Source organism: Mytilus californianus, unplaced genomic scaffold, assembly GCF_021869535.1.
Source record: "Mytilus californianus isolate M0D057914Y unplaced genomic scaffold, xbMytCali1.0.p SCAF_3, whole genome shotgun sequence".
Lineage (NCBI taxonomy): Eukaryota > Metazoa > Mollusca > Bivalvia > Mytilida > Mytilidae > Mytilus > Mytilus californianus.
Genome location: NW_026262679.1, coordinates 122,243,526 through 122,346,593, shown reverse-complemented (window position 1 = coordinate 122,346,593; position 103,068 = coordinate 122,243,526). Strand labels below are relative to the sequence as shown.

At 31.9% G+C, this 103,068-nt stretch overlaps 3 protein-coding genes across 6 annotated transcripts; 1 reads left to right on the top strand and 2 right to left on the bottom strand.

Moving 5' to 3' along the window:
• Nucleotides 1-25,773: 25,773 nt before the first annotated feature.
• LOC127736053 (uncharacterized) lies at nt 25,774-38,195 on the bottom strand. 2 transcript variants are annotated; one of them, XM_052246553.1, is made up of 4 exons: nt 38,007-38,195; nt 31,861-31,954; nt 30,377-30,710; nt 25,774-26,427 (listed from the first exon to the last, which is right to left on the bottom strand). In XM_052246553.1, exons 1-4 carry the CDS (start codon nt 38,010-38,012, stop codon nt 26,190-26,192), a joined length of 672 nt encoding a protein of 223 aa, XP_052102513.1. In that variant the 5' UTR covers nt 38,013-38,195; the 3' UTR covers nt 25,774-26,189. The 2 variants fall into 2 exon arrangements, with proteins under 2 accessions (XP_052102513.1, XP_052102512.1); XM_052246552.1 differs by lacking the exon at nt 38,007-38,195 and adding an exon at nt 36,818-36,966.
• Nucleotides 38,196-40,910: 2,715 nt separating this feature from the next.
• LOC127736050 (uncharacterized) lies at nt 40,911-62,161 on the top strand. 3 transcript variants are annotated; one of them, XM_052246546.1, is made up of 8 exons: nt 40,911-41,023; nt 48,899-48,974; nt 49,309-49,344; nt 49,560-49,665; nt 51,968-52,871; nt 54,376-54,493; nt 54,938-55,042; nt 56,097-62,161. In XM_052246546.1, exons 1-8 carry the CDS (start codon nt 40,943-40,945, stop codon nt 56,219-56,221), a joined length of 1,551 nt encoding a protein of 516 aa, XP_052102506.1. In that variant the 5' UTR covers nt 40,911-40,942; the 3' UTR covers nt 56,222-62,161. The 3 variants fall into 3 exon arrangements, with proteins under 3 accessions (XP_052102506.1, XP_052102508.1, XP_052102509.1); XM_052246548.1 differs by lacking the exon at nt 40,911-41,023 and adding an exon at nt 42,358-42,415; XM_052246549.1 differs by lacking the exon at nt 40,911-41,023 and adding an exon at nt 42,398-42,430.
• Nucleotides 62,162-78,246: 16,085 nt separating this feature from the next.
• LOC127736051 (ubiquitin-conjugating enzyme E2 Q2-like) lies at nt 78,247-102,324 on the bottom strand. The gene is made up of 12 exons (XM_052246550.1): nt 102,009-102,324; nt 96,273-96,377; nt 95,582-95,683; nt 94,894-94,976; nt 93,273-93,369; nt 89,326-89,410; nt 88,724-88,784; nt 87,432-87,522; nt 86,595-86,702; nt 82,338-82,433; nt 81,364-81,430; nt 78,247-80,430 (listed from the first exon to the last, which is right to left on the bottom strand). Exons 1-12 carry the CDS (start codon nt 102,171-102,173, stop codon nt 80,399-80,401), a joined length of 1,092 nt encoding a protein of 363 aa, XP_052102510.1. The 5' UTR covers nt 102,174-102,324; the 3' UTR covers nt 78,247-80,398.
• Between the last annotated feature and the right edge of the window lie 744 nt (nt 102,325-103,068).

Genomic DNA, 103,068 nt, shown 5'->3' with positions numbered 1-103,068 from the left:
TTTTTGGAATGTTGAAGCATTCGCACCCAATTCACCAGCCAAGATTTAGCAGTCGTGTCCTTATGTGCTGACATGATATTTAAATTATGTGGCCATAATCCGTATTCATTCAAATTTAATATCTTTCGAAACTCTAGGGTTTTTCTATCTCAAGCCATAGATTACCTAAGCCAGCTTTGGTACACCTTTTTTTTACATTTTTTGCCATGTTGTCAGCTTTGTAATGGATTTGATTTTGATCAGTTTTATATCATTCTCCATTTGTGAGTCTTGTACAAATCAAACAAGAGTCTGGAAAACTAAATTATAGGTCTGGTATATTTGAGGAGTTTGATAACCACAAGGTTGATTATTCTGCTTATAGACGTTTCGTGCTCAAAGATAGCATAATCTGATTGCCATCACGTGCGCTAACTTAAAATATTAATTATACAGTAATTTAAAAATAACATTACAATTCATATACAATGCATAAAACCCTCTGGCATAGATGGCCTAATAAAATGTTGCACAGTATTTTTAGAATTTGATTGTCAGTGCAATTCAATATCGTAATTTAGTTTTCCAACTATTTCATTTCAATCGCGCCACTGACGAATTTAAAAGAAAAAACAAAAAGCTCGTCTCGCGTACTGAAATATTAGCCTGGTATCTTTGGAGAGTTTCCTTTGTATTTCTTTTACATATTTTAATTAATACATTACGTTCGTTCAAGTTCACACTATACGGACTTTATCAAAAGGTATGTGCTACTGACACAAAAAACTACTCCAACAGAGTTATGAGGAAGATCGACTGAAATCGACACTTCGTAACCATTTCGAATCGGTTGACTGATACGAAGTTTTTGTTTCTGAACTTACTTGCGATATGTTTTCGTAGACTTAGATCTTTATTTCTGTAAACTTACTGATTGTGTCCCTATAGTGACATTTTGAATAAGTGTGGATTCGCAGGACTGTTGATTTATGTTTAGCCGCTACCCACTAGGTCTCCCTCCTGTTAATTTGGAGTTCATATGATTCCCTCAGTTGTTTATCTTGATTTGCATCTTCCTAAAGGATTTATGAGATTTGAACATCTCTTAACTACTGTTGCTCTTAATTCAGACTGCACTTAGAGTATGTAGTTCGTAGTTACTCAAAAGCCAAGGTTTTATCGCTGATAAAATAGAAGTTAATCATTTAAGAAGAGAAACACTAAAAATTCAACCGTCCTATAAATGTTCAGGACTGAATCGTTCATGGTTTAATGCAAACGGTAACTCGGCTTCCTGGTCTACATATTTTTAAGGAAATGATGCTAATAATGTGATGGTCACCAGTAATAACTTGGCAAGCCGGATTATTTATCTATCAACAAGGAACTTGTACTGGTACAAGTAGGCGGTTAAGTCTTGAATTCGGCATCACTGAGATCTGCAACACGTGTTTGTGTAGTTTTATTTGCAATTGGTATGATATATCTATAAGAGATGATTGGTATACACTGATCTTTAAATAAACTCATCACAGATGCCAGGATTAAAATTGTGTACGCCAGACGCGCTTTTCGTCAACAAAAGACTCATCAGTGACGATCGAATCAAAAGAGTTAAAATGCCAAAATGGAGTACGAAGTTGAAGAGCATTGGTCACCCAAAATTCAGAAAGGTTTTGCCAAAAAAAGATTAGGTAAACTATTCCTGGGGTAGAAAATCCTTTAAAATGTATTTTAGAAAAGACCGATTTATGATAATGATTTTTGCTTTAATTGATGGCATCACGACTTCCGTTGGCAAAGGGAAGTTTTAGATCTTTTATCTGAGTTATGTTTCCATATGTCAATTGGTCGGAAAATGTCGTGATTTTAAGATAATCATTAATAGAATCATTCATTTAAAGAAGAGGCGGTAAAATCAGGTTGAGAGTAGTTGGGTTGTAACGTTTTTCTTCCATATATATATACGGGTTTAACTGTTTTCCTCAAGTTCGTTCTGATTTTGATGGTCTTGAAAATTTTATGTATTTGGCTCTTTTAAACTTGTGTTCTCGAGCTAGATTGATGATACTTCCCCCAAGTCATTCTTATGTACATTTGTCACTGATCATACTTTACTTGCCTAACATCTATGTGCAATGACCATTATGATGCTTGACACCTGTTTCACCTCAACGACAAACATGTTCTCCTACTAGATATCCCACACAATAGATATGTTTTTGTAAATATATCACATTCCTTGATTAATACGAAATAATTTTTTTGGCAAACACTTTGAAATCCAATAAATACTTCAATGATACTTACTGTAGAAGAAATACTTGGCAATCATAGGTATGTTCTATGTTTCTTTTTTAATTTGATTCATAGAATAGGCACTTTCTTTTACTGCACTTTACTGATCTGCGTTTGAATCTGTTCGTATTCTTTTTGGTTTTGTATTGTCCATGTGATTTTACTGAAACTTTCTATAAGTATTGTTTTTGTAATATTTCGGATATGTCCACTATGTCTTTGTATAAGTGCATGTCAAATTAAATTAATTGTGGGGAGGAGGGGTGTTGTGATTGCATTTTCATTCCCATATGTTTATGCTCTTTGTCATTTCAATAGTCTTCTAGTATTTGATATTTTACGGATCTATGGTCGGTTAATGAGCTCATAAAGATGCAATATGTGATCGTTCAATTTCATTTTTTCTAAATACTATTAACCAATCAAAGTGAGGGCAAGTTTGAATACATTTCATCAATGAAGACAGAGGTGTGGACAGTAAGACAATTTGGAAAAATTCACTTGAGGTGAAAACATTTTCCCGGTTTTAAATAAATTTGTTGGCTTGAGATTCCGCGATAATGGGATATAATAGTGAAAACCACTTCTGATTTAAACTTACTTTTTAAGATAAAAAAAGCTTGCTTAGATATGTTAAATAACATGCATTCATAAAATGTCAAACTCAACATAGAATTATTTGTTTGTACTTTGATGAACATTTAGACTGTTGTGTTCAGTGTAATTGTTTACTATATTTAAGAATTTACTAATTACAGATGAAGCAAATTTATTCATCTACAACGAAAATATCAAATGGGTTCTATCCAAATGACTTGTATTGTAAAATTGTAAATTTTAAATATATATCTGCATTATATATTTGCACTACTAATCTATATTGACCTTTCATATCTTACATTTTATTAAAAAAAGATGTAACAATTAATGCAAATGTCATCAGAAAAGGAAGATAAATGTTAGTAAACATATGGTTACTAGGCATATTTACGATTAGTATTTTAGAAGGCAAACATGTTGAGAAAACATTATATCCTTGTTTAATGATATTGGTTAATTAAAAATTGATATTAATTACAAAGTAGTGAATCATCATGTCTGTCATATATAGATTTATGAGCGGCCTTCATATAGTTTGTTTTTGTGGTGACAAACGATTCAAGTATGAAAATAAAATCATGTTTCCTGTTTTTGCCTTTCTCTTGTTTATGTCGTAATTGTCTCATAAATGATAACAAATGGCATAGTCAAAGATAAGTGAATAAGAAAATATCGAGCACAAGTCAAATGATAGAAAAAGTGTCGGAAAGAGAGAGCGGTCTTAATACACGAGATTGGTGCATGAATAAAATGATTTCGCATGTTTATGCTCTTCTTGTTGTATGAAGCAAGAAACATGAACAACTCGGTTCTGATTCCATCTTGTATAAACATTGATCAAGTTTGATTAGTAATCATACTCTTTCAAAATACGATATGAATGGTGTAAAAACATTTATTCGAGTCCATATTTCGTGACAGTAAGATATATGGTTTTAGAATTGTCTTCATAACAGACATAACTAATATATCTCATGACACCTGTCTATTTATTGATTCGATCAACCTTGCACTGCATCTAATATTATTTATGTGTTACAATATAATACAAAGTGCAAAACAAAATCATAAAATAAAAATTTGAATATCTTTTAGATTGAACTGTTTTTTTATATATGGCCATGTAGTATTCATTTCTCAAAAGTAATCTAAAACGTTTTATATTACCCCATAACCATCACTAATATTCCCACTTAAATCTTATTTAACAAACAACTTGTCACAAAGACTAAAAAAGTAAATATACAATGTAAGTACATTGTTGGTAGTTTTCGTATGACGCTCCTCTTTCGTTTTGTAAACAAAGCCAAGTACATAGGATGCACGTGCTTTACGTCACAATTGAATTTTTAACATTAGTTGTAGTTTGAACGACGCGGAGATCAATATGGACATTTCTGAGTTGCTCCTCATGACATTAAATAAAATCTAAAATCAAAATTGAATACAAACGCCAAAACGGATAAAAAATAAAGACGACAAATGGCGCATATCCTTATTCATTGTTCCACAAAAAGTAGGTTACATTTTGTTTGGGGGTTCTTAAATATCATAAAAACCATATGGGCCTGGAAAGATGAAACTTAAGTAATTTACAGTTGAACCACGAATCTAAATATACAACGAATAATACAGTTTTAATAAGATTTTATGCAGACTTTGACAAAACTACGAGATGAGATATCCACGAAAATGCCAGATTTCCTGAAACCACGAAATTTTGTACCCACGGAAATAAATGAATCCACAGTACAACCATGCCAGTACCAGTGCAATAGCTACATGGCAAATAATGACTTCGGGGTATGAATGTCCACAAACAGATATATTTACCAGTAAATAGAAGTATCAATTGACCTTCGGGAAAGAAGTTTTCAAATTAAATTAAAAATCTTCACTGGAAATGATTACATCATATATAAGATGAATGAACAATCATATAACAGACACAAGGAACAAACAGCCTGTTAACGAATTTCAAAACTGAGACGTTTAAAGATGGCTGACAGTATTCATTACTAATATCCATGTATTAATATCCATTTATTTCAGTGCATGGTAATTTTATATTTGCAAATACAACCCATGTATATACTCGCCGTTGCATCTCTGTAAACACCAACTTTGTCTTACAGGGTATAATTGACGTTCATATTAACTGACTGACGTGTTGTTTATACTTCAAACGTTTTCCGGAAGATATTTTCAATGTTACTTTTAATGCTCGTAACCTCGATCATCAAAGTAACGCATTAAGTTTTATGTTTCAAAATCAATTTTATCAGTAGAGTTTCGGAGGCATGTAACCTCTTGCATATACTACAGATTTATCTCAAATGCATTTTATGCAAATTATCTTTGATCAAACAAAAAAGTTTAGTCATCTTTTCATTTTCAACTGATAAAGTGTTGGACTTTGGACTCGTCAATCGTTAGAAGTGGTTTCTGCTAAAAATATCCAGTAATCTAGCACTCGTCGGTAAATAGGTAGATCGTATTGTACATGTATTGACCAATATAAATGAATGCATGCGACTACAAGTAATCTTTCTTTTGTACTCATTCAAACTGCTTTGAGTTGATGTCCTGATTCTAAACACATGCGCCCAAGGTTTAGAGTTCAATCGTGTGTTTTAACGAATCATTTGACATATTTGATATCAACTGAACGATTTTTGAATGTGATTTCAAAGTTAGCTGAAATATAAATTGAGATTTAAAACATTATTTTTACATGCGATATTTTTATAGTTGATTGAAAATCTGAGGATTTCGATTTTTAAATTAAATATTTCATAAAACGTTTCAGTTTCTCCAGAAACGTACCACGGACTTTTTTTTAATACAAATGATGTTAAATGCCAAATATAATTTGAAAATTCTATTCATTTAAAACAGTTTACACTTAAAGACATTGTATAATGAAATGACTGAGGAAAACACTTTAATCGGTATCAAATGTTTATATGACTGCTACTGGGTCCGTGCAGCTGTCATTCTCCAATGGTACCACCCCCATGTAACGGCATAATTTAAATGAAAGATATCAAAAGCTACTTTTTCTGTTGATAAAATGTTTGCAGCTCTCTTTTTTCAATAAAGGAGTTTTTTGTTTTGTTTTAATGATATAAATGTTTAATTCATTTGTTTGTCAAACTATCGGGCACGAGCAAAAACGTGGTTCTTCCAGAAACACTCCGCGAAGTGCTCTGAAAACTGAACCAACTGTTTTGTAAGGCGGAGAATCTTTTTGTACTTCGTTAAAGGCATGAAAATACGACTGTTGTTCTATTAAAATTGCTGATGTTAAATTTTGGAAATCAATTTAAAGTAATGAAGACGTTTCCTTCATGCAAAATACTTCAGGTCCTTTTAGGTTTTAGCAGTTATTCAACGTTTGTATTAGATTTTTAATTTTCAAAGATTTTGGCCTCGAGGATCACTGAAGAGACATAAATTGTTGAAATGCACATCTGGTGCAGTAAAATTGGTACCGTGTATGTTATTTTTATACACGATGAAATAATTCATCAACTATTTTACTGAAAAAGAGATGTTATTTCCAAAAGTTCAAAAGTGTATGCCCCGATACAATAATACGATATCTTACATTACAGGAGGACTTTGCATTAAGTTATTTGTTTAATTAAGATATGTGCGGTATAGCGCAATGACCACTACAATATATAAACAAAAAGGAACTTTAATTTTCAGAGAAAATTTTGAGCATCGGGCAATTACAATTGAGTTTCTAGCACTACAATATATATATATATATACTACTTTATTTCGTGTACATGGAATCATATATCACCATAAAACTATATTTGTGGGAAAATTTATTATGTGTTTTGACCGCTTTAAGATATCCGGGCTGTTAATCTTTCTTTACATGATATCTTATCCATATTGATAAAGGTTTAATAATGATGATAGGACGATAATTGAAATCTAAGATGTCACTGAGCTAGTTCAACACACCGTCCATTTATACTTGTGCAACTGGACGATAACCTCAGTGTTTTCAACTTGAAAATAACACCATAACAACAAGTGCACCAGCAGAGTAAACCAGCAGTGGCATCGACTAAATAGAAATGCTATGAAATAACAAGCATGAAGTAAACCATCAGTGACATCGACCAAACAGTAATGATATGAAATAACAAGCATAAAGTAAACCAGCAGTGACATCTACCAAACAGTAATGATATGAAATAACAAACAAAGTAAACTATCAGTGACATCGACCAAACAATAATGATATGAAACAACAGTCATAAACTAAACCATCAGTGACATCGACCAAACAGTAATGATATGAAATAACAAACATAAAGTTCACAAACAGTGGCATTACTAAGCAGTAGTAAAAAATATCAGCATAAAGTAAACCATCAGTGGCATTGACCAACTGTTAGTCATAAAAAATTTCCAGATATGGCAGCTCATTTGATGCACAGTGTTACTATTTTAAAAATTTATTTCTCTTGTAAGCTGGTTGCAAATTTGGTGTACAGTATCAATTGTTTTCCCTCATCTTATGTTTCGTCATCTCTAAGAACTAGACTGAATTTAAGAAACTAGATAAGGCTAGAGTTTAAAAGATTCTTTATAAAAAGGTATTTTGTTGAGGTCAACTTTGATTCTTATCGATCTATTTTTAGAATTCTTTTCTCTGACACTCACAACTTTTTTTACACATACACAATAGAAATGATGATTGGCCTTTAATTAGCATTGTTGATTTCGTATTTAGGAATTTTCTTTGAACGCGGAAGTGCCTCATACTATAAAATTACGAAAAAGAAGCATTCAATTCGTATATGCTACAACTATGAAATACGAGTGACATCACTTTTAGTGGCGTTGATACATTCGTGTGACGCACAGTTCAAACGCGCGTCTGGCGCAAATACAAAATTTCAATCCTGGTATCTATGATGAGTTTATTCATAATTCTATTGTGGTGTAAATGGTAGGTGTCCGTTGTTATTATGGTTTTCATGTTGTAATGTACTATTATATTATTTATTTTTGGATGTCTCTGTCCTGAGTGTTCTTGCGTTTAGTTGTAATGAATTCCTGTCACGTAATGTTGTCATTTTAGCGGTATTTTTTAACATTGCCATATAAGCGGGAGGTTTGGCTAGCCATAAAACCAGGTTCAACCAACCTTTTTTTCTTAAAATGTCCTGTACCAAGTCAGGAATATGGCAGTTGTTATCACATAGTCCGTTTCTATGTATATTTGCGTTTGTTTTTGTAGCAGTTCAGTGTTTCTGTTGTTCCGTTTTGTTTCCTCTTATAGTTGGTGTGTTTCCTTCAGTTTTGGTTTGTGATCCGGATTTGTTTCAGTTAAATCGATTTATGACTATTGAACACCGGTATACTACTATTGCCTTTATTAAATCAAGATTTTCGTTTGTGTTTCTATGCATTGTAGCGACACCATCGTGGGAAGCACGTGCAGTCATGAACTTTAGAAATATAATTTGAATTTGAAATGCCTCGCGATTGCTTTCACCCAAACTAAAGTGCGGATTTTTATGAAACATACATGTAATGTAATTATTGATCAAATAAAATACAAAAAGGAGGTTATGATTACTCATGTTTGCGTTTAAACCTATGAGAAAATACAGTATCATCTTTCCGAAAGTTCTTCAGAAAATCACGGTAAGGTTCTAAACCTGTTCACAAGAAGACATTGGAATTCTGATTGGTTAATTTCAATTTCAAATAGAAATTAAAGACACTTCTGAAAAATCATAAACAGTATGTTGCTACTGACCTGATAAGGTTAACTGAATTGGAGAATTAATATTATTTTGTCACCTGAAGTTTTGAGAATAGATGAATTTTAGCTATGTTGTTCTCTTTCTCTCTCTTTCTCTATTAAATAAATACATACATTTATAAAAAATGAAAACAACACGTTATAAATTTCATAACATATATTGAAAAATATGAAAAAAAAACACTTTATGCGTCCGAAGCGCTTTTCTGGATTTGATTTCATCAGTGACGCTCAAAGCCAAATATTTGAAAGCAAAGAATGTATATGCATTGAAACAAGTAGAGAGTTAAATGACCAAATGGGACCTTAACATTATTGCCAAATCCATCTTAGGTCAACACGACGGGTGCCAGATGTAGAGCAGGATCTGCTTACCCTTCCGGAGCACATAATATCACCCACAGTTTTTTGTGGGGTTCGTGTTACTCAGTCTTTAGTTTTCTATGTTGTTTTTTGTGTGCTGTTGTTTGTTTGTCTTTTTCTTTTTATCCATGACGTTGTCAGTTTATCGTCGACTTGTGAGTTTGAATGTCCCTTTGGTATCATTCGCCTCTCTTTGCCTGAAGTAGTTGGAAACTTATAGAGCGGACAATGTAAGAATTTGTAATCAAAAACTAATGAGTGTATTCATAAAACATTTTATGAACACGTTCCTGACTTGTTTTTTTCAATTTCATGTTTACATAATATGATTGATAATTATTTATGTTACCTCGGTGTGTATTTGAGAATTTCTTGAATGACCAAAATGTTATCACGTACCCGACGACCTCCAGTCATCCGACAAACATTCGACTCTGTAAAATAATACGTGCGTGTTTTGTGTGCATAATTTACCAAAAATAGTAGTTTCACTAAAGTGCACGAAAATAAAGAGAATACAATCAAAACTGCACTGACTTGCAGCTATAATATTGTGCATTCAGGCAAGAATTTTATGTTTGTTTTATCGTGTGATAAAAAGTAATAAAAAAAAAGCAAAATAAAAACTGCTTTATTATGTCTCAAAATCGATCTTGTAATCTGTCAAGAAAGTTTTAAAAGTACAAGATACCACACACACGCAGTATATAGTTTTTATTATTTAGATTTGAATTTTAAAGTAGATCAAATAAGTCTATAATTGTTTTATACTGCAAAACATAAGTGACAAGGAGGGGCTAAGGTTATGTTCAAAGAAAGAAATAGATACTGAAGAAAATTGTTATGCAAGTTTTAAATTTATTACATTATCCTTAAAAACAACGGAAATAAATAAAAAGAGAAAATACCAAGTGGGCAATCGAAAATAAAATGTATAATAAAGATAGGCAACGCCGAAAATAGAAACAAATAAAAAACCAAAAAATTACGAAGTATTATGAAGTATTACACAACAAAATTAAGATTGATAATCCAATCAAAATTTGAATTATTCAGTGGAATGACTTCATCAGTGTAGCGAAAAGAGATATCAAAGGATTATGCCAGTGTTTCCTTTTTTCTTAAGAAGCTTCTGTAGGAAGTCTGTCTCATAAGAATTAAAAAAAAATGTGGCAAACAGATGGGCAAGATTGATAGTCATAGAAATGACGCATACCTGTTGAAAAACACGTAATACATATGTTGTCCAATAAAAAAATAGCATTTTGATGATGTCAGTTTCAACTTCAATCAGAGTAGTTATTTTGACAAAGAATAAGTTGTCCCTTCCTAAAACGAGATATTCTTATCTTTGTTATAAATAAAAGGCGCGTAAAAGTTACATCAGGTAATACACCAAACATTCAGATTTATCGAGTTCATAACCAATGACAATACACACTTATACATCATACGTATGAACCATTGACAGTATACTTCTTTTAAGAAGAAGGGGCAACTGATTAATAATTGTCGTAGTCCTAAACTGTAGAGTATTTATCAAAAGATAGATTAGAGTTTTTGTTTTCAGATAACGTTGTGTAAAGACTAGCGGATATCAAAAATGTTTTGCTTAAATTCATACTAAATATTAGAGGCAACAGTAGTAAGTTTACCAATGTTAAAACCCCGTCAATTTCAGTTGCCATGTAGGAGTTTTTGTGCTAGGAGTACATCACTGTTAATGAAATCCGTATTATGTTAAAATCCACGCGTATAACGTATCAATTTAACACAAAGGGTTTTTGCGGTAAAACATTGAATAGGATCTGTCTTAGATTTGAAAAGCAATAAATGTCATTTTGAAAGTAATATCTTAAATAAATACACGTGATAAACACATGAAAAATGTAGTTAGTTAAAGTGTCATCACTGAATAAATACGAATGGATTAATTAGTATTAAATAAATTACATGCTGGCAGTTATTGGGAAATTCCCGTTGTTTATCCAGCGTTAACGTTAAATAATAATAAAACAGCATTTTAGAAAGAGAAAATGATATACTGCCTATGATTGCATCAGCTTCAGACTATAATGCTATTTATTATGACTGTTTCAACAACCGCCAGACAGTGTTTTTTTAAATGTCCTTCTTTTTCCTTGACACTGAAATACTTTATTTTATTCGGTCTTAAAATGGATATTAGATATGCATGTAAACCAAACATATTTTATTCAAGTAAGATGGCCACTTCTCAATATAGCTATTGTTTTTGTTGGCATCTTGTTTTTTTTATTAAAACACTTAGTAACACATTTTATTTATTTTATGGAAAGTTTTATTAATAACGGAAAATTAATAGTAATGAAGACATGCAATATGCGAATCGTAATAAGTTTTTTTGCTATTCTTTTATTGAAACATCCTTCATTGATATCCCATTGCTTCACTTGTGTTAATGTGTGTACAGAAAAAAATATGTTATTCTTTTTTCGGTTGTTGATTCGCAGAAATAAAGTATGACCCTGGCAAAAAGAAAAAAATGTTTGGTGCTCATTATAATAATCATTAGTACCTCAGTGCCTAATCAGAATGGCATTCTAGTATTAATCCAATACAATACAAATAGTTTAGTTACATCTCACCATTAATATTACAAACCATGACATAATACATGAATATATAAAATAATATATCAATGTACAGCTCAAAACCCAGCAAATAGGTTTAATTCATAGTTTTGTCTATTGTACGTTGCAAGAGAATTATTTGTGAAACCAGCAAAAAAATCAACAGAAAAGCCATTTCCTGGTTGTATTATTATTCTTTGCAAGATGGTTTCAGTACACAGGCACTTGTCTCTGATCAAAAGAATTAAAGGTATAAAGGAAAGGGGTATTTTTTTAGAGACAAGTACCTTTGTTTCACTATATTCAAGCTACCACTGTCAATGGTCCAAATGAAATTTCTGTTTGACACATTCACTTGCACAGTCAAAATTTGTTTTCAATTTCGTCGCGATGGGCTCAGGCCAATCCTTCATCGGTGTTAAAACAGAAGGAAACCCACGCTTTTCTTTAAAAAAAAAGAAAAGACGCGTAAACATAAAAACAACCATCTTATCCATATATGTCTGGTCTAGTGATTCATATTCAAATAAACAAAATAATTATTTATTGATTAAAGGTAAAAGCAAGGTGAATTGGTGTTCCATATTTCAACCTTTTACAAATAGAGCGTGGTTATGGTTTAATGATCTAGAATATTCACTGATTATGTAACTAACAAGAACTATTGATTTCAGACATAAAATACAAAAAATGAAATCGTTCACGCCACGTTACACCACACGGATATAATTTAAATCAATTTTCTACATAAGACTTATTGTAAAATACTTTTAATGAAGCTTAACTTATGCAATATACATTTCAGTCCAATTGGCTTTTAGGTAATTTATCATGTACGATGACCCGGCACGTCAAAGGTATGCATGTATCTACGTATTCTTAATTCTTAAATATATGATATTTTGTTGTCAGCATTGATTTATTATTTCATACATATATTTTGATTTAATTTAAAGTTCAGTTTATAGAATATATAAGTGTATTAAACTTAAGTTCCAACATTTTGACAGTTCTATTTACGGTTTTGAATTAATTTTGCAATATACTAGATAGATGCAAGTCTAATTATTTATAAAGGTATAGTCATTCGCAAAAAATATAGACAGCGTTTCTTGTGGTACAAGTATACGCTAGCTTTCTAAACAAAAAAACTTTCATTGTCTAATTCCCGTCATAAAAACTATAATATTTGTGTACAGAGACAGACTAGCTGAATAATGTGATGTTCTTTGTTAGTACATCTATATTTCTGAGGACTCGGATTATGGTGTTGGTATGGTTAGTTGTACTTATTTTATGTAATTTCTGTTATCATATTATGTTTTTATAGGTATTTCGCTGGATATTTAGACAATTTCTGGGATATCAACTTTTTTTTAACGACTTTAAAAAGTGTGAGAGGCTACTTCTTACAAGAAAACAAAACATTTTTCAAAGTTGTTTTATGTAACATTCAGTTGTATTGATGATGTCTGTTCACTCATTAACCCACATTTCAATGAGTGCTTACCTCTCATATACAAGTCATACAAGTGGGAGATTTACCTAGCTATAAAACCAGGTTTAACCCATTAGTTTCATCGGGAAATGCCTGTACCAAGTCAGGAATATTAAAGATCTTTGTTACTCGTTCCGTTGGTTGATAACGTATAGTCAACCACCTGGTTGCAATACCAACATCTTGCTTACTTCTAACAGCAGCAACCATAAAAGAGGACACAACCAAAGATTCCTTGTTCCATTTGCAAGAACACAGCTATACCAGCACTCGTTCTTCCCTGACACCATCAGATTATGGAATAGCCTACCATCAACTACTGTAGCCTGCAACTCAATCGACACTAACAAGTGTGAGTTGCAGAAGACAAAGTTGTGTTAAGAACTGTTTGCGAGATTTTAAAAATTGTACATACTGTTTTTAATTGCACTGTAAATACACCAGATGGTTTACTGAACTGCACACGGAAGAAGAAGAATAAGAAGAACGTTTGATTGTGTCAGTTTTTATGGACTTCCGTTTTTTTGGATTTACCTCGTAGTTCGATATTTTTGTTATACTTTTTGTATACATTGTAGCCCAGTTAACTTGAGATTAAGGATACTACCGAAAGACTTGAAGGTCAGTGTGTCGTATCTTGAAATTTTCCTCGGTATTGACACAGATGGATAACTTCAAAATAGAATCGATTGCAAACTTGATGGTTTCAACTTTCTAAATATCAATTTTCGATTTCTCAGCAGTAACATATCATCTGCCCTATCGTATGGCGCTTACAAATCTTAGTTATTACGTTACGCTTGTGCATGTTCACACTACATGTATACGGACTTCATTTCCAGGGACTTCCCCATACACAAAAACTGTTCAAACAGAGTTATAAGAAAGAACGAATGGAAGCAACAATAAAGAAATTTTACTAATTAATTGACCGATACGATGTGTCGGTTTTTCTATTGATGTCTCAAACATTTTCCACTTACTTTTCTCTGACTGTTACGGTTTCCGAGTTCATGTTATCGGTCGTGTCCTTTTCCCAATTTGTGACGTTTTGACTGAGTGTGTATTCACTTGGTGGCTGATGTATGCATAACAAGAGACGACGCTTACCCTTTGATTTATTTACTTATCGAGTTACGAGATTTGAACTTCGGTAATCTACTGTTGCCTTTATTTGAAAAAAAGTAAAAGTTGTCGATATTACATATATGACTACTGGTAGCAAAGTTTTACTATTATTTAATCGGGAAATGTAAGTCAATGAGAAAGCAACCCAACGCAACAATTTACCAAAAGGCATTTAGAGGTCATCATACGGCATTCAGAGGTCATCATACGGCATTCAGCAATAGATAGGGATCTGTAGATTATTTCAAGCTCAACATTGACAAAGTTAATAAACAGCTGCGCCATGAGCGCATGGTACACCCGTCGCTTTTTCAAAGAATAAAGTTCAATAACTTCTCAATGTCATATCAGAAGTTATAAAAAAACTAAATCTTAATAGATATAAACCAGTCACCAAAGTTTCATGAAAACTGCTCAAAGCACTTTAAAGATATTGTCCGAAAACTGGAAAATCACCCCTTTTTTATGTATAAAATCCCATAACTCGGAAACGTAAAATCTAAAATTTATAAAAAACGAAAGGGAGGTCACGTCAATAGATGTTAACAATTCAACAAAGTTTCATGTAAATTGGTTAAAGCGTTTATGAGTTATTGTCGGACATGTTGACGACGGACGGACAGACAGACAGACGGACGGACGGACGGACAGACAGACAGACGGACGGACAGACGGACGGACAGACAACGGTATACCATAATACGTCCCGTAAACGGGCGTATAAAAACTATCAAAGATCTGCCATCAACATCAAATACCACAATGTCAAAGCAGTAAGATATGTCATCAACATCAAATATCACAATGTCAAAGCAGTAAGATATGTCATCAACATCAAATACCACAATGTCAAAGCAGTAAGATATGTCATCAACATCAAATACCACAATGTCAAAGCAGTAAGATATGTCATCAACATCAAATACCACAATGTCAAAGCAGTAAGACATGTCATCAACATCAAATACCACAATGTCAAAGCAGTAAGATATGTCATCAACATCAAATACCACAATGTCAAAGCAGTAAGATATGTCATCAACATCAAATACCACAATGTCAAAGCAGCAAGATATGTCATCAACATCAAATACCACAATGTCAAAGGAGTAAGACATGTCACCAACATCAAATACCACAATGTCAAAGCACTTAAGATATGCCAAAAGAAAGCCACTGAAAAGGTTCCGGACATGGGGCTTTTCAGATCTCAACCTTCCATCTTTTTTGAAAATAGATGAGAATTAAAAGTACATAAATAAACCGAACACAAAAAGCACATTACTGTCTACTTTTTCTACGTCAGACAATGGTATGACATTCATAAAAGTTTGTGAGACCATTTGACTGTACTATTGTATGTCTTCACTTATTGGTTTGTTCTGTTTCTTTTTTATTTTAACTTTTGATATCTAAAATATTTAATTTCGCTGGGTTATTTCTCTTAAAAAAAATCTACGGTTTACTGGTACTTCGTCAAACAATTTAGACTCCGGAATCAAGCATAAAGGCAACAATAAAAATGTAGCAAAAAATAATCAAAACGGTTACAAAAATGACGTATTTATTCTTGGGATAACTTCTCTTAAGTGCACTGCATCACTTTTTCTCTTATGAAAAAACGTTGTGCATTTTATTCTAATTATATGTCCCTTTCAAGTATTACTTCCAGCCTAATCACCTAACATATATCTTGGTGTGTCCCGTGGTTGTGTAAATTTTAACTGTATTTTACAATACTATTGTCCGGCATATTATAGCGATATCTGTTAGATTTCATTGCACGTTATAGTGGTCGACATTTAGCAAAGAATTCCATTGAAACCGTTTTGAAATAAATTAGAGGTGTGAACTTTTACTTGGTATTGACGTCCCTATTGTGACTTTGAGATGAGGAACAGCAATAAAAGTGTAATGCCTTTACTTTTAATATGGTCAAGTGCGTATAGATGTTTTGTGTCATGAATTAATACACCATTTCCCTATTTCTATTAGTTACTCGTCTATTGTCCCGTATATTGACCTCTAGATGTCTTTTGGGTTATTTGAAGTCGTTGGGGTGCTGTCTGTTTTACTTATATTCCACACCTACTTCTTCAGTCATGCAAGTTTATTGTTCATTCATGCCGGCAGATAAGATGTATAAGATTTTCAAAATTGCACATTCAAGTCATCGAAAATTTAACGAGCGCCATCATGAGTTGGGTGTCCGTTAAGGAATAACAGAGTGACTGCCCCTTGGTATCTTCTTCCTTATAAGTCAGCTATACCACAGTCCTGATCACAAAAATTAGCCATGTAACGGTTTTTTGTGTACTTTCCGGTTCAGGAAATAGGACAATTTGGTCACATGTGGAGACATAATTGGTATGAAGAGATTATATCAATATGTAAAACATGCACATCAATATGTCCTACAAAATGACAGTGGTGTCGTTTGTTTTTTTTCTGTAATATATTGATCATGTTGATTAATTATTCTGAACATTAAAATGTCATCAATACCTGTATAATTACATTATATTTTAGAATTGATATACAATTTCATAAAGTATTTCGTTCATCATGACGTTTTTTTTTAAAGCGAGCATAAATGGTAATGGCGTTTAGAGGCATCAAACTTTTTTGCTATGTATTTGTTTTACCTTACTCTTACTTCTTGTATAATGTCAAGGTCAAATGAAGTCACATTTTAATCAATAACTGCAGAATTTGGAACTAACTGAAGAATAAACAAACATATGAAATACAATATCTGTAAGCGATCACTGATATATACATTTTCGTTATCAAGATAATTCTTGCAAGTTTAATTATAACTTCTAGAAAACTCAATTTTAAAAAGCCATGATATATCTTTATGGTGATTATTAAAAAAGCACTCTCCTTTGTGCATTATTGTTCTTTGTGTAAAAAAAACCAACAAAAATTGGTGAAATTTCAGTTTTAGAAGTGTAAACTAATTTATAAACATAAAAATTGTCAAATGAGACTGTTTATACTTTTTGATCTGTTCAATGTACAGTTCCAAATTAATATTCAGGCGTAACGAATGAGCAAATTTTGGGACCTAATTTGAATTGAATGCAACATGATGAGTTTATATACCACTTACTGCATCAGAACCTTTCAACCATAACAACCCACTCTACGTTGGTAGCTGTAACTTTTGGTTTTTGTAATATTTACCAAGATTTATAGAAATGTACGTTTGAAATATGACCAAAGCGCCGGAACTTAAACGACAGATGGACTAACTGTTATGTCTTCTGTGGCTTTATTTGATTGGAATATATGATATGTATCTTATCTTTAATTATAAGTACATGAATTATTCTTCCAGTAGGTGGCGTACATATCAGTACCAATTCGAATAACGCCTTTCTGTTTATCAAAATAACAACTTATACAACACCACTACGTCTGCATATTAGACTGATAAATCTGTCTCAAATCTGTTCGAAATAGGTAACAAGCCAGGGGACAACACTCGTTCGTCTACTCTGGATATGTTATACCACTTATGAGAGACTAGTACCATACACCCAGATATAAGTGCTTCGCACTAACATGATTGATCATACATATAAGCTTTGTGTCATTCTGTGTTGATAATTGCGGTATTTTTATACGAACACTGAAAGCAGTTTCACTACTCTTTCTTTCCTTTTCAGCAACACCTCCTCTTGCATTTATAAAATTTTGCCTTTTCAACATTTAAAACTTTTTTATGGGCGTTCTTAATAAGGAATAGACCAGAAATTGTGCACCAAAACTTGTATGTTTGATATTTTACTACTGCAGATAGACTGGTTTTTAAAGATTTTATGAGTCAATTCCTGTACAACTGGATGTACTGTTACACCACTGTCCAATATGAAGGAGGGGTTCAAGCGCTCATAAACATATTTAACCTCGCTACATTCTTTATATGTGAGTGTCCCAAGCCAGGAGCCTACAGTTAAAGTTCTTTGTGGTCTTCCATTATTGATTTTCGTTTAATGCTTTTCGTTTATGCTTTTTCGTTAAGAAAGTCACAATGTAACCACACGCCCTTACTTTTCGTATCAAATTTATATATAGTATATATATACACTTCATATGCAGGTGCTGCCGGAGTCTTCCTATGTGTAAGACAAGATAGAAAGCAGACCTAGCTGTATATGAGGTCTCTATAAAATTTAAACTGCTTTGTTTGTCTTAGTCTTTTTCCCGTCCTCAATTCTCCCTATGTTTTCATGACATGAGAAACATAACGGATGCAATTAGTGAAGATGTCTCCTTACACTTCAGGAGCACTTGGGTTTATTTCTGTTTTGTTTTGTGTTTTAAAGATTGTTTTGTCTTATGGTTTTGATCAAGGTGTTATCAGTCTTTTGTTTAATTCATGGTGTTGTTGGTTTTTTTGTTTTGTTCATGGTGTTGTTGGTCTTTTGTTTTGGTCATGGTGTTGTTGGTCTTTTGTTTTGGTCATGGTGTTGTTGCTTTTTTTGTTTTGATCATGGTGTTGTCAGTCTTTTGTTTAAGTTATGGTGTTGTTGGTCTTTTGTTTAAGTTATGGTGTTGTTGGTCTTTTGTTTAAGTTATGGTGTTGTTGCTCTTTTGTTTAAGTTATGGTGTTGTTGCTCTTTTGTTTTGGCCATGTTGTTGTCAGTCTTTTGTTTTGGTCATGGTGTTGTTGGTCTTTTGTTTAGGTCATGGTGCTGTTGCTTTTTTGTTTTGGTCATGGTGTTGTCAGTCTTTTGTTTTTTCAAATGGTGTTGTTGATCTCTTGTTTTGCCCATGGTGTTGTTGATCTTTTGTTTTGGCCATGGTGTTGTTGGTCTTATGTATTGGTCATCGTGTTGTCACTCTTTTGTTTTTATCATGGTGTTGTTGGTCTTTTGTTTTGGCCATGGTGTTGTCAGTTTTTTGTTTTGGTCCTGGTGTTGTCAGTCTTTTGTTTTGGTCCTGGTGTTGTTAATCTAATGTTTTGGTTATGGTGATGTTGGTCTTTTGTTTTGATCATAGTGTTGTCAGTCTTTTGTTTTTATCATGGTGTCGTTGATCTTTTGTTTTGGTCCTGGTGTTGTTGGTCTTTTGGTTTGGTCATGGTGTTTAAGTCTTATGTTTTGGTCGTGGTCTTTTCGGTCTATTCTTTTGTTATGGTGTTGTCGGCCTTTTGTTTTGGTCGTGGTGTGTCAGTCTTTTGTTTTGGTCATGGTGTTGTTGGTCTTTTGTTTAGATCATGGTGTTGTCAGTCTTTTGTTTTGGTCGAAGTGTTGTCAGTCTTTTGTTTTGGTCATGGTGTTGTTAATCTTTTGTTTTGGTCATGGTGTTGTTGGTCCTTTGTATTGGTCATGATGTTATCAGTCTTTTGTTTTGGTCATGGTGTTATCAGTCTTTTATTTTGGTCATGGTGTTCTCAGTCTTATGTTTTGGTCATGAAGTTGTAAGTTTTTTGTTTTGGTCATGGTGTTGTCAGTCTTTTGTTTTGGTCATGGTGTTGTCATTGTTTCTACGAAAGATGATTTATATTACCTTGATATCATCTTACTTTTATAAAGAAATACTGTTCTTCTTGTATGAAGTGCAGACTTACTTAAATGTGGTTATATTATGCTCTTTTCTTATTAGTAGAAAAAAATGTATGTCCTTGTTTCTTGTCTCCTGACAGAAAAACAAATATCGTATATATATATTTTAAATATATTTTATATAAGATACAATAAGGAATCTGGGCGGTGTTTTACCGAAAATGTCCAGGCTGTTACGGTGCTTAACCACAAATTTCCGGAAAATATGTTAAGGTAGACTTGAAAATTTGGGTAGGTAGGGAGGCAGAAATTTTACTTCAGAAAAATTCTATTGTAAAGTTTTCCTATTTATTTTTTCTTCTTTAAACTTCAGTTCGATTTCCTTGCTGTGTTCTTGTACATATTGGTTTATTTTTCAATATTATTTCGTCGATGCTATATAACAGTACTTGTAATTTTTATCTACAAATGTACTATTGATATTCATCGTTACTCAAACAATCAAGATGAAGATCCGCAACAAAAGATCTAATCCTTACTATCTCGTATTTATTCCACTAATGACTTATACATCCATTCCAGATGTCCCCTATCTACAATATAAGATTTTCTTATTCTCATTTTCACATTTTTTTTAAATTCATAGTTACAATTATTTGTCATTAAAACAGTTTAAATGTGTCCGTGACTATAGATGTCAGTGAAATTTGTCCTTGTAAAAGAAAATGCTAAATAACTTTAAAAGCACTTGGGTTTTTGTGGACGAACTTTGTTTCTGGAAGTCATTTTTTCAATACATGTGCTTAGAACGTCGCATATTTTTTGTAAGAGAATATTTTTTTTATTGTGATCATTGTTGCGCTTCTAGTGATATCATAAAGCAGGTAATAAAAATTTCATTTAATCGTATTTCACCCCAAAATATTGATACGCCTAGACGGGCCTAGTTAGATCTATCTGATGGTGCATCGATACTTTGATAGTTAACGTGAAAAACTGGGATTTATTTGTTATCTATTTTGCATAATTTCCGTCGTTAATCTATCATAATTATACCTGCTGGAATCCAATAGATTAACATCTAATGTCACGCTTAAATTATAAATAAACGTTCAAAGAAGTTTGAAAATTTTACGAGAAAACGTGACTTTGTTTTATTACAGAAAATATTCTATTTCTTAGATTAATATGAGTGACACACTGTAAACCCCCGAAGGACAACGAGGTGCATAGAAACTCGTGTATTAGTGCGAATCGTTTTAAAACAAATTGAATCGATTCATAATAGAATTATGTAACAATTAGAATGACGGATTCGTTGTGGATTAACTATTCTATACAGACAGACTTTAAAAACGCAACACTAGATTATTCTTTTAATTCCTATTTTCAAATATGCAATTCTTGTAAAATAAATGTATAAACATAAATTTCATGCATTACTTCATGGTCTGGTTTTCCCCTATCGATAGATGTGTCACCATCAAAGGCAATGACTGCCTGTAACCAACGCCTAAATGATTGAGAGAAAAGTCAACCAGTTCTGTTTGGCATGTTTTGGGTATTGTTTTGTCCTTTCAGATTTGTCCTTTGTCCCACCCATAACAGTGTGTTTTGGCATAAATGCGGTTTAACCTTTAGGGCTTAAAGAGTTTTTTATGCAGTCGATTCTTTGGCATTTCGGTATATGGGAAACACTTATGGCGTGAATCTGTTTACCATGGCATTCGACGACTTGATTAGCAGTTGACGTTACGGCCGTAAACCTGTCTCGAAAATGACGTTGCGTAATCTATTGACGTTGTGATGTCACAGCCTATTGATCTGGTCATGGGTATACTGACTAAGGTATAGTCATCAACAAGTCCCGTCTGCCTGTACCACTGTTGTTAGGACAGTAAGAGGAGTTTCTGACATGAAATTGTCTAGCAGCGCACGTTCTAGTATCCCTGCCTGTAATATTCTTATGCTTTGATTCAGATTTTTATTGCTCAGTCTCGGAAATATGGAAATGCAACCGTTTTTTAACTGATTTAAGTGTTGGTATTGATTGAAAGAATTTTTTAACGAAGAAAAAAGCCTTTAAAAATCATTTATTAGTTTCAAATATTGCTTGAAGTATTCGTGCGACTTCAAAGATCCGGTACGTTAAATTACATCAGGTAAGTCAGGTATTGATTTTTTTTTCTAAACAGAAAGAAGTATAGTAAGCATAGTAGATACATGAGGATCAATCATGATTTGGTTAGAAAAAATCTCCAAAATGTGTGTTGCGTTTTTTATGTCCTTCAGTTTAGCGAAATAGGATTAACAAACGAGTGAAGAAGACTAATCTTCCAGAGCACTGTTTAAGATTTAGAAAATTTCGAAACAAGACCGGAAATCTAATTCGAAAACAAATACAAGTCTATATTGACGGTCTATCTGAGAAATTATGTTCTGTTCGACACTTCGTGTATAAGAAGTGGGTGGATAATAGCATCAAATATAGCTGGATTTAAGTCCAGATGTTCTGATACCCCACCTCCCTCCTACCATTTCTCGATAACAACGATTTTATATATAATGACATTGATAAAGCTGAAACTTTAATGTTTTGGGGGTTTTCTTGCGTCACAGTTAAACATTTTTGATGTCTGTTCGTACTGACGATACTCCTCCCGCCACGTGTCTTGACAATACAATTCTTCAGGAACAGAAGTGAAAGACATTTTACAAATAACCAAAGTTAATAAAGCATCTGGTCCTGATGGAATTTGTCCAAGGCTATTGAAAATTGCCTCATATATTTTAACAAAAACTTTGTGCTATATATAAAATCGAAAGAAATTCTATCGGCAGTTATAGACCATACTTTATTGTTGAGTGATTTAAGTAAAACCTTTGAAAGATGTGTATATAAAGATATTAGAAACTTTGTAAGAGATCTCTTGTTGGGAATTCCGTCGGAAATTAAAAGACTCAACTCGTAACCAGCTATTATACTTGACTAATGTTTTTAGTGAGTCCATAGATAGGGAAAATATATTAGAGTTCCCTTCTTTGATATAAGAAGCCTTCGACTACGTTTGGCATAAAGGATACATGCACTATTGAAACTAAAAAGATGGGTATTTTTTGGAATCTTCTTCTTTGGCTCAAACGTGGTTATACATAGGCAAGTGTCCTCATTGGCAGATATTAACTCCACAGGATTATATTTTGGGTCCATTGTTATTTTTAGTTTTTATTAATGATATTGTAAATGAGGTAAATTGTCATATTAAGCTATTTGCTGATGACACTAACATTTACATGCATGCAGTTGTCAAAAATCCCTTTGTTGCTTCCGTTACTCTAATTATGCATCGAATTCATATATGGGCAGATAAATGGTTAGTGAAATGTAACCCGAGGAAAATTGAATCAATGATAATATCTAGAAAAAAGACCCTGAACATTCATCATTAATTATGGACAGTAATATAATAAAACACCTTGTATTCAATTGTTCGGTGACGGCAGCTGGACAATACAAATAGATGGCTTCAGAGCAAAAGCATCTGTTCGCCTGAATATGTTATGAAGGCTCAAGTTCAAAGCGGACAGGAAAACGTTTGAAGTCATATATTTTTCATATTTTAGGCCTATTTTAGAGTATGCCGATATCATCTGAATTAATTTTCCAGAATAGTTGAAGAATCTACTGAAACATATTAATTATGAGGCAGCACGTATAGTAACTGGGGCTACTAAGTTAACAAGTCTACAAGTTCTTCTTAAAGAGAAACGGTGGGAAACTCTCAGGGAAAGGCGAAAAAACATACAATATAAAAAAGAAGATGTGGTATGATTGCCAATGAGACAACTCTCCACAAGAGACCAAATAACACAAAAATTAACAACTATTAACTATAGGTCACCGTACGGCCTTCAACAATGAGCAAAGCCCATACCGCACAGTCAGCTATAAAAGGCTTATTTCATTTCATTAGATGTCCAGTCTTTCTTTCAAATTTATTCCCTACCAACTTTGGCCAAACCTATCTGTATGGGACCCGCCGTAACGCAGGAAACTTGCCTTATATACCTGCAGGAACGAATTGTTAGAATACCAGTTTTTTTTCATTCTATTGTCCGTCTTTGGGATGAGCTTCCGAGTCAAATTAGAAATTCTACCTTATATATTTTTAAGAAATTCTTATAGAAACCTCATGTAGTCCCTAAATATGTTTACGGTGATAGCAGACTGGAACAAATTTAGATACTAGATACAGAACTGAGAGCAGTGGTCTGAATGAACATTTGTATTGAAAAAAATAGCTACTGATCCTTTCTGTAAATATAGAAAGATTGAAACATCTGAACACTTTTCATTGCGTTGTCCGCTATACCATTTACTAAGAGAGTTTATGCCGACTTAATTGTCATTTCAGCCTAATGTGCATAACTTACTGTATGGTAATGATATCCGACATTGAAAATACTGATAACTTTCTTATTATACAAGATTTTACTCTCAAAACAAAGAGATTCGTGTGAATTTCATATACATGTTTGTGAATGCATTGAGTTATTTATAATTATGTATAAATAAATTGTTGTATGATATTATAACCAATTTTAGTACCAAAACTGAAACAAAATCCTTTTTGGAACTACATGCAGAAACAAATTCAGAGGATAGATTTTTTTTAAAATTGGCCAATCGAAACCTATGATCGCCTCTATAGCAGTCATATCTTTCAAGAACCATTACCGAAATGAGGATTATTTATACAGGTGTTTAAAAACATTATACCTGCAACGTTTCGTAAAAATTGGCCAAGTGGTTTCAGAGAAGATGAAGAAAATCTGATATTGCATATAAATGTACCACCAAATGCCGTCACGTTTGTTGTTTCAGAATAAAAGACTTTTAAAATTGAAAAATCAGATTAAACAATTGCACCTGGTCATTATGTTTATTTTTCAGCCGATCGTAACGAAATGAAGAACTTAAGAAAAAATACCTTCTATCGTGTTTTGTGCATGAGAAGTTTGGTTTAGAGATTATGAAAATGTAAATTGTCTAACGACGGACGAAAGACACAGAGTGAAGACAAGAGCACAGTTGTTCATATTTTTCTCCATTTTATTCGAATTTCCATTGTTTAGTAGAAGTGATAGCTTTCTGTAATGTCAAATTACTATTTTTTCATGATCAGTAGGAACCACATTAAATATATTAAGACTTATATATGATGACAACAACATATTGTACAATCATTCAAACAAGTTGGTACCACAATGTGGGTAGACCACGATACATGGTGGGAAAGTTGCACTGTCTCTTGATAAAAGAGAGAAAGTTGGATAGCGATATGTCATAAAAAGTACAGGACGACACGAGCGTGTGTAAAGCCAAGACAAAGACGAACAAAATTTATATACAAACAAATAAAAAAATGAAAAATCATAGTTTCCCTTTTAAGAAGTATTTTTTTTGTAAGTTCGTGACGTCGAAAGCAAAACATTATAAATATTATAATAGTTACACAATTTTGTAATTCAACTTATTTTTCGATAACAAAAATTATTTCTTTTGCTTTAATGTTTTCAATTTCAGTCTGAAGTTAATATTAACTGCTTTAAAACATTCACGTTTTTTAAAGGTTAGCCAGTTTAATATATGGACTTTAAGCTTAGATTTTTTGTGCATACTACGAGTACTTCCCTTTATATTTTTTAAAGTATTGATTTAACCTCTAAGTTTACATGTCCTTGAAAAGTAAACAGAATATAAGGTTTCTCCCATTGTACGTGTTTCTTTGCAGGGGAACTAAATTATCAGGGGCGTGTTTGCGACAATTTGTTGCTATTTTCGGATTTATGATTGCTACCTTCAGTGACAAATAAAGGAGGAAATTTGGGACATAAGGTTAAATGTCCAAAGAAAGATAACTATATGTTACTAAAGTTTCATTTTTTCAATTGTAGTAAGTGTAAACAATCATGATATATATTTAATCTTTATTTTTATTTCTGTACAAATATATATTTATCATAAAATTGGTTTCAATTTATTATTTTTTTTAAATCATATTCAATTAAACACTGTCCTGATACCTGTAAATAAGGACCTTACAAACTTCCACTTATATAAATATTCATTATTGCTTGATACATTTATAATAATAATTCAGAAATTAACAAATATGTTTTCTTAAAATTCATAAAGCGTTAAAATAATGCTATTTCTCCAAAGACTTTGGGAATTTTGCTCCTGTGTGGATATCAAAAGCAGTGTCGGTCTTCCATTACTATTAATAATAAGAATGGAAATAATAAATCAAATATCCCAATCAAAAGACTGTTATTTGGAAGAATCCTGTATGTTTGGTATATATAGTCAGTCGTGTTAAGAATGTGGAATGTTAGCAGCACCAACCATATCTCAGCGCACATGTACTATAAGCTGGTGAATTCACAGAAACTTTCTTTTTCTCTGATCCCCATTCTGGATTCACAACAAAGTCTCTTTCTGACACAAACTTTTTGTTCTTGTAGAACATGGGTTTCGGGGAATATAAATATTGGTCTCTATCATCCCATTCAGCAGGAGGAGCTTTCCAGTCCATTGCTATTGCAAACGATGGTCTTTTAGGCACAATTCTGCAACAACAAATAACTAATTTTAGAACATATAGAGATTATAAAATTGAGAATGGAAATGGGGAATGTGTCAAAGAGACAACAACCCGACCAAAGAGCAAAAAACAGCCGAAGGCCACCAATGGGTCTTCAATACAGCGAGAAAATCCCGCACCCGGAGACGGGCTTCAGCTGGCCCCTAAACAAAAATGTGTACTAGTTCAATGAAAATGGACGTCACACTAAACTCCAAAAACATATAAATGAACCAAAATTAAAAAACATACAAGACTAACAAAGGCCAGAGGCTCCTGACTTGGAACAGGCGCAAAAATGCGGACCCTCCCCCTATACCTCTAGCCAATGTAGAATAAACAAACACACAGCAATACGCACAGTAAAACTCAGTTTGAAAGAAGCCCTTGTCCGATGTCAGAATAGGTAACAAAAGAAAATAAGCAAAAATGACAATGATACATACATTAACAAAGGACTACTAGCAGTTATTGACATGCTAGCTCCAGACCTCAATTAAACTGATTGAAAGATTATGTCTTCATCATATGAAAATCAAGCACAATCCCTCCCGTCAGGGGATTAGTATCATACCATCATAAAATATATGAGAAGAACATAACCCGTATCATGCCAACAACTGGTTTTAGAATTAATGTGTTTATTTCCGATGCAAAGACCCCATGAGTGAATCAATATTAATACCAAAATATGCCATCTCTAATAACCTGACAACATTATCGTAACTATATCCCTTCTGAATAAGTCTGTTTAAAGGTTTGGTAAGCTTTTGATGTGACTGTCGACAATTTTGTGCTTTGTATAGAATATTACCATAAAAGATTGGATGTGAGATAACTGAACGTATAAGATATCTGCATGTTGATTTATATTTACGAATGATGTCCTTGTACTGATGATAAAATTTAGTAAATGTTTTGACTAGTTTGTGATATCGAAAACCCTGATGTAATAATTTTTCAGTAATACAGAGATTTCTCTCATTAAAATCAAATACGTTGTTACATACACGAGCGAATCTAACAAGTTGAGATATATAAACACCATAAGATGGTAACAGGGGAACGTAAAAATGGATAATTAACAATAGGAAATGAAAAATCATCTCTTTTGTCATAAATTTTGGTATTAAGCTTCCCGTTAAAGATATAGATATCAAGATCCAGGAAAGGGCAGTATTCATTGTTAGTATTGGCGTTATTCAAAGTCAGTTCAGCAGGATAAATCTCTTTAGTGTACATACTGAAGTCGTCATTATTGAGAGCGAGAGCCAATATATCATCCAAATATCTAAAAGTGTTATTAAATTTTTGTATTAGATGTTGTTTCGATGGATCTTTGCTAATTTTTTCATAAACTGTAACTTATAACAATACAGAAACAGGTCCGCAATAAGTGGTGCACAGTTAGTCCCCATTGGAATTCTGATAACTTGACAAAAGTTATCTAGTCAAAATTCAAGGGCAGTTATCGTATCAAAGCAGGTCCAATTGACATAGTTCTTTTGTCTTTTGTTACTAAAAAATGACTTAAAAGAGTTAGAATATATATATATTCGCATTCTCAATTTTTAAATGCCATTATAACTACTTTTAATGTCATGTCAGCTGTGGAAAAAACATTTTTCAAATTCAAAATACTTATAAAAATCAATAATATAATATATATATTATTTGATGAAATAGAAATATATTGGTGTTTCCAAAGTCCATGTTTGGTGCATGCATCACCCGTCACATATTTATAAAGTAATATATCGGATATTAAGTGTAGAAAGAAACCAGCAACGTTACAAACCGCTTATATATATGGGGGGCGGGGGGGGGGGGGGGGTCATATATAGGGGGTGAGGCCGAAGGCCGAATCTCCTTTGGATTTTATTCACCCTCTATGGTCCGTAGGTCGTCAGTAGTGAACTGTATGGCGAATTTATCGCACGCGGGACTTTTTCTGCTGCGTTTTGTAGAAAAATAAACAATGAAACACAACAACATTAATAGATGACGTCACCATTAGCAGTAGACGTGACGTCATGAACCCCCTATGAAATTTACTAACCCCTACGGATCCATAGGGGGTCACCACGTGACGGCATTAAACCAATCACAACGTGATAATTTACCCGCGGTGCGATAAAATATAATGTACATTTAGTATAAACATAATGATTCAGCCATCCAAATAGGCTAATGATGCACTATCATGTTTTAACTTTATATATAATTAAGGAATAATCTAATAACTCCAAATATTGAGGTTCGAAGATTATTCACAAAATTCAGACTAAGTGATCATACACTAGTAATTGATATTGTTAGATATAGAAATTGACAAGAGAAGAGTATGTGTTAGTTGTATAAGTTGTAAAAATGAAATTGATGATGAATGTCATTTCTTTCTGTTCTGACACTGAGGTAGTGAGTTCGAATCCCGCACGTGGCAGGTGCACTCGAATCCGATCTAAATTGACTAGGATTGTCAGTTTTCCTTCTAACGGTCGGTGGTTCTCTCCGGGCACTCCTGCTTCCTCCACCAACAAAAACTGACCGCCCCGAAATAGCACAATTATGCTGAAAGTGGTGTTAAACATCAATCAATCAATCAATTTTTCTGTTCTGTGATTTCACTATGAATATTTGTGAAAAATAATTAAATATTCTATACTGTAGGTATATATATACAATATAGGTATCGGTAATATACGTTCAGGCAATGTTGACCGTAGATGGATTTGGCTATCATTTTTAGGTCCTTTTGGTCATATCGCTCTTCAACTGTTTCGGTTCTTATGCCATCTTAGCTTTCAAATATTCGGGTATGAGTTTTCCTGAACAGGGTTTAAGTCCAGAAAAGCGCTTCTGACTCTTAACGTTTATAAAGTGTTGTTTCCATTATTTACGACACTTCACAATTTTTGCAACCGATATTATGATCTTCACATAGTTTCAATGTCTGAATTAACAGGCAAGCATATTTAAAACCAAAGAGATGTGGTGTGATACTCTTGTCAGAAATTTAATTTCTCACATGTACATAACAGTACCCTCGAAATTATTACTTATAAAATTAATTCAGGGTCGCATGACCGTCACCGGTGATGCATAGACATTTACCCTTTCGACCCTTTGTCTCATTGTACATGCAGGTATTTCGATTTTAACTACGGATATTTTCATGCCCATGTTTGTTTATAGCTGGACAAGATATTCGAACTGACATGAGTATACTACCATCATATTACTTATTAAAATAAGATATCCTGAGGACAACCTCTTCAACGTGTGTCTAAAATATTTGTGAAGCTTTAAATCATCATGAGTGTAGGTAAGCTGTAAGAAAAATTAACAAACCCTTCAAAGATCAACATACAATTCTCTAATACACAATGACATCCATTATATTTTGTGCTTCGTACCGATCTGATGAGTCAAGTCCTTTCCATCGATTTTACAGTTTGTTCTTATAACGTGCTGTTACACCACTATCCCGGGTAAGGGGAGACTCGATGATTCACATACATGTTTAACCCCGACACATTCTGTATGTGCCTGTCCTCAGTCCAGAGCCTGTAATTTGGTGGTTATTGTTCGTTGCTGTCTGTCATATTTGTTTTGATTTATTGTTGTAAGCATAAATTAAGCCGTTGGTTTTCTCTTTTGAATTGTTTCACATTTTGTCATACCCGGACCTTTTATAGCATTCTATATGGTATAGGTTTTATTCAGTTGTTGAAGATATTTCGTTACCTATAGTTTACATCCTCGTCATGTGGCTCTGAGGATAGTTGTCTCACTGGCAATCATATACCACATCTCCTTAATTATCTTAATTTAAACTTCATATTTAGTGGAAGACCATAATGCAATGCAACATCTTCTGCCAATCATGTTTATTTTTATTGATGTATTTGATTTTGCACTTATCATATACTCACTTAACCACTTGGTTCTTCCATTCTTGAATGCTTCTAGTTTTAAATTCTTCATTTTCGTCAACACGGTCAAAGAGTTGTGGAATTGGACGATTTTTCAATACAAGTGCGTTGAAATCTGGAGTCTTTAATCTGTCTGATAATCTTGCCTGGTAAGGTTTAATGTCTACGGGACTTTTTGATCTCCGTTTAAGTAACTGATATCGTCCACTTTTTGATCTGTCTGTTAACGGTGAATGGAAGGCTGGTTCTGATTGTGTTATAATGGGCAAGGTGTTTGCTCTTGAATAAGATGGCAAGCGTTCTCTCTTCCAGTCGCCTTGAATTTCATCTTGTGCTTTGAAAACATATGTATACATAAATTAACTGTTTGAAATAACAAGTACATAGATTTGGTTTTATTTCCATAATATTCCTTTAAAATAAAAGTTGATTATTTACGAAAATAGATATAAAGTAGTATAACGAAGAGACATATCATTAATTTAAGAACATGTATAACTGCATTAAATAAGAATAACAATAAATCACCTATCACAATACAAATCTAAACAGTAACATCTTTAGGAACAGACATTGCATCATGTTTATTTTGAAGACTAGTGCTCGACTGACAGAGTTCTTGCTACCGACCTCAATCAGCAACCTAAGAAAACGGAAAGCTTTGTGACTGCACCTTATCACTTTTTAATCATACTATTCTAATCCAATAGGATCATACATCACGAAATCATATTTATTCTTCACACTACCATATAACTAGAAGATACCTAACCAACAATGTTAAAAATGTGAATAAAAAAAACAAAAATCCAATGAACAAAAGACATACGAGACGAATAAAAAGTGTCAAGCCAGATACACGAACAAACAAGCATCTAAATTACGAACTCTCATTAAATCCGAAATAATATCAAATACTCTGGATGGGTATTCATATATAACTTTGAATGTAGCAATCTGACGAATCTGTTAGGGTAAAAACTGTATGAGACCATATAATATCTACGGTCATTTATAACACACCTTATCACGATCTATTAATGTATAACTCATTTAAAAAGTTTTAAACTACGGTTGCACCTCCCTCGATCAAAGTTGAAATTGGACTGCTGTGGTGGTTAAGTTTTTGACCTTTTGGTTTAGATGCTCCAAAACATTTTATTTGTTCGGTGTCCCAAAAATTTAGTTTAAAGTCTGTCTGTTGGCGGTTGTTCCATGCAGGAACACATGTCACGTGCTCTTAAATCGGTATCAAATATTGGTTTTTCGTTTGGTTTTTTAATTGTTTTTTTTTTCATGAGCGCCGCTCATTGGAAAATTGATAATATGTTATTATCCTAATTAAATCAGTCAAACATGATAAGTTTAAAAATAGATTGGTTGATTGATTGTTGGTTGCTTGGGGTCCAGTAGCAAATATTTAATGTATGTTCAGGACGATGAAAAAAAATAGAAAAAAAAGAAAAATGCAATCATCCTCATACCTTTACGTCGTTGTTGTAAATGTAATAAGTCAGGATGAATTTTAGATGGCGACCTCGGTAACATGTCTAATGTGCTAGGGGTCCTCAGTGGTGTCTGAAAATAGTACAAAATCATGAATAGAAATATGTTTACATCATATTAGATATTGCTGTTCATTATGATTAAACTTGTATAAGAACATGATTAAGCCCAGATATGTTGGGCTGCGATGCTCAAGATAAAGAAAAAGTATTATGCAAATAAAGATAGAGTATTTGAAACATTTATTACGTGTAAAATTGGGAATTGTAAAAAGCGTACTGGAAGTGGTTGCGTACATTACAACGACCAAGCGCCTGTATATAAATTAAAGTATAGTTGTTCGGGTACACAGCTTCATTATCATACCGAACATGTCTACATATGTGTACTTTCAAAACATCCATGCGCCAACTCATTGAAAGTGCACAAGTACTAGATCGTAATCATGACAGACGGGGCTGCGTATTTATCATTTGAATCAGAAATAGCCAAACGTTTTCTTGATAATTTTTTTTTGTAAGAAGATTGATTGGTCGCAACAAATAACAAATAAGAGAACAAATAAGCAATAATTCAAAAGCTAGGTTCTGTTTAGTTGGTCGACCATGATGAAGGGTGGGAAATAAAGATTGTCACTGGGAAAAGAGGGCTTTAATTTTGCCTTGCAAAAGGTCATTTATGCACCCCAAAAGAACTGTTGCGGAGGTACTATAACGTACAAAGGGCGTGACACTCTCCTTACATGATGCATCGGATTTAAAGTCCATTCTTTGACCGAAGGGTACGACAGTTGTTATCCATTCGTTTGACGTGTTTGAGATTACGATTTTGCCATTGATTAGGGACTTTCCGTTTTGAATTTTCCTCGGAATTCGGTATTTTTGTGATTTTACTTTTTACAACTAATCCAACGTCTATCTTTATCAGGAGTTTTACTGCAGGACAGAAAATCCAGGTGACCATATTTCTATACCCTATTCAACTCTTGGGGTAAGTGGATGTATTGGTATTTAACGGATAATGGCTACTATTAGTCATATCAGGACGATAACATGTTGATGAGACATGACTATGGAACATTGCTTTGTGCAAGACCGACACTCTGAGTCGAATTTTAACGTGCAGTTTATAAGGTAACGGTAAAAGTAAACAGAAAGATATGTCGACGAACCAGCACACATTATTCTGACTCCGACCCAGCAGTCTTTACTCTTACTCTCAAATACCACGTGTTTTACTCTTACTCCTAAATGCCACGTGCCTTATATACAATTTTCAAGACTTTACTTTGACATGGCTGGGGATATTATAGATGTGTAGTTTTACAGACACACACCATTATACAGAATAAATAAATGATTTGTCGCGGACACAGAATATTTTTCAAATTATCAAATAACTGTTGAAATTGGGAAAATCAATAATTTTAAAGTTGATGTCATCTCGTGATGATGTCCAGTGCTTTCGAAATCACTGTGTAAGTCTCAACTGATATCAATTAGTAAAGAGTTTCTGTGGTTTCTTTATTCTCCAACTGGTGAATAAAATGATGAAATATTTGAATTTCTTATCCTCGATTAATTACTGAATAAATTGTGATATATAAGATTACAAATTTATAGCAGGTAGCCAAAAGATGGGCACAGTAAGTTCGCATAGGAAAGGAAGTTGCTTGTTGAAAATACGAGCATATTACTCCTGTTCTTTGGTTAAGTAATTTTTTTCTTTACAAAGTTACTTCAATTTTTGACTGGGAAATATAAATATGGACCCAAAAATTCTCCCAACCGGCAGCATTACCAAAGCTAACGAGATGTATTTGTTTGGTAACTTCAGACATATCAAACGTCCTCCATTGGCATGTTAGACAACTTCAGACATATCAAATGTCCTCCAGTGACATGTTAGACAACTTCAGACATATCAAACGTCCTCCATCGACATGTTAGCATCTTCAGAGTGAGACATAGCAAACGTCCTCCATCGACATGTTAGACAACTCCAGACATATCAAACGTCCTCCACCGACATGTGAGACAACTTCAGACATATCAAACGTCATCCATCGACATGTTAGACAACTTCAGACATATCAAGCATCCTCCATTGACATGTTAGACAACTTCAGACATATCAAACGTCCTCCATCGACATGTTAGACAACTCCAGACATATCAAACTTCCTCCATTGACATGTTAGACAACTTCAGACATATCAAACGTCCTCCATCGAAATGTTAGACAACTCCAGACATATCAAACTTCCTCCATTGACATGTTAGACACATACATATCAAACGTACCCCCACTGTCATGTTACACAACTTAAGACATATCAAACGTCCTCCATCGACATGTTAGACAACTTCAGACATATCAAACGTCCTCCTACTTCTTAGGCAGTTCAAAGCAACTCCAGAAAACTAACAAATACCTTTTGATTCCTAATTTGAAGTATGTAATTCTTTTTTTAGAGGTGGGGGGAGGGGGTTAAAATTAAATAGTAATCTACGGATAACCGGAATTGTTATATATCTCAAAAACAACAACCATGTTGATGATTAAATTATACAGGAGTACTTCACCATGAACTTCCATGGAGAAAAGCTTGGAAAATCAAGAAGCAACAACATTGGGACAGACAAACTTAAAAGTCTTATGTGATATGAACAGTCTAGGCCATCTAAGGAAGTGTTTTAAACAAACAAAAAAATATAGGTTTATAGGTCAATAATCGATCAAATTGTATAAACAAAATTTAGGGCCGTAATACCAAATATTTGGGAGTTATATCCCCGAGAGGACGAACAATCCACCTACACTGATTACCACTGCATCAGTAAAACACACTGATTACCACTTCATCAGTAAAACACACTGATTACCACTGCATCAGTAAAACACACTGCTATCCACTGCATCAGTAAAGCACACTGTTATCCACTGCATCAGTAACACCCACTGCTATCCACCTACACTGATTACCACTGCATCAGTAAAACACACTGATATCCACTGCATCAGTAAAACACACTGCTATCCACTGCATCAGTAAAACATACTGTTATCCACTGCATCAGTAAACCACACTGCTATCCACCTACACTGATTACCACTGCATCAGTAAAACACACTGTTATCCACTGCATCAGTAAAACACACTGCTATCCACATACACTGATTACCACTGCATCAGTAAAACACACTGTCATCCACTGCATCAGTAAAACACACTGCTATCCACTGCATCAGTAAAACTCACTGCTAGCCACTGCATCAGTAAAACACACTGCTACCAACTGCTTCAGTAAAACACACTGTTACCCACTGCATCAGTAAAACAACGAAATAACTCATTACACCCGTCCTTTTTTTTTCGAAAGAAAGGATTCTCGAGGAACTTGAGATAATTTTAACCTTCCAACGATTTCAAAAACTTTTGGCACCAAGTGTTTAACTGATGAAGGATTTCTTGAAAACACCTTGCATAACCAGTTCTAAAATATACTTGTACTTTAAATTGAGAACATAACAAAACATTATTTCTATGTCATATTTCATTGCAGGGTATAGATATTATTCTGTTGATCTAATTTATGGTTATTTTTGTGATGAGAAGGGATATTATATGTACTTAGTTGGGCGTTACGGAATAGAAAATGATTATGATATTGTTAAATACAAAATCCATCGTTAAATAACGCCAAGGTTTGGAATTTCAATCATCCCAAAAACGATTATTTCTGATTATGTCTTTATATCATTGAACAAAGACACAACAAACCCTCAGTATAGGAATGAAAACCATTTGTAATAATCAGCGACATCAACTCGCCCATGGTACTAAAGATACATTGCAACAACTTTAGCATGTATTGTTAATTTTATTCTCGACCTGAATATATTTGATATACTAGTATCTTACTCTTGACTTCAAACAAGTAACTATATCAATCGATCAACAAGACAGTGTCAGTTGTTACTGAGTCTGGTAATGTATAACATTGGGGACTGACAATTGTTGACTCCATGTAAGATGTAAGATGGTACCTTCGGGGATTGGCAGTTGTTGACTGCAGGGCAAATGTTAATCATGGGAACTAAACATTGTTGACTATGGCTAGATGGTGCCCTCTGGAACTGACAGTTGTTGGTTACTTGGTTGATAGTACATTCGGGGACTGACAGTTGTTGATTTCTGAACAGATTTTGTCCTTTGAAAATAGCCGTTGTTGACAACTGGTTAGATGGTGCATCTAACGGAGACAGACCAATGTTGTTTACTGGCTACCTCCATGGCTAACACTCGTTGACTACAATGTATATGGTACCCTCGGTTGACTGACCATTGTTGTTTACTGAAATACCCTCACGGCTAACACTTTTTGACTACAATGTACATGTATATCACAATATGGTACACTCGGGGGACTGACCATTGTTGTTTACTAAAATACATTCACGGCTAACATTTGTTGACTACAAAGTATATGGTACCCTCGGCGACTGACAGTACATGGTTTCATTGAGGACTGTCTATTTTGGAACAATGGGTTAATGGTTCACTTTGAAACTGAAAATGTTTGACAACTTGGAAGCTGTACACTAATTAAGATTCTTACCATTGTAGCCTACTGAGTAGATGATACCCTAGGGGATCAATAAAATTATTGATAACTAGATAGATGATACCCTCGGGACACACAATTATAAATGAAGACATTTGAGATCAATGTTTAAGGAAAAAGATAGGTATCCGATATGAAACTTTCAGATTAAAAGTAATGTATGTCACACTTTAGTAGTATTCCATGGTGTATTCCACAAATTAGAGTTGACGTTGAAAACCAAATATTCTATTTTTCTAAAAAAAATAAAACTTACAACAAAATATATAAATATTAAAAATATGTTTGAATTAAAAGATCGACAAACCTGCATATCCATCGCTTAATCCTTAGATATAATATTAAATGTTTAAACTTTCCTTATGTGGGGGTAACACAGTCATTATTAGTATTAAATATTTCACTTAGGATATCAATATACACTAATAAACTCCTTAAGAGGTCTAGAAAGGGGAATTCATGGTTCTTGGTTTTCAATTAAAGCACTTTGTGTCGAGTATAATTATATTTAATTGAGAAGAATTTTTTTTAAATGTCATAATTTCTTTAATACATGTACATGTAAAATAAATGTGTTGAAGTACTTTGTGCATGGTCATGGCATTATGATTTAATCTAATTAAATTCCTTTGTATGCCTCATTGTTAATTTAACAATGGACAATTATTATAGAATTATTAAATACTATTTTTCAGTGTATGTAATAAGAATAAAACCATCGTTGACACATTTTGATATGTAACAGTAATGTTAAACAGTCATATTTTGAATGCTATTTTGGATTAGAACACGGCAAATTGACTCTACTTGTAAGCATGTCAATAAAATGGCTGTTCCTTTGATTTATTTATTATGTCCTGGTACTTCATTAATTTTTTTTTTTTTTGCTCATATGTACAATTACCTCAAAGACTGTTTTCCTATTTTGAATTAGATCGAGTGGGGATTGTTTACATTTGGGAATCGGTACTGTGCTTTAAGTTGTACACATCTTCTGTCCTATTGGCGTTTTATTGTTTGTTTGTAGCTATTTGTATATATACTTATTATGTAATAAGTTCTTTTCTTATTTTCTCTTAAGTGTTTTATGAAAAAGATTAAAATCCTGTAATAATTGTGTAAATTTTGCTTGTTTTAATTTGGTCTTTTAATACTAAAAATCGTCATTTATCAAACTTCCGTTCTCGATTTGTGATCATCGGTTTATGACATGAAAACATGCCTTTTTCCGAATAGAATGAATAGACTTTCATTGTTGGCTCTTTTCATGCACCATGCATGTTAGTATGAAAACTGAAATTTCAAAGCTAATTGTTAAGATTTTACAAATTTTGATAGTTAGTGAATCTTTGCCAACAAATAAAAATAAATATGCGAAGGAAATTGAAAAAAAAATTTGAATAATCGTTTCACAACATTTGAAATATAAAGAATTTGCTGATTTTATAAAACAAAGAAAGTGTACTGTGAACAACGGGAGATAACTCATTACTTACCGGCATATTGGAACTTTCTTCTTCATTCACTGAATGATTGTACCTGAACACTACATTTGTGTCAATGTTACGCAAGTGACAAAATAAAGAACATGTATAATTGATCCGTTTTCTGATCTTGTTTTAATTGACTTCAAACACCGAAATATAAGATCGATTTGTCTGATATATCATTCAAATTGTGCGTGATAATACTGTATTATAACGAATTTGAATTTGGTTCAAAATTGTATGTAGATATATTGGCAGACATGAGTGAAGGTCAAACTTGCTATTCATGGATATTTTGTAAAGTTGAATGTGTAATTTTAACCCGAAGAACACTAATAACCCTGTCAACAACAAATCGAGTATGTTTCATTCTAACTTTGTGCTGACTATATATAAGATAAATGATATACATATTGAAATAGGCAACAGGAACCAGCAAAAATACTCGACATGACAGCATAAACATCCACTGTACAGATGTACAAACAAAAACAACAACAACGAACAGCACCAGAGGTCCAGACAGCCTAATTTGGCACATCCCCCTTTTTCTAAACATTTTTGAGGTAATTTTTTTATAAGTAAATATTCTTTAATATTTAAACTTATTTTCACTTATTTAATGTGTTCTTGCTCTTATCCATATGATATAACAATAAAGGTAGTTTTTATATGATGTCCCTCTATTCTTATTTTCAAGATCCCCATTCCACAAGCGCCTGTGCCATTACACACTCACAGAAACAAACTCATTGCCAGTAAGAATCACTAGAATAGTTACTAATTATAAAAAGATGATGTGGTATGATTGCTGATGAGACAACTCTCCACAAGAGACCAAATGACTTGGGACAGGCACATACAGAATGTGGTAAGAACATTTGTAACAGTGTTGGTAATAATTTAATATTATGTACTGCGTTTAAATATACCAATGAATGTTTATTTATCTGATTGCATATCAGTATGTGTGTTTGTACTGTTTGGATGGATCTCTATCATCTGTAATGAAATGGCAGATATGCGATCGAGCTCGACTCAAGTGACTCGAACATCGGTCAATCAATTAATCGAACAATGCATGATTGTTCAATAATACCGGTGAACGGATAGACAAATGTGCCGTTTCGCCAATATAAATTTGTCCAATGGGTCATTCTAAATGATTGCCATCACGTGACTCGCCCTTCGTCATCAGCATTTTCGACATTTTGGACCTAACTTGATCTGCATTATATTTAAAGGAATTTTATTAAAGAAATATCCAATAACTCGAGTAACAGACTAACACTGCTAGTACTAACAAGATCATAGGGACAAAACCAACACAAAATTCATTTAAAGAATAAAAATAATTAAAAAGAAACAATTGCTTTTTATTTTGAGGAAATGTTACATAAAGTTTAGTTGTTTCACAATAGGGTTGAGGACACAATCCACCATCGATCAAGACCTCCACTGTTTCAAAATAGCAACAAAACCAAGCAATTATAGGTAACTTTATATGGCAATGCCTGTAAAAATATGATGATTGTAAGTAAATAGTTAGTCAAATTATCTAGTTACAACTTACATTTAAGTTTCATTGAAATTGTTTTACTTGTTCAACAGTCCTTGGACTTAAAAATATCACGAACATGATAACTTTCTGCTCATTTGACAGCCTTTTTCTTTTGCAGTTATTGATATAGCTTTGATATATGATTGTGTTATAATTAGTTGCACGTCTTCGGTCTTTTATTTTTGTTTCTAAGTGACAATTTTGTTTTATGATTTTATAGTTTTCAGCATGCTACTTTTTTCATTTGTTTTTGTTTTTTTTGTTTTTGTTTTTTTTTTTTGTTCCTGTGATATTTCATTATGTATAGAGTCCCTTCAGGTAACATACACATGTACAGTTAATCCAGTTTTTATTTTATTACAATGATTGTAATTAGAAAGTTCGTGATAAGTACAGTTTTCAGTCCGTTTTCAACCTTCATAAGAAATAAAGAGAAGATATTTTGTACATACAGAAAGAAAGAACTGTTCTCAGGTATACAACCACAAAATGAATTAAGGTAAAAACAACAAAGCTGAGAAACAAAAACGATGAAGATGAAGGACAGTGTAGATCACTACTTTTAAAACAATTGTATCCAATGCTACGAGGCTTATTAACAATAACAGTAAAATATGCTATTCTTTGTTTTTTGCTTTATGACAAGTGGTACATATTTCATGCCGGCATGTTTAGTACGAGAAAAATTGAACAATTCACCAAAAAGGTGGGTTCTGCAAAGTATTTCGATCGGGATAGAGGGCGAGTGATCGAATTTGACTGCCTCTTGGTCATGAAAGAGAGCGAATCTATAATAGGAGCAGACATTTTGCCTTGTATACAGGTCACCTATACAGACCCCTCAAAAGTTGTTTCATGGGTTTTTTAACGTGCAGACAGCGCGGGATTCTCTAAACACGGGGAAAAGTCTCCATTCCAACGATCAATTAATAATATCTACTTATCTGCTTGATGTTGATAAAATGTAAGGGTTGTTTAGGGCAGAATCGCATACTGACCACCCGATCTTGCACCAACTTACTTATTAATATACTGACCACCCGATCTTGCACCAACTTACTTATTAATATCTATGTGTGAAGCTTCAAATGAAATTAACTTAAAGTTATATAGCATCTCAAAAACTGTATTATAAAGGAAAAAAATATCCTGATTTTTTTTAACGAAAATATACACTCCTAACTTACTTCTTTATCATAATGATAATTTGTTGTTTAAAATGATGCATTAAATGACAAAACATGTATCGTTAGAGAAAAATCCTTTATAAATGTTTTGATGTAAATATAAACATGATGAAGGAGACATGTTGACAAGTAATAGAATAATTTGGTACAAGACTATATGTCAAAGTTAAATGGTGTAGATTGTGTGTCCGGGAACAATGTGGTGTAGATTAAAATTACGTGTTCGTAAGAGGAGAGGAATGAAAAGTGAACTGTGGAATTTTCCGATTCAGGAAGAGGTTAGTAAATAAGATTTTATAATGCTTTTGATTATAATATACAACTAAACTGTCTTGTTATGCCGCAAATATTCAAAATTTTCTGTTAAATTAAAACCACATATGGATGTCAAGGTGAAACTCCTCTGGTTATTTAGATGGTATCTTTGGGATAAATGAGTGAGAAGACACAGATATAGTTTAAAAATTTATTTGAGATGTTACCTTATTCAATACATGGAATTATCAGATCTGAGACCTGGTGTGACTTCACGTTTGTTTGGGGTCTAGTCAACTGCAGATTGGTCCGACAAAAACATTGAATAAAAGAACGTGAAATAGTATGGTGAAATGATTATAAAAGCATATATTCTAGAGGAATTATTGTTTAGTTTTTTAGTATTTAGCATTTATCAAGCCCGGCGCGAGACGTTTGCCCAAAAAATGTTGCAGACAGCAACCAACGAAATCCATAAAATCACAATCTTATGACATAGGATAGACACATAAATAATGTTTCGGATAAATATGTTTGTGAGGGATCAAACTGGAACAAAACAAGTATATAATTATACAGTATACTTTTCATTTCATTTTTTAAAAGCCTTCTGCTTGTATTAAAAGTGTGCACATCATTTTGACAATATCATATCAATTGATAAAAGTTCAAGTTGATCTTCGTGTTCTTATAAACCTCATTCATTTACTTTGATGACTTTATTTCATCTTTTATTTGGTTGCTTTATAAAATTTATTACAAAGTAATAATAATGTAAATCCAAATTTAAATAAAATAGGTTAGTCGCTTATAATGTCTAATTTTAATCGAGGCTCTCGTCAACTATATACATCCAGTTCAAATTACAACACACATATCTATTAAATCATTCATACATCGAAAAATAGAAGTTTTGTATTTCATTTATAAATATTTATCAGTGACCGCGCATCTATATGCACTGTGTCTCTTTGTATGTACATCATCGTGTGACATCAGTGCTCGGTTAGACCTGGGAACAGTATATCTAACAATACATGCAATATATATGTTCCTGATTAGACCACTGAATTTTTTTTTTTTTTTTTTTTTTTTTTTTTTTTTTATCAAATCACAATATTCAACAATATCAAAATTTTTTTTTTTAAATTTAGAAATTTATGATTTGATGATTACTTTTCAAAAGAGAATACATTATCAATAATGAGATCGGCCAACTTTTGCACCCCCCTTTTTTTCTCAGATAGTTGACCTTATAACCTCTGACGTCAAAACAATAATATACAAAATCAGAATCCGAACAACAATTATAACATAGAATTTGATTGGCCAATATTTTCATTTTATCCAATATAATTCTGTTTTACAAGAGGTCGTATAAATTCTGACAGGTGTGACGAAAAAGGAACTGAAAGGTAACGATAGACAAAGTAAAGAAAATATAATTCAATTTTACGTATTTTTTATCGAAGAAACAAGTGTTAATGCTTATGTATTTCCTTCTTATCTCACTTTGACTGCAGCAGTTTAAGTAAGGGAAACTTATTATGATTTTCATCGTCAAAAATGTCATAAAACACAGGTGATTGATGAACATATTTAAGGAATGTGAACATGTATATGTTATACAATAAAATGTAATATGAAAATGAAAATGTGAATGTTTAATCATATTGATAGAATATTTGGAATTTTGAAACTTAAATAGGCAGTTAAAGCACTGTGTATAGGTTTCATTCAATACTATTGGGCCACAGGCACTTAGTTTCATTAGATGGTAAAGGCCACAAGTGCCTGTGTAATGCGGTAGGTCTTTTCACCACCGAACACCAGTGACCACCGCACACCGCCGAACACCACCGCACACAGCCGAACACATTAAAATACCATAGAACACACCTAAATGTATTGTATTCATCTTTATTTATGTATGTTACTTACCTTCTGAACGAGGATGAATATGTTTATACATATATATATACATAAATTAATAAGAAATAAAAACAAGAGAACCAAAAAGGCTACGCGGGTTATTCAGTGTGCACCACATTTTTGATGTTATTTCTTCATAGACAGAAAAAATATTACAGTCATTCCTTAATGAAATAAAATACATACAGAAAATTACCAAGTGATAATAAGATATTGCTTAAACTGACTTTTTTGAGTTTGATATCAATTTTCACTGAGTAAAATAGTTAAAAATGACTTTGACTAAGTTCAGAATATTTAACTTCTTCACTTCTTATACAATCATTACAATTGGTTATATAAATAGCACATAGCTGGCGACAGACCACAATTAATTCCTCTATTAGTTCTTTATAACGTTTTGTCATATTAAAAAAATTTTACCTGCTTTTTTTGTCAAATCTTTTGTGTGTGTAATGTACAGTACAAGTCCAAAAATATATCCAACTTTCAAAAAAATTGCATGTTTACATCTTACAAATTTAGCCAATACACATCCATACCCCTGAGAGGGTGATGGAGCGGATTGTTACCCGAGAAAATATTGTGAACCCAGGCAAAGCCAAGGTTGACATTGTCTTTTCCAGGGGTAACAATCTGCTCTATCACCCTCTCAACTATGTGTTATTTAATTTATTAGACTGAATATTCTGAAATAACTATCTACTAACATTCAAATTCAAAGTAATAAACTATAATGTCTTGTACATAACAACCACACATATCTAATAAAGTGCACAACTGATTAAGCATCTCTGTGAAGGTTAATAGAGTATTAGCCATGGGATATAGTAGATTATATCCCTCATATTAACCAATCAAAATCTTGCACTTTGACATAAAGTATAATAATTAAATTCAACACATTTTCAGTTGAATATGCTTTGTCTTAGTTGAGATTATTAGGTAAATACATTCTTTAAGGTGATTAAGAAATTGTTGAGCTAATTTTTATTTCACAATTTACCTAGATGTGTATTCTCCTAACAATGTATGTAAATCTGAATGTCAAATGTTCCCGTGTTTAAAAAAGTCCAATTGGAAATTAAGAAAAGGACAACTACATGTACATGTAAATGTACCACATAGAAGCATATTGAATTACATTATGCACCTGTCCTAAGTCAGGAAACTGATGTTCAATGGTTGTCGTTTGTTGATGTGGTTCATAAGTGTTTCTCGTTTTTTATATAGATTAGACCGTTGTTTTTACTGTTTGAATGGTTTTCCACGTCATTTTTGGTGCCCTTTATGGCTTGCTGTTTGGTGTGAGCCAAGGCTCCGTGTTGAAGACCGTACTTTGACCTATAATGGTTTACTTTTACTAATTGTGACTTGGATGGAGAGTTGTCTCATTGGCACTCATACCACATTTTCTTATGTCTATGTATGAAATCATTTGACAAAAGTAAATTTCAAATTAAGCAGGTACATATGTACATGTAATTCCTGTTGACGTTTTTGACAATAAACAGTTAATTATTATAAAAACACCACATGTTATATCAGGAACATATATGCAATGTATAGTACCCATGTATGTCTCTTTATATACATACTCATCACCATGATTGGCTAATAAAAAAAATCTAAATTTCTTAAGATATCATTAGACCCTCTAATCAACAAATACAAAATGATAAGCGGTTTTTTACTAATCATACACTTTTTGCCCCTTTGGACCAATAGATTTTACAAGGTCAAGCAACACATAAAAGGCATTCCAAAAAATTGTTAACAATGTCTCAGCAACTAAGCATTTTTATGAAAACTTTACTGAACTATATTTTGTACATGGTATGATTGAAAGGATTACATGTCTGTCTGGCTGCCTCTGGCAGGGTTCATCTGACCTTGACCTCATAAATACATTGATCATTAATAATGTTAAGTTTGTGTGATAGTAAAGCCTTCCTATTACAAACTTTCAACATAAATTCAATCACAATAAGTAAAGCAGACGAGACATTTCAGTATGTGCACTCATGTTTTATTGATTTTTCTACTGTAACGAGGACTTCATCCTCTAATACAGAACATGAGGTACATTGAATACATTGAATACCACCAGATGCAAAAAAAATATTTGATGCCATAGTGCTAAAGTGATGTCTGTATGATGTGAACAAGTCAAGTGTGTAATCATTTTCTTCCAATTATTGACAAAAATATTCATTTTCTAAAAAAATATTATTTGAATTGGTGATGAATTGCAATGCAGATGAAATTATTATTTTGTTCATCTGATATCATCGCTACATGTATTGGTGCATACTCAGTTTCTATATCATATATGATTGTAAATTACTGGGCCAGTAAGTTTCTATATCATATACAATGTAAATTACTGGCCAGTATATATTATTTCACTGTCTGTAGCTACATATTTACTAATAATTGATGGTACAAATGTATTTCTGTTGAAAGTCAAATGGAGGTTTTGTTTCATTCTCACATTTGTGTTGGTTAGAGTAATGATAAAGTAAACTCATGATCAACTGTCAAATATGAACTATATGAACTCCGTGTTGAAGACCGTACTTTGACCTATAATGAAATTGAGAATGGAAATGGGGAATATGTGAAAGAGACAACAACCTGGCCAAAGAGCAGATATATGTTATAACAACCAAAGGCCACCAATGGGTCTTCAACCAGTGAGAAAATCCCACACCCGGAGGTGGTCCTCAGCTAGCCTTTTATAAATTGTGACTTGGATGAAGAGTTGTCTCATTGGCACTCATACCACATCTTCTTATATCTATATATGATTCAATTTTTCATATCACAGATAGGCAGGTAAAATGTGAATAGGTCAATAATAAATTTAAGTAGCTAAGATCTGGTGTACATAAAACCTTACTTTTTACGATGACAGTGGTTATATTGGTGCTTCTGTTATTTTTGTTGTTGCTTATTTGTGTGTTAAATTTGTTTGACAAGTACAAAAATGTTTTTCTAGCTATCTCATAATTTTGTGTACTATTCCCCTATTAAAACGCAATTAACTCTCAGATGCCCCTTTGGATGCCACTAAATAGTGAACCATTAACTTGTGATTGTCCAGTATATTTATCATGTTTATATCGAAACTACTAAAATAAGGAAATTCAGGTAACCTTGACATATTAAACAAAGGTTTTTGATTTAAATCTTATACATTTTGTTCACATAAGACTTTTTTGTAGTCTGCAAATGTCACCACTCTAGATCCCATTTTATTCTGTGTAAACCTTTTTGTTTCAAAAGATAAATGCAAGCGGATTTTTGTAACAACATTCGGAATATCTTCTCTACAGAGTGTGCTTAGAATTTGTATAACAATGCTTTGGAAATAATTCGTTTTTATCACATTTTCATGACTTTAGTAAAAACAAGGCATTTTTCCTGTATATTTTATCTAATTGAAAAAAAATCATTGGTGAATTGTTCATAAAAATTGGCACAAATAATCTTCATACATAATAAAGCCAAAAGTCATTTTTAAAACGAGGGTTACATGAACTCGTTTTCAAGGTTTTCAAGATAGATCAGTCTGAATGATAAAAATCAGTCGAAAAATGCATCTTTTCCTGATATGTCACAGTTTGACGTCGTGAAAAATAACATTTTACGATAGCAACGTCATTATCTCCACTGTAACTGTATCGTATGCCCTTAATAACTTACTGTCAGCAAATGTGTTGTATAGGAGTCAAACAACATATTTCTAGCTTCTTTCTGATTGTTTTGTTTAAAAATAAAGTTTTATTCTTATTCAAACACTGGACTATATTTTAACCAGATCGATGCCTTCAATCCAATTGAAGGATTAATTGCCAGGTTATTTTAAGTTCAGTTGCTTTTAGACCCTAGGGAGTCAACATTGCATACCTTATCCCTAAATGACTGGAATTAAAATTTATTTCTATGGTCAATGTAGTTTTACATCATTTAATTTTTTATCTGTAAAAAAAATCAGTTGCATTTGCAGTTTGTTTCAGAATTTATTTTGACGAACAGTGATGGATTGTTTCAATTTTTCTGCAAAATGTAACCTCTTTCCATTGTATAAAGCAGTTGGAAGAAAGATTTTGTTTTGGGATTTCCTGTAGAACAATTAAAAGATATTTTTTAAAATTCTCAGAATGAATACACCATAACTTTAAAAATGTTAAAGTACAATGTATATACACTATTGTGTCTGCACTTGCATTGGTTATTATCTAGTGTTTATAATTTCTATTTGACAAATGTATACATGTTTTGTTGTTTGTAAATCAGACTGTGACTGAAATAATTTAACAGATTCCTAACAAAAATCTTTTTACCACAGGATCAATTTAAGTAATGTTATCACTATAGATTAATTTAAGTAATGTTATCACTATAGATCAATTTACTCTTCCTATTTTAATGTGATGCTGAATCACAACACAGATATTTATGTGATAAATTTGAAATAGATACATCAATGAAGGAAGTTTATTTACCAAACACTCACTACAGTTGTCAGTTTATAATCTTTAGTACCTACCTTATCAGGCAATAATACTTAGAAATGATATAAGTAGCTAATATTTAGAAGTTATTGAGGAAGAAGTAGTTTTTATCAAAAATATTTTTTACATTGTTATGAGTAATTATTAAAAGAAATTTAATTGTAACTGACACCATCACAGTTTAAAAGTACGAGGTATGTACATGGTTAGAATTAACGTGATTATGATTTCCTTAAGATACATGTATATGTAATAATAATTATATTTCTGCATGCCAACATGTTTCCATGTACTATTGATAAAAGAAAATTTGGAGAATGAACCTTAAAGGAAAAAGATACTTCAAATTACAAGTGTACATGTATTGATAGAAAATACATGTATCATTTCTTTCTTCTTTTTTTTTATAAAATTTGCTGTTTTGCAAATGTTTTGTTAATTTCATTTGTATAACATTTGTCCTGTTTTTGTCCCATGTGCATGATGTGTGACATGCTGCTGCAGGGGACATAAAAATATTGGGTGTCTATCCAGGCTTGATAAAGCTCAGAGCTCTCATGTGACAATTTTTGTCAGATTTTTATGGAATTTACATCTACATGTAAGGTTAATATCAGCAATCTATCAGACAAGTTACAAAATCAGTGCCATCAACTATTTTTGAAATAGTCCTGTCACTTGGAGTTATTAATCATATTGAACATAGCATGGTTATAGTGCTCTCATATGTACAATTTTTGTCAGATGAAATTTATATCAAAGGTTTATATCATTAATGTCTCAGTCATGTTCGAAAATCAGTGTTGATTGATTATTTTTTTCAAGAGTTTTGTCACTTAGAAATGTAAAATTCTATATGATAATTACATTGTGATCGCTCTCAAGTGTACAATCCTTGTCAGATATTTATGAAATTTATAACAAAGGTAGCATTGTCTCTGACTAATTTCGAAAATCAGTGCTGATCATCTTTTTTTTAAAGATATGACCACTGGAAATATTAATTATATTGAAAATTGCATTGTTAGTGCTTTCAATTCTACATTCCTCTTAGATATTTATAAAAAGTTAAAAAAAAACAAAACAAAAGTTTAGTTATGCCCTTTAAGAGATAAAATATGTGCAACATGGGGGACTTTGAAACTCGGTTTTTATTTAAATATATTTTATTATTAATTTGTAAAAAACATACCAGTTGTTTTGGTGATATTTAGATTCTAGATTTTGTGTTTCTGTAAAATAACAAGATTTTAAAAATTTCCCAATAATTTATTAAGTTCATTGATTTATTCCTTTTCATGTGTGAAAGGATGGAACTCAAAATAATTTAAGGAATCCAAAAGTGAAAGTTAATTGTCAAACTGCAATTAATGACACCCAGAAAAATTGCACAGTATTTGTTTTCATCGTTAGATTTGTTTTCATCGTTAGATTTATACATTTCAGAATAAAAATGAGGCTGCAATAGATGGAAATTGTGGTAAAATGGCCGCCACGGAACCAGATGAAATTACTATAATTGGTAATGTTGTTTTTTCAATCTGAAGTTACACAGTTATTAATATTTGTTAAGAAGGAAAATATATTAGATAAAAAAACATATATATATGTACTTCCATTACATTTTGTTTTAATGCTGCACATAGTTACAGAATTATTGTGACTTAAAAATATATGATAATTCAGAAATTAAATGTTTCATGTATGATGGAAATGGGTTTTTTGGAACATTTTTTATTTACTTTTTTTCTGTTTCTCTGAAATTTTATGGCTGAAACTGAAAGGAACACTAAATTGCAAAGTTCAGTGTCAAGTTAAAAAAACTTGCTATTAATTTTTGCTTTTATATTTTACAGTGGTTGCTGGAAAAGGACTTCAAGGAAAAAAGCAAGGTATTTAATACATTTCAGTTATATTAGATCATAAAAGTTTGAAACTTCAAAAAACATAATAGATAGGAAAAGTTTTATTTTTAAAACTATTGTTTGTCTTAAAAAAAAAGATCAATAATGATAAAAATTACATCTTGAAATATAAGAAAATATCTTTTGATATAACATATAAAACAGTAAGTGTGTTAAAGCTTCATGTACTATATTATTTTCAGGTCGTCATAAGTTTTCTGTAATATTTGGTGTGGGAAACAGAAAGTACAGAACATGTGTTGTAAAAGATGCTGACGGATGTCCAGAATGGAACGAGGAATCAGTCATGTATGTTCACTTCTACAAAACATAAAATCTACCAAATTCTTCTTTTGTCAAACTTTGAAATACCTTAGTTTATGATATTACTGAATAGTATCGTCACATAAAATGTATAAATATAAAACATGATTAACGTACACTTCCGTAATATTGTGTGAAATTCTAAACCAGTTCATGAAAGATATTATCATAATATTCTTTGAAATTTCTTTAGGTTAATACATATTTGATGGCTATGTCATCGTACATGATGTAGGATTTGATCATTACTACATGTTCCTTCAGGGATACATGTATAGATGATTGGATTCCGTTGATACTATCAAGATATACCGGTATCGGGATATATAGGTATCAATGATGGTGTATTGTAACATACCCTCAAGTCTAACATCAAAATATCTTATTTACCTGATTACAGATTCCATCCTATATTAATGCATGTTTTACATCTGATTGTGTGAATTAGATATTTGTATGATATACAATGTCTGGCGTTTCAGGCTTAGTGAATGATTAACACTATTTAGCTTACAAGATTTGTTTTAAGGACCATATTTCAGTGTAAGGATTTATTTGTTTGAGTAAAATACAACATGTTCTTCAGGATAACAACTTGCCTTAAAAGAATACTATGCTTTTGTTGAAATGTTTTTTTATTGTCTTTTATCTGTGTTACTAAATGTATATATAACATTGTACAAAGTTAGACTTGCAATTTGGAAAGGAAAGGAAAGTTATATACGGAACTTATCAAAAACCAAACATCAACATAAACACAGAGACAAAACCCACTATATTATATAACCTTAAAAAAGGATGAGCACCAAAACCCTTTTTTTTGAGAGATAATTAATAAACAATAACCAGAAAAAACAACTTTAAAAACATTGACGGCCTCCTCATATACTTTTTTTATATTCTATTTTCAATTTGTATTCTCTTTTCACCAAGTATAAATGATTTGGATTTTTGATCTCTTTTTTAAATATCTTCCATGTTCCCATAAAAATCCTATTATTGCACCTGAAATTATAGTGACATACAATGTATCATGACATTTTACATGTATGTGTCTGCAAACTATTGACAATATTTGACCATCTGTTTTATTGCAATTTCTAACATTATAGAAATAAGGAGATATGGTATGATATGATTACCAATGAGGCAACTATCGACCAAAGACCAAAGGCCATGGATGATTATAACCAAGATAACTACAGGTCAATGTTCGGTTTATCAAATCCTCTACGGTATAGCAGGATAGAAGAGACCCTGCTGAAGATTCAAATTCAAAATTCCTTTCATCAGTATTTCGCTTAATTATATTTCTCCAAAACAGTCGCCTTTATCTCATTCAGTCTTTGAGATATACCCCTTGTTTGAGATCGAGAAAGTTATCATTATTGTAGGTTCTATAATAACAGAATTTTGTTGAATTGTTTTGATTGGAAGAAAGAATGCATATTGATCAATCAGAAAGCAACTATCATAAGCCTTTAACATCTTACCAGGTATTTCGATTATCAAGGAACAGAAGTTATTGACAGCATAGATTTTTCAACTTGCCCCTTGGCAGAGTCACTGTAGATTTTAATTGCCATACTGAATTTTGTCTTCAATGGGCAAACGATTATTTCAAACACTGTTAAATTCAACATTTTTCTACATTCTTGTAAAAATTTCTACCTATAAAAGTTTGTAAGCAAAAAATTGTGGATAAGAAAATGTTAATTCATTATAAGTGTTATAGGGGATGTCACAAGTGTATGAGTACTCAAGTATGGTGTAGAACATGCATATGTGAAAAACCAATATTCTGTTTGACTTTTGATGAATAAGCAAGTAGTAATCATATGATGGACATACAGTGTTTGTCGTTGGTTCTTGTCTATCATATTTGTTTTTCCGAAATTGTTTTGTTATAAATTAGGCCGTACATTTTCTTGATTGAATTATATTGTTTCACATTTTTATGTTTGGGCCTTTTATAGCTGACTATACAATATGGGTGTTTCTCATTGTTGAAGGCTGTACAGTTGCCTATAATTACTTACATTGACACTTCATTTACACTCTGGTGGATAGTTGTCTCATTGGCAATCATATGACATCTCATTATTATTATATACAATCCATATTTCTTGTATACTGTTTTGCATTTAGCTGTATATATTACTTGTGTGTCTGATTGATTAATTTTCAATATTCAGCATCAAATATTACATACATGTACATATTCAGGAAAATAACATGTTAATGTCATGAATAAAAAGAGAAGTTATATTATGATTATTTTTTGTAGACAAGTCAACAATGTTGCAGACCAAGTATTCCTTATAGTCACAGAAAAAGAAGATATCTTAGGTCAAATCAACATTCCTGTAACAACGTTGTTAGGACCACCAGGAAGAGTGATGAAGAACCCATTACAATCCCACAAAAAATGTCCTAGTCCCAAAGGAGAACTTATTTACCAGTGCTTTGTCTCAAAGTATAGACCTTCATTTTTCCCAAATTCAAGTACACCCAAACACACTAGTATACCAAATGTATATGATAAACATAGGAATGGTATGACATCATCTCCAATTATGAGACACAAACATGAAAAACGAAGGGGTAGTACGGCTTTACAAACATTAAACAAAAAGTTTTCTAAGTCTATACATGACTTGTTTTCATTTGCAAGAAGTCCAACACAAGACAATGATGATAAGAATGTGTCAAATTTAAGTAATGGGCGTTCAAGCAGTATTGGATCAGGTATGAATAATGCTGGTAAACTACCCATAATTCATAGTGTCACCCCGTCAGATGCATTGATCGATGGTGGAACAAGGGTCACAATCGAAGGGAAAAATCTAGGTTTATCAAAGGCTGATATAATGGAATTATTAATCTGTGAGGTGGATCATGCTGACTATGTAGAGTTTGAATCTTCTTCAAGAATATTTTTAAAGATTAAACCTTCCACGGCAGGAATAGGAGATATAATTTTAGAGACTGAGTCAGGAGGGATAGGAACATTGAAAAATGGTTTTACATATGTTGATCCAAATGCTCCCTCTTCACCCTCAGTGACTGGAGATGAAAGTGATACGAGTAGTTCTAACACAAGATTTTCTATAGGGGATGAAGAACTTAGTAATAATGTGATCACACCAGCCTCACCTAAAGTACCAAAATCACCTAAAGTGAAAATGTGTGTAAGTATTTAAACCTAAACTTAACAGGGTGAAATATGGATAAGTACAATAGTATACATGTAACAGACTTTTGTGTCAGGTCTAAATAATGTTTATTCAAAAAAAGATGTCTGTCATTCAGGTTAAATATTTGGGTTCACCTGATCAAGAAGGTCAGAAAATAAAATATATAAAGTATGAAGACCTTTCAACATAGATTTGTTGTATAAATTTAATGTTAAGTTATCAATTATATTGAAGTCTCTAAAATACTTGTATTATATATAGTTTGACAACAGACATATTTTACTTGTGATTACGATGGTGTATAAAATAAACTCTGTTTGAACATCCAGTGGTGAAATATGTTTTAAAGGTAAATGCATTAACTTAAAATACTCTGAATTTACAATTTGTTTGTAAATTGGCGAAGCACATATATACTTCAACATAAGTGTTTAAAACACATGTAAACTTGACCAGTAAACAGCCTGGAAAATAAACATGTGCCAGGTGAGCTGTCTGTGTATGTAGGAAATCTGTATACACATGTGCCAGGTCAGCTGTCTGTGTATGTAGGAAATCTGTATACACATGTGCCAGGTGAGCTGTCTGTGTATGTAGGAAATCTGTATACACATGTGCCAGGTGAGCTGTCTGTGTATGTAGGAAATCTGTATACACATGTGCCAGGTGAGCTGTCTGTGTATGTAGGAAATCTGTATAAACATGTGTCAGGTGAGCTGTCTGTGTATGTAGGAAATCTGTATACACATGTGCCAGGTGAGCTGTCTGTGTATGTAGGAAATCTGTATACACATGTGCCAGGTGAGCTGTCTGTGTATGTAGTAAATCTGTATACACATGTGCCAGGTGAGCTGTCTGTGTATGTAGGAAATCTGTATAAACATGTGTCAGGTGAGCTGTCTGTGTATGTAGGAACCCTGTATACACATTTGTATTGCAGGATACACCCAAAATGTGAATCTTATTACATGTACATGGCAGGTATTTGAATGCTAATTGACTGATTCTCTTCATTTCAAGCTGTTGGCTACATAATGAAACAGTTGATGTTCATTACTCTAGATGTCGGAAAATGTAAAAATTTTACCATTGCCAATTATGTCCAATAATTGCTCAGGACTGTTAAAAAAACATTTCCATGCCCTTGGTTTGAGGCAAGAATATTTGAAGTTGAAAATCATTTAACCCTTAAACAAATTACTTATATTGTCATACAGTTTCTAGTTCCATGGTACTAGGCACACATGTTACAGAAAAGTCTATCATTTCCCTTGATTTATTCGAAGCAATACTTGTGAACAAATCATGTACATTTAAAAGTTTTTTAAAGAATTTTTCACCAGAATTCTTTTTTTAATTTATTTTAAATCACAATTACTGATCTCAAATCTTTAAACTGACTGCATCTATAAAAAGGACAATTCTTCTTCTAGCATCATGAGCAAAACATCTTACTTTTGTTTGTTTTATTAGTCATTCACTGTTATAAATATTTTAGGTCACATTGCCAGATGTTGATAGAAATAACGATTCAGATGGCAAGTCAAAAAAACATTTTCTCAAACATATCAGAAGGGCAAGTGAAGGTCATGTTCTGTTCCAGTCAAAAGGTCCAGGTAGGAAATTTCTTTTAAGAGTTTATTTTATACATTTGAAGCAAAAATTTATAGGGGAACTTTGTAATCTGAACAATTTTTTTTTACAAAAAATATCATCAGGTGAAAATATGTTCATGACTTTTTATAGTATTTGTACAAATTTGAGCCCTTTATATACCATATAAAATAAACTTTTATCTTCAATTTACAGTTATATCAGTGAAATGATACATTTGACCAACTATGGAAACTGCATTAAAGTGTAAAATCAAGTGCTCTGAAAGGGTAAGAAGCGCCTGATAAAAGGGATACAACTCTCTACAATTTGTAGAAGAGGGACGAAAGATACCAGAGTGGGAATAAAGATTAATTACAAAATGTGGACAATTTTGATCCACATCATAACCAGACTTTTGATTTAAAATTCTTATAGTTAATAAATCATTTTTCATATTTTGACAGTACAAGCAGTAGTTCCACAAGTAAATATTGAGTCACTACAAGCAGAAATTGCTCGCTTAAAAAAGGATAATAAACAGATTGATGTACTAAAAGATGAAATTGAATGTAAGGATAAGTATATAAAATGATATCAGCATTACATCACATATTGATTTCATTTTTTAAGCATCTTTGTCAATAAATACCAAGCAAAAACAATGGTAGATTTCTGAAAGCACCTGTTTCTGGAGTCATCTTCATTGGGTGCAAAGAAACGAAAAAGTTACAAAAGGCAAAATATAAATGTTAGTGGCCTATTAAAACAGAGGAGCCAAAACTGTCTGAGGTCAGTTTTGACTGAAGGAGTTGCTCCTTAACACTATTATATAATTTTTTTATGTTTTGATAATAAACTTTTTTTAGAAGTAAAAAAATGTATGTATTTCTTCTAAAAGTTACAAATTTATGGAGAAGTGCAAAACTCAAATACTTTTTAACATATCAAAACTGTCTTTTTTGTAAAATGATTTATAGAAGTAAAATTAGTTTATATCTGTGACATTTACTTGAGCAGATTGTAATTGAACTATCAGAATTTCCACTCCAGCTGTTAAAAATATTTTTTATTTTACAATCAAGCTTACTTCTTTATGTCATTATGTCAAACTAAGTGATGTATAGGTAACATATGTGAAAAATAATAAAAATGTCACATGAATAGAATATATGAATCAATATATTATAAATTCTCTATCTGATTTAACTTTGATATTATTGTTTACATTAAGAAATACATTTTCATTGGTTTTAGCATATAAGAATACTAAATGTTGTTGAAATTATAATTGAAGTGTTATAATTGGTTATGCAAATTACACTCATAAATGAACTTTTGATTACCTCGTATTCTATATACCAGCTATTTAGTGTAAATTTTTCTGAAGTGTAAATTGTATTATCTATGCATATATTTTTTTAGTGGTTTGACTTTTAAATGTTTTTCTTGATTTAAAAATAAATGTATGTTACAGAAAGGGCATGCTGGTAATTAAAACTGGTATGTTTATAGCAAAAAGTGACAACTCATAAGATGAATAAACGACTTAGAAATTGTGGAAAATACCCAACACATAAATAACTTGATTTAAACTAAAGTACTTTATTTTTTTTCTATTTTTAGCATTAAAAAATGACAAGAAAGATATGAAGGTCTACATTGACAAACTTGTTGCTAAAGTCATTACACATTGTCCGGAAGCTTTGGCTACTGATGATGATATGGAATTCAAATCTAAGTTTGGATAGTGAAATCTAAGCGAAGAAAAAATGGCCTGTGAATCCAGCATTTGTCTGATCAGGGATTTATCTGGAATTTCAATTTACAGTCATGAAAATCCAGTTCAGGAAATCTCATTAGGGAATGATGGTGGACATATTGTCTAATACAAAGGATATATGAAGTGGACTTTTTTTGCACAAAACCATGTTTTTTACACAAATAATTCAACCTGTTATCTATTTTATTATTAAATAATGTGAAATACATCATCATTTAAAATATCTTCAGTTGTTCCTGAATTCCTTTTTTTTCTTTTTTTCAAAGAATTCTTCAATAGACAGGATATATTAGAAAGGTTAGTCAATGTAATTGCTTAACTTCTTGCAAGGCAATTTTTAAATAAGAGATACTAATATGTAATATTAGGGATCATGTTACAAAAATAAGGCTGCATAAGTGATACTATTTAAAGTTTAGTAGGGGGAATATCAAATGATTGTATGTGTGCAAGAATGAAGAAATTAAATGCATATATCTTAAAACCATATTTGTTACCTTGTTTACTGTGATATTGTTATTATTATATTACATTGTGGTTAAATTTTGCAACATAGTAATTGCAGCCTAAACAAATTTGTTATTATTTTAAATTGTCTTTCACAAAAATGCTGTGCGGCATAAACGGACAATGGCATATGAGTGTTGAATACTGTCAATCAACTAATTGTTTCCTAAGACATATAAATTATTATACATTGTCTCTAAATATCAAATTTATTTGTATAGGAATTAGAAACAGATAGAATGCGATGCTATGCCTAGTATTTGTATCCTGTTTCTGAGATGAGTATAAATAATATTTATGTTTTGAGACAATTGTTTTTTTTTTCTGTTTATAATGCAACTTTTAAAACTGTTTAGAATAAAATATTTTGTGTAGAAATGAAGAATTTTGAATTTGAAAAGGAGGACATAGAAATTTCCTAGATTTTTTTCTTTTTTTTTCCGAAATACTTGTTCATCGTTCATTGTAAGGATGAAATTTCACTGTTTTCATTGTGTTTTGTCATGATGTAAGCCTTTCTTAGAGATTGAAATAGTTTAGGAAAATGTTTATAATATTGATTTAATCTCAGCGATTATTGCCATGTGATTGTCAAGTAGTGGTCATGTAATCTTATTGCCTTTTTTGGTAAGCAAATTTCTTATTGAGTAGCTTTTAACAAAACAGTATGAAAGAAATATGATCAGACATTATTTAAAAGAATTTAAAAATTTCTCGTCCCAAAGCCAGTTTTAATATTCTGAGTACATGTTTCAAATTTCAAATATTAAAATACAGACAGAAAAAAAAGCTAATGTCTTGATGATATTATATGCAAAAACCATCTGTAATCTCACCTTTGAAATTATGTGGATAAAGTCTTGGAAAGTTATAATTATTTTGTGCTCTAAGAGTGTCACGAAATAGAAGTTCCTTCATAATATAAGTTCCAAGTGGAAGAAATATTCTGTATTATTATTTCCATTGGAACAAATATTACAGTATGTGTTCCTTACGGAATAAAGGGTATAGAATATTTGTTCCAACAGGAACATATATTATGACTTTGTTTATAACAAAATTTCCAGTGGAACTTCTGTTAGGTGGAACAAATATACGTTGACAAGAGAAGTAACTTCTTAACTGCAATAATTGTTGTTTGCCTAACAATGGAAAAAGGTAGAAGTGGCAATTTATAAAGATCTGATAGAACATTTAAATGAAAATTCATTTTGTAACACAACATTTTTTAAATACGTATGATTATATAATTACACCATTTTCCTTTAAGCAGATACTGGGTCCATTATCTGAACCCACAATTACAGAATGTTGTCAAGTAAGATATTTGTATTCAGCAAAAAAATTATAAGAAATTCCCTGATGATTGCAGTGTGTGTGCCTTTGTTTAAATATGATTATGCATAAATTATTTTTCTATGGTTTTGTAAGAATCATGAATCAACAGAACATTTGCAAAAAAAATTGTTAAAAGTGTGGTTTTTTTTTCACATACATATTGTATATTGATTTTCCTCAATTAATGGGAAAGCAGATCTGTATATGTTTTTGAATAATCATTTTATATTTTATAGAAAACAAATTAACATCAAGCTTTTTGCAAAATTTATTTAGTTTGGATAAACAGAGAACTTGGAACAAAAAAGATGGATTGTTTATGCACCTATGAATTTGCTCATTATTTGGACCAACATTGTAAATGATTTTTGTTAGGCCTAATATTTTTTACATTGATTGATTGTTTTAGTATGTATTATATGGAACTATCATTGTGCTTGCTATTATGCTAATATTTTGTGCTTATATTTTATTGCTATTACGATGCATTTCATGTATGTGGTTTATTGTTGCCATTTTATGCAAATTATATATTTGTACATAAATCGTACAATAATAATACATATCATATATTTTTGCTTTTACATGTTTTATCTGTTTGTTATCAAATTGTTATTTGCATCAAGAAACAAGATCTGAAAAACTGTATTTCTGAAAACTTTTATTCGTTAATTATAGATCTGAAATTTTAGATAAAATTAAACCAGGTTGTTTCTAAAGTTCTGAAGTGTACAGTTCTTTTATTTTTTTATATAAAACAATTTTTTTCCAACAAATTATATGAAGTCATTTTCAGTTGGGTTTTGTAAAGCTATGTGTTTATCTGGACAGGAGTTCAGTCTAAATATACCGGTAAGTGTTGACAACAAAATAAATGGACAGTGTTAAGATTATTTATGACAGAAAAGGTCTGGATTTTTTGTGAATTGAATATAAATGCTTGCTTCATTCCCCAAATGTTTTGGACACAGTTAAAAAAAACTGTTACTTTCAAGGTGAAAACTTTGGATAAATTGGATGAGAAATGATCTCAATATATATGTTTTTTTTAAATTATCATTTTATAATTTACATATGATATGCAGTAATATGTGATTCTGTTCACTATTTCCACAATACTGTTTGTGACTACACTGTGTTGGTGAATGTGTTTACTTTCTTCCACATTGTTATTACTTTCCATTTTTTGATTTTTTAGATTGATGCTTAACAATATTACTTTCCATTTTTTGATTTTTTAGATTGATGCTTAACAATGTTATATTTGGGACCAATTAATAAGATGTGATTTTTAGCTTGATTGCATTGTCAGTGTTCACAATTCTGGTTATGCATTGTAATCAAATTGAAGTAAAAAAGTTTTTAACCAATCAAAGTTAAACCAAATGTGAGTTGTTCATTAGACTTGTTTTCAGCTATGGTATTTTTTTTATCTAAAAAATTCTTGAAGTGCTCAACAGAAGCTTTTCGGAGGAATTATTTTATGAAGGCTGATTTTTTTCCCTCACTTTTTTGTGTTCAGTTATACCAGTGTTTTGTGTTCATTCATACATATGATATGTCCTTGTATAATTTGCTTCTACAGAAATTACTAGGCTCATTTGAATAACTTATATAATGATCAGATTAATAACTATTTATTTATTTAATTTGATATCAACACCATTTTCTTAGAAACATAGACATGAAAGAAAATATACTGTGACATTTTCATAAAATCTAACATCTTTTGATAATTTATCTTGTATATTGGGGTTTTTTCTCACCTGCGACGAAAGGTTCCGAAAGAGAGACATAGGGATTGCTTTTCCAGCGACGGCTCCAGTGTCAACAATTGTTAAGTTTTCTGTTTAAGTTAGTTTGATAGGAACAACTTGTGATAGATCATTGATATTTAATATAAAGTTACATTACTATCAGTTCAAATTAGTTTGATGACATTTTTGAGGCCCTGCCCCTAGGACATGGTCCAGTGACTTTGAATTAATTAGCAATTTTCAATGTTAAATTTTCTGCTTAAGTTAGTTTGATAGGATCTACTTGTGATAGATCAATGATATTTTGTATAAAGTTGCATTACTATCAGTACATATCAGTTTGACAACTATTTTGAGGCCCTGCCCCCTAGGACATGGTCCAGTGACTGAATGAATTTGCAATTTTCAATGTTAAGTTTTTCTGCCTAAGTTATATTGATAGGAACTTCTTACAATAAACAACGATATTTTCTATAAAGTTACATTACTGTCTGAACATTTTAGTTTGTAGACCATTTTCAGGCCCTGCCCACTTGATCATGGTGCAGTGAGCAATGTTGCTGTCCATCAGATTGTTCTTTTTTTTAATTGTATGCCAATAGGTGAGACATATCTCGGTGTCAACAGTTAATTTTCAATTATGATTTGTTCACAAACACCACAGTAAATTATTTTCTATCAGTTGCAAACCTCACAGGTTGAAGTTGATGTTCAAAACTTGAGTAAAAAAAAAAAATTAACTAAAATTTTAATCTTGAAAACTACTTAAGTTAACAGGTGAAATTATATATAATTTACCTATATGGTATATACACTCATCTGTTCTGACACCTGCTTAATATACAAATATTATTAGATTATTATACGATTTCATTTAGTCTTGGATACTGTGCTTTAAGAAAAACATCTCATGTTAACTTTTGTCTTTTTCCTTATTGTGTAAATGGACAATAGTGTAGTGTCTTATACCTTTTTGTGAAAATGGACAACAAATGTGTTGGTCAGCATAAATACATGAGTGTGAAAATGTTGAGTTGTTATGAAGGTTTATAAGTAAGTTGTTTATTATCAGTATCGTATTTATTTTAATTATAGTATATTTAACATGATAATCTTATTTAGCATCTAATGATAATGGTGCTGTATGTACACAGTATTTATATTTCATGTCAGATCTTTTGATCAGGCTGTTTGTGTTTTTTTCTTAATTATAGATGAGTGTTCTAGGTAGGAGAAAAAATACAGTATGTTCATTTAAGTAGGGAATATTTGATTGAAATATACAGAATAACCTCTGGAAAATTCTTGGTAACAGAGACCAATTAAGTTCTTTAAGACCAGGTGTAATGGACGCATAATCCTAAAAAAACATATTGCCCCCCTATTAATATAGAGGGACATAAAATAATTAATTCCACATTACTGGATAACGGGGCAGAAAGAACATTATTTTTACAGATGACATGAATACTTTAAAAAAAATACTTCCAAAAGCATTGTAAATTCAACTTAATATGTCTCAATCCGGATTGAAATGTTATCAACAAATGTGACTTTTCCAATTTTTTTTTTTTTTAAATGAACTGGCTGTTGCCCTAGATACACAAAAGGATAAATTTATTTGATTCCAATCTGAAACCACTGGAACAATCGCTATTAACATCATGATAGTCATCCTCATTGTTTCTGGTAAATGATAGGTGAAAAAACTATTTAATTTGTCCCTATTAAAAATAGCTAAATGTTCTAGAAAGGTTTAAATTTATTTGAAAGGGTTTAAAACTAGGAGAGCCAACTTATATTTATTTACTAACAAGATTTCTTTCATTCTAACTGGAAAATTTAGTAGTGGTCAATAAATTGGATTTGAGAGTGCCATATATGGATGCTTTTAGTTAGTCAGAATCTAATGGTGATAGAACACTTTCTTGGTCCATGATGTGAAAGTCTGGCATTGCAGTCCCTCACTTGTTACCATTGATTCATGGAGATTTTCCAGTATGCAAAAAATTACTACATAATTTTGCTGTTTAGAGTTAAGGCTACCTATGATCATCACCAAAATAATACTTTATCTGAAAGGAAGATTTAAATTCTTTATTTATTCAGACATTGATTATGATGGAATGAGGAGCACAAAGATTTCATTGTTATTTTTGCACACAGATTGTGATTTAAATTTTGAATATGTTAATTTTGTAAAACACATTATTTGCGTTGAGGGTAATGAGATGAAGTTAAAGCTATTGTTTGTTCTATCTTTGTTGATATACCTCATATAAAGTAAATAAACAAATAAACAAATATCAAGTATTTTATTTTTCAATCTCATATTGTCAGTTTTCAGGCGGAAGGTGGTTGTCTCCGGCTTCTTCCACTAATAAAAATTGACCGCCACAATAAAGCCAATAGTGTTGAAAGTGGTGTTAAACACCTATAATCAATCATATTGTCAGATGAAATGCAAGCCTGTTACAATTTCTACCAGTAGTATATTTGTAACTAGTGAGTATGAATAGCATTGTTTACTTATAACATCAAATTAAATTAAATCTATTAGTTTTCATTTTCACTTTTTAAAGAAAAACGCACAAATCTCTAAGTATAATGTGTGGGTTTGGGTTGATTTTAATGTATAAAGAACATTGAAATGTCCCTAGTGTGTTTTCTGCTTCTGTTTTCCTTAATTGCTGTACCCTAATTTATGACGTTTTTACCTATTATGTCTGTTTGTTTTGCTCACACATTGTTTTCAATATAATGGAATTCTATGCGACTGTCATACAAGTGAGAGGTTTCGCTAGCTATAAAACCAGGATTTAACCACCATTTCTACCTATGGAATTGCCTGTACCAAGTCAGGAATTTGATAGTTGTTTTCCATTCGTTAGATGTGTTTGAGCTTTTGATTTTGCATTTTATAAAGGACTTTCCGTTTTGAAAATCACTTTGAGTTCGTCATTTTTGATATTTTACTTTTTTCTCTAATAAGTGAAATGTTGTCCAATACTTTAAATTTAATTTGATGTTATAATTATAAAAATAAGAAGATGTGATATGATTGCCAATGATACAACTCTCCACAAGAGACCAAATGACACAGAAATTAACAATTATAGGTCACAATACAGCATTCAACAATGAGTAAAAATCAGAAAAGAATATACAAATAAATTTAGTTCCATTTTCAGAGGAAATGTAAGAACTAATGTGGCTGCCATCTTTAATGATGGACAGACTGCCTATAAGATAAGGGGTAGAATGCCAACAGAATAAAATCAATTGTCAATTTCTTTAGTTTGATATTCAATAATTTTCATATTAAGTATATTTTGAGATTATGACGTATAGTCGATCATTTACCCTGTTGTTATGATTATTTTGATTTTAGAGTTATGATCCTGTAATACATTATTATATTATACCCCCACTTTAAACAGTTGGGGCTATATTGCATTCATTTTGTCTGTCAGCTTGTCCAACAATTATTTCTGTCACACATTGCTCAGGTCTGATAGAAACTTCTTGTTTGCGGTGGATGTTGAGCAGCCATGCATTATCCTGTTTGGGGTACTTTGAATTTTAAAATATGTTGAATAAACTTCAAATTTTTCGTCACACATCTCTCCAGTACTGCTAGTCAGAAAACTTCATATTTCATCAGCAGCTTGACAGTGAAAGAGATGAAACTTGTTAGGTCTTTTCTGATATGTCTGACACCTATTCCTTTTTGTCGATACTTTGAATATTTCAACATGTTGAATGAACTTTCACACTTTTCTCAAAAAGCATTGGTACAGAATAACTTTATATATAATCAGCAGCTTAGCAGTGATTAGTTGTAACTGTGTAAGTGCTTTTCAAATACTTTGAATTACGAGTGGGGCATGCTAAGCACGACAACACATGCAACTTCTTTTTTTTAGGCCCCTGCCATAGGCAACTTTAAGTGTTATCCTTGACCGTCTGTCCCATTTTTATTTCAGCCCTCTTACTTAAGTTTTACTCATCTAAATTTTATGAAACTTATACACAATGCTAAGAACCAAAACTCGCAGACAGAGTTCAAATTTGTGCAGTGAGTCACTTACTGTTCTAGAGTTATTCCCCTTTTTAACTTGGAAATTTGCAAAATTTGTTCATTTCAGAACTCTTACTCAAGTTTTCGTCATTCAAATTTCATGAAACTCGGTGACACTTACAACACTTAGACAGAGTTTGAATTTGAGCACTGAGCCACTTACCTTTCTAGAGTTATGCCACTTATTATTTGGGAAAATTGCAAAGCTCAAGCTGGGGCATTCCTGTCCTCATACATTCTTCTTTTATTTTTATGCCCCTGCTGTAGCAGTGGGGCATTAAGTTTTACCCTTGTCCGTCTGTACGTACGTCCCAAAATTGGTTTCTGTTCTCTGACTTGAGTTTGCCTCAACCAAATGTTATGAAACTTATACACAATGCTTATTACCACAAAACACAGATCAATTTTGAATTTTTGTGTCGTCACTTTAACCGTTCTAGATATATGCCCCTTTATAAATGGAAAAAATTGCAAATTTTTTAGTTTCTGTTCTCTAACTTAAGTTTGCCTCAACCAAATGTTATGAAACTTATACACAATGCTTATTACCACAAAACACAGATCAATTTTGAATTTTTGTGTCGTCACCTTAACCGTTCTACATATATGCCCCTTTATAAATGGAAAAAATTGCAAATTTTTTAGTTTCTGTTCTCTAACTTAAGTTTGCCTCAACCAAATGTTATGAAACTTATACACAATGCTTTAAACCTAAACTTAACAGAGTGAAATATGGATAAATACAATAGTATACATGTAACAGACTTTTGTGTCAGGTCTAAATAATGTTTATTTAAAAAAAGATGTCTGTCATTCAGGTTAAATATTTGGGTTCACCAGATCAAGAAGGTCAGAAAATAAAATATATACAGTATGAAATACAAAAATATTTTCATCATAAGACCTTTCAACATAGAAACAGACATATTTTACTTGTGATTACGATGGTGTATAAAATAAACTCTGTTTGAACATCCAGTGGTGAAATATGTTTTAAAGGTAAATGCATTAACTTAAAATACTCTGAATTTACAATTTGTTTGTAAATTGGCAAAGCACATATATACTCCAACACAAGTGTTTAAAACACATGTAAACTTGACCAGTAAACAGCCTGGAAAATAAACATGTGCCAGGTGAGCTGTCTGTGTATGTAGGAAATATGTATACACATGTGCCAGGTGAGCTGTTATACCTCATATAAAGTAAATAAACAAATAAACAAATATCAAGTATTTTATTTTCCAATCTCATATTGTCAGTTTTCAGGCGGAAGGTTGGTGGTTGTCTCTGGCTTCTTCCACCAATAAAAATTGACCGCCACAATAAAGCCAATAGTGTTGAAAGTGGTGTTAAACACTAACAATCAATCATATTGTCAGATGAAATGCAAGCCTGTTACAATTTCTACCAGTAGTATATTTGTAACTAGTGAGTATGAATAGCATTGTTTACTTATAACATCAAATTAAATTAAATCTATTAGTTTTCATTTTCACTTTTTAAAGAAAAACGCACAAATCTCTAAGTATAATGTGTGGGTTTGGGTTGATTTTAATGTATAAAGAACATTGAAATGTCCCTAGTGTGTTTTCTGCTTCTGTTTTCCTTAATTGCTGTACCCTAATTTATGACGTTTTTACCTATTATGTCTGTTTGTTTTGCTCACACATTGTTTTCAATATAATGGAATTCTATGCGACTGTCATACAAGTGAGAGGTTTAGCTAGCTATAAAACCAGGATTTAACCACCATTTCTACATATGGAATTGCCTGTACCAAGTCAGGAATTTGATAGTTGTTTTCCATTCGTTAGATGTGTTTGAGCTTTTGATTTTGCATTTTATAAAGGACTTTCCGTTTTGAAAATCACTTTGAGTTCGTTATTTTTGATATTTTACTTTTTTCTCTAATAAGTGAAATGTTGTCCAATACTTTAAATTTAATTTGATGTTATAATTATAAAAATAAGAAGATGTGATATGATTGCCAATGATACAACTCTCCACAAGAGACCAAATGACACAGAAATTAACAATTATAGGTCACAATACGGCATTCAACAATGAGTAAAAATCAGAAAAGAATATACAAATAAATTTAGTTCCATTTTCAGAGGAAATGTAAGAACTAATGTGGCTGCCATCTTTAATGATGGACAGACTGCCTATAAGATAAGGGGTAGAATGCCAACAGAATAAAATCAATTGTCAATTTCTTTAGTTTGATATTCAATAATTTTCATATTAAGTATATTTTGAGATTATGACGTATAGTCGATCATTTACCCTGTTGTTATGATTATTTTGATTTTAGAGTTATGATCCTGTAATACATTATTATATTATACCCCCACTTTAAACTGTTGGGGCTATATTGCATTCATTTTGTCTGTCAGCTTGTCCAACAATTATTTCTGTCACACATTGCTCAGGTCTGATAGAAACTTCTTGTTTGCGGTGGATGTTGAGCAGCCATCCATTATCCTGTTTGGGGTACTTTGAATTTTAAAATATGTTGAATAAACTTCAAATTTTTCGTCACACATCTCTCCAGTACTGCTAGTCAGAAAACTTCATATTTCATCAGCAGCTTGACAGTGAAAGAGATGAAACTTGTTAGGTCTTTTCTGATATGTCTGACACCTATTCCTTTTTGTCGATACTTTGAATATTTCAACATGTTGAATGAACTTTCACACTTTTCTCAAAAAGCATTGGTACAGAATAACTTTATATATAATCAGCAGCTTAGCAGTGATTAGTTGTAATTGTGTAAGTGCTTTTCAAATACTTTGAATTACGAGTGGGGCATGCTAAGCACGACAACACATGCAACTTCTTTTTTTTAGGCCCCTGCCATAGGCAACTTTAAGTGTTATCCTTGACCGTCTGTCCCATTTTTATTTCAGCCCTCTTACTTAAGTTTTACTCATCTAAATTTTATGAAACTTATACACAATGCTAAGAACCAAAACTCGCAGACAGAGTTCAAATTTGTGCAGTGAGTCACTTACTGTTCTAGAGTTATTCCCCTTTTTAACTTGGAAATTTGCAAAATTTGTTCATTTCAGAACTCTTACTCAAGTTTTCGTCATTCAAATTTCATGAAACTCGGTGACACTTACAACACTTAGACAGAGTTTGAATTTGAGCACTGAGCCACTTACCTTTCTAGAGTTATGCCACTTATTATTTGGGAAAATTGCAAAGCTCAAGCTGGGGCATTCCTGTCCTCATACATTCTTCTTTTATTTTTATGCCCCTGCTGTAGCAGTGGGGCATTAAGTTTTACCCTTGTCCGTCTGTACGTACGTCCCAAAATTGGTTTCTGTTCTCTGACTTGAGTTTGCCTCAACCAAATGTTATGAAACTTATACACAATGCTTATTACCACAAAACACAGATCAATTTTGAATTTTTGTGTCGTCACTTTAACCGTTCTAGATATATGCCCCTTTATAAATGGAAAAAATTGCAAAATTTTTAGTTTCTGTTCTCTAACTTAAGTTTGCCTCAACCAAATGTTATGAAACTTATACACAATGCTTATTACCACAAAACACAGATCAATTTTGAATTTTTGTGTCGTCACCTTAACCGTTCTACATATATGCCCCTTTATAAATGGAAAAAATTGCAAATTTTTTAGTTTCTGTTCTCTAACTTAAGTTTGCCTCAACCAAATGTTATGAAACTTATATACAATGCTTTAAACCTAAACTTAACAGAGTGAAATATGGATAAATACAATAGCATACATGTAACAGACTTTTGTGTCAGGTCTAAATAATGTTTATTTAAAAAAAGATGTCTGTCATTCAGGTTAAATATTTGGGTTCACCAGATCAAGAAGGTCAGAAAATAAAATATATACAGTATGAAATACAAAAATATTTTCATCATAAGACCTTTCAACATAGAAACAGACATATTTTACTTGTGATTACGATGGTGTATAAAATAAACTCTGTTTGAACATCCAGTGGTGAAATATGTTTTAAAGGTAAATGCATTAACTTAAAATACTCTGAATTTACAATTTGTTTGTAAATTGGCAAAGCACATATATACTCCAACACAAGTGTTTAAAACACATGTAAACTTGACCAGTAAACAGCCTGGAAAATAAACATGTGCCAGGTGAGCTGTCTGTGTATGTAGGAAATATGTATACACATGTGCCAGGTGAGCTGTTATACCTCATATAAAGTAAATAAACAAATAAACAAATATCAAGTATTTTATTTTCCAATCTCATATTGTCAGTTTTCAGGCGGAAGGTTGGTGGTTGTCTCTGGCTTCTTCCACCAATAAAAATTGACCGCCACAATAAAGCCAATAGTGTTGAAAGTGGTGTTAAACACTAACAATCAATCATATTGTCAGATGAAATGCAAGCCTGTTACAATTTCTACCAGTAGTATATTTGTAACTAGTGAGTATGAATAGCATTGTTTACTTATAACATCAAATTAAATTAAATCTATTAGTTTTCATTTTCACTTTTTAAAGAAAAACGCACAAATCTCTAAGTATAATGTGTGGGTTTGGGTTGATTTTAATGTATAAAGAACATTGAAATGTCCCTAGTGTGTTTTCTGCTTCTGTTTTCCTTAATTGCTGTACCCTAATTTATGACGTTTTTACCTATTATGTCTGTTTGTTTTGCTCACACATTGTTTTCAATATAATGGAATTCTATGCGACTGTCATACAAGTGAGAGGTTTAGCTAGCTATAAAACCAGGATTTAACCACCATTTTCTACATATGGAATTGCCTGTACCAAGTCAGGAAATTTGATAGTTGTTTTCCATTCGTTAGATGTGTTTGAGCTTTTGATTTTGCATTTTATAAAGGACTTTCTGTTTTGAAAATCCCTTTGAGTTCGGTATTTTTGTTATTTTACTTTTTTCTCTAATATTAAAGTGAAAATGTTGTCCAATATTTTAAATTGAATTTGATGTTATAATTATAAAAATAAGAAGATGTGGTATGATTGCCAATGATACAACTCTCCACAAGAGACTAAATCACACAGAAATTAACAATTATAGGTCACAATAGGGCCTTCAACAATGAGTAAAAATCAGAAAAGAATATACAAATAAATTTAGTTCCATTTTCAGAGGAAATGTAAAAACTAATGCGGCTGCCATCTTTAATGATGGACAGATTGCCTATAAGATTAGGGGTAGAATGCCAACAGAATAAAATCAATTGTCAATTTCTTTAGTTTGATATTCAATAATTTTCATATTAAGTAGATTTTGAGATTATGATGTATAGTCGATCATTTACCCTGTTGTTATGATTATATTGATTTTAAAGTTATGATCCTGTAATACACTATTATATTATACCCCACTTTAAACAGTTGGGGCTATATTGCATTCATTTTGTCTGTCAGTTTGTCCAACAATTATTTCTGTCACACATTGCTCAGGTCTGATAGAAACTTCTTGTTTGCGGTGGATGTTGAGCAGCCATCCATTATCCTGTTTGGGGTACTTTGAATTTTAAAATATGTTGAATAAACTTCAAATTTTTCGTCACACATCTCTCCAGTACTGCTAGTCAGAAAACTTCATATTTCATCAGCAGCTTGACAGTGAAAGAGGTGAAACTTGTTAGGTCTTTTCTGATATGTCTGACACCTATTCCTTTTTGTCGATACTTTGAATATTTCAACATGTTGAATGAACTTTCACACTTTTCTCAAAAAGCATTGGTACAGAATAACTTTATATATAATCAGCAGCTTAGCAGTGATTAGTTGTAATTGTGTAAGTGCTTTTCAAATACTTTGAATTACGAGTGGGGCATGCTAAGCACGACAACACATGCAACTTCTTTTTTTTAGGCCCCTGCCATAGGCAACTTTAAGTGTTATCCTTGACCGTCTGTCCCATTTTTATTTCAGCCCTCTTACTTAAGTTTTACTCATCTAAATTTTATGAAACTTATACACAATGCTAAGAACCAAAACTCGCAGACAGAGTTCAAATTTGTGCAGTGAGTCACTTACTGTTCTAGAGTTATTCCCCTTTTTAACTTGGAAATTTGCAAAATTTGTTCATTTCAGAACTCTTACTCAAGTTTTCGTCATTCAAATTTCATGAAACTCGGTGACACTTACAACACTTAGACAGAGTTTGAATTTGAGCACTGAGCCACTTACCTTTCTAGAGTTATGCCACTTATTATTTGGGAAAATTGCAAACCTCAAGCTGGGGCATTCCTGTCCTCATACATTCTTCTTTTATTTTTATGCCCCTGCTGTAGCAGTGGGGCATTAAGTTTTACCCTTGTCCGTCTGTACGTACGTCCCAAAATTGGTTTCTGTTCTCTAACTTAAGTTTGCCTCAACCAAATGTTATGAAACTTATACACAATGCTTTAAACCTAAACTTAACAGAGTGAAATATGGATAAATACAATAGTATACATGTAACAGACTTTTGTGTCAGGTCTAAATAATGTTTATTTAAAAAAAGATGTCTGTCATTCAGGTTAAATATTTGGGTTCACCAGATCAAGAAGGTCAGAAAATAAAATATATACAGTATGAAATACAAAAATATTTTCATCATAAGACCTTTCAACATAGAAACAGACATATTTTACTTGTGATTACGATGGTGTATAAAATAAACTCTGTTTGAACATCCAGTGGTGAAATATGTTTTAAAGGTAAATGCATTAACTTAAAATACTCTGAATTTACAATTTGTTTGTAAATTGGCAAAGCACATATATACTCCAACACAAGTGTTTAAAACACATGTAAACTTGACCAGTAAACAGCCTGGAAAATAAACATGTGCCAGGTGAGCTGTCTGTGTATGTAGGAAATATGTATACACATGTGCCAGGTGAGCTGTTATACCTCATATAAAGTAAATAAACAAATAAACAAATATCAAGTATTTTATTTTCCAATCTCATATTGTCAGTTTTCAGGCGGAAGGTTGGTGGTTGTCTCTGGCTTCTTCCACCAATAAAAATTGACCGCCACAATAAAGCCAATAGTGTTGAAAGTGGTGTTAAACACTAACAATCAATCATATTGTCAGATGAAATGCAAGCCTGTTACAATTTCTACCAGTAGTATATTTGTAACTAGTGAGTATGAATAGCATTGTTTACTTATAACATCAAATTAAATTAAATCTATTAGTTTTCATTTTCACTTTTTAAAGAAAAACGCACAAATCTCTAAGTATAATGTGTGGGTTTGGGTTGATTTTAATGTATAAAGAACATTGAAATGTCCCTAGTGTGTTTTCTGCTTCTGTTTTCCTTAATTGCTGTACCCTAATTTATGACGTTTTTACCTATTATGTCTGTTTGTTTTGCTCACACATTGTTTTCAATATAATGGAATTCTATGCGACTGTCATACAAGTGAGAGGTTTAGCTAGCTATAAAACCAGGATTTAACCACCATTTTCTACATATGGAATTGCCTGTACCAAGTCAGGAAATTTGATAGTTGTTTTCCATTCGTTAGATGTGTTTGAGCTTTTGATTTTGCATTTTATAAAGGACTTTCTGTTTTGAAAATCCCTTTGAGTTCGGTATTTTTGTTATTTTACTTTTTTTCTCTAATATTAAAGTGAAAATGTTGTCCAATATTTTAAATTGAATTTGATGTTATAATTATAAAAATAAGAAGATGTGGTATGATTGCCAATGATACAACTCTCCACAAGAGACTAAATCACACAGAAATTAACAATTATAGGTCACAATAGGGCCTTCAACAATGAGTAAAAATCAGAAAAGAATATACAAATAAATTTAGTTCCATTTTCAGAGGAAATGTAAAAACTAATGCGGCTGCCATCTTTAATGATGGACAGATTGCCTATAAGATTAGGGGTAGAATGCCAACAGAATAAAATCAATTGTCAATTTCTTTAGTTTGATATTCAATAATTTTCATATTAAGTAGATTTTGAGATTATGATGTATAGTCGATAATTTACCCTGTTGTTATGATTATATTGATTTTAAAGTTATGATCCTGTAATACACTATTATATTATACCCCACTTTAAACAGTTGGGGCTATATTGCATTCATTTTGTCTGTCAGTTTGTCCAACAATTATTTCTGTCACACATTGCTCAGGTCTGATAGAAACTTCTTGTTTGCGGTGGATGTTAAACAGCCATCCATCATCCTGTTTGCGGTACTTTGAATTTTAAAATATTTTGAATAAACTTCAAATTTTTCATCACACATCTCTCCAGTATTGCTAGTCAGAAAACTTCATATTTCATCAGCAGCTTGACAGTGAAAGAGGTGAAACTTGTTAGGTCTTTTCTGATATGTCTGACACCTATTCATTTTTGTCGATACTTTGAATATTTCAACATGTTGAATGTACTTTCACACTTTTCTCAAAAAGCATTGGTACAGAATAACTTTATATATAATCAGCAGCTTAGCAGTGATTAGTTGTAATTGTGTAAGTGCTTTTCAGATACTTTGAATTAAGAGTGGGGCATGCTTAGCACGACAACAGATGCAACTTTCTTTTTTTTAGGCCCCTGCCATAGGCAACATTAAGTGTTATCCTTGAGCGTCCGTCCCATTTTTATTTTAGCCCTCTTACTTAAGTTTTACTCATCCAAATTTTATGAAACTTATACACAATGCCAAGAATCAAAACTCGCTGACAGAGTTCAAATTTATGCAGTGAGTCACTTACTGTTCTAGAGTTATTCCCCTTTATAACTTGGAAATCTGCAAATTTGTTCATTTCCGAACTCTCACTCAAGTTTTCCTCATTCAAATTTCATGAAACTCAAACACTAACAACACTTAGACAGAGTTTGAATTTGAGCACTGAGCAACTTACCTTTCTAGAGTTATGCCCTTATTAATTGGGAAAATTGCAAAGCTTGAGCTGGGGCATTCGTGTCCTCATACATTCTTCTTTTATTTTTATGCCCTTGTCCGTCTCTAACTTGAGTTTGCCTCAACCAAATGTTATGAAACTTATACAAAATGCTAATTACCATAAAATACAGATCAAGTTTGAATTTTGGTGGCGTCACTCTAACCGTTCTAGAGTTATGTCCCTTTATAAATGGAAACATTGCAAAATTTTTAGTTTTCGTTCTCTAACTTAAGTTTGCCTCAACCAAATTTTATGAAACATATACACAATGCTTATTACCACAAAATAAAGATCAAGTTTGAATTTTGGTGGGGTCACTTTAACCATTCTTGAGTTATGCCCTTTATAAATGGAAAAAAAATGCAAAATTTTTAGTTTCCGTTCTGTAACTTAAGTTTGCCCCAACCAAACATTATGAAACCTATACACAATACTTATAACCTTAAAACTCAGATCAAGTACAAATTTGGGTAGCGTCACTTTTATCGTTCTTGAGTTATTTCCCTTTATAATGGTGTATGCAAGCGGTGGCATCATCTGTGTCCATGGGGACATATTCTCCATTTATTATTACAAGTTTTCCTGTCAGTCTAAGATGGCAAGTAACATATCAAACATTATTTCAGGCAATTGAACTCAAACTTATCTATAAATAAGAAAATGTGGTATGAGTGCTAATGAGACAACTCTCCATCCAAGTCACAATGTAAAAAAGTAAACAATTATAGGTCTAAGTACAGCCTTCAATACAGAGTCTTGGCTCACACCGAAGAGCAAGCTATAAAGGGCCCCAAAATAACTAGTGTAAAAACAATTCAAACAGGAAAACCAACGGTCTAATCTATATAAAATACGAGAAACAAGAAACACTATGAACCACACCAATAAACAAAAACCACTGAACAACAGGCTCCTGACTTAGGACAGGTGCATACAAATGCAGTTGGTTTAAACATTTTAAGAAGGGCCAACCTTCACCCTAACCTGAAACAGTTGTGTAACATTACAACATAAAAAGACACACTATAAAATATCAATTGAAAAGGCTTAACTTGATCAAAAAGACATAAACAAAAACATGTTAACATACACTGAACGCATAAGTTTGATCTATGACATAACATAAATATAATATTAATAAAAAAGATATAGGAACAATGTCAAAAAGACAACTGTCATATTTTCTTCTTCTGTGATAGAATACTTGAGGTTCCCTGTATACATTGTATCTACACTGCACATGTACTTAATATGAATCAGTTGGGGAAACTATCCTTAAAGTTGTTTGAATGTATTTGTCATAATGCTGTGTATAACTTTCTTTCATAGATTTTGGCTCAAATCCATTCAGTGGTTTTGGAAGATTAGATCCTGATATTTCAATGAAAACAGAAATTTCAGAATCTTCAATCATACTAAATTCTCATCTTTGAAACACTGTATGCGAATGCAGAAATCAAATATAAAATATAAAATTGAATTAAATATTTTCAGTAGGTTAAAGATATAGATTGCAGAATTTAAAGCTTGGACAGATGAACAAATGGACATGTTGAATTGCTCCTAGTATTATTTGATAATCATATGAACCATACATAATATTAATTTAATATGTGAAACAGTTCTGTATTTACAGAGCTATAACAATTGTATCATACTTCATTAGCACATTTAGATCATTTGTTTTTATACGACTGCACTTTTTTTTGCGTCCGCATTATGTTAAAGCGATGTTCAAAGACATTTTGGTTCGCAGACAATAACTTGAGTATAAGTGTATGGATCTCTATGAGATTTAAGCACAAGGTTCCATACCACTCAAGGATGGTTGGAATTGTTTTTGGGGGGTATTGTCCTAACTTTTTGTAATTAGGGGCCAAAAAAGGTCAGTGTCACTGGTTCATAGAAAATAAATTGGTTCGCAGACAATAACTTTAGTATAAGAGTATGGATCTGTATGAAATTTTAGCACAAGGTTCCATACCACAATAGAAGGGTTGGATTTCAATTTGGAGGTTATTGTTGTAGCTGCTTTGTAATTAGGGGCCAGAAAGAGGCCAAAAACAATTATTTGTCTGGTTTTAAGACAATAACTTGAGTATAAGTGTATATATCTCTATTAAATGTAAGCACATGGTCCCACACCACAATAGCAAGGTTAGGATTAATTTTGGGGGTTATTGTCATATCTGTTTAGGAATAAGGGGCCAAAAAGGGCCTAAAAAAACAATTATTTGTCTGGTTCACAGACAATAACTTGAGTAAAAGTGCATGGATCTCTATTACCACAAGGTTCCATACTTCAAAAGGAAAGTTGGGATTGATTTTGGGGGTCTTGGTCCAAACTGTTTAATAACTAGAGGTTGAAAAGGGGCTAAAAAACTAGGATTTTCTGGTTTCTGGTCAATAACTTGAGTATTAGTCTATGGATTGCTATTTAATTTTGCCACAAGGTGTTATACCATGAAAGGAAGTTTAAGATTGATTTTAGGGGTTATGATCCTAACGATTTAGTTAAAAGGGGCCAAAAACAATACTTTTGTAATACTTTGTATAAATTTCTTATTTCTTTAGCAATTATAATGGGGTTTAATTCAAAGTCTTGAATTTTTGGGGTTCTTTAATATGCTGAATCTAAGCGTGTATTTAGATTTTTGATTTTGGGCACAGTATTCTGATGGTCTAAATTGGGGTCCAAAATTGAACTTTTTTTTATTTCATCAAAAAATGAATAATTGGTGGTCAATGATATGCCCAATCTAACAGTGTTTTAGATTTTTGATTTTGGACCTGGTTTTCAAAGTTGGTCCAAATTGGGGTCCAAAATTAAAGTTTGTTTGATTTCATCAAAAATCAAATTATTGGTGTTCTTTGGTGTGCCAAATCTAACCATGTTTTAGAATTTTGTTTTTTGGTCCATTTTTCAAACTGGTCCACATAAAGTTCCAAACGGTAAAAAATTAAACATTGTTTGATTAAAAAAAATAGGAATTATTGGTGTTCTTTGATATGCCCAATCTAACCGTATTTAGATTTTTGTTTTTTGTGCCCAGTTTCCAAGTTGATTCAAATCAAACTTTGTTTGATTTCAACAAAAATTTAATATATGGGGTTCTTTGATATGCTGATTCCAACCATGTATTTAGATATTGGATATTGGACCATAACAAGGCTCTAGCAGAATCCCCCCCCCCTCCACACATCCCTTCTTAATATTTTAGGACAAATTTAATTAATTTATCATTTAGTCATATTTGAAACAACATTCTAATTCTGAGCTGACCAGTCTTTGCAGTTACTCATTAATGTTTTGTGCTTAGCAGCTAAGCAGCAAATACTAATCTTATTTTGTCTTGACTTAGGAACCAGCCACCTCCCACCCTATTTGTTATATAAACAACCTGTTTGTATAAGAATACAATTAATAAGCATGAAAGTAATTACTTTTCTGCTTTCTTTCTTAGTTTTTCATAATGTGAAATCTCCATCTATAACAAAAGCTGTAGTCAGGTAGTTTTTACATTGTTTGGAGTCATTTATGAATATGGATAAGTGTTTTGTATTTACTATTTATTTGTTCATGCACAATTACCACCTAATATCCAGAAAACAAAACATGTGGTATTGTTCAAATAACACACTTATAATTGGAATGACAAATTCATTTGAAAACATTGTGTTTTCTAAGTGGTCTGGCTGATAAGCTGATTTTAAATCCATCTTCATTTTGATGCTATTTCTTGGGGATAACTGTAGGACTGTATTAATGGGGAATGATATTCTGGAAATTGTTTTTTTCATTTTTTTGTAAATTTTTTGAAGAACTTCGTGATAGGTTTATTTGTTATTCTGTATAAATCACTTTTCAGAAAGCTATATATATAAATATATATATTTCTTATATGGGTGAAGCAAACTCCTTTAAAAACTTAGCTCATATTGTCCATTAATAAATAAATTGATTAAATTCTTGGTGTACTTTGATATGCTGAATCTGTCCAAATCAGGGTCCAAAAAATGAATATATGGGGTTCTTTGATATGCTGAATCAAACCTTGTATTTAGATTATGGATTTTTAGGACCCTATCAAATTGATCCACATTGAGGTCCAAAGCATCCAAAATTAAACTTTTTGTTTGATTTCATCAAAAATTAAATTCTTGGTGTTCTATGATATGCTGAATCTAACCATGTATTAGATTTTGGATATTGGACCAAAATAGGTAAAAGTCCAATTTCAAAATTTTCAGTTCTTTGACCACATTTATTTTATGTAAGAAACCTATGATGTGTCAAATATTTAATCACAGTCCAAATTCAGAGCTGTATCAAGCTTGAATGTAGTGTCCATACTTGTCCTAACTGTTCAGGGTTCGACTTCTGCGGTCGTATCAAGCTACGGTCGGGGGGGGGGGGGGGGGGGGGGGGGGGGGCATTTTATTATCCTTAAAAAGATATTAAGAGTTGATGGTAGATCTTCATTAGTTTCAGTCGCCTGCAATATGCATGAAATAATTGCATAGTGAACTTTAAGAAAGCAAAAATCAATCAATCAGTAGTGTTGGTAACATTTTGTCTAGATTCATCAGATTATTAACTGACATATGTACAGAGACATATATTATTACAGATCATATGTTAACCTCTACTTGGTCTGGGGGACTTTTTGTAATGTTGGGTTACTGTTTCATGAACATTTGCCTCAAATCTTCTTTAGTTTATATTCTAGCAATAAGTGGCTTTATGCCCAAGAAAAGACAAATAATCTGAAGACCTGAATTAAGATGACATATAAATCTTGTGAATTCAAGAAGACCTGAGTTGAGATGACACATAAATCTTATGAATTCAAGAAGACCTGAATTAAGATGACATATGACATATAAATCTTATGAATTCAAGAAGACCTGAATTAAGATGACATATAAATCTTAGGAATTCAAGAAGACCTGAATTAAGATGACACATAAATCTTGTGTATTCAAGAAGACCTGAATTAAGATGACACATAAAACTTATGAGTTCAAGAAGACCTGAATTAAGATGACATATAAAACTTGTGAATTCAAGAAGACTTGAATTAAGATGACATATAAATCTTAGGAATTCAAGAAGACCTGAATTAAGATGACACATAAATCTTGTGAATTCAAGAAGACCTGAATTAAGATGACACATAAATCTTGTGAATTCAAGAAGACCTGAATTAGGATGACACATAAATCTTGTGAATTCAAGAAGACCTGAATTAAGATGACACAAAAAACTTATGCATTCAAGAAGACCTGAATTAAGATGACATATAAAACTTATGAATTCAAGAAGACCTGAATTAAGATGACATATAAATCTTGTGAATTCAAGAAGTCAATGTGTATTGACAAGATAACTCAAAATTGGTTTTATACAGAAATATTTTATTTTCTATTTCATATGAAATAATGATTGTGCTTTACAGCATCATGTATAACAAAAATTCATTTATCCTGATATATAGTCTGTGTTGCACAATACTTTTACCCAGACTTTCTTTAGACAGAACGTCTATGCAGTGTTATTCAATTTTTTCAACCTAATTTAATTAATAGTTATTCAAACCTCTTTACACAATACAGTACTAATAATTTATAAATAAATTTGACTGGTTACTGAAAGAGCCAATCAGTTTTCTTGGAAAAATATCTATTAACATTTGATCACATGCAAAAAATTAATCTCAGCATTGTGATGTCTGCTTGGCACATATTTTTACAAAATTTGGAAAAAATAGGGGGTGCTGATAAGTAAAACATGTATTCAGATTTACTTAAAAAATCAAGCAGGAACATCTTTAACATTCATTTGTTTTCAATTTAAAAGGCTCTCACAAACATGTGAAAACGTTGAGCCTAAATACCAACCTTTATTTCACATGATGCTTAAAATTATCTTATTTCTTTAAGAATATATCATCTTCTGCTAGACCCTATCTGTTCTAACCTTTGTATTTATTTACATTGTATATCAGATTTATCAAAATAAAATAGTGCTATAACTAGAAATTTAATGATCTATCTATTGACCTTACATAATTATTAGTATGTAGTAAATAGTATCTAAGAGAATGTTGGTTTATAAGTTATAAGGTAAGTCAATCATAGTAATAATTGAAGAAACATATCATTTATTAGTGTATTGTGCACAATTTTTTGTTTACACTGTAGAGAATTAGAAGAAAAAACAAAACACATCCCTGATGCAAAAAAAAAAACAAGTAAAAATTTATTATTGCTGCTTAACGATAATAAAGCAAATCTACCTACATTAAATAAACAAACCACTAATTACCTACAGATGATAGTACTAAACCTTAACAGAAACTTAATTTTCATATTTGCATGTGTCAACCTATTAGTAAATATGATACAAAATATTTCCAAATAATGCATAAAAATAAAAAGGAATAGGTTATATCAATAAACAACATATGTGTTAGCTTGAAAAACAACTGTCTCAAAATGTGTAGCCATTCAATAAAAAAATTCTGAATTGCATGTTTATTACTGAATGCAAAAATTTGAAAATGTGTCCACCTAAAACTTAAGTCCACATTTCAATTATTTGATGGAGACAGTATTGATAAATAAAGAGGATGGTTTATATAGACATGAAAAATTGCAATATCTGTTATTGAAATTTTGTGTCAATACTAATTGAAATATGAGGTAATTTACATACTGTTTAACAGTAGCAAATAATCATTAAACAAATGCAATTATATTGTGATGAAAACATCTAAACTGACATGCAATCAAACAAATATAAAACAAAAATATGTTACAAGTCTTAAATAAGATTCAGTAATTCAAAAAATTCAATCAAAGCTGTGTTATGTAAAATTTATCTAGTGATAGTAAATGTTTACACAATGCAAGGGTTTTAAACGAATGTAGTCGTCACCTACATGTTTAGTACAATACAGCAATATGTGAACATATGGAATTATGTCACTCCTATAGCACCTAGCAAATTAAACCAGATACCAAAGTTGTACACCCATTCTCATTCTGTACCATTCTCTCTCTCTCTCTCTCTGTTTCTCTCTCTCTATCACAATAAAACTTTGATACCTTCAACACTATTACTCTTCTAATTCAATTTTTAAACCAGCTAAGACAAAATATGAGGTAAATCTCTGTATGAAACCCCGGTTTTATACTAAGCTGAAAAAATTCTTAGTATTTATAAGAAATACATTTTTTTAATCAATGATCTATGTCTGCTTTTAGTTCATACAGAAATATCACAGAAGTTCCTATTTCATTACATTTTAACATTATTTGTACTTCCGAATATTTTTTTTAATATACAAATCTAATTTTTATTTATGGTAAAATAGAAAGCAGTTGTCCCTCTATTTTGAATATCACTCAAGCTTCTAATCAACATGGATAATGATTTAATCTGTTCATGATCTTGTGAATGTTTTAAGTCTGTATCATTCTACTCATCTCATGCAAGCTATAACAATGACTAACAATAAACTGAGAAAACTTAAGATATTGTGTGCTATCCATCTTCTTTTGGAGGCGTAAACCAGCCTATAATAATAAAAATTAAAAAACTCATATTAGTATTTTAAATCTTTGTATCAACTTATTTATGTATTTATAAATGTTTTAATAAACACATGTATTTGTTAGGACATTTATCATATAATTAAGGAGTACTCAGTACTGGTCATTGAGTATTTCACAAGTTAAAATAAGTAGTTAGAACTGTAACGGTAAATCAATGTTTTATTATGTTTTATTTGACGCTTGCTTTCTGACAGTCCAGTCCGGTTATTTCTGCTTCGATATGGCCAAACATACAGAAGAAAGTCTACTATGCAGGACGACTTGCTGCCTGATAAAAGTAGAGATGGTACAACCAGATCATCTTCTGATAGAGATTTACATGACACTTTCTCACTATATACAAACTGTAGTTCAGTGATTGTCGTTGTTTCATGTCCATCATATTTGTTTTTCGTAAATTGTTTTGTTATAATTAGGCCATTAGTTTTCTCATATGTTCATGTTTCATATTTTTCATGCCAGGGCCTTTTATAGATGACCATACAGTATGGGTTTTTTTCATTGTTGAAGGCCATACGGTTGCCTATAATTGCTTACATCCACTTCATTTGAACTTTGGTGGATAGTTGTCTCATTGGCAATCATAAGACATCTCCTTATTTTTATATTTTCATGGATGAGTACATTGATTATGTTGAATACAAGTTGGTACAAGAACAAGACACAATGTCGAAGAAGATAAAAGAAAAAGTTTCCATCAAGTTCAAACATGAACAAAACAGAATCCAGTTCAGGTTTAATTAGGAAACTGAAATATAAATAGCTATTGATGAGAAGTAGTAAATCTCATAACATGAACCAGTGTGTTCCATCCATGCACCTTTATCATCCTATGTATGAAATAACTTCAAAATTATTTTTTTTAATTGAATTAATTTTTTATAGATTCCTTACCATTTTTTTCATGTATCTGAACTAAAGATTTGAAAGACTGTTGGGCTCTTGCAAGACTGTATTGGTTCTGAAAGAAAGGAAAGGAAAATAAAATGTCTAATTCACCATCACCAATTTTGTTCTAATGATCATTTTACTTTACTGTGTCATTCCTATGACTTGGTGTTATGAGGAAATATCTTAAGCTATTCCTGTAATCAAGTGGCAACACAAGTCATAATATTTTCAATTTCATACTGGTAAAAGTGTTTTAATATGGCTGAAAATTGTTTTTCTTTTGTAATTAGTCACGTAATTATTTTGTGTTTTATGATTAAATGTCTAAAATCATGTAGTTTTAAAGGGGCAAATTTGCACACATGAATATTGCCTAGAAAAGAAAACCATATGTTGGACTTGTGAAAAGTCTTTATTTTTTCTACATCATTAAATTAAGTTAAATTTTTTTAAATCAAAATTGCTGAATAAGGTATGAAAAAATGAAGTGAATCATTTGAACTTGGATCAATAGTCTTCTGTCAGGTGTGAACACAGCTTAAAGTGATCAGATATCATGAGGAGGCTCTTTCAGATAATACAAAAATGAGATACAGTTTTACCAATAGAAAACACCCAAAAATGCAATTTCTGACAAAAGGGTGTTGGAAATGCATGATCTTTATAAATTTCGGCTGAATTATCGATTTGTATTTCACTGATTTCTATTTAAAATTGGACATGACTGACCAATGTGACCATTGCCAGGTCGTTGTATTCAACAGATGCATTAAAGTTAAACTTTTAAGAAAACCAAGGTGAGTCAATCTCCTGGAGACCAAGTTTATCAATTACTTATTTCAAGGTGTTTTACCAAACAATCATGGTTTTCTTTACAAATTAAAAACTGATCCTCATGAAATTCTTCAATGTATAAAAAGTAAATTAATATGTCTATATAAATATTTTTCAAATAACAACATTATAACATTTCTAACCTTGGGTGCTCCAAACTGAATTCGAGCTTTCCCTTTGACAAGTGTGGCTGATATCTGTAGTATGACAGATTCTATATTGTAGGCACTACTCCAACCCTGTAATAATTGTTTCAAAACAATTTATCATCTTTATGCAAACACTTCATAATAAATAATTTTTACATTATACACAAACCTGATATTCTCTTTTGCTTTTATGATATTACAAGCCAAGCAAATGGCTGGCAAATAGTGGGGAAATAATTTATTACTAAAGTCGTGGGGAAAAGCAATAGTTTATTGGTGTAAATTAATACGTTTAAGTATTAAATTTCCTAGTTTATGAAATATAAAACCCACAAGAAATTATAAGCTTTTGATGACAATACTATTATAGTCATTGTTGTTGTTAAATATGAACAGCTAACTCCCACAGCAGTAAAACCTTTTCCATACTGAATAAAATGCTTCGCTGGGGCGCAGCTTGATACGACCGCAGAGGTCGAACCCTGACATTTGGGGCAAGTATGGACACAACATTCAAGCTTGATACAGCTCTGAATTTGGATTGTTATTAAATATTTGACACAGCATAGGTTTTTGACACAGAAAGAATGTGGTCTAAGATCTTGATTTTTTTTTAATTTACCTATTATGGTCCAATGTCCAAAATCAAAATACATGGTTAGATTCAGCATATCAAAGAACCCCATAAATTCATTTTTTGTTAAAATCAAACAAAGTTTAATTTTGGACCCCAACTTGGACAAACTTGAAAACTGGGCCCATAATCAAAAATCTAAACACATGTTTAGATTCAGCATATCAAAGAACCCCAAGAATTCAATTTTTGCTAAAATCAAACTAAGTTTAATTTTGGACCCTTTGGACCTTAATGTAGACCAATTTAAAAAACGGGACTTAAAATTAAAAATCTAAATACACGGTTAGATTTGGAATATCAAAGAACCCCAATAATTCAATTTTTTGATGAAATCAATCAAAGTTTAATTTTGGACCCTTTTGACCTCAATATGAACCAATTTGATAGTGGGGCCTACAAATAAAAAATCTAAATACATGGTTAGATTCAGCATATCAAAGAATCTCATATATTCAATTTTTGTTGAAATCAAACAAAGTTTAATTTTGGACCCCAATTTGGACCAACTTGAAAACTGGGCCCATAATCAAAAATCTAAATACATGTTTAGATTCAGCATATCAAAGAACCCCATATATTCAATTTTTGTTGAAATCGAACAAAGTTTAAATACTGGACCCTATCTTGGACCAACTTGAAAACTGGGCCCATAATCAAAAATCTAAACACATGTTTAGATTCAACATATCAAAGAACCCCTAGAATTCAATTTTTATTAAAATCAAACTAAGTTTAATTTTGGACCCTTTGGACCTTAATGTAGACCAATTTAAAAAACAGGACCCAAAATTAAAAATATAAATACACAGTTAGATTTGGAATATCAAAGAACCCCAAAAATTCAATTTTAGATGAAATCAAACAAAGTTTAATTTTGGACCCTTTTGACCTCAATATGAACCAATTTCATAACGGGGTCCACAAATAAAAAATCTAAATACATGGTTAGATTCAGCATATCAAAGAACCCCATATATTCAATTTTTGTTGAAATCAAACAAAGTTTAATTTTGGACCCTAATTAGGACCAACTTGAAAACTGGGCCAAAAATCAAAAATCTAAATACATGTTTAGATTCAGCATATCAAAGAACCTCATATATTCAATTTTTGCTAAAATCAAACAAAGTTTAATTTTGGACCCTTTGGACCTTAATGTAGACCAATTTAAAAAACGGGACTTAAAATTAAAAATCTAAATACACGGTTAGATTTGGAATATCAAAGAACCCCAATAATTCAATTTTTTGATGAAATCAATCAAAGTTTAATTTTGGACCCTTTTGACCTCAATATGAACCAATTTGATAGTGGGGCCTACAAATAAAAAATCTAAATACATGGTTAGATTCAGCATATCAAAGAACCTCATATATTCAATTTTTGTTGAAATCAAACAAAGTTTAATTTTGGACCCCAATTTGGACCAACTTGAAAACTGGGCCCATAATCAAAAATCTAAATACATGTTTAGATTCAGCATATCAAAGAACCCCATATATTCAATTTTTGTTGAAATCGAACAAAGTTTAAATACTGGACCCTATCTTGGACCAACTTGAAAACTGGGCCCATAATCAAAAATCTAAACACATGTTTAGATTCAACATATCAAAGAACCCCTAGAATTCAATTTTTATTAAAATCAAACTAAGTTTAATTTTGGACCCTTTGGACCTTAATGTAGACCAATTTAAAAAACAGGACCCAAAATTAAAAATCTAAATACACTGTTAGATTCGGCATAACAAATAAATAAATGTGATCAAAGATTTTACAAATCTAATGCGCCATACTGTGCAATTAAAGATTACTTCTTGAAATTTTTCAATATTTGAAATTTGAAAAAAAAAAAATATTTGAAGAATAATTCTTTTTTATTTCTGAAATCTGAAATGAGAAAAAATTGACCCCCGACAATTTCTTTTTATCCCCCCCCCCTTTTTTCCCCCAAAAAATTCTTTCCCTCAAGATATGGTCATAATCTCAATTCAAATTTCCAATGGAGTTGGCAACCATAATTACCCATTTAAATTTACCATAGTGCTAACTTAATCTATTTTATAATAGAATTAAAAATATAGTGTCAAATCTTTCATATGGAATTTTTTGTAAAAAAAAAAGATGCAACATTTGCAGATATTTTTACTGGTCTTCCTTTATAAATATGCATTTCTTTAAACATAATTTAAAAGCAGTGTAAGGGAAGTAACCAAAACGTTGTATTTGGATTACCTCCCTTACACTGTTTTAAATTATCTTTATTGTTCATTAACCATTACTTTATACATAATTTAAAAGCAGTGTAAGGGAGATAATTTCAATGATGTATTTGATTTATCTCCCTTACACTGCTTTAAATTATGTTTTGTACTAAAGTATTTGTCCATTAACCAGGACAACCTTGTTTTTCCCCCTTTTTTGCCCCTAATTCCTAAACGGTTTGAGCCATAACCCCCCAAAGCAAATCCTAACCATCCCTTTGTGGTATGGAAACTTGTAGTATAATTTCAGAGAGATCCATACACCGTTCCACAGTTATTGTCTGGAAACTAGAAAATGCTTATTTTTGGCCCCTTTTTGGCCCCTAATTCCTTAACTGTTGGTACCATAACCCCCAAAATCAATCCCAACCTTCCTTTTGTGGTATTCAACCTTATGGTAAAATTTCAAAAAGATCCATTCACTTAAACTAAAGTTAGAGTGCGAAAACCAATGTGTCTTCGGACGACGACGCCGGACGACGACGACGCCGACGACGCCAACGTCATACCAATATACGACCACAAAATTTTTTTGCGGTCGTATAATAATATTGGTTATGGCATGAAAATTGTATCAAGTAGAATATTAAATTGCAGTATTTTGCAAGTGCAATTGATACTAGAAGAGGGATAGTATTAACAAATATTGGTTCAATAACCCTTTTATTGTATGGAAAAACTTACAAAAATAAAATCATGTGCAGCGAACTTCAACATCCCCTTTTGCAGTGATACTGCAAATAATGGTTGCTAATGTTTGGTTATGTTTTACAGGGGTTACTGCTATAAACAATAATGTCCTATATTTTTTCTTTTCAATATGATTTGAACACTTTTTTTTATTTTATGGGAATATAATTTTAATTATATGCACATATTGATTTTTTTTTGGACATGTCTGATAAATCCAGTGTTTTATTGGTGTAAGTGCCTATGCATCATATACCTGTCTATTGAGAAGATCCATACATATATTGCTCAACCACCAAGGACATTGATTGATTGATAGATTGGTGTTTAATGCCATTCTCAGCATTTTTGTGCTATTTTGTGGCAGTCAATTTTAATTAAAGGAGGCTGGAGTGCACTGAGAGAACCACCAACCTTGTATATAAAAGCTGACAATCCTAGTCAATTAAGATTGAGGTCAATTGCAAATGCCACCAAGGACATAACCACCTTGTACTACAGGGGTAACAAGTCTTTCAAAGGGTGGCTCACACGGGAAATTATCATACCTGTCTAGTAAGAAGCTCCATACATATTGCTTCATTACCGAAGACATAATCACCTTGTTATACAGGGGTAACAACTCTTACAAATGGTGGCTCACACAGGAAATTATCATACCTGTCTAGTGAGAAGCTCCATACATATTGCTCCACCACCGAGGACATAACCACCTTGTAATACAGGGGTAACAACTCTTACAAAGGGTGGCTCACAGGGAAAATTATCCTGAAAAAAAGAAAAAAAGATTAAAACCTCAAGTTACCATTGGACATTAGGCAAGTAACAATCAATAAATCAAAACTAAAATAATCATTCTTTTAATACCATATTCTGTGATACTAGTTTGTGGAGGTATAAGTAATAGAAACGGTTGTGTTTTTAAGTTGGATTCCATCTGTTTTAACTTTTTGTTTTGTGTAATTGTACCCATATTAAACATACTGTTTGTGTCTATCTATAAAAGATAATACTTTATAAGTGCCAACTATTTTGAGCAATTACTATAATACATGTACTGTATTCAAACTAAATTTGTTTGTTAGAGCTAATTTCCTTATGCTTGTAGAATAAGACTTTGGTTGCCTTGCTTGCTTTGTTTGTATAGATGTCTGCTCAAGCATTGTAATTAAGATTATCTTCAAACAATAGAAATTGGTGGAGTTAAACCTGTATACTTTTATATTTAGATTCCTCACCTCCAGGAAATCAACCAATCAAATTGAAGTATAATGTATACAGGTTTAACTCCACCCATTTGTATTGTTTGAAGATAATCTTAATTACAATGCTTGAGCAAACATTAATACAAACAAAGCAAGCAAGCCAACCAAAGTCTCAATCTACAAGCATTAGGGAATTAGCTCTAAAAATTGACAATATACAGGTTTTTCACATATTCTAAATATGCACTGAATTCAGGATCCTTTTTATCTGCTTTTAAGTCTCAATACTTACTTTATAAGTAAAGTTTAATAATATATGATCTCTTCCCATTTTTTCCTTATAACTTTCAAGATCTCCATGAAGTGTGCTATCAGGATCAACCCTGTTGTAAATATATAAAACTTTATGACAAATTCAAAGATTTATTTATTAAAAATAGATACATTCAATGACTATTATTTTCACTGATTTTTAAAACTTTTAAAAACAAAACCTAAAAAAAATAGAATGAAATATCTAGAGATTTAATATTATTAAATTCTTTAAAATTATTAAATAAAAGAACAGAGTTCCAATGTCCCCAGCATTGCACATATTCTATCTATCCAAGGTACAAGGGCAATAACTAAAAAAAGTACTAGTTTTTTAGTTCTTTAAAACTTTTAATATCTTATTAAAAAATGAAGGCTTTAGAGCAAATGCAATATGATTTCCAATATAATTAATATTTCCAAGGGGCACAACTCATTAAAAATATTTGATCAGCATTCATTTTCAAAAATGTCAAAGACAACCGTGATATAAACCTCAGATATAAGTTTCATAAAATTCTGGCAATAATTGTACACATATAAACGTTGACGATGCAATTTGCCATATAATCAATATTTCCAAAGGGGATAACTCTTTAGAAGTTATTGATTGTCACTGATTTTCAAACTTGTCAAAGACATTGCAAATATAAACCTATGATTTAAGTTTCATAAAACTCTAGCAAGAAGCGTACAAATGAGAGCTCTAACAATGCACATTTCCATATATTTGTTGTTTCCAAGGGACATAACTCTTTTAAAAATAATTGATCGGCACTGATTTCCTAACTCGTCCAAGACATTGCTGAAATAAACCTATGATATGTTTTATAAAAATCTGGCAAGAATTGAACACATGAGAGTGTTAACAATGCAATTTTCCATATAATTAAAGTTTCCAAGGGGCACAACTCTTTTAAAAATAAATGATTAGCACTGATTTTCGAATTTGTCCAAGACATTGCTGATATAAACCTATGATATAAGTTTTATAAAAATCAGCCAAGAATTGTACATGTTAGAGCTAACAAGAATGGAAGAACGGATGGACAGACGGACGGACGACCAGTGTTTCTATGTCACCCGCAACGCATTGCACTGGGACAAAAAAAAACATGGACTTTTTTAAAAGAGAGTCATATTAGAATAATAAGGTTACCAATTCCTTCGTCAATAAAATTGTTTTTTAACCAGTATGAAAATATACGATTGAACAGTTGTTGTTAAACCAGATAAAACAAATTAATGTCAATTCATCAAAGTTTTACTTACTTTCTTAATTTAATACTCCATTCATAGAGGCTGTCATTGACTAGATCTACTGAATAAATACCTGTTAAAAGAATTAAATTTTAATGTTTTATATTTTTTAAATTAAAACATCAGAAAAAGACACCATACAACATATCACATTTAAGCTGCTGACCTGATATGAAGAACTGGAAAAAAGTGTGACAAAAATATTAAGTTCATTCATCATATTAAAAATTTAAAGTATTGGCAAACAGGAAGAAGGTGTCTGACAGTTCTGAAACACAAAACACGAGCTATTGACCAAACATCAAGCCATTTTGTACAATAGTACCCAAGAAAATATTTGTTAGACAAATGGAGAGACAAGGTAATTGCAAATATGAGACAGTGCAGATATCTATTTTCCCTTTAAAGGCAAAGTATACCTAATTGTGTGGTATTTATTATTGAATATTTGTATGCATATGATATAAATATAGAAAAAATGATATATGCAGTAAACTAAAAATTTGTGAAATATGTTGTATAGAATGTATGAGAGAAGGGAAAAATGTGCTTTTTTCAAAAATCTACCCACAGAATTTGTTGAAAAATGATATAGTATTGCTGTAAACATTTACCTTTTTTATAACTATCAGACCTATATATATCTCTCAGTTCTTTCATAAGTCTGTCTGTAGCTAAAACAGAACCACTGACTGATCCCTGAAAATAGTAAAGCAACTAATGGTTAAACAGAACAAAACTAGACATCATTGAGATGGGAGCCATCTCTGTAGGCCCCACTGTGAATAACTTGTGGTAAAAAATTTGTATCTTTACCATAGAACATGGGGTTGTCAACTGAAACCAAAGTTTTTTACTTCGACCTTTGACCTAGGAAGTTGTATATACATTATGACACACCCTCTGGTGGCAGTTAATATACATGTCAAGTATAAACTTTGAAATCATAACGTTCTCAAGATATAGAGCGGACACGATCTTTACCATAGGACATGGGGTTGTCAATTGAAACCAGTTTTTTACCTTGACCTTTGACCTAGGAAGTTGTACATACATTATGACTGGTTAATATACATGTCAAGTATAAACTTTGAAATCATAACGGTTCTCAAGATATGGAGAGGACAAGATCTTTACCATAGGACATGGGGTTGTCAACTGAAACCAAAGTTTTTTACCTTGATCTTTGACCTAGGAAGTTGTACAAACATTATGACACACCCTCTGGTGTTAGTTAATATACATGTCAAGTATAAAGTATGAAATTATAACATTTCTCTAGATAAAGAGCGGACACAATTTGTTACAGATGGATCAACGGACAGACAGATGGACGGACAGACTGATCACTATAGGGCGACACACCATTCCACGGGGCCCTAACAAGTGAAACTGCGAGCTACTGCTCACTGATGATACCCCATTCGGCAACTGGATAATTTTAATAGTGTAAAAATATGTAAGTGTTAGGTAAACAGGAAGTTGTTGAGTGATGAATATGAAAAAGCACCACACTGTATAGCTGACTTATATAAACCCTGAAACCAAATTTCAGAAATCCTTATGATGTAGTTCCTGAGAAAGATGCGATGAAAAATATTCATGGGACTGATGGACAGACTGACAGACAGATAGAGGTAAAACAGTATACCCCCACTTTTTTAAAGCAGGGGTATAACAAATATAAAATAAATGAAGAATGTGTCCATCAATTTTCAATTTACAAAGGACTAACATGAGAAGGGTGAAAGTAAAGCTATCCAAATTCGAATTTGATTAATAACTTCTGGTTGAGGCAAACAAAAGTTAGAGTGGAAACGGCAAATTTAGCAATTTTCTAATTTATAACTTGACAACAGTGAAATTGACACAATCCAAATTCGAACAGGATTTCAATTTCATCTTTTTTTTTAATTTTCATCTTTATAATTTTTTCATTCAAGTTTTACGTTTTTGAGGCCAAAAGAATCATTTAAGCATGGTGTGGTGATCTCCTGTTGCATTCCATGTATTTCATGGATTGGAGCAAATACAAACACAGTTATGCAGAAGAAGGTTTATAAATACATGATACAAAATCCCTAAACCTAAGTGCTGTTACAGCTGTTAGACTTTAACAGTGACCTTTTTCATCCTACTTACTTTTAGGAATCCCAAATGTGTTAGTATCCCAGAAAGGGGGACATTTTACAGGGTTTCTGCTAGGACTTTGAGGGCTTAAGTCACTTTTGGGCAAGATAAAACTCAACCTAGTTTTGTGTACCAGCTAGGGATCAAGGACATATATTACTAGCTATGCATATACCTAAGTCCTTCAAGGACTAGGATCTTTGAAGACCTTAGGCATGGTTCAAATGTTTGCAGTTACTGCATGATTTGACTGATGTAATGCTTAAATATGAAGATTAGAACAGGGATCTGGAAATCTAGTTCACAATTTCACTTGTTATTTTCAGGGGACATTCCTGATCAACAAAAGTTGGGTGCCTCTTTTTAAAACCACAGCATAATTGAACTTGTAATGACTATTTCACTGCAAAATCATTATTCTTGTTAATACATTTAAATCGATATTTGGAATTCATTTCTTTAAAGTTGGAAACAAGGATTTGTATCAATCCTTATTGGAACGATTCTTATGACTAAATTGAAAATTAATCGAGAAAAGATCACGTTTACTTTCAATTTTTTCAACCAAATAAAAAGGGGAAGTGACAAGTGGATAATAAATTCAGAATGAATCCGGATTCATCTACGGATTAGTTCGTGTTTAACAAAAGGCAGGAAATTATCATTTTTTTAAAATTAAGTTGATTTGTAAGAAATATATATTTGTCTCTTTCGTTTAATTTGATACTACATGATTTTGTATTTTATGTTTAAGTGTCTATATATTTATATGAATACTTTCACACATGCGCAGTACATATTAAAGGAAGCAACTGTTTGACTCGTGAAATGAAATGACGTTTTGAATAAAATTCCATCTTTTTAATCGAAATTGTCGTAAGGTTTTGATGAAAAATTATATCAAATATGACGAAAATATGTTCATATGCAAAACTACGACAAACGAACTGCAAAATATGATTGTTGGAAAATAAAGCGCCAACTGTCTGGGGGCAAACAATCTTGTTCAAATGACGAAGCTACGATAAACGAACTGCAAATTGTGGTCGTTTGACAAATATTCAAATGCAGACTGACTGATTTTACTGGGATTAATAATTATGATGGTCAATTATGAGGTTTATTAATAATTAACAGATATGTGACCCATCTGATGGCAATCAGTGGATTACCTGTAATCACAACTTTTAACACCTGTTTGTAAACGTTAATTAACTTAAGGGTCATAAACTTGTCAGAAATATGAAGACAGGTAGAATTATAGTATTTTCATGCGGAAATATTTTTACACTTTCCAAATTTAAGTGACGAAATTGATTTGAAATACTGTCGTCATTTTGAAAACAGTTTTGTAAATGACGAGCGCTAGCAAAATCACTTTTTTAAAAGTGTTCAAATATCAAAAATTATCCATTTTTCAGAAACAAGCACATTTATCAAAAATATGATTGCATATGAAGAAGAGCAATATTTTATTTTCTGTGTTAGAAATCTCGATTTTATAGTGCTACAAAACTCTAAAAATGATTAAAAAGACTGGTTTATGGTAATGTGTTGTTTTACTCATAACTAAAGTGTCGTTTTTACTCATATACTCATATACAAAATATTCTAATACAATCTCAAATATGCTTGACATAAAAATCAAAGTGCTTGTGAGCACTGAAGGGTAAAGATTGCTTTCATTTTGCAATTTTGTGAATTTAAAATGAGACACTGAATGGTATTTCACTGGACGTTAAGCAACCAACAATCAATCATTGAATGGTATTTAGCTAAATTTTAGTTGGAGTTATCTTTCTTTGTTCATGATTGTACATTTCTAGTTAAACCTATTTTGATCACACATTCATACATGTAAATTTTAATAAAGAAAATTCTTCTTTATAAGTATGATTATTTAAATACACATCATATTGTAACTTGAATATCTAAGTATAGCATATCATTAATAAATTGCTTGACATTGACTGGATATGATCTAAAGACTCCACTATTTTGGTTGAACTATGAAAGGTAGTGATAAACCTTAAAAATTTATAGAGCTTATATGCAGTCATGTACTGACACAAAATAAGCTACATGAAAACATAAAGACAGAAACTATCTTTAAAAACAATAATTGTCAGACTTAATATTGTCAAGTTAACATAATTATTTTTTTCTTTGATCAATGCTGCCTGAGCACTTTTTGTTTTGAGGTTAAAAAAATATTCCTATCAAAGAATCTATGTAACTATCTTTTAGTGCAAACTCTATAAATATTACTACTTATAAATTGGAGTTTTTTCTATTTGTAAGACACTGGACTCATTTGCAAACATAAATTATTTGTCATCATGACACATGTAATAATGGATGGTCACATGGCACATGTAAATACTGTATACTTCTCAAAGGTCAAACTTTGTTTGTCTGAACTTTTGATTACCTGTAAATAATCTTTTCGTTGATTCTGCTTTAACTTCTCTAGGATGACAATGTTCTCTGTATCAATACCATCAACATTTTCTTTAAATTTACTCTCACTTCAAAAAATATAAAATTAGCACTATGAAGATAATTCACAAAGCATCAATTAGATCTATGAAAATTTATGAAAAATCAAACATGAGAATTATAGCCTGAATTTTTACAGACAAATATTTTGATTCACCTGGCTGAACACTATTAAATTGTACTGATATAAATTTTCAATCATGATTTCATTATTACACAAACAACAATTTGAATCTTTCTATCAAAAAAAGTTTTAAGACTTTTCTTAAAAGAACATTAGCTACAAATCAAACAAATAGACTGTTAACACAGTGAAATGTCTTGCCTGTTGGCAGAAAATTCAGAAAAGACAATCTGATGGACAGCAACATTACTATTACTAAATAATTCAAAGTCGCTGGACCATGAACTAAGGGGCAGGGCCTGGAAATGGTAAACAAACTTAGATGTACTGATAGTAATGCAACTTAATAGAAAATATCATTGTCTATCATAAGTAGTTCCTATCAAACTAACTTGAACTTAATATTGAAATTTAGTAATTAATTGAAAGTCATTGGAACAAAACCTACGGGGACAGGGACTTGCAATAGTCATCAAACTGATATGTAATCCACTTTTTTACAAAATATCATTGATCTATCACAAGTAGTTCCTATCAAATTGACTTAAGCAAAAAACCTAACATTAAAAATTGCTAATTAATTCAAAGTCACTGGAACATGACCTAGAGGGCAGGGCCTCCAAATAGTCCTGAAACTGATATGTACTTATAGTAATGCAACTTTATAAAAAATATCATTGATCTAACACAAGTTGTTCCTTTCAAACTGACTGAGGCAGAAAACTTAACTATTGTTGAAGCCAGGAAAGCAACACCTATATCTTTTGTCGTCACATGAATTGAAACATGATGTTTTTTTCAAACATCTATAACAGCTGAAGTTATAAAAAAAATTTCCCTATTAGCAGTCAGTTTTGTTCAAAATAAGCTAAATAAATGGGGAATGTGTCCATGGGACACAGATGATGCCCCCACTTGCATATCATATGAAATTATAAAGGGATATAACTGAAGAACAATAAAAGTGACGCTACCAAAATTTGTACTTGATCTGAGTTTTGAGGTAATAAGTATTGTGTATAAGTCTCATAACATTTGGTTGCGGCTAACTTAAGTTAGAGAACAGAAACGAAAAATTCAGCAATGTAAACAGGCATAACTCTAGAACGGTAAAAGTGACATCAAAATTCAAACTTTATCTGTATTTTGTGGTAATAAAGTTAGAGAACGGAAGCCAACTTTGGGACGTACAGACGGACAAGGACAAAACTTAATGCCCCCTCCGCTACAGCGGGGGCATAATTAGATGGCATCTAGTCTAAAATATGCACAAAATGTTGATACATTATAATTAATCCATGCATTGTTTATTGTTTCTTTTGGACTTTTTATAACTTGAATATACGTTTTAGTGTATTTTAAATCAAATATTTGTGTCAAATCAGTGAACATGAATTTGACAGCTAATGCCCCTTTAAGTCATTCTTACTGATGTGTGTCATCTTCCATTGCCATAAAATCTTCATCATCATCTTCATCTGAACTTTCATGTGCCTTTACTACCACAGGTTCCTGCAAAATATGATTATGTGTGTGTGTGCCATATAATTTATACATTTACATCAGTTACTGGGTAATCTTAATAGAAAGAACTTTGAAAAATTTTTACTTCAAAGGAATTTTCCAACAACATTTAACATTTTAAAATGCAGAAAACCATGAAAATCTTTTAAATGAAATGCCAATATAATTTTTTCTGTAGGATAGGTTTTAGCATTTTTGGGCAGAAGCCTGTAGTTCAGTGGTTGTCATTGGTACATGTCTGTCATATTTGTTTTTCATAAATTGTTTTGTTATAAATTAGGCTGTTAGTTTTATCAATTGATTTGTTTCATATTTTTTATGTCGGGGCCTTTTATAGCCGACTATACAGTATGGGTTTTCTCATTGTTGAAGGCTGTAGGGTTGCCTATAATTGCTTACATCCACTTCATTTGAACTTTGGAGGATGGTTGTCTCATTGGCAATAATCATACCACATCTCCTTATTTTTATAAAGTAAATCTTTTATTATCTGCAAAAGACATATCATGGGTATACGTAATAATGACAATAACTATTCTGAGACTGGTCAACCAAGCATACCTGAAGACATATCATGAGTAACCCGGACTAACCTTTTCTAAGACTGGTCCACCAAGCATACCAAGAGAATCAGGCAATGGAATATGATGTACTGTACATAGTTCCTGTATCAGTATCTTCACCTGATTTATTATCTGAAATGTTTGACAATATATTTAATATTAAAGAATGGCTGCGTAGAATTGTAATTTCATTCTTTTGGGAGAAATAAACTGTTAACACAGAAATATGTCTCGCATTTTTGTTATTTTGATAGTAAAATGCAAATGTTGAAATTAAAATAGCAATACTTTAACATGTAAGTTATGCAAAATATTCAGTCAATGAACCAGGACTGAAGGTACAGGCCAAACAATCTCCATGGAAATGAGATGTGCCAATGCTAGTACAATTGAATACCAAATATCATTGACCTACCAATATTGGTTCCCCATAAACTGACCTAATCAAAAACTAATACATTGTTGACTACTTCACCAACACCTGAAACAGCATACTTATGTCATGCTTTTTTACATGTATACCATCAATCCAAACCACAAAGATAAATGCAACCTTTCACATGTTTCAATGATGTTCTCCCAAGGGCCTTATTGCACCATGGTGCTATATTTTTTTATCATGGTTCCATCTGAAAACAAAACACCATCTGAAAAAGATTCATAAATAAATTGTATTATAAATGTAATAAGGTCCTAATGTACCTGAAACTTTCAGACTTACTCCATAATTATTGGATGTTGTTTCACTTATGCTTTCAATTGTTGAGCTGATATTCTGATCTTCATCTTCACTGAACCATATAGGAGGTGACTGTGGATAAGACTCCTAAAAAAATACTGCATACATAAAATATAACCAAAATACAACATGGGATTCTGATCACAGTAAAAATTGTCAGTTACTCTACATTGTACAGTTCGAGTTTCTTTGTCTTTAACCATCATTGGACAGACAATACTTCATTCAATCAGGACAATATAACTTACATATTTACATCATGTGTACATGTAGCATACAGGCTGACCCCAGATGCATCTTCTTGATATACCAGCATTGTAAGGTAACTGTCAAAACTCCTTAACTACTCTTATCTAAATCGACATCACCACTACTTGTATTGCATATATGTACACAAATCAGAACCTGTTAGTAATAGCATATGTATATGCTAAAGAGATCAGAAACAGAAGATAATACATAATAAGTGCATTATACATGTACTGCTATTTTCAGTTTTGAAATTCACTTGATCTGTGTATCCTGCACATTTACAAATGTGCATGTTAGGGCAGTGGATATAGTTTCAAGATAGATAACTATTAATACATGTATGAGTGTTCATCTTGTTACACATTGACTTCTTATTCACAGAATCTAAACAAAGGATTTACCATTTGAAAAATAGAACATTGCACAAAATACTGATCATCATTACCTATTGAATGAGTTACAAAAGCATAAGGGTTTTGTTGTTTACAAATGAAACATAAATCAAATCTGTGTATTTTGTCAGAGTTGTCTACATTTGCACTAAATTTTGATGGTGGTAGGAGACATTTAAATATTTTGCTATAAAAAACAGAAAACCAAAAATTTTAATTTAAAGCCTCCTTTTTGATAATTATATAAGTTAAATAAAAGTTAATGAAAAGGCGATCTTCTTCAGACTTTGTTACAAATCCTCTAGAAGAAAAGTGTTCACAAAACATATTCAGACAGTACGCTATGCATATGAATGTTTACCAAGACTTATATTACTTCTGAATCCTACGGGGATTTCTCTTTCTGAAACTGATAAGAAGCTTGTTTGGTTGCAAATTTAAAGATTGGCCTTGCATAAAACTATACACCTGTATGCTCTAAAACTGAGCATCAATAGAGGATTGGTTTTTAGTCTGGTGAACAAGCATTCTAAGAGTATTGCATGGCAATACATAGTCCCCTACCGGCTAAAAATTAATTGTACTGGAACAAAATGCTAACTTGATCTATAACTTGTCATGGTGTAAACTATATAACAAATATCAAGTCAATATCTTCAAGCATGACGAAAAAAAGTGCAGAAAACTGATTATTTGAGTGAATTTTCAAAGTCCAAGGACCATAACTCTGCACAAAATCATCAGACCGGAACAAAATTTGAACTTGATTTGTAACTTGTCATGATAAAACAATATACCAAATTTCAAATCAATATCTTCAAGCATGAAGAAAATAAAATGCTCCGCAGGGCGCAGCTTGATACGACCGCAGAGGTTGAACCCTGAACAGTTGGGGCAAGTATGGACACAACATTCAAGCTTGATACAGCTCTGAATTTGGATTGTGATTAAATATTTGACACAGCATAGGTTTCTGACACAGAATGAATGTGGTCTAAGAACTTAAAAATTTTAAATTGGACATTCACCTATTATGGTCCAATATCCAAAATCTAAATACATGGTTAGATTCAGCATATCAAAGAACCCCAAGAATTCAATTTTTGATGAAATCAAACAAAGTTTAATTTTGGACCCTTTTGACCTCAATGTGGACAAAGTTGATAACGGGGCCCAAAAATCAAAAATCTAAATACATGGTTAAATTCAGCATATCAAAGAACCCCATATATTCAATTTTTGTTGAAATCAAACAAAGTTTAATTTTGGACCCCGATTTGGACCAACTTGAAAACTGGGCCCATAATCAAAAATCTAAATACATGTTTAGATTCAGCATATCAAAGAACCCTAAAAATTCAGTTTTTGTTAAAATCAAACTAAGTTTAATTTTGGACCCTTTGGACCTTAATGTAGACCAATTTGAAAACGGAACCAAAAATTAAGAATCTAAATACACGGTTAGATTCGGCATATCAAAGAACCCCAATAATTCAATTTTTGATGAAATCAAACAAAGTTAAATTTTGGACCCTTTGGACCTCAATGTGGACCAATTTAAAAACGGGGCCCAAAAACCCAAAAACCTTATACACGGTTAGATTCAGCATATTAAAGAACCCCAAGAATTCAAGAATAAAACCCCATGGAAATTGATCAAGAAATAAGCAATTTATACGAAGTATCTTCTTTTGCACAATACTGTGCAATTGAATATTTCTTGCTATTGCGCAATACTGTACAATTGACAATTTCTTGCTATTGCGCAATATTGTGCTATTGGATATTTCTTACTATTGCGCAATACTGTGCAATTGAAGATTTCTTGCTATTGCGCAATACTGTGCAATTGAAGATTTCTTGCTATTGTGCAATACTGTGCAATTGAAAATTTCTTGCTATTGCACAATACTTATTATATAATAATTTACACATCCTGTTTGGTGTGTATCTCCTACCATAACATTATTATTTGCTTTTAAATATTAATCAGAAATAACCAACTTAAAATGGAAAATTTTAAAAGAAAAAAAAAAGGAAAAAAAGAAAAAAAAGTAAAAAAAAATCCCCCCCCCCAAATTTTTTGAACCCCCTTATGATTCATCACCCCCAAACTCAATCCCAGCCTTCCCTTTGTGGTATGGTACCTTGCAGTACAATTTCAGAGAGATCCATACACTTGAACACAAGTTATTGTCTGGAAACTAGAAAAATGCTTATTTTTGGCCCCTTTTTGGCCCCCAATTCCTAAACGTTTCGGGCAATTACCCCCAAACTCAATTCCAGCTTTCCCTTTGTGATATGGAACCTTGTAGTACAATTTCAGAAATATCCAAACACTTACACACAAGTTATTGTCATGAAACTAGAAAAATGCTTGTTTTTTGCCCCTTTTTTGGCCCCTAATTCCTAAAATTTTGAGGCAATTACCCCCAAAATCAATTACAGCCTTCCCTTTGTGATATGGAACCTTGTGGTACAATGTCAGAGAGATCCATACACTTACACACAAGTTATTGTCTGGAAGTTACAAAAATGCTTATTTTTGGCCCCTAATTCCTTAACTGTTGGTACCATAACCCCCAAAATCAATCCCAACCTTCCTTTCTTGGTATTGAACCTTATGGTAAAATTTCATGGAGATCCATTCACTTAAACTAAAGTTAGAGTGCGAAAACCAATGTGTCTTCGGACGACGCCGGACGACGCCAGATGACGACGCCGGACGACGCCAGATGACGACGCCAACGTCATACCATTATACGACCAAAAAATTTTTAATTTTTGCGGTCGTATAAAAAGTGTGGAAAACTGATTTGCCGTACTGACAGAAGGAGACAGACGGATGAAGTGCAAACCTAAAGTCCCCTTCGACTTCGTCGGAAGGGGACTAATAAGCACTACCATGCTAAAAATAGCTTCAACAACATGACAGAAAATGTCTTTTTTTCAGTTTTTATTTTATTCTCTCTCCCTAGAACATCACAGAGAAGCAAATAATGTACAGCAAATTAATATCTGATTACCAAATAGGAGCATACAATTTCCGGCAAATTTGTATACCTGATCACTGAAAAGTATATATAGTGATAAGTAAATGAAACATGCACCAATAACCTTTAAGAGCCATCCAGTAGCAACTGTGTCATATAGAATTTAACAAAATGTCTATTAATTTGTGTTGAATACATATTTTTCACTTTTGAACCCGTTATTCTTCTATAAGCTGAGTCATTCATGAGTCTGTAGTTCTTACCAAAGGAATACAGATTTCACATTTTTTCTGTCATTGTTGGCTACTTCTGATCCATGATTATCGTAAATTTCAATGAGAAAGGAGAAAATTTTTTTAAAAAAAAAGCAACAATCTCCTTATTTTCATATTCATTTTAACATCTGATTTGGAATGGAATGTGTTTTCAATGCAATCAGCATCAAACATTAACATGATTCTGTCCTGATATGAATATAATATTTACCACTGGCCACCCATCAAGCATCATTATTAAATCATAGACAAGTGTAGGTACATGTACCACACGTCCTGCTCTTAATTGACAATTTTTCCAGAGATCTAAAGTCAACAGCAAAATTCCTTAATGAACAATAAGCAGTGAAGATATAAAAACAAACAACTACATGTATCATTGACAAATGGAAAAAACGTTGGTCACTCAAAGTCTGAGTAAAGCATATAAAAAAGCTTTAATATTTATAACTGATATCATTACTGCTCTGAAAAATTGAAATTGCATATTTCAAATGAAATACGACACAAGAATGTGTCCATAGTACATGCATGCCCCACTCGCACCATCATTTTCTATGTTCAGTGGACCGTGAAATTGGGGTCAAAACTCTAATTTGGCTTTAAAATTAGAAAGATCATATCATAGGGAACATGTGTACTAAGTTTCCAGTTGATTGGACTTCAACTTCATCAAAAACTACCTTAACCAAAAACCTTAACCTGAAGCAGGACAGACGGACAAACCAACAGACGCAGAGACCGAAAAAAACATAATGCCCCTAGGTGGGGCATAAAAAAAACATCCCCTGGTAGATCACAAATGGATCTGGAGTTTCTACTTTGCTGTCAACAGGAGATCAGAGAAAAGGCTGATGTGTGTACTGATTGTTATAATCAAGCTCAGCTCTCGATTTGTTTCTTACTTGAAACATGTCAAATTACCATGCTGCTGGATTAGATTTTTAAGTCCTCAACCCTACCCCCTTAATGTTGATCCTTGGAATGACAAATGGTATATTACATTCTAATATCACGTTCTTCAAACCCATGGTAAAATATGAATATATTGTATGTCAGCTGATCGGCAATGTCATGATTTGTTAAGGCTGTTCTGATCATACTCCAATGTCATATGCTTTTATATGAATGAGCCACCTGATGTCAATCAGTGTAAATGACTTCATTGAACAATGAAGATGACTTAGAATATAAGTATTTTACAGGAAAATGCACTGTGGTGAAACTTAAAGTCATCAAAACAAGGAAACATAAACAAACGATGATAAAATTTGTTAAAAGCCATTTTTTTAACATTTAAGTAAGATTATCATTTAAATTCATCCAAACCTATCCAAGTATGTTATTGTAAATAGTTTAAGCATGTCACTAGTTCAGTTTTCTCCATTCTTTTACGTCAATATTTATAGTGTGTTTAATTACGGCAACAGCAAATCTTTGCCTTTACCTAGAGCGCTTCGATCCAAAAGTATTGCCGTAATTGTCCTATTAGAATAGAAATAATTCATGTGGGCTTGAATTATTTCTTAAATATTCAATACAAGCATAGGCCATAGCAGTACTTTAATGACTTAACTAATATTGCGTAGCAATTACTCATGTTACTTGTCTTAGAAAATTTATGACAGGATATACAATTTTCAACATTAATAATAATGGCATCATAAAATATTGTTTGACACTAAGGAAATTGAAACAAGGAAGTTAATGGTCAGCATCCAAAACAAAACATCCTTTGTTTACGTTTTCATTGTGGCAAAAATTAGTACCTTTAGAGTTTACATTCAAAATAAAATAGTTTCGTACCGTTATATTAGCATTTATTCGATGTTTGCTTCCGCTATCATCAATAAAAACGCAATTTATTTCGTCTACTGAAGCTGACAAAATTCTAAAAGATCTGTCACTTTCTTTAGGGAAGGCTCTTTCGAGAAGTTTTATGTCTTGTTTAAGTTTGGTTAGGCATGCCATTCTGTATGTCAAAATGAAAGCACATCACAATACATTCAAAAATGGAAACTTTGTGTTGAAAAGTTTAAACAGACAGTCACAGCATGGTAAATGTACAGCAAAAGAGTTTTCGACTGTCAATCTATGGCGCAGGCTGAAGTGCGCATGTCCTTGAAATTTTAGCTATGACAATGACGGAATGAATGTGTAAAGAATCCGAACTGAAGAAAATGATTTACTCTTTTTAGGGTAACTACTCATTCATTCAGGACATTTAGAAAAAGAAAGAAGTCATAACCGTATATTACACAGTGGCGGATCCAAAAGGGGGGGGGGGGGGGGCTTCCGGGGGTTGGAACCCCCTTTTTTGACGATCAATGCATTTGAAACGGGACATATATATATAGTTGGAACCCCCCTTTATCCTGGGTAGGGACCCCCCCCCCCCCTTTTTTTTATAAATGGCTGGATCCGCCCCTGTTACATATAGGCGGAGCAGGCGTTTACCTCCTCCAACTTTCTGATAAAATACAAAGATTAATTAAAACAATGAACGTGAAGTTGACAATCCGTCTGTGCTATAGTATCATGGCAAATGCTAGTCTATTCGTTCTGCGATTACTATAACCAGAGACATATCTCTGCTATAGCACCTATATGGTAATAGATATTTGCAAATATATAGTAAGACTTACTATACAAATCCTTGATTTAAAGTAAAATTTCTTTATTCAATTAATTTTACTAATCTTCCCACTTTTTAACGTTTTCTTGTTATTATATCTACAAAATTTAACAATAAACAGTAAAAGATTAAGAAATTTTACTATAAATGAATTTGTAAAGAAAATTTAAAAGGGGCCACGGTCCATTCCCCGAGTGCCTGTGTCTGTGATTGGATTTAAACTGTTACTGA

Coding starts and splice junctions, on each gene's coding strand:
- LOC127736053 (XM_052246552.1), bottom strand. Junction 30,711..31,860: donor TTTACAACAACGACGTAAAG/GTATGAGGATGA, acceptor ATGTTTTCAAAG/CACAAGATGAAATTCAAGGC. Junction 26,428..30,376: donor TGGAAGAACCAAGTGGTTAA/GTGAGTATATGA, acceptor TTGTTGTTGCAG/AATTGTGCCTAAAAGACCAT.
- LOC127736050 (XM_052246546.1), top strand. CDS start 40,943: ATGTGGTGTAGATTAAAATTACGTGTTCGTAAGAGGAGAGGAATGAAA. Junction 48,975..49,308: donor AGATGAAATTACTATAATTG/GTAATGTTGTTT, acceptor TATATTTTACAG/TGGTTGCTGGAAAAGGACTT. Junction 55,043..56,096: donor ACTAAAAGATGAAATTGAAT/GTAAGGATAAGT, acceptor TTCTATTTTTAG/CATTAAAAAATGACAAGAAA.
- LOC127736051 (XM_052246550.1), bottom strand. CDS start 102,173: ATGGCATGCCTAACCAAACTTAAACAAGACATAAAACTTCTCGAAAGA. Junction 88,785..89,325: donor GTCTGATAGTTATAAAAAAG/GTAAATGTTTAC, acceptor TTCTTTTAACAG/GTATTTATTCAGTAGATCTA. Junction 81,431..82,337: donor TTCAGTTTGGAGCACCCAAG/GTTAGAAATGTT, acceptor CCTTTCTTTCAG/AACCAATACAGTCTTGCAAG.